This window comes from Patagioenas fasciata, chromosome 3, assembly GCF_037038585.1.
Source record: "Patagioenas fasciata isolate bPatFas1 chromosome 3, bPatFas1.hap1, whole genome shotgun sequence".
Taxonomy (NCBI): Eukaryota; Metazoa; Chordata; class Aves; order Columbiformes; family Columbidae; genus Patagioenas; species Patagioenas fasciata.
The window spans coordinates 49,168,565-49,290,460 of NC_092522.1; the positions used below are offsets into that span (position 1 = coordinate 49,168,565).

The 121,896-nt window shown below is 41.3% G+C and overlaps 5 protein-coding genes across 7 annotated transcripts in view; 1 reads left to right on the forward strand and 4 right to left on the reverse strand.

The window, feature by feature from the left end:
• Nucleotides 1-11,795, forward strand: part of RAB4A (RAB4A, member RAS oncogene family) — a 20,600-nt gene extending 8,805 nt beyond the window's left edge. For 2 of the 3 annotated variants that reach the window (XM_071806320.1, XM_065835183.2), the window contains 6 exons: nt 1,071-1,185; nt 2,689-2,751; nt 3,962-4,116; nt 5,025-5,120; nt 7,164-7,324; nt 8,645-11,795. In XM_071806320.1, the coding sequence (XP_071662421.1) occupies nt 1,071-1,185; nt 2,689-2,751; nt 3,962-4,116; nt 5,025-5,120; nt 7,164-7,279 (545 nt within the window). In that variant the 3' untranslated portion in view covers nt 7,280-7,324; nt 8,645-11,795. The remainder of the gene's footprint in view (nt 1-1,070; nt 1,186-2,688; nt 2,752-3,961; nt 4,117-5,024; nt 5,121-7,163; nt 7,325-8,644) is intronic. The other variant, XR_010651168.2, reaches the window with a different exon arrangement.
• Nucleotides 11,796-14,922: 3,127 nt separating this feature from the next.
• CCSAP (centriole, cilia and spindle associated protein) lies at nt 14,923-27,663 on the reverse strand. The gene is made up of 3 exons (XM_065834996.2): nt 27,298-27,663; nt 18,507-18,790; nt 14,923-16,665 (listed from the first exon to the last, which is right to left on the reverse strand). Exons 1-3 carry the CDS (start codon nt 27,593-27,595, stop codon nt 16,492-16,494), a joined length of 756 nt encoding a protein of 251 aa, XP_065691068.2. The 5' UTR covers nt 27,596-27,663; the 3' UTR covers nt 14,923-16,491.
• A 21,853-nt stretch (nt 27,664-49,516) lies between these two features.
• On the reverse strand, nt 49,517-51,934 carry ACTA1 (actin alpha 1, skeletal muscle). Its single transcript, XM_065835416.2, has 7 exons — nt 51,807-51,934; nt 51,586-51,726; nt 51,092-51,416; nt 50,790-50,951; nt 50,377-50,568; nt 50,072-50,253; nt 49,517-49,925 (listed from the first exon to the last, which is right to left on the reverse strand). Exons 2-7 carry the CDS (start codon nt 51,712-51,714, stop codon nt 49,782-49,784), a joined length of 1,134 nt encoding a protein of 377 aa, XP_065691488.1. The 5' UTR covers nt 51,715-51,726; nt 51,807-51,934; the 3' UTR covers nt 49,517-49,781.
• A 4,315-nt stretch (nt 51,935-56,249) lies between these two features.
• Nucleotides 56,250-90,322, reverse strand: NUP133 (nucleoporin 133). Its single transcript, XM_065835414.2, has 26 exons — nt 90,047-90,322; nt 87,817-87,935; nt 86,933-87,036; nt 85,767-85,874; nt 83,549-83,680; nt 80,935-81,105; nt 80,123-80,278; nt 79,960-80,030; nt 79,276-79,423; nt 78,241-78,388; nt 77,408-77,565; nt 76,239-76,330; nt 74,065-74,228; nt 72,176-72,270; nt 71,818-72,042; nt 70,758-70,880; nt 70,211-70,310; nt 68,932-69,174; nt 67,601-67,734; nt 66,763-66,921; nt 65,258-65,393; nt 63,314-63,432; nt 61,724-61,804; nt 59,743-59,807; nt 57,531-57,619; nt 56,250-56,500 (listed from the first exon to the last, which is right to left on the reverse strand). Exons 1-26 carry the CDS (start codon nt 90,226-90,228, stop codon nt 56,364-56,366), a joined length of 3,459 nt encoding a protein of 1,152 aa, XP_065691486.1. The 5' UTR covers nt 90,229-90,322; the 3' UTR covers nt 56,250-56,363.
• A 3,152-nt stretch (nt 90,323-93,474) lies between these two features.
• ABCB10 (ATP binding cassette subfamily B member 10) lies at nt 93,475-121,450 on the reverse strand. The gene is given in 14 exon segments (XM_065835700.2): nt 93,475-94,095; nt 94,685-94,719; nt 96,249-96,292; nt 96,513-96,693; nt 98,025-98,104; nt 98,375-98,584; nt 102,427-102,522; nt 104,970-105,105; nt 105,870-106,016; nt 107,611-107,745; nt 109,594-109,796; nt 110,143-110,343; nt 120,900-121,263; nt 121,266-121,450. Coding segments are annotated over 14 exon segments (2,229 nt in total). The 5' UTR covers nt 121,371-121,450; the 3' UTR covers nt 93,475-93,803.
• Between the last annotated feature and the right edge of the window lie 446 nt (nt 121,451-121,896).

The following is a 121,896-nucleotide window of genomic DNA, read 5'->3' on the forward strand; positions in this document are numbered from 1 at the left end:
AAGTTCCTGTGATTTTCTTATTTGTATAGATGTGGATTTTGACTGAGAATTATGTTCAGAACCATGCCGTAAATCTTCATTGCTCACCGTTTGTCTCTGATCAAAAGCCTGATGTTGAGCAGTATTCTCTACTGCTCTCAAATATAACAGGATGTTGATGAAAATACAGACTTACTTTTTGTGAGAATTATATCTTGTGTCTATAAGCTGCCCTAGGTATATAGTAGAGACTTGGATCTTTTAGAAATAAATACTGAGCAGATGAAAGAAAAGGTCAATTGCTTGACTAGGTTTAGAAAGCCCATGGTCTTTTTCCGAATAAAGAGACACTCATTGGTCTTTGTTGAGGCCTGTGTTCTATGATAAAGATTGGTAGAGACTCCATTGTAAATGTTATTTAGAGATAATAGATCATATAAAAGAAAATTTCTTGTTGGTTAGTGCATTCAGCATTGTGATTAAACATAAATAATATGTATTTAAAACCTTTGTAAATCTAAGGTGAGTGTTATGTTTCTCAACTGAACGGTAATTCACCTTATCTCTTGAGGAATAGCTCTAGGATAATTATGTGTAATCACTAAGGAACATGGCATGATTCTATGATTCAACTTGGACCATGACCTTGCTTCTAGCAAGGGCAGTTCTATATTGTTGAGAAGCTGTGATATCAACAGTGTACATGGAGCAATTATCTTAATTTCATGCTTTAAAGTAGTAGTAGCTCTTGCTTGTTCATGGGCAAGGCTCTGTGTTTTTGTGTTCTACTTTTCCATGAATTTTAAGTTGCATCAAAGTGTTAGAAAAAACAGTTGGGGGACAAAAGCATACAAAAGTTATCTTGCCATTTATTAATGTGAAATGGGAATTATTTGATTAAGGCAGGCCTTTCTAGGAGTAATTTTGAAGTGAATAGATTGGAAGAATGTTTATTTCTGCATGGTAGACGTATGAGTGGCACTGAATCTAATGATGCAGGAAGGAGTTTGTAATTCAGTTTGTATATTCATTCTATTTGTTCTAAATAATCTCCAAATAAGTCTTGTTTTATTTCGTTTTTTTTTTTTTAGTCAAAGATGACTCAAATCATACTATAGGAGTGGAATTTGGTTCAAAGATCGTAAATGTTGGTGGTAAATATGTGAAATTGCAGATATGGGATACAGCAGGACAAGAAAGATTCAGGTACCTTTCTGAATAATTTTATTAAATTTTTGTTACTAAATTGTTGCTGTGGGTGTTGGGTATTATTTATCCTTGCATATAAGTAGGCATAATTCCTTGGTCAGTGGAATTGCATGTCTGCTTCCAACTTGGACATAGTGACACAGATCTGTTGATTTCAGCAAAGCAATGCTGCCTTGCAGGATCTGAGGTTCTGCCCTTTCCTCTGTTGTGTATTTTCTGTGATAGTTAAGGTATACAAGTAGAATATGTGGCTAAAAGTTTGTTCACAAGCCAAACTCAGAATAGTTTTTCAACTAACTGTGTGTGCTTAATTCTGTGTTTAGAAGATCTTCTATTGGTTAGAATAGCTGAATACCAGGAAATTGTAAGCTGTTCAAAATCTGCATGAGAATTTCATAGTACAATATTATTTTATTAGAGGGAAAAAAATCAGTTGTTAGTTTCACTTGGCTAAACACATTTCTAGAAAGACCGAGTCTCTTAAGTGTCTTAAAGAAGCAGCAAGGTATTTGTCAGCTTAGATCCACCACTGTATTTTTAATGCTGTCTTTTAACTGTGTCATACATCTGAGGCATAGATCAAATTCAGTCAAGATCTAATGTAGCCCTGAGTACATGTGGCATCAAATAGGACATCAGGTTTTCTATATTTTTGGAGGATGAGGAGTGTGGGGGAGGTTTCTTTGGTTTGGGGGGGCAAGAAGTTGTTAACAAAGGTGACTATGGTGGTAGAAATCTGAGTAATGGGCAGCAATACAGGTAAATGTCCTCTGTTAGACAACTTCTTTGGCTACATCTGTGACTGGGTAAAGCTGGGCAATACCATATAGTCTCCATTAAAGAGATCTCTTGAGTGTTTTGGCCAGGTATCCTGGGATTCTGAGGAACCAGGAGGCTCTGTGCTTTCACAAGCTTGTGCAAATTCTGCCCTTCCAAGTTCAGAGTGTTCACAGACTTACAGATCCTTTTTTTTCCTGTTGCTTTTTATAGTCTGTCCAATTCTTTTCTTTTTAAGGCTGATCACACCTCTGTGAACTTAGCAGATTATTTTTCTTCTTCCTCTACCTTTTGAAGGATGCTTTGGTTTCCTTGCCTTCTTTTCTTCAACTTAAGGAGTCTTAAATTGTTCAACTACAGCTACCTTGCTCATTCTGTCCTCATTGCTGAGAGTTGGTTATGCTGTTTTCATGCCACATATGTCACCATCAGCTCCCAGTTCTGGATCAGGCCATATAGTGTGGTGATATGTGTAGCTTCAGAAGCACATGGTTCATAATGGACTTTGAGAATCCCTGTACAGCTCTACTTAGTGAAAGTGCTTCATCAGAAGTCTAGTTGTAAACAGTCTGCTGCTGCACAGCTAATAATGTTGTCTAAAACCACATCTTATTTTAAATATGTAAATGAGAATTCTGTTTCATAATATAGATTGCATTGTATTAACCCAGATTTCAAACAATGAAGTTATTACAGAAATGTACATCTGTAATTCTGTTTCAGGTCCGTAACAAGGAGTTACTACAGAGGAGCTGCAGGTGCTTTGCTTGTCTATGATATAACCAGGTAAGAAAGCCAGCAACTCTTGCTTGTACACTACCAGATACAATTAATGCATAATGATTCTTCCTCAAGTACCTAATCCTTTAATGGAGAATGGGCAGGAAGAAAAGAAGTACAAAAAGTATCATAGAATCATACTTCTGTTTTATTGCGTATTTGAGTTTTAGAACTTGCTTACATGGCATTGTGAACGTTGTCAATGTAAACAGTCTCAAATACATGGGAATTGGCCCACCAGTAGCTGTTCTAATCATGGTGGACTGACTACAGGTAACCACTGGCTCAGAAAGCCTTGCAACAGAAACGAAGAGTGGACTGTAGCCACTTCTAACCAAGGTGGTACACCCCTGTTTGGGGAAAGTACTTATTAGTATGCTGGTATGACAGGTCATCCTCTGGAGGAGCTAGCTTTACCTACACATTCCTTAACTGTAGCCCAAAATTGTGTTAATCTCTGTGTCTTTTAATATATTAGTATTATAGGCAGCCAATAGAATACCTTACCTTTACACATTTTCACATTTTTTTCCTGGCCACGATTGTCTTGATACTTGTCAGGTAAGTTTTGTGTTGGTTAACGATGATTTGCTAGACCTGTCGCTTTTTGTCCTGTCAGTTTTCCTTGGAGCAATTTTTGAAGTCTTTGTACTTGGGGTCAGCTGGACTCATCCATCAGTCTTACTACTTGAAGGCTTTATCTTTGACTGCCACTGCAATGATTAATGGCATGTGCAGGGTAACTGCCTGCAATATTATTTGTCTTGACACAAATGTGAAAGTTCAGGCATGCAATTCTACACAAGCGTAGTAAATTCTTACAATCCTACCTGTAACTTAAGTACCAGTTGAATTCCACGTTAAACAATAACTCATTCAGTTATCCCAAAATTTCATGCACAAAAGGCTAAAACTAGATTAGCTTTTAAAAATTTTAGTTTTTCCCATTAGCAGGTTGTTTTATAATTGTGTGTATTTATTTATATGTTGTGGTTGATTTAATTTTGATTTGTAAGAACTTTAAGCTTTTAAATAGTTTTATGAAGGAACTTGATACTCTTCTCAGTTTGTAGCTGGCATATTGAGTAGGTGACTTACCTGACTAGCAGAAATTAGTTGTTTGCCACAAATATAGCTTTACCTTCTGAGTTTTAGTCTAGTGGTCTGTTGAGGAGAAATAAGTGTGTTCTAATACAGAATGTCACTTTCTACATAGCCGGGAAACCTACAATGCACTTACTAATTGGTTGACGGATGCAAGAATGTTAGCAAGTCAAAATATTGTGATAATACTGTGTGGAAACAAAAAGGATCTTGATGCAGAACGTGAAGTTACTTTTTTAGAAGCATCTCGGTTCGCACAAGAAAATGGTAAGCAGTGCAAAGTCTTCATGTAGTATTCAAAGATAAACTTCTTTTTTTTTGTGCTTTTCCAGTTGTACCTTGTAAAATACCTACAGAAAAAAGCATTCTGTCAGTACATGAGGCATAGAGAGAGGACAGTGCCTGCAGTAAAAACTATAATACATGTACTATTTAAGTCTTATTACCAGTGATACTTCCAGTCACAGCTACTACTTAAATACTTTCTATGTGGAGATATATTCCCTAGGGAATGTAATATAACTTCAGGTATTGTCTTGCCTTCAAAGGGTTGAAGAGGAAATGAAGAGCATGATTTCCCCTTTTTCAGCATCTTGTAGATTCTATAATTGATAGACAAGGTTGGATGGGGTGTGCTGCAGTTGGAAGCAGAGAGTTTTGCTCATGGGAAACTGTGTTCAGTGCATTACGTGGATCCAGAGGACTATTACCTGGTCTGTAGTATTCAGAATTTCCAGTCTCAGGACACGTTTCCGTAGCAGCTAAAGCCAGTCTCGGTCTGAGCTGCTGTGCTGCAGTCCTGCCACCAGTAAAATCTGGGTTTGCTTTTAGAAATTAATTATAAATCATCGTTTGTACCAGCTATGACTACTGGCTGTCCTTTTGCATATAACTTTCTACTAGTGGGAAACTAGATGAACTTCTTTGGTTTAATGTGCTATTTTGCATGCTCAGACAGGTTATCATCTTTGGATTCCAGTTTTCTAGGGTTAGTGTATAAACTTCAGAGAAAGTTTTATGTGGTTTTACCATCAACAGCTAGGTTTTCCAGACCATACTATTTGACAATAGTTCTCTTCAAGAAAATTTTTATTGTTCCTAGCTTTCATGCTTTGAATTACTATATCAGATATCCCAGACTTGTTCTGAGATTGCTCTTCTGGTGTCAATTGCAGAGCTGATGTTCTTGGAAACAAGTGCACTAACAGGGGAAAATGTTGAAGAAGCCTTTGTACAGTGTGCAAGAAAAATACTCAATAAAATTGAATCAGGTAAATTGAGATTTATATTAATGTTTCTTTTGGTTTTGTTTGGGTGGGGTTCTTTTTGGTTTGGTTTGTTGGGTTTTGGTTGGTTGGGGGTTGGGGGGGGGGGGGGGTGTTTTTCCCTTAAACTAAAGTACACATGGAAATATCACCATTCAAAGTTCTCTAATAGAATTAACCCAAAGAACCACAGTTTCATTGTCATAAAGTAACCCATTTAGTTTATAGCTGCTTCCCATACATTTTAATGGGAATGGATGTCTAAGTCTGATCTGTATATCTAAAGGGGGGATGGCATGAATTATGGATGTTTTTACACAGTGTTTACCTTAACAGTCAGCTCTGAGTGTAGCCTGTGCATTCTGTGGGTTGCTATGTCCCTACTAACATCAAGCCTGGCACTAGACAGTTTTAGCAATGCAGAATAAAAACCTAGTATCAGGGCAGACATAACTTTTAATTCTGCTTCTTATATGGAAATACACTTAAGAGAATTTGAACAGTAATACTAAAAATTTCAGGGGTGTTTCCTAGCAACTGTGTTTCTCTGAAGTGACCTTCTTGCCTCTTAGTTGGAACCATTTTTACTTTTGCAGATCTAGAAATATACCAGAAGCTTCTCAGCACAAGTGGGCAGGTTTTTATCAGAGATAGGCTTCTAAGTGTTAGGTGTCATTACAGCTAATTTACATTCCAGTTTTCCTCTTTTCTAGCTGTTCGATATCTTCAAAGTTTTACATATTGGCCATATTGAAAAGTCTATTTCAGACTCTAATTACATATTTTGAATGCTAACCACAATTTTTTAGATTAAAAGAATATCATATTTTTAGAGGAATTTCCTAATTACTGTCTGAAATTAATGCTAAACAGCAGCTTTTAACCACACAAACAAAAAAAAAAAACCACACACACCACCAAACCAAATAAAGTACCACAATACACCAAACAGCAAAGTAAAGCTAATTTCTCATGATACTGTTGTTCCATGACTGATTTAAAGAGGCATTACCACAACAGAAGAAAGTCCTCTCTTCTGTGACCTGCTTCTCTTTTCTTTTTACCAGCACACGTGCACTGAATCATGAAAGAGTTGAGACTGGAAAGAACCTATGGAGGCCTCTAGTCCAGCCTCCTGTGTAAAACTCTTTCAGGGTGAGAGCAAGTTGCCCAGGGCTTGTGGAGACACATTATGAAATGCTCCAGGAATGGAGATTCCATAGCCCCTCTGGGCAGTGTGTCCCAGTGCTAACCAGTTGCTGCTACCTACTTAATCAGCCTCCAGCCTGTAGCAGTGCTTGGGCTCATTCATCACAGGTGCAGAGTTCTGCATGTGTAATTGCTGAATTTTGTGAGGTTCCTCTAGCTCAGCCAAGGTCTTCTCTGAATGGCAGCTCCACCCTTGAGCTGTGAAGTGGTCCCCTCAATGTGCTGTCATCTCCTGACTTACAAAGGGCTCATGTGTGTGCAATGAACCTGAATAAGTGATCTGAATTATTCAGAGGGATTATTTGTCTTGTGTTTTGATTTTTGTGTTGTTGTGGTTTTTTTTTTTGTTCTTTTTTTAGGCTAAATGTTTCTAATCTTGGCCAGTCCACCAAACAGCACTAAGAACATTTCAGATGGTACAGAGTAGGCAGAAATGGATACCAGAAGCAGGGGAGGTTGAGATAATTTCCTCTGGAGGCAGTGCTTTATGGAATCCTACTTGATTGGATCCTATTGATCCATTTTTGTTTGGCTTGGTATATACAGTCCTATTTTCTTTGCATATTGGTTTCTGAAGGCAGGTAGTTTTTAAGAGTGTTTGCAGAAACCACTTTGGACATTTCATTTGTTGGAATTACTTAGTGCAAATACATTTATTGTTGCAGCCTAACTCGGAGGCAAACTGTGTTGTCATTATGATTAAGCGCACATGGTTGAAATTACAAGAGAAAATGATACAGGTTATCATTATGCATCTTTTTAATCCAATATTGTCAGTTAAATTGGAATGTATTATTTGCATGTGATCCACCTTCTTGTGACTATTTTGTTTCTCATCAGGAGAACTGGATCCAGAAAGAATGGGCTCAGGTATTCAGTATGGAGACGCTGCCTTGAGACAGCTGAGATCACCACGTAGAGCACAAGCACAAAGTGCTCAAGAGTGTGGGTGTTAAAGAAACAAAACACAAAATCCCAAATACTTACTTTAGATACAGAAGGTAAGGTTACAAAAAGGGTGTTGCGTAAATTACCATATCTCATAAACGTGCTCTATCAAATGCTTGGCTTTTTCACAGCTAGCCTGTAAAACAGCATAAGATCTAGTGAAATAATGCACAGTAGAATGGATTCATTTTTTTATACTTTGACTTTTCTTCTCGTGTCTGCCCACTAAAGCAAGACTAGTGCTCTTACTGAAGTATTTCCAGATCTTTGCTTACTCTGAGTAATGCTGTGGAAAACATTTTAAAATTCTGTATTATTGAAATGCATTATAGCCCTAATAGTTACCTAATGCATTGTAGAGAAAGTGAGTCATTTCTGTTGTATTGTGGACAAATATTGCTAGAAATGAGAATTCACAAAATGTATGGTACAATATCTTGTCCAAAGCTATTATGTAGACTTTTCTGAAAATATGAAGTTCAAAGGCTGAGATTTGAAAACTAAAGATAATACTGGGTTTTAAATTTCAGCCTTTTTTTTTTTTTTCCCTTACTAAAAGCAGCCTGAGGTTGCTCTGATTCCTGTCTGCTATGAGCAGAAGTGTAAACAAGAGAACAGTAGTATTTGCTGCTTGAGCAGTGTTGCAATCAAAAGTAGCTCTTCTAGGGCTGCTGCAGCCTATGGAATGTGTGTGCAGTCTTCTAAAAGTCTTCCAAAGGCATTCTTCAGGGAAAGCGAGGAACAGATTTTTCCCCTTAGCAGTCATAGGGGAAGAGATTAAAAAGTCAGATAACCTACTCTGAAGAACAGCTTGGTGGTTAGTCTGTCTTAGAAACAGTTGTCTCTAAGATACCTTTCAATATTCATGGACTTTACTTAACTCCTTGCAGTATGTAAGCAGCTCTTAGGACAGTCCTTTCTCCCTGTGTAGTTAATTATTTTGATACAATGAATCCTTATTTCTCTAATACGAGGACAGTGATAACAAATTAAATAAGTACTGCAGGCATAGTTACTGCATCACTTTTACTGTATTCATTTTTTTATCAGTGTAAGCAATGCTCACCAGCAGAAGCTTTACAGAATGTGAAATAAGGCAGCATACTATTCTACATTCTCATATTTTGTTTTGTATTCTGGGAGCTTAGCTCGCAATTAAAGCTCACAATTTTAAATAATGTGTAGGAATCCTTGAACACCTTTCCTCTGTTTTCCTCCTATAAAATACCATTCTTCAACTAAGAAGCTACTGGAAAAAGACATTAATTAAGTTGAGCTCTACAGGAGTGAATATTTATTGAACTTCTTTCAGAAGCTGAGCTTTCAGATCGATCAGATGTAGATAATTGACAGAGTTCTTGTGTATTTTACAGCTGTCCTTACAAATGGCATTTGAAGAAACAGAAAAGCTTGGAGGCTATGCAGTTTTTAAAAACATCTTTCCACTATCTACAAAGAGAGCAGTCTACTCTGACAGAAGAGTGTCCCATGTGCTGTGGGGCAGGAATGTTCACATGACACAAAAGTCTGCAAAGTGAACTCGATAATTTGGTGGACAATATTGAAACTCATGCCTGTATGTAAACATTTTCTGTTACCTATTTTTTGTTCTTTCACCTCCAGTTTAAAGCATTGCTATATACTGTAAATAATGTAACAGTAAATTTACAAAGCATGGTATACTTACGTATGCTGATAGAATGTTGCACTACAAGCAGTTTCATATTTTATTTTTTTATCATACAAACAAATTTAACTGAGGTAGGCTTTGTCATGTTTGTTGCACAACAGTTTATATTTATGACCTGAATTGTAAAACCACTGGCACTGTCAGTGATGGCTTGTTGTTTTATTTTTTCCTACTTAGTTTGCCACATTCTAGCAAGCTGTTGACATGACTTATTCTCATCATATCATTAGGACCCATACTTATGTCTACTAATATGTCAAGTTGGAAAAGTGATTTTTATTTATGTTCACATGTCCTATTTTATTGTGGTTCTTAACCAAGTTCTGAAGGTCTTTTGTCAAACTTCAAAAGTTTAGAAAAAATACTTTTAAGCTTCTCAAATGGCTATTAACTGACTTTTAGATTTTTTTTCTTGATCTTGATGTTTTGTATAGCACTGACATCATGAAGGTTGGAATGTATATGTGAACAGAACTGTGCATATTCTGTGTGTGCTGTAATGCTAGGGCAGGGGCATGGGCTTATGGAGAATTATGTCGGTAGGATTTCTCCCAACCTCTTATCACAAGCAGAGCAATTGGCTGTGGAAATATGATCTCTGAAGCATACCTGGGAGGTATGAACTGAACCCAGATGGGTGGTTCTGAAGTATCCTGCTGTGAGCTTTATGTGCGTGCACTATATGGAATGCTGTCCACATTGCTCCCAGGAGACTTGTGTGATGGAAGGAAAGAAACAAGTGTACTACTTATTCCTATGAAGCTCAAGGGGGATTTCAGCCTTGGTACTTGTTTGGTTGGGTTTTTTTTATTTGTTCTGTGTTAAAACACACAGTTCAGACCTTCCTGCCCTCTTTCTATTGTGGGGAAGATGCGTGGGGCAATAGATTAGGAATCCTGTCCTCATTCCACAGCTGGAGATGGAAGAGACTTGCAGAGGGTCCAAGAGAGTAGACTGAACCACAAGTATTGCATATCATTTTTACAGTGCCATGACAACTGATCAGGTAAGAGACTCATGCCTCTTGTTTTGCCAGATAAGGAGCTGCAGAACTACGCTAGCTGAATTCAACCAGTTCAGGGGGGCAGTTTCACTTGCAGGGATGGAAAGCACCAGTGACATCTCCTTGGAAGTGCAAACAAACTAATGCAGTATTGAAACTCCAAGGTCAAACATGCTTTGTTATTTTCTATGTATGAATCTTTTCTGTTTAAGGATTACTTGTCAAATGCATGTTTAAAAACTAAACCAGAAAACTGAACTAGTCCTGTAATTTAGAGGGTAGCTAAAGCACAAGAGCAAAGCAAGAACATTACACAGAGGTATAGCATCATTCATGGAATTAGAATTGTATTTGAAACTGGTCCCTTTGTCCTTAAAAAGTCTAAGTTTAGTTTTAAAAAAGGTGTTGGGTCAAAAGAGGTTTTGTTGTATCTCTCTCCCATATATTTTGTTATATTTAGGATTGGATTTGTTACAGAAATTATAAGAATTATTCCCGAGGAGTATTTTCTTCCTTGTAAGTGTGTAAAGTATTTTTGAAGCAGCTTAACTGTGCATTTATAAGAACAAAGAACTCTAAAGAAACTTACTTGTCTTAATCCTCACTCAATTTATCTTGGCTTCCAGTACTCAAAACTGAAAGTAATTACCAAAAGCGAGTCCTCTGAAGTAGATGTTGGCTGCAGTTGTCTCTTCCACCAGTCCAAATGGTATATTATTATAATAAGTGGGATGTGTTGTTTTTCTGCCAGAATTAGGGAGGGTGCTGGTTCCAAAACCCCAAGCCAGGGCTGGAGTTCTGGGAAAAGCCTGAGGTATGGGGGAGTCTGTTTCCCCCCCCTCACCACAATCTAATCAGTTTCCTTGGTACACTGACAGAAGTGAAGGCTGAGCACACTCCTAGCTGGGACATAGCACAAGTAAAACTGAAGGTCTCTCTCCTTCCACTGTTACAACAGTTAAAGTGGTGTTGACTGTTGATCAAAATTTTCCATTATTACAGTAGCAGCTGAAAGGCATGGGGTACTGTTACTTAGTTCTGTTGCTTTAAAACAGAAATTTTAGGGGTTTAGCAGGGATTTTCTCATCCTTTCTCTCCTTTTCACTTTACATATAAGACTGGCCTCTTTTGCTTACTTGGTTCTTATGATCATTGTGGTCAAGTGTCTGTGGTAAAAAAGCAGTGAGTTTTAGTCTTTGTTTAACCAACTGTCTTAAGCTGTCCCCTTCCTACCTGGAAGGAAATAATAGTGTCAGTATAAGGGGTTTTGACAAGTTTATATTTTTTTTTTTAATGTATACTCCTACTGTATACACATTAACCAGGTATGTCTTTTATAGTATTGCAACCTTTTATGCTGCATATCTCACTGACATTTTAAAAAGAAACTTTCTAAAATGGCAACTGCTGAGGGACATTCTGTTGGAAGGAATAGCTCTCACCAGTGCAAGCTACTTTGTTTACTATTTTTCCTCAGAGTGTTTTTTATTTCTGAAAATAAAAATGTCATAACAGCCCTGGAGTAAATTTTAAGCTCTGTCACTGTAGTTCAAACAGCAAACCAGTAAGTGATAAATAAGTTAAATTATCTATGTTTTTAGTGTAAAAGTCTTTCTTTACCAAAGCAAGATGGCCTAGAATTTTACATGGAATAATACTGCATACCTATATCCTATGATTTATTGGATGTGGAGCTTTAGCTGTTCTGACCTCTAAAAGATTTAAATGTCTTATTAAAGCCTATGTCTTGCCTTTTAATGAGTCTGTTGGCCTACACTATTTCATTTAATGCCTGTATCTAGCACCAAATAAAGAACCTCTCTTGATTTTCTAGATGTCTTACAGCACATTCTATTTACTTGTACAAGTTTTGCCTGCTAAGTGAAGTCCATAATGAACCTTAGATTGTCTTGAAAAAACACTTCAGCTACATTCACTGGGTAGTCAGTATGTGGCTGGGAAAACAGCAACTGCTAAAGGAGCTGGAGTGCCTCAGTATCCCCCAGGAGCCCTTCACTGCACTCTGGTGGCAGTTAGAGAGGAGCAAAAGATTGTTTTCAGTCTGGCTGTGGCTGCAGAGGTGCATTTGGCATCCTTGTGGTGCTCTGCACTAGGCTACAGAACCTGGACACTGTGACCTCAGAAGCTAAAGCAAAGGGGAAGATTAGGAAATTTAGATTGAATTCACATTTGACCAGTCTCATCTATTCTTTGTATTCAATAAAGTACCTTATGGCTCAAAAGTATACAGCTCCCACAAGTCCTTAAATGAATGCTATATAGAAACCTGGTTACTCTGTGCAACTCACTAATTTGCATCATTTTCTATATGCTAAAAGAATTAACACTACAAAAATCTCAAATACATTGTAATCCACAGAGAATAAACACACCAGATCTCTCTCATTTACTGTAAAACTTCAGTGTAGCCATCCTTTCGTATTATAACTTAACCTTTCCTATTTGCAAGATTATACTTGTTCTTAGTGATGCAGCTTCCTGTTTTTTTCCCATGTTACCTGCTTTTTCTAGAGGTCTAAATTAAGATTACTGAGTTTCAGCATGCATTGCATTTCAGGCAGCTATTATATTTTAGGCTCTTTTTCCCTTGTTAGTGATAGAAAAAGCCAGTCAGATAGGGAAAGGGTATTAAGACTATAGAGGAGAGTTACAGGAAGAACACAAGACAAGCTCAGCTCTTTACATCACTCATTTTATTCACATATACAATTTGACACTACACTATTAAATATAGACAATACAGAAGCATTAAAAACAAATACTCTTTAGAAACACTAAAAAACACATATTGCTTCAAGCTTAGATAGTATTTCCCTATTGTTTTTAAGGTGAATTCAGTGCTAACAATAGCTGAGGCTGCTTCCCATTCACTTGTGCCCTTAATTTGATAGGGGCTACCATCAAGGTGTTAAGTCAGGCTCCACATATGGCTTTGCTTCTGAGTGTACTAACTGAGCTGGAAAATAAACTGGAACATCCAAGTTACCACACATAAGGCCCTCAGATTGCTAGCTTTTGGTCCCTATCACAGTAAAAAAGTCAGAGAAGACTTCATAGTTCAGTGGCACTGCATTTTACCATTTGAAAAATGAGAACAGATACTTCCCTACAGGTTAAAAATTTATTAAAATGTGCATTTGCTATGTGGATAAAATTCTTACCAAATATTCAGGTCTGTCCCTCAGTTTTGCTAAGTTTGGCTCTAAGTTTAGCTATCACCTCAACTATCTCAGCTTCCAGTGAAAAAGTCTCTAATTCGTAGTTGCAAAGCTGTGACAGCAGTGACTGAGCAGGCATGCTGCTGTATTTCACAGCGACATTCTCACACAGTTTTCATTGCAACATTTTACATTGTAAACACTAGTCTTCATAACACTATAGTTAAATTGCAGCATCACACACTGTAAAAGTCTTGTTTCACTCAGCTAAGTACTTTCAGAAACAAAAAGGAATAAACAGTTACTTTAATGAAGACTTTGGATAACTATTTGCTGTGTTCTTACAAAGTAAGTTTTACTGTAAAACAGGAGTGAAAAGTGTTCATAACTTGCCTGAATTCAAGAGTCCATGCAAGACAACATTCAGAATTTCCTTAACTAATAGGGTGACATTCACTAGGTTTTCCATTTAGTGAGTCCAATTTGTTGCAAACAGCCACCTCCTGTAAGCTTAAAGCTTTTACACTTGAAAAGTTCTGTTTTCCAGATCAATTGGCTTTTTATTTTTAAGTGTCAAAACATTTTTTCCTGATTTCAGCCTGGCACATGCCACATATTTGGCATATACAATTTGCAGTGATCCAAACTATACTAATTTACAATGTCCTAGCAAACCTATCTTTTTAGTCAAGTACTGCCCAAATGCAGAAAGGCTACCTGATTTGCAGAATAATTTACCACTCACTTCAAGCATTTTATTACTGAAACCAAGATAGCAACAACATAACACCCAGGATTATTTTTAGCCACAAAGCATTTGAAAAAGCATGACAGTGACTCACAAGACCTGATTCTTGTCACTACTGTCTTCTAGCAAATTGTTTCAGTGGGGAACAGCTCTTGGCCAGACAAGGATAAGAACTAGATAATTTCCTCAGTATGTGGCAGCCTTGAGGCTGTTGAAGACTCTCATGCTCTATAAAACACCTCATACAGGCTTGTTCAGGTGTTCTAAGTTCAGTATTCTGTATCCAAGGCAGAAGACATTTAAGCCTTCAATAATTATTGGAAAGAGAAACATCTAATGAGATATCCATCTTATAAAAAAAATGGATAATTAAGGCAGGCACATAGTCATCTTGGCTCCTCCATTCTCTGTGGGAAGAGAGAACTGTAGAAGCTGTCTTTGAAAGCCTGGCAAGATGAGTCCTGCCCTACACAATCAAGGAAACTGTTTAATGTGACAAAATGCACTGAGGGCAGAGTCCATCTGCTGTGGTTACATAAAGCCTACAAAGCCTGTGGGCAACAGGAACAAGCAGAGTTGCTATTGAATAAGGCTGTTAAACACTACTGAGTTAGTGCTTTGCATACTGTTGTTCAAAGCTGTGGTGGATTTCTGCATTGAAACAGCATCAGAAGTAACTTAAGCATATTTACAGAAGTATTTAAGAAGGAAAACACAGCATAAAAGGAAATTAAAATAATTTCATATGGAATAAAGGCATTCTCTGGAATAGTGTGCCTCAGTTTTGCGCACTGTTCTAAAGTTTTAGGACATTCTAGCCTGTAGTCTACTAAAAAGTTGGAATACAGTAATTTTGCTGTGTATAAAACATACTTGACAATACTTTGCATTCCCCAACTTAAAAGCTGCAAGATCTCTGCAAGTAGGTAGCCTGAGCAAGCATTGTCTGTATTTCTAGAGCTTTATACTTAAAAGGCAGGTAAAAATCAGATTATAATTTCATGAATTCTAGGACATTTTAGTAAGATTGAAACCCTTACTGGTGTAATGTAATTAACGCTAGGAGGCAGCAGTGCTTGGTCCCTTTGCATGATTACTTTCAGTAGCACAAACTTTCCACCAAGCATGTAACTCTGTTGCAGTAGTAACTCTAGAATCCTGCTTACTCACTGAGACCATGGAATGCAGCTAAGACTAGTGCAGATTTCTGCTGCAGAAGTGCAAGTGTGCTTCTGTGAGAAGGTGTCCAGTCTGTAAAACACAAGCTTCAAAACAATTAAACTGAGATAACCCACATGTGTAACTAACACATAACGCCACCTGAACAAAACTTTGAAGCTCACAACTATGGCAATAATCTGCCTAAAGCTTAGTTATCAAACTGAAAAAAAATAATTTACAGCAGCTTAAGGGAAAAAACACGAAGGATATCACACACAATGACTGTCTTATTATGTAGAAGTAGGACCTACAAAGCGAGTGCTCAAACTCCATTATATGTTCTTGTTTACCAAAGAGGACCCCTCTCCTCATTCCCCCGGCCTCACCTCTCTCTAGTGAGGGGTTTGCACCAATTTTGAGAGGCAGAAAGCTGCTCAGAATTCAATCTAAAAGTTTTATCAACATGATGTTCAAGTTTAGAACCTTTAACAGTATATTTGTGCAATACCACCAAACAGAACGCTTATTGCACTCTGACTTCCACTGAGCATAACAGATATTCTTCAGTGTTAAAAGCAGACTTCATGAGACAGGAGCCAGCCCTCTCCTTCATAAACACATTTACATAATTAAGCATAGAGCAAGTGTGGCCACAATCTTAATACAGTGGTACAATGAGCAACTGCTTATTGAGCAGCAGCTATCAGGTAATGATTGTCTATATCAGTTATTTGGTACAACAGGCACAGCAACAGCAAAACAATCCTGTAGCTGTTTCTTGCCCTGAATATTAGTAGTTTATTCTAATGATGCTAGAAACAGCAGTAAAAGTTAGCATCAGCAGATTCACTAATCAAACAAGGTTTTCTGAAAGTTTCTACATACAGATAACACTTGGTATTTGCCTGCCTAAAGTATCTACATTTGTTAGTGCTGCTTACCAGACCCACTGGCTTTCCTGTTGCCTGTCTTAATGTACTTATTTTGGTAGAAGTATTAAATCAAATACTATTATAAATGCAAAGGCACCTCCTTCACACCTTTAAAGTCTTCCCTATCACCACCTCCCCATGACTTGGACTTTCAAAATAAGGGACTACAGATTATTTGTACCCAAGATCAAAGAAGTGTTGGCTTTGACTCCCTGTATGCTAAGGTTCCTGCTTCCCACCCCCAAAACAGGTCAACTGAAGCATTAGAAAAACTCCCAAAAGGGGAATTGCTTGTAAGTTTGGGTAGCTATATCTAAAAGCCTCTCCAAATGTTATGGCTCCAACAACACACCCCACTGTGAGGTAGGTAGCCAAGATAAAAATAGTGTAATAAATATTTTAAGAGCTGGAAACTCCCTATAAAAACCTTGCATAAGTAGTTTGGTTCCTTGCACCAGTGTCCTGATATGCGTAACTTTCTTTGAAGGTGTGTAAGGGAATCCAAATTCACCGAGCTCTTGCTGAGTAGCATCTCATATACTCTGTCATCCAAGGATTATCTGGTGGGGAGGGTTTTATTCGCCAAGATTTCTCTGCTTCTGCTGATTGTACTCGTCTCTGAGAGAGCTTCCGTTTCTCCACTTGTCTCCTGTTCTTTGCTCGTAGAGCAGATTCGTGAATCTAGAAGACCAGAGTCAGTATTACAGCAGGAAAACAGTCTACAGGTGAGTTGAGGATAACTTTGTCTCAATCGCCATCCTGAAGAAATAGCGTTTGCTAGCAAGATTACATTTTCTTTTGTGATTTGTACCAATAACAGAAGACAAGCACAGATTTTTTTTTATGAAAATGTCTCAAATTTTGTTCTGCATTATCTTTCTCACTTCACACTATTAAATGATCCCGAAAGTCTTAAATGTTTCTCAATCTTACTGTTCTAAAAACCTCAATTCTGCTATTTCTACCATGTTAAATTCTTAAACATCCCTCAGTATACCCAAGTACCCTTAAAACCTAAGCCACAGTAGTAAGACCAATCCCTAGAGACACCTTACTAGAGACTGAAGAACTTAAGTTTTGACAACATGCTGCAGGCACACCTACATACATGTTTATATTAATAAATTATCATATTTTCCCAAAATTTGATCTTAAAGGCCAGTTTCTATGTTTGCTTGCTTCTATCTCCAGATTTAAAACTATTTTCTATCTCAGGGGAAAGTAACACCTTTCAAACATTCAAGAAAAGTGACCTAGCTAGGCAGCAAGTAGTCAGTTCCCATTTAAAGAAAAATGCTGAGTGACAAAGCACTATGTAACTGCAATGTTTCAGAAGTATCCTGCCCATTCACTCCAAACTCAAGAGCTGATCATACAGGTTCTGTAACTATTTCTAGCATTAAAAAGTCAGAAATCTTAGCAAGTATAAGTATCTCTGCTCAAGTCAGGCATCATCCTCTCCTAGGCTTCAACATAAAGCACCAGTCAACTATTTCCACTACTGACGAAAGCTTATCAATCCAGTAATGGTGTCCATTGTCAGGAAGGGCAGCTTCTTTCAAGAGCTGCAAGGCCCAGGTTCCTCACTTCCCTCAAAAGGTTGAGCTGTCCATGAAGACCGTGCTTCAAACACCTTCCAAAACAGCCCATCAGAAATCAGCTCTCTCTCATACATCAAGAGCACCACCCACCTTAATCTTCAGATATCTTGGGTAATAGACTCTACATTAGTAGTAAGATAACGTAGCCTTGCCAACATCTTGTCTTTAAGATGTTTTACCAGCCTAGGAGAGTTATAGAGAAGAAATAAATGGATCTGTTGTAACACTCAAACCTTAGTGTTTCTTGTTAAGACAGGAAACAGACCCCACTACAGCAGAATCCTGGTGCCATCCATGACCATATGAATTTTATTTGTGCTATTTATATCAACCCTGCAATCCATCACCCATCCGACAGACCATTCTGCTGCCAGCAACCTGCTGAAACAGGCTGCTAGACAGACATTTTAGCAGCAAAGCATTCATACTTTCTCAGGAAGGCTCCTGCTCCTGGGCAGCACCCCAGCAAAAGTCATTCTTTCACAGCACAAGCACTACCCCTGTGTTTATATACCTGCCTGCTGTAGGACGCCTCGTGCTAACTGCCTGCTGCTTTTCTCTTGTTTTCATGAAGTTGAGAATGCAGAAATACATTTATAACAGCCAGTTTTTCTGGTAGCACTGTAACAGCCAGAAACAAGATTGCCAAGTTTCAATCAGAACTTGCAAGTATTAGTCAAATGTGGGAGTTTCAAAACCAATTAACAGTTAAGAACTATTTGATTTGGATGTGTCAAACCTCTTCAGGTTTATTGCTATAAAGTTTTGATGTCTTCCATTTGTTTTTGATTTGATTTTTTTCCCCAGAATTTTTTGCTAGTATCTCCAGGCATCCCCGAGTTTTACCCAGATATTAGACGTATCTCTTATCTAGGCACAAAGTAGTCGCTGCCCTTCAAAGGAACAGAAGCTTTTACTTACTTCATTTGCTGAAGCAGAAGCACAGACATTGTGAGTTTTCTGGCTTCCAGTATCTGTCTGTCTTTCTCCCCACCCATACAGAGCAAATGGATGTTTATTCTCCTTTGGTGCATCTGTCTTCTGAGGACTTTTGGCTGATCTTCGATCATTATGACTGGACAAGGCACTTCGACTAGGACGTCGTCCTGTACGGCTGGTTTTGTCTGCTTCCTTTACAGAAGTGTGTTCTACAGCTTTTTCTTGCTCTTCCCTCTGCTGCTTTTCTTGATCTTCTCTTTCCTTCTCTAAAGAAAAAAAAAAAATGAAGTTATGCTTTAAGCTCCCAATGACAACATATTAATGTCCAATTTGCACAGCCTCTCTTGTTGCATCATTGAAACTGTGCTTTTTTCAGAAATGGAGGAAGTCATTACTTCCTTAGCAACAGATGTATACCTTGATTTAACGCCTTCATTCTTTCATTAGTGACTACAATATTTCTAAGCCCATCCCTCTGGACATCAGTTTTCATATACTTAAATGTGCCTTTCACTAGTGAGACTATAGATAACCAGTAGCTCCAGATAGTATTTTAAGGACTGTTTCCAGTGATCTTCTGTCTTCCACCTTTCAGACAGCAAACAGATGGACTGCTGAATGCCATGTAGATGCTGCCAGCCAGTCAGAGATGAAGTCTGATAAGAGTACATGCAATGTGCAATCCCTCAGATTATAACCTCCCCTGAAAGAAGAGAGTGATTCATTTTCAAGCTCCCCATTTACACATACTCTGTTATGGAAGGCAAAGCCTTACAAAGTGATGGACATCACCCTTGCTATCTTTTCTGTGAAGTATGTTTTACGTTTAAAGTACCACGCTTTACAGGCAACATTCTCAGAGGCTCATTGCCCCCACATATGCTTTTTAAGCCTTGCGGAACAAGGGTCCACCATTTGTCCTCCAGGCATTGGCTATGTAGAGTAGGGTTTGTGAGGGAGAATTTAAAGTCTGTATCATTGTCAATTTGCAGATGTAGATCAACACTGAAAGCTGAATCAGCATTATAAAAGACATTAAACAATAAAACCACAGGAAAACAACTGTTCCCACAAGATCCAATCTTCTTGTATTATAGAGCTAAGAAAGAACTAGTTTTCCTGTTTTCATGGTGCCTCATAGCTAGGAGTTCTTGATATTTCCTGCATAGTTCTTATATATCATACAAAAATTTGTGTCTTAGACTTCAGATGAAGAAGCCAATATCTGGTATAACACCACAAGACTTCATAAATCTAAGAGAAAGGCTGGTAAGAAAGTCATGCCTTACAACAAGTTGTTTTGAACAAGTCTGTTTTACATCATTAAATATAGTAAAGTAAATGCCCATGTTACTGACAGCAAAAGAACAGCAAAAGATTTTTTTTCCCACCTTTGTGATCTGCAAGGTATTACAAACTGGTGAGAAGAGATCTCAAACTATTGTGTTAGACTAATCTAATGTCCTTATCAATGATCTATACAAGATCATCAAATGTACCCACAGTAAGTTTGCAGATGACATCAAGTTGCACAGGAGTGTTGATCTCCTGGTGGGTGGGAAGGCTTTACAGAGGGATCTGGACTGGCTGGATCAATGGGCCGAGGCCAATTGCATAAGGTTTAACAAGGCCAGGTGACAGGTCCTGCACTTGGGTCACAACACCACGAGGCAACACTACAGGCTCAGGGAAGAGTGACTGGAAAGCTGCCTGGCAGAGAGGGATCTGGGGGGTGTTGATTGATAGCTGGTTGAACATGAGCCAGCAGTGTGCCCAGGTGGCCAAAAAGGTCAACAGCATCCTGACTTTATCACAAATAGTGTGGCAAGCAGGACTGGGGAAGTGATCGTCCCCCTGTACTTGGCACTGGTGATGCTGCACCTCAAATACCATGTTCAGTTTTGGGCCCCTCACTACAAGAGAGACAGTGATGTGCTGAAGCATGTCCAAAGAACAACAACAAAGCTGGTGAAGGGTCTGGAACACAAGTCTGATGAGGAGCAGCTGAGGGAACTGGGGTTGTTAAGCCTGGAGAAAAGGAGGCTGAGGGAAGACCTTATCACTGTCTACAACTACCTGAAAGGAGGTTGTAGCACAGAGGGTGTTGGTCTTTTCTCCCACGTAGCAAGTGATGAGAGGAAATGGTCTCAAGTTACCCCAGGAGAGGTTTAAATTTGATATTATGAAAAAATTCTTCACTGAAACAGTTGTCAGGCATTGGAACAGGCTGCCCAGAGAAGTGGTTGAATCACCATCCATGGAGGTGGTTAAAAAGATATGTATGGTAGATGTGGTGCTTAAGGACATGGTTCAGTGCTGAACTTGGCATGTTAACAGTTGAACTCAACCTTAAAGGTATTTGCCCACCTAAATGATTCTATAATTGTAATAAAATATACTGTTTACAGTAGGTTAGTGAAATATGACTTCGGGAAAAAGAGTAAATACACAGAAGCCTCTTAATTCTCCATCCTGCAAATCTTTAGCAGTAGTGTGGACAAATTAGAGGTATATGCTAGACATTGAACATGACCTCTCAACATTGTGGGCACAAGCAGACATTATGATCTGAAGTCTCTGTGACTTTTAGGGAAACCATGCCTTTTATTTAAAGGGTAACTAAAGTTTTTACTAACCTAACAGCATAGCAGTCCACTACTGACTCCATTGAAGTATCCACCTTTGAGCACTAGATGCTGCCTTCTGCAAGACACACACAGCAATACATTCAAGCTGTGCTGACAAACATGCTGAAATTGCATGTCTTCTGCCACACCATCTATTTCTGCTTGTGATAGGGACAAGCTGCAAACTAACTCTTGTTCCAAGTCCCAGCACTTTCAGCCACCACCAGCATACACTGCTACGTACAGAGGGAATTCCTCCACCGGTATAGTTGTTCATCTAGTTTAAGGCTTGCTTACACATTGAGAGGTTGACCACAAACAACTAGAACAAATTTTACCTAAGTGCCTTTATTAAAAATAGCAATCATTCTTGCTAATTGCTATGATTCAGCTAGTCAAGCAAGTAAATGCCCAATCCAACACTGCTTGAAATTTGCTCCTGCATCTATCTGGCTCTGATGAAATGGAAGTTATCTGCCTGGCACAGTGGTTAAGCATCCATTTCCTCTTGCACTCACTTTGTGCTTGTAGGGTGAAGAGATGAAGACTTGCCACATGCCCCAGCATCCCCAAAAGGTAAGCCTTGTGCTCTCTTGCTAGTCATTAGTCTTGCAGCACATTTTCTACTTACTGCCAGCCAGCACAGAGGCCCTGGTGCTCGGCCCTGTTCGGGGCAGCCTATACACACATCTTTCAAACATTCAGCTTGATACTGCAGTACAGCTGAGTATTTGGTTAATAGTAGGCAGCAATGTTAAAGTATTTGAAGACATTCATTAATAATTCAGTTGAGTGTCCACACAAAACCACCAGAAAGAGTAGTCAAGATGAAAGTAGTGACAGAATTAGAACAAGAAGTGGCCAGATGAATTTTACATTTCTAGATATTGGGCACACAGGCATTATAGCCAAGGCTAGATAAAAAGCAGCGGTGACCTCAGTGTGGTAAAAGACCTGCTTTCATAATGTCCTGGGCTCTGGGACACACAGCTTCACCTCTAACAAGGCAGCTCATTCATCACAGCTGCAACAAGCAGCACAGAACTATCCTCTTACAAAACATTATTCACTCCTAAGAAGGGGCTGGCTAGGTACATTATCAGAAGAAAGCACTGTTTTGAGAAAATAAAACATTGCTGTCAATTCTGAAATGGGAGAGCTTTTATTTTGGGAAGCTGTGCCATGTTTCTTTCAAGGGAAACTGCATATTCCTTGTCTGCAAAGGAAAAAGGAGCAACACAGTTCATAAGCAGCAGAGATGGCACTTAGAGACTTAAAAATACAGGGAAGTAGGGACTCTGCAATTGCAGGTATATTCTAGCTTTAAGATACTACCTTCAAGGCAACAGCCATGCCTGGGGATGCTGCACTAGGATATAGTTCCAGCTGGTGCAGAAATGATTGAGCCAGCTTGTCCCAAAATAGCAATAAAAACATATGGGTAAATGGCACACAGAGTCCTGTGCAAAGGCTTACAGTAAATGCTGTATGCCAGAGCATACTACAGCACCTTATCAGCCTCTGCTATTAGAGCAGGTATTTCAGTGAATTCACTCCTACAAAACATCTATGCAGAGCTAAGTTGGTGAAGGCACAAGGCAGATATCTTTAACAGCTATTTAAACCTTTTATTTAAAACTACAGTTTATATCCAAGCCATTTTGTTAGGCACCCCTTTTCACAGGAAGGTAGAAAAGTAGCAATTTACAGCAGGGAAGGAGTCAGACCCAGCTGCTCAGGGAGCCCCAAACCACCAGGAACATGCACCCACCTCCTCCTTCCATGCAGTGTGCCAGCTCCAGCAGACACAGGAAACTCAGAATTGACTGGCTGCAGCATTACAGGGATTAGACAGGAGAAGGGGGAAAAGCAAGAACATTTAAAACTACACCATGGATGCTAAGCAGAGTACACTGGACAGGAGGGGATTAAGTGCTTAGCAAGCAGAACAAGGCTGCCAGCCCCCCCCACCATGGCTGTCAAAAGCTCCTACCCAGAAGAACTCATTTAAACCCTGCTACATCACCCAGCTTGTCCAACAGCAACCCTCTAGGGCTCAAGCAGAGCTTCTCCCTCTCCCACAGTACTGCATGCTCTACAGGGCAGACTGGACTCCCATTCTTGCTATGACAGAAGTATCAACAACCTTCTGATTAGGCCCATAGGTCCTTCGGATCAACAGTATTATATCTATATGGAGATGCTTGATCCTCACAGCACTACCTCAGGTTTAGGAGGAGCACTTTGTGCTTAAATTGCCATGGGCAGAACTCAGAGTTCACTGCTTTAGCAAAAAACCCAAACAGGGCAGGTCTCCCCAGCATCTGGAAGCGGCATATACTCAGTTGTGGGTACAAACCAGTTGTTATAGTTGAAACAGACTGCAACATCATTGCATCAAGACAGATCTCATATGAGGCAGTATCAGAACTATCAGCAACACAGCAGTCCAGAGTTTTAGATTCACAAAAGCTTAATCTGCAGCAGGGTTCAGAAAGCAATATCTGGCTTGATTTGATAGCAAAGCTTTTTTTTCCAACCAAAAAAATTGGAGCAACTTTGAATCACAGTACTGTTAACCTCTAAACTGACACTGTTGCCTTCTTCCCCCACCACAAGCTACTCCTCATGTTTCTGGGCCAGCAAATACATCTGCAACACCATGGCAGACAAGATTAGGGAATACGCTTGAAATTGGATCTTCTGCTGAGTTGCACTAATCCAGATCAGTCACTTTCCAACTACTGTGTGGCAACTGGTTTGATACCAGCTCATAACTGCTATCATTTAAAACCTCTGCACAAAAACACTGAAGGCAAAATGCCAATAAGGATTGAAAGATGCCATCATCCTGCATGTGTGTGTGTGCAGCAGCATTGTTTCACAAGCAACAGGTCTGACAACAGCACTGCTGCCAAGAGCTCCTGTCTTTTACTTACCAGCCCACTGGGTTCTGTTGACAGTTTTGAGGACATGTCAACTAGACCATTTGATTTAGGTCAAGATTTTGTTGGCTTATGTTTAAAGCACATCTATGCCTGAGTACTTTCTACAGAACAGGCCTCAAATAGTTGCTGCAAGTGAAGAGCCAGAAGGAATTAACCCAAAGTTGCCACCAAGCATACCTTAGTATTTATTACTCAGCAATAGCTTAAGTGTGAGATACAGCGACAAAACATTTGTCCTATGTGTTCCCTCAGGTGTTCACATTGGAAGTACTTTAGACCAACATCACTAAACCTTAAAGTCAAGCTGCATACATCAGCTTACTCTACACACACCAGAAGCATTTACAAACCACATTGTGGACACACACAGGCTTATATTAATGAGGTAAAGAAGAAACTGTGACCACATACACCATTACCAATTTGCTTTACCTCAGATACTATGCAACATTAGTGCCAGCCAAAGGTACTTGGCCCCATGTCTAGTAGATATCACTCAGCCAGAAATCAGGTTCCCCACAAAACAGAGGGAAGCAGAACTAGCCAGGTAACAGCCAGGGTGCTGCAGCATGTGGGCGGATGTCAGATTTAGAAGACAAAGAGATGTCATCAACATGAACACACTCAGCTACTCCCACAGCACTTCAGTGTAATTAAGTTCTTCCAGAAGAAAAGCAGTTTAATAATGGAAGACTCACAGAGTGGTAGTTTCTATGTTATCTCCTCCACATGTTTTAATTAGCCAGCTGCTAGGCAAAAGAAAAATACATCCTTATAATTGTCCAATACTGAATGAGTTGCTTGCTTACATGTTAGTGTACACATTAATATACAATAAATTTCCACTTAATCCAGCTGCCTAAGCAGAGTTATTTTCAGTCCATTTGCTAATGTCTTGCACAACTCTTAAATACTGGCAGAACTTAGAAAAACATTTATCTTAAGCTACTTGGCAAATAAATGCATGTCAGGTACATATTTTCCTTCCATTATAAGTGTAAAATAGCAAGAGCCTAATAGAACATCAGGTATTCCCTTACAGCAGCCACGACAAAGTTCATCAGCTACAGAGGCACAACAGCCCCAAACTCCATACATTGACCGGCCACTGTTGCTCTGCATTCCCTTCACCACTGGGGTAAGGTGAAGACATCTCTGCATGCACTGTATAGTCACACGTGCTGTCACTGACCACAGAAAGTGCCTGGATGAGCAGCACGTCCACAGCTATCAAGCTTTTATCCACTGCCAAAACTGACCCAACTAGAATCAGGCTACCAAATAACTCCAGCCAGACCTTCTCTCAGAAGAGAGTCAGGAAGGGGAGCAGGCCGAGGACTGAGCAGAGTACCCTGGCCAGAAGCCTCTCACCTTAGCAACTGCCAGTCCCATCTATAATAGATTGTAACAAACTACCTGCTCCACCCCACTGGCTCAATGTGCAGACAAATGAAATTCTGGTCCCTACCACAACTGACCAAGATTGGCATGTGTTCAGACTGCATCAGAAAAGGCAGAAGTGCCAAGTTACAAGCACTGCTTCAATAGCTTCCTCCCTCCTCTCACAAGAAGCCAGGCCCTTTGATTGCCCATCAGGACATACCACCTTTTCCCATCCAACCATTCCCTGCTCTTCCGCAATTCCTTAGTGCTTTTTCCTCACTGAGATGCTATGTACTTACTTCTTCCACACATATTCCCTGGTCTAACTTCCTCCAGGCACTACAAAGCCCTCCTTGAGGAAAACAAGATTAGACCCACTAATACTCTTGTTACATGCTGGTTAAACGGGGTGCTTCCTTCACTGCACAGCTTTGGGGAGCTGGAGTGCGTTACCCTGGCAGCCAGCAGCTGTGTGCACCCCCACCTGGGGGCTGGGTACACAGGCTCATCCAGCCACAAGGACTGCAAAACCCCCTGTCCCTAGCATGCTCTTAAACACCAGGCCTCTTGAACAGATGACAGCATAGCTGAAGCATAAGGTATTCTCAAGTTTAGCCTTGAATATCAGAATACAGATCATTCTGGGAAGCTCAGGTCCCAAGGGACATTGAAACAGATTAGTCAGTCTCCTCACACCAAAAAAGCACCTCTAACCTCAGAACAACCTCCAGGGAGCACAAAGCTTAACTGAAGAATTCTCAAGGTTTTTCACTGCTACTGTGTAACAGATACATCAGATACATGCACAGACGATTCAAAATACACTGCAAAACACCCATCAATGGCTGCCAGATAAAGTTTCCTTTCATTATAGGTAAGGGAGAATATCCTATGGGATAAAAAAAAAAAATACCAACTTGAGGAGCTTGACAGTGTTGTTACCTGTCTACCCACTCTGTATAGTTAATTCTTGAGACATCGAAAGGCAAGATACTCTAGAAAAGAGCAAAACATCAGCAGCCCTGCACCTGCTTAGGCCTACAAAGTTGTCTGCACTCCACAACAAACACAAAATCAAACCTGAGGTAGCATTAAGAACCAAGTGTTCCGCTGAGACAGATTACACGTGCAGATGCAGGAAAGCAATCGTGTTAAGTGCCAGCCCCTGGGACACAGTCCAATTTGCCACCACCACTGCTGCTTTTGTCAGAGAACCAGCTTATATAAGGGCAGAGATGCTTGGCTCCCATGGCAACAGTTTACATAAGTGGCTGTGACTCAAGCTGAGAGTTGCTATCACTTGGCTCTTTAAAGAGACGCCTCTGATGCCATAGCTACAGCTTCTTCACAGACCTAGCAAGCATCTGATTAAGCCACCGTATTGCTTTCTGTCAGGAAGAGCGAGCATCCCAGAAAGTCTCTGTGTCACTGGGGCCTCAGAGCCTCAGCTAACGGGGGGTTTCACCCCAAGCCCCTCGCTGCTCTGGCTTTCCCGCACCCCGCGTTCGGCGGGTACTCAGCGGGCAGCCCAGCACAGCTCTCCGTCCGCCTAGCGCGGCATCAGACGCGCACTTTGCTAAGCGCCGGCCCTGCAACATCCACCGTTCTCTCCCACGTATCGCCCAGGCCTGGCCCTGCCGACACCCCCGCGCCGAGGGTCGTTATAACGAGCTCAAGGGAGGCCGTGCACCTGCCGCACGCAGCCAGAGGAGCGGGCAGCACAGCCCCGCCGGGGCTCGGACCGCAACCCTCCATCACACCTCGGAGCTCACCGGAGACACCCCCACCGCTGCCGCCATTACCCCCGCTCCCTACCGGGGCTCGCCCGTCCCGCTTCGCTCTGCTCTGGCGGCGCCGCCGCCTCCTCCTGCACCGCCGCAGAGCTGCCGGTGCCCGGCGGCGAGGGTGACCGGGCGGTGCTGCCGCCGCCGCTACCGCCGGCGCTGTCCTGCTCCCAGCCGTCCCACAGCCAGGGCCGGTGCGCCTGCTCCAGCAGGCGGCGGCTGAGACGGTACCGCAGCAGCTCCAGGTAGCAGGCGCCGCACGACTCCCACTTGGGCTCCTTGAAGCGCTTCATGTACTCCGTCTTCACGCGCCGCGCCGGCACCACCATGACGAGACCCCGAGCCGAGACCCGGGGCTAGGACAGGGGCCCACCCCCTCCCGCTGCAACGTTTAAACACAAACAGCGGCGCCCGGCCCCGCCCCCGCCCGCCCCGCGCCAATCGCGGCGCGGTGCCGCCCCCCTCCCCAACCGCCACCGCCTCGCGGGCGTGGCAGTGCGTGCAGCCCCGTCACGCGGGGATACCGGGGTGTGTGGGGGGGAGCAGAGAGGGGCAACGGCCGCCCCGATCAGCCACAGCGCCACCCAGCGGCCGGTGACGTGACCTGAATGAAATTGGAGTGAAATAAAATGGAATCAAATTAAACCAAAACGAAGCAGAACGGAAAAAATAAATAAGACGAAATATATATTTTTTAAAAATAAAAATTAAAAAGTAAAATAAAATACTGAAGCACTGCAGCACACACACACACATGTTGCGGTTGAGACGGACAAACGGCATAGACCAAGTTCTTCAGTACAAACAGCAGTGTCCGTTTATTGCCAGAAACACTGTTTTATATAGTCTTTACCAGCTCAAGTGTCTTTTTGCTATTGGTTACAGGCTGCAACAGTAACATCTCATTGGCTAATTTCGCTATCATCAGTGTTGCTCTTTTATTCCCTTCTCTCTCACGGGTACACCTTAATATCTTCAAGGCCAATCTCTGTTCCCATACCCTCCGTCAGGGAATCCACGGACCCACCATAGTCCCCCACACCCTCATATTTTGGGATCAGCCCCCAGCGTCAGGCACAGGGCTCCCCTTGCCCTCTGCCCCAGCACCCAGGGCGCCCCTGTATGCAGCAGCTCCCCTGCACCTGCGCTGCTGCCGCCCCCCTGCACCAGGGTGAGCTGTGACTGGGCCAGAATGGGGTGAGAGCGCCTGCAAAACTGGGGACCCTCCATCAGCCACCTGCTCTGGCAGCCCTGTGCCCTGTCCCACCAGCTGAGGTGGGAACCCCATCCTGCCTCCCCACCGAGGAGGCAGTGCGACACAGCCCTGCTCCTGCCGGGGGATATTTAAATCTGCAGAGTACGTGTAGTGCGTCAGAATTCATGCATCTGCAACAACAATTCCTTTTTTGTGCAACACCGCAGCAGGGGTAATTGCTGATTTAAGCCCCATTTCTGCAAGACAAAAATGATGTGTGGCACAAGAGGCCTGCTGAAGGGAGGGAAAGGTGTCTGCAACAACAGAGACCTCTCTACATTTTGTGTTAATCTGCTTTAAAAAAACCATCTCCAGGGGATGCTTGAACGGGATTTACCTAATCCAGCCCTGCACTGGGCAGCCGCGCTCGCTTGGGAAATGAAGTGCTTTGGAGATAAATGCAGAAAACAGGGCAGCCGCGGCAGCAGGAGTTCACCCTCCTGCACACCCACACAGAGACGCAAACGCGCTAGCAACGTGTTGAGGAGTGTTGCTGTGGTGCCATGGCCACCCCACCATGCACAGTCCACAACACCCCTCTGGAAGGAGACAGCATGATTCCTTTCATCCAGCCTCAACTCTCCAGCCCGCAAGTTGCAAACGCCCCATTTTGGGGAGCTGCAAACCTGCTTTCCCTCTGCCACACGCAGTAGGGCTCTGTACAGCAGCTCTCTGGCTGCCTCTCCAGCCACCCCTCCAACACACGGGGGCACTGACGGATTTTCAGAAGCAGTTGTACTGAACTACTTTTTTTTTTTTTTTTTTAATATGAAGGCAAACAATGTTTTGCCGTGCCTTGTGCCTCCATTAACTGACACAAATGAAAGAATCCACAGTGACACAGATATGCAAGATGAAAAACACTGGCCCAGGCTGCTCAGCGTAACAGAAGTGTTGGTGGCTTTAAGGTGAGGGGATGGTGGTTACACACAGCACCTTTGCCTGTGCAGCAGGCTGATGCAATCCCCAATAACCTAGCATAAGCAAACTGGTCTAGTTTAATCGATGCTCAGACCGAGCAGAATACAGGTCTCAGTTTTTACATGGACTGGCTGAGGCTTTGCAAGCTGGTGGTGCCCTGGGATGAGTGAGGGGGCACAGTACTCCCTGACCTTTGCACAAGTGCTGGGATATTCCCATCCGGCCCCACAGCTCTCACAACCCCACAGCCTTTGCAGGTACGGTAATCGCCCCACAACAGCAGTATATCAGGGAAATGCAGGATCCCCCTCTGCAAATCAGGAAAATGCAATCAGAAGAGATCAATTGTGCTGGTGCTGCAGGCAGACACCTTGTACAGCTGCATTCATAAACCCATTAAGCTCCACTTTAAAACCACTTTAGAGCTTCTGCAGCTCCATTTGGCTCTGTCAGCTGCTCTCAGGGGCTGGCAGCTACAGAGCTGCAAGGGAGCAGAGCCTGGGCAGTGTTATCTATCGGGAAGACAGGCACAGCCATAGCACCCCTCTTGAGCCTACCATCACAAACAGCTACAAAAATGAGTGAGGAGCTACTTCTGAGTGTACCTTCTCAGCGTGCGGAGCCATGCGTGGTGCCCTATACAAAAACGGACGTAAAGAAGTCTTACCTACATGCTTTGATGAAAGAAAACTAGGCAGATGCATCAGTTCAGCCCCTTTCAGTGTTGTCCCAGGGATTACATTTGGGAGCTGCCTCATTCATTATCCCCACAGAGGGTTTCTGTGGCAGCTGGGTGGGTTGTCCCTGCTGTCTTCTCCTACTGCCCTTAGTGGCACCCCTGTGATCCCACTGTGGTCCAGCCTTGCCTTCAGCACCACCTGCTCTAACAGAGGGTGTTTGTTGGAAAATAACAGGAGACAATTGGTATAAAAATACCTGTAACTGAAGATGGCACTAGAGAAGGCTGCTGTAGCAGTGCTGATTAGAGAGGAGAGCAGAGCACTCCCCAATCAAGCAACGCTCTGGTTTCTTACTGTGATATTCTGCTCAGTCTACACGAGCAGATAGCATTGGTAGAGATCATATAAATGGGCAAGTTCTGGGGTTTGCAGCACTTCATTTCTACCCATCCAATGTTAAAATATAAAACAGAATTTTGAGCCAACCTGCACATTTTTGCTTGGCAGTTGTGGTTATGGAAAGGCTACTGTTGTTCCCAGGTGTCATTTTAGAGCAACAATGAGTTACAGATTTTCCTTCCCAAAGAACGTCTCTCTGATGGCTTTCCTTCCTCTCAGAGATGAAGGGATTCACTTTTTGAGGAGCCAGACTTCTGAGGTGCTTGTAAACCCACCTCCCAGTTGTTAGCCTGTGTCTCAGCCATCACACATGAAATTCCAGAAGCAAAACCACAAGATCCTGGTATGTGGTCTGTCAATTCCTGTTTTCTGCATTTTTGTCCCTAAACTCTGCACACTCTTCAGAGCAGATATCTACTCTTCATATCAGCCTGCAACACACCAACATTTCATTAGAAACATAGTATTGTCAATAACTGTCTCCACTATACTGTACTGCTTTTAGGGCCTTTATCCCTTGCTTGCACAAAAACAAATGCCCAGCTGCCCACATGCTACAAGGTAAGCTGCACCTTCACACTCCTGCTCCAGTTTCTCCTTTGCAGCGTGTCTCTCCCACCGAATTGTTTGCACACACATCACACAGTGCTGGGTGGATTGGCAGCAGTGAGGCTTGGAAAATAACTGGGGAGCATTTCTGTGGAAAGATCTGCAACAGAAGCATGCAGAGACACCTGGCAACACTGATGTTGGAAACTGTGTGTTACCTAAGGCCAATGGAGCAGCAGTGGTGGCTGTCAGACGTGTTCCCCGCGTGTTCCTGATCTTCAGGCTTGCAGTGCAGGAACCACCAGGTGATAGGGCCCAATGCCCCTCCAGGCCAGTCGCCATCCAAAACTGGCTCCTGGACACATTCAGCATCTCTGGGGGAGGATGTTGAGACTGTACTGGGTGAAGAACACACAACTCCTCACTAAACCCTCCAGCTAGAGCCAAATGTCTCCGTATATGTCGGGCAAGAATAATTTGTCATCCCCAACACAGCAGCTCTGGATGTTCTCAGTGTAGCTACATAAACATTAATATTTTTTTTAGTCCTAATGAGTGTTGGCTTCAATACCTCATGGCAAACACTTCCATGGGCTGAGAGTAGCCAGTTATTAAATGATTCCTGACTGAGAAACTACAATATTTATGATGCTGATACTAACACTAGAATTTCCTCCCTTATGTATTTTGCTGTGGTATTCTTCCTTCATTAAAAAGTGAAATAAAGACATCATTTGAAATTCTAAACACGCTTTTCCTTTTAAAGCATTTTTCCCCTGAGGATCTTAGTTATGCCTCTTAATCCTTATTATTGCTCTCCTACAGGTGGCAAAGCAGGTGTCCAGGTAAATCAAGAGTTTCAAACCAGATCAATAACAGATTATTGATCAGTGCCATATCCCAGGAGTCCTAATTTCCTCCACTACCTCCACTCGAGTGGGAGGACCAGAGATTCTCATTAGGGAGGAGAGCAGTCTGGCCTGGGAAACAGTCTTATTTCTGTCTGAAATAACCACTGCAAAGTCAACAGCAGAGACATAACTTGATTTTTATGCAAAAAGTAGCAGAAAATGAAAAGTAAGCATGGATATTATTTTGCAGAGTGCCATCACAGAAAGACACAGAGTAACTGTGGGTGTAGTTTACACACGGTTTTGACTTGCTGTTGCATCTCTCTGTGGCTCTGGGCAATAAGAGGGGACAGCGGACAGCTTGTATGTAGCAGGAGTGGAAAATTACATGTCAACACAGCTTTGAGATTGGCAGACTGGCTTCCAGTCAAAACAGGAGCTGTTGTGATCTGAAATTGGGTTGTTCAGCTATTGCTTGGGTAAAGTCTGGGGCCAGAGAAGACAGGGAAAAGAAATAAGTTGTTTCTCATAAAGAACCTTATTTTTAAAATATTTAACAGCACAAAATCCAAATCAGGAAGATTATTTTGCCAGGTAGGGAAAAAACAGACTTCTTGGACCTGTACCCATCAGTGAAACTCTGCCAAATACTAAGGGCTCTGCCAAATACTAGGGGTAGCTGTCCCGGTCACCTCACAAAACAAGACATCGCACTGTTAATAGCAGCCTGGTTAATCCCACAGATGCGGGATCTTTGGTTTCATGGGCTATTATCCCTTTTAGGTCTGGACCAGCTGCCCACAGGGTAACACTGTCACCAGAGATGGATCAGAAGAGCCAGTTCAAACACTGTGCAGGGCAGGTTAGCCAGGCGTGGTGCACTTGGCTGCAAAAGGCCCCCAGAACTGACTGATGCAGTTATCTGGAGCTCTGGGAAATTTGGTCAGAGCCAGGATGGGCTGCAACCCACCAGGGAAGCCCTGCAACCCCTTTTCCAGCAGCTCTGAACACAAATCCTGTTACCCAGGCAAATCTAACATTATTCTTGGATGAGCTTGAAGCACTTTACCATCACAGCTCTAAGCAGCTGTGCCTTCAGGCATGCATGGCAGTACAGTTTACATCAACCTCAGTGGCTTCTCCAAGCTTCGTTGTGGTCCGTGTTTTGCATCCACCTTTCTAAGAGATGCAGTTTCCTGGGCTGTGGGTAAGGGAGGTGGGTTCAGGAGCAGGGAGAGATGTCTCCCACTGCTGAGTGTCCTTTGGCTGCTGCGGCTCTGAGCCCTGGACTGGGCATGTAGCAAAGCTGGTTCTTCACCGCATGGTGCAAACGCAGCTCCCAGCTTAACACCTGTTACTATGGGCAAAGAATATATTCCCTGCTGGTATCAGTATTTTTTTTACCATTTCTCTTCTTCTTAGCTCCTGCTCCTTCAGGATGCAAGGTTCACACTGTTGCTGACAGGTCAAGGGGATCCCAGCAAAGGAACAGATCTTACAGCCGGCAGTAATGGGGTGCTTGTCATGGCACTGGCCTGAGCAACATATTTGCAGGCTTCCTGCTCAGTTTGGGAAAAATACAAGTTTACATGGTAGCCAAGGGAGAGGCAGAAAAATCATGAGAAATTCCCCACTTGCTTTCCTTCCTTTCTCCTGCTTGAGCAGCCCCAGTGACGAGCTGGCTGGTGATCCTGGGTCGCTGCCTGACTGCTGCCCATCCCACGGCCAAGGTGAGGAACCAGTTTCCTGCTGCGCAGCTCCCCACAGACAGTGCAGGAGACCTCACTTTCGGCTGCACATTTGTGTGTTTTGCACAATGGATGTGAGTTTCCCTGGAGGGGGCCATGGCTCCATAGCAGCAGTGAGGAGTGGGTGCAGGTGGAGGTGGCTTCATGCTGCTGTCAGGACTTACCCCATGCTGCCCCACCACCTACCTTCTTCCCAAGGGGCCAGCAAATGGGGTGTAACTCCAGATTCAGCTGCTCCCTGAAAATCCACATGTATTCACTTGCCACCTCCAACATAGGGCTCTTCTAAAGGCTTTGAGTCACTTTTCCCAACACAGCTCAATGGCTTTGTGGATGCATCTACCTCACGCACTGTCTTTCCCCTTCCCAAAAGCCAGCCTCTCCCCCTCCAGCAAGTTAACCCTTGTTCCTCCATGTCTTCTGTCAGATTTGCCTGCATCCTCCTGGTCTTTGTAGACTGCGCGCTGCTGCTTCTTTGCTACAGAGCAAAATCTGTTTCTTCACAGCTGGACTATCACTGATGAAGCCCAGAGCTGTCACCTCTCATGGATTTTCTGGGTCTATTCCTGCTCTAGAAAACCATCTCTGGGCCTTCTCATGTCTCTGGGCCCATCTAGCTCATTCCTGTGTTTCTCTCCCTCAGAGGTGCAGCATGGGGGCAAGCAGAAGGAACCGGCCCAGCATTGGTGGGAATGTTCTGATTTACTCCTGCAGGGAAGGGATTGTCACCACATGTGTCCAGCCCTCAGGTTTCCCTCAGGAGAAAGAGCAGATTTGGTGCAACATTTTGGATCACGCTATTGGGACAGGCACTCTAGTCAAAGTGCGGAGGCAGGAGGAGTGCTGCAAGGCAATTTCCACTCACCTGTTCCCTGCCTTGGCCCCCTCTGCCTTCTTTACCCTCTCTTTTGTTTTATTCCTCTCCCTCTCTCAATCTCTGCTTCACACTGTCAGCCTGGCCACATCTTCACCAGAAATAGGGAGAGAAGTTGGAGAGGAGATGAGAGGTGAAATACTGTGGTAACCTGCAGCTGCCTTTCCTTCCCCGTGCTCAAAGGGAATAGTTCAAAACAAAGAAACTCAGTTTGGGAATGTCTGGATTCTGAGTGTCTGTAAGAAATAATTTGTGTTATTTCTGCAGTTCCCCTGAAAGAGGAGAGGTATCACTTCCATAAAAATCACCAAGGCAGAACCAAATCATGCTCCAGGTGGCATTCAGTTGCACCATGCAAGACATTTTCAAGTTCGTGCTCTCAGTAACACCTATAGGGTGCCAGCTCCATGAGCCGAGGTAGGAGGCAGCCTGTGTGCACCCACCCAGGGAGAGGCAGGCAGTGGAGAGGTACCTGAGCCCAGTCACTTTCCTCCAACATTATCTCAAGCTCATAATCCTAGACAAAGCTGTTCTCCACTCTTACTCCCATTCCTCTGGAGCTCTGGGACAGCAATCCAGCCACTGGTCAAGGTTACTTTTACTGTCATTCCTGTTCATGTTCCTTTTGCAATCCCAGGCACGTCTTCCTCTCTTCGTGTCACCCCAGGACCACAGCATGGCACCAGGGAGACTGGTATGGCATTTGGCACAAGCAAGGGATTACAAATCTCTGACATGGGCTTGCCACCTCTAAGAGCTGGCCTGTCATTGGGAGAACACATAGTTTTGGGGAGAAACAGAGGCACCTGTGCTGTAACCTTCTCTCCATCTCACCGCAGCAAGTGCTGCTGAACCAACCACCTCTGTAAGATCAGTGCTTCAGACCATTACCACTGGGCTAGTGTCACCTCCAGGTGACAGAGACAGAAGCCATTTGTATGGCTTTGGGCTGTTTGTTCCAGCACAGGGACCTGCATACCTCACCATTCCCTATGTGCAAACCTGGCACCTGCCTGTCAAAGGGTCCATGCCAGTCCTGAATCAAACACCAGCCTGCTCAGTGATGGGACTCCGTTTCCCAAGCAGTAAACTGATGGGTAAAATAAATGCATTGTGGAAAATAATTTAATACTTGAAAAAGCTTCAGAAAATTTGCAATGGGTAGGTGAAGCAACAAGCCCAGCTCAAGCACATATTCCTGAATCTGATTTTGCACATCAGAAATCAGTGTTGACTCTTGACTGATTTTGCTGTCAGTTTGTGTAATCTGTATAACCTAACCACATTGTTCCTTCCCCAGGAAACACTGGGTCTTCAACACAGAATAAACCTCACTCCAATATAAACCCCATTTATGGACCTCACTGTCATGACTGCACACTTTGAGATTGTCCATCAAAGTCTGCCACAGCCATTTACTTTCTTTCTGAAGCACCTTCAGCAGCCGTTCCATGAAGTCTGTGTATTAAAAGCCCTTCCTCAGCTCACCTAGGGAAGCAGCTCTGAAGGGCCTGCTGGCTCCAGCTGAGGCTGAGGGGTGGGAGATGCTGCTGCAATGGGCAATATTGTCACAGGAGGAAGGCTGTGCAGGAAGGGCTTTCCCTGCCCTCAGCAGCACCCAGCTTACAAGAGTCCCAGCCTCTTGACAGGACACTTCTTCATCCTGCAAATGTTCAGTCCCAAATAACGCACATTTCATCAAGGTCTAGGTCTGAACACGGGCAAGGCCCAGCTGCTGAGCTGAGGTTTTAGATTGTTTCTGAAATTGCACAGGGGCACCAGAAAGAAACTGGGAAGCAGTGGATGGAAAGTGAAGGCAGGCTTGGAAACCACAAGCAGTATTCTGGAGGGAGCCTGACAGCTCCCCCTGTGCTTCCCGCTGGCACCTTGGCTTATCCTCATTTCTACCCATATGGGGAGAGCACTGTCTCAGAGGATGAGCAGTCAGGACTCATCCTCCCTGCCTGACCCAGGAGCTGCCATCTTCATTGTCTCTTTAAGTCGGAGAAGGAGGGACCTTGAGGGGACCCTTCCTACGGGGAATATGATGGTGTATGTGGTCCAGACTTGGGGAACGGCATCCCTAATATGGGATCAGCTGTGCTGACTGTTTGGGGTCTCCTGGGGGAGGAGTGGAGCCCCTTACAAAACAACCCACATCTTCCCATGAAGGCAACCTTCCCTGGGCTTTCACAGAGCTAGAACGAGGCTTGCTTGATACGGGAGTTTCGTCCGCCCTTTAGAGATTATCCAGGCTTTCTTGGGTTTCACATGGTGTAAGGCAGTGGCCTGGGCTCTACGTGACCAGGTGGATGCCATCTGAGAAAACCCCTTTTCAAGCAGCACACGGCTCCTGCCAGCATCGCTCTGCAGAGGAAACCTGCTGGCACCCCCCTGCCACAGGCACCCCTTCTTGCCCCCGCTCCTCGCTCCTGGCCACCGCAGCAGCTGCACACATCTCAAAGGGTGCCACCATGCCAGTCCCCATCTCATTGCTTCCTTCCACGGCAGGACCTGCAGCAGCTCTGCTTTGTTTTTCCTTCTGCTAAATTTGCCTAAGTGTGCTAGGACCACAGTGTGCCCAGCACACAACATTTCTGCCCTGCCTTACCAGCAATGGGGAGGCAGCAGCACCCAGGGAACCAACCCTGGCAGCCCCAATGTGGTCGGGGGTGGGTCACTTGTGAGCTGGGGTGACTGCTGCAGCCAGGTCCAGATCCAGCTGTTTCCTGGTGTTCTCCTGGAGAGAACATGCTTCCTTGGACCTCTCAGGAAAGGAGTGGTGAGAAAGGTGGACTCTTGGAGGAATATGTGTGCCAGGTACCTGCTGAGATGTCCACCCCAAAAGTATCACCACCACCCCATGTGGTCAACACAAACAAGTGGCAGAAAGACACTGCTCACAAGTCTTCCCTGCAGCGGGTCACCAAAAAAAAAAAAAAGGAAAAAATGAAGGAAAACATTTTACTTGTGTAGACAGTGAGTCCATGCCCTGCTTAGAAATATGAGCTTGTTAGCTGCTGACTACATGTCAGGGCAGCCACCACCGCGGCAGCGTTGGAGAGCACCACGGATGTGCTGGCTATCATGCTACAGTTCCCTGGTTAGAACAAGGTAGTTGGTGGCAAATGCAGCCGTGCTGAAACAGTGCTTTGAAGGGGAGCTGGCCTGGGCAGCCATGGTGTGAAAAAAAAAAGGGCCTTGAACAAAATGTCACCGCTGTGAAGGCATTTCGTCAGATCTCACAGAGCAGTGTTAGGATTGAAATGCATGAAAAGCATGGCACACCTTTAAATGGGCATAAAAAGTGCCATTGGCAGGGTAGGATCTATTTTTAACCCTTTGGAGTCTGCAGATGTGTGCAAGTCTCCACAGCGAGCGAGAGGCATCCGATCAGACATTTGGCCATCGGACTGGGAAGCGCCCATGTGGTCCAAGGTGCCCCAGAGAGGGTGATACACAGCTGGCCACCTGCCAGCAGCCACTGGAGGTAGAAAAGTGCTGCTATCGAGGCTCAGCCCCTCGGTCAGCACCACTGTGAGGCTGACAGGGCTGGACACCTGCCATCCTGGCCCGTGGTCTGGCCCTTCCCCGCATCCCACTGCCCCTTCTGCACAGGCAGCAGGTAACATGCACCCACCAACCCGGGCCTCCTCCATTGCTGTAATTAAACTGCTGGCCTACCTTGGCAAGGGGGTTGTCTGCAACCCCTCACACCATCCAGCATTCTGTAGAATCTCACATCATGTCTTAACGGCTTCCTCTTTGCTTCCTCAGAGAAAGCCTAGCTGGTCAGTAAAACACAGTACTGAGTTAAAACACAGAAAAGCAAGCACTACGGCCATTTGCCCAGGTCTCTGCAGAGATTAAAATTTTAAAATATTTGTCTCCGGACACCTGCTTGTCCCCTCTGGTGTTCTCCATCCTAAAATACTCCAGCAAAGCAGCATCCCCACAAGGACAGTCACCAAAAGGGCCAGCCACTCTCCAGCAGCAGCTATGGACCCTGCTGTGCTCTTACAACAGGATACCTCAAATCTGCCATCACTCGGCTTGGAGCCGAGATTTCTGTTCTTGGGGGACGGGCAACAAGTGGAACCCCTGCCCAGCAGGAAAAAAAAAAGAGGCTCAGTTTGAAATACTGCACCCCCCAGGCATCAGAAATTATCTCAGGAATAGTTTTGACAAATGAATGCCCTTGAAAAAAACCTGTGCACCACTTGTGAGAGGCTTCCCTAGAGAGTGCTGACATCTGTGTATATTGTTTATAATGAATTATCTACTCGGCACAGGGAACCTGTTGGCTCTGGAGAGTGGTGTTAGTCTGATCTCCCAGCTTGCTGGTGTGAATCCAGCCCAAGCTGCCTGTGAACCAGACCTCTCCCTGCATGAACCATCATGGAGCCGTGAGCCCATGGTGGCACCACAAATGAGGAGGAGGCAGCTGGAGCCCACTTTGTCCCTTCCACCCCGTGCAAAACAAACCATCGGTGTCCAGAAACACTGCTGTAGGTGTTAGCTGGCCTGTGCGTGGAGAATTATGTGCTGGGCTCTCCTTCAAAGGGGCCAAAGGCACCACTGGGGTCTGTTTTTGAGCAGCAGAGGAGCTGGCTTGCCAGCTCCTGCACCAGCATCCCTGCTCACCTGCCACCTTAGCGAGAAGGAGATGGCTCCTGTTGCATCCCCTGCTCACCCTGGATCAGGGCTGATGGACAGTGTGAGGAAATTCAGGAGACACAGCACTAAGCAAGCTGTGCTGAGCTGAGCTCACTGAAGAAGCTTGGTACCAGCTACGTGCTCACTCAGAGGAAATGTGAGCTATATCCACAAGCAAACCTGAGGTGTGCATTTTGCTACAGCAGTGGCTGATGAGGCAGATAGCTTTACTCCTGAGAGAGGAAACCAGGAGTCTGGGACTCTGGGTTGTGCTCCTGGCACTCCCACAGCCAGGCAGGCATCCCTGCTGTCCCCCCACCTGCACGAGGGCAGAGCAGTGTCTTTCTCTGTGAAATATTTATTCATCTGTAGCTGTACCACTGTCTGAACAGCCCTACGTGTCTGCCTCAGTACATTGTCCTTGTGGTGCTCAGACTGACCACCTGCCATGAGACCTCTGAGGAAGAACGTGCTACAGTAGCCCAGCCTTGCTAAACTGGGCAGGAAAGAAATAGCTTTCATAGAATCTAAATACTGATTTACATGTAGGGAATTTTGTGTATGTCTTTGTGTATGCTACCGAACTGTGTTTTATTTAAGACCGTCAGGGCTACAGGCTGTCCCTGAAGCACATGGATGGCACCACCCTTCCTTCCACTGAGGCAGACACAATGCTCAGGTCCCAAGCTGGCTCCAAAGATGAAAACATTCCTGTATCCCACATTATGCCCTGGTCACTCATTTGCCTGGTGTATTTGAAGATGATCACCATGGAAAAATGACTGACAGGAGAAAGATCGTGCATTCATCCAAACCACCCTTTGAAAACTCTTTGCCTGTCTTTGTCCTTGTTTGCCCTTTGCCTATGGAAAGGAGACAGGTAAAACAAGTCAGGACTCTTCCTTCTGCATTACTGGCACCATCACTGGTCTCCCCAGTATGACTTCTGCTGGGTACCTCACACACCCTTGCCTCATCACGCCTGCCCTCCGCCTGCTTGATGGGGAGGTGTGCACCACTCCATGCAGGTCATGGAAGAAAATATCTAACAGGACTCCCTGCACAGCCCAGCAGCTGCACACAAGGGGTCTGGCTGGGTCCCTTCTGCCCCACAGAAGGCAGTGGTGGGCAGAGCACAGGCAGCCTTTACCTCCCTGTTGCAGGCAGCAACACAGACAGTGCCAGAGACCCTGTGCCGGTGGTAGACACTGATGTAGGATTGGGGAGGGCTTCTGCAGCCTCAGTGTTTGGTAACATGCTCTTTTCCCTGGGTCCAGGTGGAGCTCTGGGGAGGAGGAGGAGGCAGCTCTAGACATGTGTCCGCTCATTCTGCTGCACATCTGAGCCATGTCAGCACCATGGCACCCCACAGCCAGCCTGTGTGCAGTGACCTGGAAAGAGCACTCATGGGTAGCAGGGCCCTGGACAGCTGCTGGTGGGGACCCCCACCAAGACTCCACTGCTCTACACCAGCAGGGGTAGGGATGAGCTCCAGCAGCTCCACACCCGCCCTCCAGCCACCGTACAGGGGTGTGAACAACTAGTTTGATTGCAGTTGGGTTTGTGGGCGTGCTTCCCTGGGACAATTTCACCCTGGTCCTCTTAATGTCCTGAAACACAACCAGGTGCTCAGCCCAGATAAACCCTTGCTCTGCTCTTCCATAGAATAGTTTGGGTTGGAAGGGACCTTCAAAGGTCAGCTAGTCCACCCCCCCTGCCATGAGCAGGGACATCTTCAACCAGATCAGGTTGCTCAGAGCCCCGTCCAGCCTGGCCTTGAATGTCTCCAGGGATGGGGCATCTACCACCTCTCTGGGAAACCTGGGCCGGTATTTTAACACCCTCATTGTAAAACGTATCTTCCTCACATCTAGCCTCACATCCTCACCTTGTGCCCAACAGGCTGAAATTGATGGCCTGTGCCTTCCTGATTTTGTCATGGTGAAAAAGTCAAGTGGCACATTAGCTCTGCTCTTCAGAGAGCCGCGCGCATATCAAGATTTGCCATGCCCTTTCTAACTTTCCTTACTCTTCTGAATTATTCCCTGCCTCCCATAGTACGCCACCAGAATCTCTTCCACAGTTTGGAAGGCTTATTTAGAGAGTCAGATATAGTAAGGCATGAATTTATAAATAGAGAGGGAATGGTTGGGGACTGTGCAACGTGACTCACAAATCAAACTGTCAGTGAAGAACTTATCAGACATTTGCTTTAAATATTCATTTAGCAATACCAAACCCTGCTCATGGTTACACTCACCATATAAAAACGCCATTCCCATATGCAGTCAGTATATTTGCAGTGATTTCTCCAAAACTACTCAGAAGTCACCTACTATCTTACTGGTCAGAGAGAAACCAGGGTTGGAAAGGAAAATACCTCCTTGGAGCCTGAGCATGCCCCCACTTCCAGCTCTGCAACTCAGCAGTCTTTCCTAGTGCAAAGCCAATGGGATGACTGTTACATCATAAACCATTTTATCCTTAAATGCTTTCTTTTCTTTTTTTTTTCCCCACCCATGTATCTTATTTGTAAAAGCTACTCCTCCTGCAGAATACTTATGGTCTAGACTTGGGTCTTACTGCTTTTTTGTTTTCTTCTATACCCTCGTTTGCTCAACTCTTCCTTAATTCAGACTGATTCTTCCACAGAAGATGAGAAAAAAAGTTGTCATTTATCAAATCAGCAATAAAATCTCTGTGGAACGAGTAATAGATTAAATGCATCCTACATCTTCCAGGAAAATAATATTTTAAAAATCTTTTTATCCCAACTGATCATTTCATGGCTTCAAGCCATGCTAGGTTCTGGACTTAGAGAAATAAAATTAATTGTTCCTTCTTCCTCCCTTCTGCTTCCTCATGTGATTTCTTTTATTGCTATGGCTTTGTTTATTAATCTGGGACCTGATCATACAAGTTCTTAAACATTAACCAAATCCATTGTCCTCTCAGTGGTTTCAGTGAAGATTACTTGCATAAAGCAACTCCAGCACATTTTCAAACCCTCATTAAATTGAGGGTTTGCCTAACCCAGCAGAGGGTATCTGAGGCTGGATAAATGGGCTGAAATAGGCTAAATCTAACCTGCATGAACAATAAAAATTAATACTGAGCACAATGTCTATACAGACCTCTGGGAGCCTTCTCCTGGATTCCTGTGCTGCAGATCAATCCACACAGCTTGTCCTGACGTGGCCATGCCTCCGTGTCCATGGCTCCCAGTATTTGTTCTGTCCTTGCCCAGACCCCCAAGCCCAGGCACAAGCCTTCCCCACACCATCTGCTGATCTTGCAATATTTTCCATGTTAATCTTTGCTCTCCCCTTTTTATTTTTAAACAATGATGCACATTCAGCAGGTGTACTCCCTGGGCTGCCCGCAGTCCTGCTGCAATCATTGTTCGGGGAAGCTGAAGCTGATGAAGAAACCAAGTGCTATCAGTTTGGGCAGAGCTACACCTGGTTTCTGGATCTTGGTCAAGATGTGACAGGAGTGGCATCCAGTGGTTCCTCCACAAGGGAGCACATGCAGCAGGCAGCAAGAAAACATAAAGCAACTTGTCACCAGATGTCAAGCACCTCAAGTATTAAATGACACCCTTTCGCCCTTTTTAACTCAGACTTTGGATTTTAGCACCAAGTTCCACTTAATTCCAGATTTTGCTGTCTAAGCAGATCAGTCTTCTTTATTAACCCGTTTGGCATTTAACCCCTCACATATGAACAGAGGGATCATAACCCCTCGACCACGCAGTCTTGGCCAGGATTGGCTGTTTGCAGTGGGCTACCAAAAGTAAAGGGAAGAGAGAGTAAATCTCAGAGTAGTTGGTCTAAAATCAATAGCCATGTTTGTCCTAGAACATCTATCCCCATGGAGATTTCTCATATTCTCTTGGAGTTTACTGGACTGAATACTGTAATCTTCCTAAACTTTCCACTTGTATTAGTTTTGAAAAATAATCTCATCCCACAAGGCTCTTGCGGGCCAAATACAAAGGCATCAGACCCAGAGCAAGGACAGAGGCTGCTGGTTCTGGTGCAAACAGCTCAGGAGGAAAAGGGTGGTCTGGACTCTCAGCAACACCATCGACTCTCCAGAGGGACAGCCGGAGATACCCATAGGTCCCAGGGCTACCACAGCATCCAGCTTGTGGCCACACTTGGAAGACTTTCAGATCTCAAGACTTTCTCTGGTATTTGTGCCAGGAAACTGGGCTGCGTGACTTTCAGAGCTAAATTTAGGATCACAAGTGTTTCACATTCCCCAAACACCTTCTATGACAACATCTTAAAACCCTTCAGGAACATTAGCTATTCCTCATTATGTTCTTTGAGATGGGAAACAGAAAAGCCACTTTGGTGGCAACAAACAGAGCAGTGAGTGTTGACTTGATCATGATCACAGTGGAAAACCATGATGGGCTTGGGATGGGAAAGGGAAAAACAGAAAGAAAACCAATCTCACAATGTAAACTGCTCAGTTTCTGCAGTCACAGAAGCATGGCATATCACCTGTGGCAGTGCTGCTGGGAGTAGGTAGGAACAACACCATCTCTGCTTCAAAATGGATGGGGTTAGGGAGCTCTGGTAACTCTCTGTTGGGTTATTTTGGGGTAGGGATTTCCAGGATAAAAAAATCCTTATGAAGGAAATATCCTGCTCTACAGCCTTTTGAAAAGTGCCTCAATCCCTACACAACCACTCCAAATAAGAGCAAGAAGGTGGATGGCCTCAACACCTGCACCACACTTTATCTTCAGCATGGGATGTATATAGAGCATGCAGTGCTCCACACTGCGTCCTTGGCCATACTCCACAGGCAGATAATCCAGAGATAGCATCACTCATTTCCAGCAAACTCAAACCAGTTTAGACCCTCATGCTCCTGTTATTTTAACCATTCTTGGTGGGTATCGTTGCTAAAGGCCATTAAAAAAATCTTATAGAAGCAGATGTAGTTGCCCTCAAAAACCTTGTTCACTTCTTTTGGGTTGATCTGCTTCAAACCTCCTCCCGCTTGCATGGTCCCCATCCCTCTCTCTGCAGCTGCTGGGAGGTTTGGGAGGGCGGGACTGTCCCATCATCATCTGCTCCCCCAGCACAGCTGGCAGTGCTGTGGGTCTTGCCCCACACTGGCAACCAGCCCCTTCCTCTGCTCTCTGAGTGTCCCCTTCCCAGCGCTGTCCTAGCCAGCACAGCACCAGCAACCTACACTCAGGACTGGCCACTGTTAATGGCAATGTAAACAAATTTTATTTTGCACTCCAATAGATTAGGTGATGTCTGAGTCTGAGGGACCAGCGGGTGTCAGATAATGGGTCACTATCTCCTGTCACCACCTCAGTGCTGCCTGTGGGGGCACCGCTGTCCCTGTTTGTGGATGTCAGGCACCAGGGTAGCTCTTTCCCTAGGAAAAGGACAGAGCTGCAGCCATACAGATGTCCCCTTGCCTTCATGTGCCTGACTCCCTCTCAGAGCACCTGCACTTTGGTGAAAGAGGGCAACCTAGCTAGAAGAGCTACAAACCACGGACTCCTTTGCAAATACAACTCAGGTCCTTGTGGAAGAGCCCAGCTGTGTCACAATTAAATAAACACGCCTCTGTGAGCTGGGGTCAGGAATTGACGACTGTTGCCATTCTTTTTATGCTCCTCATCTCTGAGCATGCGTGAGAGCCCTTTTATAAGGAGGTCCTCCCCCTTTTCCCTCCAGCAGTGATATTTCTCAGCGTTAAAGCCTTGTTTTTCCTGGAAAGGAGAGAAGCTGCTGGGAGCCAAGCAGTGAGGGCACAGGGGGGCAGGGAGAGCATGTTTGGAGTGTATTACGGGTGGGAGGGATGTGCCAAGCAAGGAAGCTCCCTCCAAAGATCTATATATACACAGGTGTATATATATATAACCCCGAGGTGGGGTCACGGAGAGGCTCATTCTCGGGCTGCCTGCGGCACTCCCTGAACAACCATGGCCAGAGCTGCCACCCAGCTGCACACTTTGGTTTCAGAACGTGGCCTTGAGCAGCCGAGACAAGACAGGGTTTGGCTGTGGTCCCTGCAAGTGCAAGAGGATAAGCTGCCCGGGATCACCACTATACTGGAGGTTTTCATGCTGCTGACCAGGCAGTGTCTGCACCAGGCAGTGCAGTTTTAAGGTTGATGGGATGTTCTCATGGGGGAAGAAAGAGACACCCTGGGCAATAAAAGGTTTCTCTCATCCCCATCACACACAGCGCACATCCCCAGTGGGAACCAGCAATGGTTCCAGGTTTCCCCACTGCGTAACAATCCGAAGCTGCTCTGTTTTTCAGGTCCTGGACAGTTTAAAAATGGACCCTTTGCCATCTGCAGTTACAACAATTTCCCAGGCTTCAAGACAGACCCTTTTGGTCCCCCCAAAGACTCTTTAGCCCCTGGGTGACTGAAAAGGATCACCCAAAGCTGCCAGAAGTTGCCAGGAGAGAGTGTGTGATCGGGGGATGCTCTGAATGGCCCTGTTGCTAAAGTTGTCCACCCTGACCAGCACCCGTCCCACGCAGGAGCCCTCCACACCAGCTGCTTGGGATAGCAAATTTGAACTGAAAGCCTCCTAAAGATTTGCAGCAGCTCATCACGGGCAGATGCAAAGTGGGAGATGTGTACAGGTAAACAGGTCTGTCCTACTTCTAACCTTAGCAGCACGGTGTTCACCCCCCTCTCAGTGTCCTCCCCCAAAACACGAGAGTTTATCACCATAACAAGCACTGCCTGCAGTTATCCATTGGTTGATCAATAGGTTATGGTCACCCTCATGTGCTTCTTTTTCCAGCCCCAGGAGATGCACCATGGAAACCTATACATCTGAACAGCTCTCTTAGTTATTTTTAAAACAAAAATGCCTGTTCAATTCAGAAAGAAAGAAACCCTAACAGGCAATGCTCTTTTGATTAAAATTTTCTGTGGATTAATGAAACACAAACAGCAAAAACTTTTCTTATAAAACAAAAGTGTTTAAAGTTTTAAACAACTTTGCTTTGAAGGGTTGCATTTTAATGCTTCATTTTCAAAAATAAAGAATGTCACTAAATTTGTTACTTTGGAGTTTCCTATAAAATGTAGCAGCAATTTTCAAGTGGTCTCTATTTTGTCCTTTTACTAAATCTCATGGAGCAAATACTATTGGCCTAATGCCCGTGGAAGATTCACAGTCATCTGAGTCTGCAGTGGAGCTGCTCTGGTGTTGGCACTAAGTGAGGGGGTCTTCAGGTCCTCTCAGCAAAGCCAAAAGCAATGAATACCGCAGGTCAAAGGGCTTTTTGTTTCTGTAGTTTTGGAGTCCCAGGGGAGAAGTGCATTGTGGTGCCAGTTCCCTTTTGCAAATAGAGGATAAAGCTGTGACATTTTGCTCTGCTCTTTGCACAATGCATTTTCTCACTAGCAAAATCTCTATCAAAATGAAATTAGGAAGCAGCCCCAGTGCCTTCCTTTTCTCCAGGATTCCGTTTGTTCTTCTCCTCCCTGGAGCCTGTCCCTCAGAACCCACATTTCCCCTGTTTCTTATCTTCTTAAATAATTTCACTAAGAGTCAATACATCCACAGACCCCTGGGGAAGTTTACATCAAAACCCAGTCACGATTGTGCCTCTCAAGCTCATTTAAACAGCCCCACATAATTTGCATCCCCTCAAGGACTCTTTCTTTCTCTGTATTTTCCAACCCTTGGTGATATTTGCATCCAGGGCAGCTTCTCACATTGCCCACTGGGTGCAACTGCGGAGCCAAGCTAAGGAGGGTTGTCCTGCCCTGGTCCAGCCCCAGATGTAGCAGGCTGTGGAGCAAGCAGAGAGCTACAGCCCCAGAGGATGCTGTTGCCATGGGCAAGAGCCATTCTGCCATCACCCTCCCTCCCATGGCACGTCGGTGTCCTGCATCCTTCCCTCTATTCCCTTGTACTCCTCTGCAGTCATGCCTATTCCTTTGCCTCTCTCAAACAGAGGATGCTGGTCCTGGTGATCCTTTGCCTGAAGCCAACAGCACTGTCACAGGTGCAGGGAGGATAATGCAATTCCCAAGAAGCACACAATGAAGACCGAACTTGAACTGCTGTGCACAAGTGAAATTTCCCAAAACACTTTCCCAGCACCAGGGCTTATGAGCTGTAGGAAAATCCAACTCACCTGTTTCCAAACGATCTGTCTTCAATCACTGAAAGTTCTAAGCCCAAAGAAGAGGCTGGTTTCATAATAAAGAATGTGGTTTTGTTTGAAACAAAAACCTGAAAAGGTTTGGTTTGCTAGGCTTGAAAATTCATTGCATCTCAGTTCATTGATTCAGCAACCAAAACAACACACCAGTCATTTTTTTTTTCAGCTGCAAAAATGCACTTTTTGGCTCTTAACTTCAATGGGATTAAATTGGCACTAACACTATTGAGAATATCTGATGCTGTGTGTTAATCTGAGACAAAATGCTGTCATTAGAGAGCGCTGACAACGAGATGCCAATGGCAGCATCAGCCTCCCCACACAAGCCAGTGCCTATGCCAGGCCTTGGCTGCTGAAGTGTTGCCCGCTGCCCACAGCTGTGCTCATGAGCCGTCCTAAACCTGAGTTTGGCACTGCAAAACCTAGGTCTTCATTCAGAGGGAGGAAACATCCCCTGCTCTCACTGATTTTGGTCTGGAAGATCTGATTTTAATCCCACTGATTTTGCTGGAGGAAGGATCCTCAGGATCACTCCCAACCCACTCCAAATTAGCCCCTTCTATTGTGGGTTTAGGGTTCTAAATTAAATCATGCAGGTGGGAGAGTTGAGTCTGTGCATGAGGCTGCTTTTCTAACTTCATTTTATCTGTTCTTCTGAAACAGCCTTTTAGTCAAACAGCAGAAGCAAGTCCTAAAATCCACCTTGTAGCACCACTTAAGCCACAACTGAACCTGAGATCAGGGGTCAAGTACTGAGGACTTAACATCAGTTAAGCATCTCCTCAAATCCCAACACAGAGCTGTCAGGTGAAATATGTGCCACTATACAACGATTTGCACACATGGCAAGTGAAAGCTCATGTTTGTTTCTGAAGAAGTAACCCTGTTCCTGCTTTCCAGTCCAACCCCAGTCACTCAGAGAGGGATCTCGGCTCAGGAGCTCCCAGGGCTGCCTGGAGGCCTCCCTGCGACCAGATGCCAGGGAAGGATCAGGCCAGCTCCTCCCTCTGGCTTTTTCTTTGTGGATAGGATGATGAAAAACTGTACTCACATGTAGGTCTTACTTTAATGAGGGTAAAATCAGCCAAAATGCAAAACAAGTGCACCCTAAGCATAGTCACAACAGAGCTAAAAACCCTCCAGGGCTGAACGTTCAGCTGAAAAAACATCTTCTTTTGCCAGCACTGCTGTCTCCCACAGCAAAGGGACACCCCAAAACTCAAGGACTACTTTCCTGCTGGGGCCCTGTGCCCTAGGAGGAATCCTCCTCTGAAGTCTACCTGCTCCTGCACATGTGTCCTGAGCCAGGAGCTGTGCCAAACCTGGCAGGGCTTTAGGGTGCCCCTCAAGGGACCTGAGCATCTGGTGGGGTTGGGGAAGACAGTGGAAGAAAAGGGGAACCCCAGAGCAACCCACCCAGCATGAGAGCAGAGAGACTTCCCCACCTGCCACCCTGCTCCGCCTCTGCAAAGGCAAAAAGGGCAGGGAAACTCCTTCAGCAGGGGGAAGCCTCTGGGGTTTTCCTTCGTCTCTCAGGGAGTCCCTGAGTGAAAGGTCTGGCCCCAGGAGGGCAGAGGAGGGGGTGGTACCACTGGCAAGGGCAAGCTTGTCAGGCAGGGTGAGGAAGTGGCCCTAGCTGCCCTCAGTCCCCCAGGGACAGCATGATGGCAGGCAGGTTTCCCATAAGCGGAGTGGAAAGCTCTTTATTTAACCTGCACCCGCCACCTGCCCTCAGCATCAGCCTTGCCTCCGTCCATCACGCCTTGGAGCTGCACCAGCATGCCAGGGCTACTTTTTTTGGCAGGCTGAGCCAAACAAAATCCTTTGCAAGCCAAGGCTCCAGGTAACCCTTTCCCCCTGGGCCTGGGAGGAGCACATTGCAGAGCAGCAGGCACCCACGTTACAGTGGCATGATGCAACACATGGCCACCCCAGCTGCTCTCAGCACAGCCGAGCTGCCCACAACCCAAAGAAGTCACACAGAGGTGGCTCCTCTGGCTGGGATCCTGTCCCCTCACCAGGCCTCCTCCTTCATGGGGAGCTCCAGCCCCACCACCCTTTCTGTTAGACAGCATGCTATGTGAGCAAGTGATGGAAGAAACCCAAGCAAACGACAACAAAAACAACCACAGCAGGGGCGTGACAGAATGACTGATGATTTAATGCTTCTTGAAGTTTTTTGTTTCCTTCCACAGGGCATTGGTTTTAAAAACAAACAAAACGAGGTAAAATAAATTAATTTCTGTACACTTTACATACACTGTGTCACAGGGAGCTTTGCAGCAACAGTAACCAGAAATTGTTACAAAATAGAAAGTTACATGGCTGTTGCAGGTCCTCGGCAGCCTGCAACCTAGAAGGTTGTCATCCTGAGCATGGTTGTCAAAGTGATTATGTAAACATGTTTAGAAGCATTTACGGTGGACAATGGACGGACCAGCTTCATCGTATTCCTGCTTTGTGATCCACATCTGCTGGAAGGTGGACAGGGAGGCCAGGATAGAACCACCGATCCAGACAGAGTACTTACGCTCAGGTGGGGCAATGATCTAGAAAAAGTCAAGAGAGCTGAGATCAGTAAACGAGAAATCACCGCGGGGTGCAGGCACAGGAACACGCACAGCCCTGCACACTGCTTGCAGGGGGGCAGAAGGCAGCTGCTCCTGCGCCTGGATCCTTTGTGCTGCAGGCTTACCTTGATCTTCATCGTGCTGGGGGCCAGGGCTGTGATCTCCTTTTGCATGCGGTCAGCAATACCTGGGTACATGGTGGTACCCCCAGACATGACATTGTTGGCATACAGGTCCTTCCTGATGTCAATGTCGCACTTCATGATGCTGTTGTAGGTGGTCTCATGGATCCCTGCAGACTCCATACCTGGGGGCAGGGAAGGGGACAAGAGCAGACACAAGTTAAGTGCAAAGCAAGAGCTCTACAGGAGGACTTAGGAGAGAGGGGAGAGCCAGTGGGGGAGGAGAAAGGGAAGAGGGGCATACACACCAATGAAGGAAGGCTGGAAGAGGGTTTCTGGGCAGCGGAAACGTTCGTTGCCGATGGTGATGACCTGCCCATCAGGCAGCTCGTAGCTCTTTTCAAGGGAGGAGGAAGAGGCAGCGGTGGCCATCTCGTTCTCAAAGTCCAGGGCCACATAGCACAGCTTCTCCTTGATGTCACGGACAATCTCACGTTCAGCTGCCAGGGGGGAGCAAAGGCATCAGTGATTGCAAAGAAGGAACATGGAATGCTTGCATCTCCTCCACAGGTCTGCTAGGACTCCAGACCCCCAACCACAAGCGAACTTCCAACAGGGGAGCACCCCCAGGGTTTGTAACGGAGTGAGAGGTTGCAGCATCCCTGGAGGTACAAGGGTGGGAAGTGAGGGGGGGCATTTTGAAGGAGGGAACAGTGCTCACCTGTGGTGACAAAGGAATAGCCACGCTCAGTCAGGATCTTCATCAGGTAGTCAGTGAGGTCCCGACCGGCCAGATCCAAGCGCATGATGGCATGGGGCAGGGCATACCCTTCATAGATGGGGACATTGTGTGTCACACCATCACCGGAGTCCAGCACGATACCTGTGGAAACAAGAAGCAGCCACCTGAGACACAGCCCAGGAAGGGCCCTGCCCTGGGGGACAGAGCACTTGCCAGCTGCAGGGCACCAGTCCTGGGCATCCTTGCTTTGGGAAAAGGGCCAGCTGAACACTTGCACTCACCAGTGGTACGGCCAGAGGCATACAGGGACAGCACAGCCTGGATGGCCACATACATGGCAGGGACGTTGAAGGTCTCAAACATGATTTGGGTCATCTTTTCACGGTTGGCTTTGGGGTTAAGGGGGGCCTCAGTGAGCAAGGTGGGGTGCTCCTCAGGGGCCACACGCAGCTCATTGTAGAAGGTGTGGTGCCAGATCTTCTCCATGTCATCCCAGTTCGTGATGATGCCATGTTCAATGGGGTACTTCAGGGTCAGGATACCTCTCTTGCTCTGCGCTTCGTCTCCTACGTAGGAGTCCTTCTGACCCATACCCACCATGACACCCTGCAAGGGAGGAAACAGGGTGCTCAGCAACCTCTCCACGGGCAGCAGCACAGGGCCCCCCAGCAGACCAGACATCCCCCCTCCACACAGAGGTCTGGGAGGCAGTGGGGACTCTCGGCCAGCACTGGGGCAGGGCCGGCGGGATGTTCGGAGGGGGAAGGCGCCCTACCTGGTGGCGGGGGCGGCCCACGATGGAGGGGAACACGGCCCTGGGGGCGTCATCCCCGGCGAAGCCAGCCTTCACCAGGCCGGAGCCGTTGTCGCACACGAGCGCGGTGGTCTCGTCCTCGTCACACATGGTGTGGTTTGTCTGCGGGGGCACAGCAGGGCGGGCTCAGCCTCACGGCCGGCCGGCAGCCGCAGGGCTGGGGCGCTGGGGCCGGGGCTTACCTGGGCTGGCTGCGGGCTCCGCGCGTCGGGCCGCTGACAGAGAGTCCCCCCGCTCCTCGCCGGGTGGCTGGTGGGCCGCCGCCGAGCCTTTTATCGCGGCGGCCGCCGGCCCCCAGGAATGCGGCCCCGGCCGTCGCCATATTTGGGCGTCGGGCCCGGCGCGGCCCCGGCCCGGCGCTGCCCAAAGAAGGCGCTTCTGGCCGCGGCCCAGGTGAGCCAGGCCCGGCCGTATAAGGAGCGTCTGCCGGGCCCCCCCACCCGCGGCCGGGGCCGAAATAATCCCCCGGCACCGCCGGTCCCGTTAAGGGCAAAGCAGGTGGGGGCCGCCGGCGCAGCCCCGCCGGGCGCAGGTCCGGGCCCTCCCGCGGGGGCGGCCGGAGCGGGCCCGGGCCTGGGCCCGCCGGGGCGTGAGGGCGGAGCGGGCCCAGGTCTTGCCGGGGACTCAGCGGGGCCGAGGGACAGTGGGCTGTGAGGGCACGGCCTGCCGCTGCCCCGGCGCTCGGGGCTGCGGGGTCGTTGCCATTTTGTAACGGCGCATGTAGAGGCGGGAGACAGGGAGGCGGACAGGGGTTGTGAGAGAAGCCGAAGGGACAAGGTGGGTCCGTGGTTTGCACATCACGCTGTGGTACATGATGACACATAACAGCCCATGTGAAAGCCACAGCTTTACATGTGTAGTTAAGCCATGTATTTTTTCTTTACTGGGATTTAAAAATGGAAAATAAATGCGGGGGATAACGTCTGTCAAACGCCTGAAGAGGAGCCCAGTGAAGCATTAATCCCAGTGACCGTCTGATCCCAGAGGCCTGACGTGGCCTGAATGCTGGTGCCATTACCCAGTGCCCATTGCTGGCCGCTGAGCTCAGCCGGGCAACGCGGCACCCACCAGCTCACCCTTCCCAAAAGGAGCGCAGTCCCACAGGCAGGTCACCTCTGAGGACCTGAAGGTACTGCGCAAGGGAAGAGGAACAGTTCATCTCCTTCAGCTATCGATATTTAAGCAGAGATTCCATGTGGTACACTTGGAAGATTTCATATAGAAATTCCTGTGACTGATGGAAAGGAGCAGTAACGCAAGCGGATTTGCAGCCCTGCCGATGAATCAATGCAAATCAACCTTCAAGACCTTCTCTGAAAGCACAACTGGCCAAGGGTAAAACCTTTCAAAATTTAAAGAGCAGGAGGGGAGGAAGAAGAAATAATAAGCCAGAAGCGTTCATGCTGTGAGGAGTCTCCTGCAACTGAATGCATTTCTGCAACTGATTTCCTCCACTGCAAGGCAGAGCAGAAGGGCCAACAGAGAACCATACAACTTTTCTTCTCCCCTGTTTAATTTCTGCATCCTTCAGTTTGGCAGCATTCCTCTTTACCCCTGGCTGCTCCCTATTTTATTCTGCTATAGATTTTAATTTCCTGTTAAGTTAGTCTATAAAAGTACAGTTATACTGTTCTTCAACTTCTTGTATCATTCTTCAGTTCTGGCATTGACAACTGGCAGTACAAAAATCGGAAGCCTGAAAGCATTTAAAGGCATCACAGCCATCAAATCTGTTTACAGAACTGTAATGCAGTGTCGTTGATTCCAAAATACGGTCAGTTGTGTTGAATCAGAAATCAAATAACAGGAAGCCTAATGTTGCTGAAAGAGAAACATTCTTAATCCTTCAATGAAATCTAATGCAAGCATAAACCTACTCTATTTCTTCTGTTTCTTTTAACTTTATTCCTACCCCAATCTAGTTTACAGCAAAAACCCAATGGCAATATTAAATTCTTATAGTTCTGCATAAAAGATAATTTTCTGCACTTAAATCTGATATTTAACTGGACTCATGAAATTGATTTGATTTTGGTTTCAAGTCAGAAAACCTTAGCAGCTAGTTTCCAGAAGAGAGCTGAGCACAGAGATCATTATCCACAACACTGAGCTGCTGAAATTGATCACAAATGACAACTGAGGAGCTTTCCTGCTATTCTGGTGACAACAGATAGAAGCGTGGACATCCTGCACTATGTGTATTTTCTATTACTGAGAAAGCAAGTATTTAAGAAACAATGTGTACTTCCTTATTCAAAAGGAGCTATCCATACTCCTTAGGCTGTCTTAACCAAAACCTGAATTTTTTTTTCCAAGTTTGTTGTTGTTACACTTGGATACAACCTAGAGCTCTGGCACGGCCTTTGATATGTGGTGGTAAATGAAGGCATCCTCCCTGTACAGTAATCTGAGACAGCAGTTCTGCACCACAAGAGCTTATTACATAATGAGCTGGAGGACAGCAAGGAGGAACAGCCCCAAATCCCAGACTCTTCAAGTTTCCCAACAGAATATTGACCCAGCTCAACGCTCCTAGCACAAGAACATTAAACTTCAGTTTAGACGTGTGAGTTATTTTAATGAGGTTTTATTTAAGTAAACTCATTGCCGGTAGCCTTCTGTTTTGGCAATAGTCAGCTGGAAAGCCGTTGTACAAATGCCAAATGCCTCCCAACCCAGCAACAGAGTAAAACATTAGCTGCAAGGTCTTCATGGCCGATTGTTTCCCTGAGAACCTGGAGAATGCTTTTACACCATCAGGAATAAACCCAGCCCAGCAGAGCAGCCAGGCACTGTGAAACAAGATTGCTGTGGATGAACAGAAACACCTGGCTTGGGAGCAAGCTGTCTGCAGCCTTCCCTGCCCACCTGGGCAGAACATGGGTGGTCAACAGGAAGGGATGAAATATCCCTAAAGTGTTTTGCTGTGGGCAGTCAATTAATGAGATTCTTCTTCAAGCAGAATTTAAAGAGTCTAGTAAGAGTTCAACTAGAACATATTTCAGCATGGAGTGGCACTCATTTGTTAGATTATTCCCTTACTCCCAGAATGTTAAGTTTCTTAATAATGTGAAACCACCTTTGAAGTGACATTTGAACAAGCAAGTGGAGTTCTAAAGCTTTCAATGACACACTCTTTTGAAGCCACGGCTGGTTGTAGCATGGAGGGTGTTGGTCTCTTCTCCCAAGTAGCAAGTGACAGGATGAAAGAAAATGGCCTCAAGTTGCACGAGCAGAGGTTCACATTGGATATGAGGAAAAAAAATCTTCACAGAAAGGGTTGTCAGGCATTGGAACAGGCTGCTCAGGGAAGTGGTAGAGTCACCATCGCTGGGGTGTTTAAAAGGCGTTTAGATGAGGTTCTTAGGAACATGGTTTAGTGCCAGAGTTAGGTTATGGTTGGACTCAAGGATCCTGAGGGTCTCTTCCAACTGAAATGATTCTATGATTCTTTCTCTCAGCCATGCAAGGCAGCAGAAGAGCAAAGTTCGCTTCTTAGAACAATCTTAGAAGATGACTGCTAGTGCATTTCTTTCCCATATTAGTTAGAACCCCCCTAGATAAATCTATTCTTCCAAACATGTTCAGACTCTCAGCCCAGCTTACTGTATTAGTACAGGGAGGAGGGGAAGCCACAGAAGGGGAGCTGTGCTTTTAAAACTAGAAACTGGATTCTCTTCAACCAGTTTAACTTCTGACCTTCTCAGCTGTTGGATCAAGTTGTTGCAGCAGGCATCAAGCCAGACAAGTAAAACATAAGGGCAAGCAAGTTGCTCTGCAGTCACTCTCTGGCTGTTGAGCTACTTGCAAAAGAAAGCTACAACATGTCAGATTAAAGTACCTTTTATTTAAAGATTAAAATCTGCTGCCAATCAGAATAATTAAAATTGAAAAGTTAAATGGATTTTTTTTTAATCCCATGTCAGAGATAAATCACGGGGGCAGTGGGGTAAAAAAAAAAAAAAAAAAGGAAAATTTGTAGCATCAACCAGTAGAAAACAAGTCACTGGAGTAAGGAAGATCATGCTGGACTCCTGCACTTACATAGCTGCTTTCTAGGTTTCTTCTGAGCCTAGGTTCAAGCAGTTGCTGTGAATTACTACATGGTGAGCTGCCAATCTCATTTTTACATGTATTCTAGAAATCTGGATATAACTTAAAGTTAATAGATAAAATATCAAAATATTTTGAAAAATTTTCATCTTACAGATAGAAACTGAAAGAATGGTGTATTTACTGGAGCAGGGGACTCTGAATGAGAACTGTGCTTTATTTTCTGTCCCAGACAAGCTGAGTGACTAGCAATAAGCCACTTACCCTTTTTGTGCCAGGAACCTTCAATGCAAAATTGAAATTACCTAGTTTCTACAGCATAAAGTGTTGTACAGAGAGGGAGCAGAGTTACCTGACAGAATAATCATTTATTTTTTTCATAAGTTACACAGTCACCCAGCATTCATGTTTTCATTATGTTCTCTCAATTGAAATCACAGCCCCAGTGAAGTAAGAGGAGAAGTTTCCACCTCCTGCAGCAGGTTCCCTGTTGCACCCGGCACAGAAAACAAAAGGTTTTTCTTCTGCCTCCCCGACTGAAGTGTCAACATCTACAAATTTAAGACCAAGTATATCATTCATATAGATTTTATTACAAAGTTTTAGCAAAAAAAGAACAACATGTTAAAAAAGTTTACATGAATTTAACAGTCCTTTAGAAAATGCATTTTAAAAAATGATGAGAATCATGCTTGTCCCTGAACGTAGAGTTCATAGTTTGCCTTCAACACAAATTTGAAGTAACCACTATGTTTCAAGCTGCCAAGTTCGTTCGATTGCATCAGGTCCTCCACCTCCGGTAAATATTCACTTAACTGAACTCCTACAACACAAAACCTTTTATTACAGCACTGATAAAAGTACTTTGAATTAGTTCAGATGATTTTTAAGTAAACACCTGTGCCTGCCTCAGAGTTCAATTATTCTTTTGGAACTGAGATGATCTAACTCTATTATACATGTCAAGAAATACAGTAAAGCTTAAATAACCTCTAAAACTGAGTTTAAAATAAAAAGGTGTTTCCTACCCAAACAGAGCTGCCCAGAGATTTTATAATTAAACCTAAAATTCTTAAACCTTAAATCCAAGTCTTTCTATAACACTTCACCAAAATTAATAAAATAAAATTTTAAAAGGGCAAAAAGGAATATCAGCAATATAATAAATATTTATGTAATCACTTGCAACATTTCAGTCTGGGGTGTGGGAATCTTACAAGAGAGAAGAAATTGACAGGATTGAACACACAAAACCAGAACTGTTCTGAAGAACTTCATTTCTGTATTTTTGACATGGAGCCTTGTCTGTTCTGGAAAAAGTTCATATGCAGTAATATTTGAAACAAACTCTGACTCTAAATTCCTTCCCTCCTCTCCCCCCAGTTGTAATTTCCATGGCCATAATTTCCCATGTTCAGCTTTAACTGGGGATGTTGTGGGTTTTTTTGTGTTTTTTTTTTTTTTTTTCTTGTAGGGAGGGAAAACAACAACAAAAAAGCGCTAAAATAGTTTAAGCTTTTCTGAATGACAGACAAATAGTTATGAATCCCTTATCTTATAAAGGATAAATATTTAACTCCAGAAGACATACTTTACTGTACAGTAAGAAACTGTTAAAAATCCAATGGCTGCCCTACTGAGCAAATAATTACTAGGTCTGCTCATTTCTTATCCCCTCAATATTTTACCAAGATAGAATTAGCTCCATATGACTGAAATTATCCAGCAGAATGCATATGGAAATTTTTATTACTCTGGGAATTTCTTAGCACTACTTTTATATGTGTTCATCTTAAGCAGCTTTTGAAACAACAGTTTCAAGAGGTTCTATTACACTTTAAAGTCCACTTTACCTTCTTTAAGTAGTTTTTGTAGTATTTTCACAAATATGCTATCTTTAGCTCTTTCAATTGGATCATCTTTACCATCTGAACTGGACCATCTGCAAGGCAAGGAATAATTGTGGAATGAATTGCACAGAAGAAATCAAATGAAAACTAACAAGAAAAAATATGCAAAATAATTTGATAAATCATCAAAGGTGATTAAGACATGTTCACATGTGTTATGTGCTTAGCTATATCTCAAAGTAAGAGGTTTTAGCTATCTTGTGTTAATTATTCCTTATTCCAAGAATAAAACTGCAATAAAATTGCACTACTATAACATAGTCTAGTTAGGATAACAGCAATTCTTCCCATCTTCTAAACTGTAAAAGAAAACATTAATTCTTTGATAAAAATCAAAAAATTTATCTATCAAGATAAGGATTACCTATTCTTGGTAATGGTATTTTATGACTGAGATGATACAAATACAGGTTTATTTTTTGGTAGAATAAAGCAAGAGCAGCAATTTGCTAACATTTTTGGAAAAAAAAGCGCTGACGCTGAGAAAAGGAAGGAGGATGCAAAGAATTGTAAGATGTAAGTTGCAGGCCTGTAACAGTACACACAGACACAAAACAAATACAGTTTGCCTCATTTGTGACTAAATGTGAAGGCGAAGACTCACAAATGAAAGTCTCATCTGTTATAAGAAAATCCCAAAGAGATTTTTCTATGAGAAAGATGATTTTAAATGACAATTTTTCATCTTTGCAGAACTTTATGTGTAGCAGCTTTAAGCCAACACCAACCTAACTTCCTTTGCTGTGGTTCTTCAGTTGTGAAAGTTTCCTGTTCCATATGTGAAACCACCAAACAAAACCAGTTCACGTATCGCTCCCTTAACCAACATGAAGCTCCCTGGACCAACGGGACACACTTGCAACAGATCTGGACATGGCTCCCAGGAGCTATTACTGACAAATTCTTGGCACCTCACCACAAACAGTTTTACCCTGTACGTCACGTAAACTCTCAAACTTCTAAGATGTGATCTTTAATTCTACTGGGAAGAATGTGAGGGAAGGAGGGAGTGATCTGAGGAAACAAATCACTCATAGGCACAGACAACACTGTTCAGTGCAAAGTGATCGCAAATTGCATCTGAGTAGCCAGTGGAGTGGACAAAATTTTGTCAGCGTTATATAGGATTTGAATGGTTTAATTATGACACTCAGAACTCTGCTCTTGGCTTGGTAGAAAGGACATAAACCAATGACTGGACTGGTGTCATGCAGGAGTTCTGAATTCTCCTGTCTTGAAAAGAATAGGAAGGGAAAAAACCCACTTGGAATAGTGTGAACCTGTCTCTGCATGTTATTTATGTCATTACCTGACAATAACTTAGCTATGCAAGTAGGAATTTATTTTCTACAGACCACTGCCCTTTAGAATCTATCCTACACATGAGTGTGAATCCAAGTGCTGCTTATTTCCATTTTAATCACAAATGGCAGAGTGCACTTGGAATGTATTCTCTCCTTGTTTTTTCTTTCCTAGGTCCTCTTGGAACATGGATGGGAGCTAGAAAAGCTGTGCAACTTCTGAAAATGAGAAAGGAAAGGGAGGAAATGCCATTTGAGTTATTTAACCTGGGAGAGAACAGTAGCACTGCATGACAAGAAGATTCTTCTGACTAATTGGACTCAGCCTGTGTTTGGTGATGAACATCCATAAGAGGGGCTCTTTTAAGCAGTATTTAAGCCTTTGACCTCTAACAGTCAAGAACACAGCTGTAGCTCAAAAGGGTCATGAATGTGTCAATGTGGTTCAATGGCTAAAAATAAGTGAAATCAAAGTTTGCAAGAGCGACCTCTGCATATGTTTCTTTTAAAAAGCTTCTATTTGAGATGCTTCAAAGTAAAATAAAGCTTCAGCATTGGTCATTTCTTCTACCCTAGCAAAGAGTTCAAGACCGAAAGCTGCATGGGTGCATTTCTATCTTGAGTGCTGAGAATGCATAGTAGGTTGCCAGTAAGCTAAGTGAACAAAGTACTTCAGATTTTTTTTTTTGCTGGTGTTTCACTTTACACATTCAGAACAGATAGTTTCTACTTTACTAAGCTTATACTATGAAATTCAATCTTTTCAGTGAGCCAGACAACAGTATACTAATGCGTAATTCTGGACAAGTCACATCACAAATACTCGTAGTAATTTATATTCATAGTGGGCTTACCCATCTCTTCGGAGAGCCTTACAGAGAATTTTAAGTTTAAGATCATTTACATCCACTTCCTCTTCCTTCAGTTCACAAAAGGAGAAAAGAAAGGCAAGTTAAAATTATTTGTTTTTCAGAAATAATCTGTCACACAGATAACAAAGAATTAGATTCTTCAATTACTGAACATTGTTTTTAAACACATGCGATTTTAACAGGTGACCTGATCAGACTGTTGAAACACCAAAGAGTGTTTGTTTTCATTTAAAAATACGGCTCAGACTTTCTACATGACCACACACTGCTGAAGACTGACTACCTCAGTTTTAAAAAGGGTTGATTTTAAAGCATGTGAACAAGTACCATTTTGTAGAACAGCCTATTCTGGGCAAGTTTTGTTTTAAAATGTGCTGCTAAATGGTGACTGAAGCCAAGGCTTATTTTTTTCAGCATGGCCAACCTAACAAGCATGCATTAGGACCCACATTAGGATGTATGCTTTATGAATATATTACTAAATGTCTTCAAAGATATATACTTGTCTTGGAAAGGCCGTCCCTTCATTGCACAGAAACTGAGATAATTGGTGTCAGAGCCCCCTTTAAAATATAACATCAGAAAAAAAGACCATCTATTTTTTTCCCCATCTCAATGTGCCGAAGCATCACATCTACTTTAAATTCCTCCAATAAAAGAAAGCATGAACTCTTCCATTGAGAAGCCTGGAAACAAGAAGATGGGTCTTGATGTTATCACCATCTCAAATTTGTGCTGAACAGTTCTACTGAAGTTGTTAGAGACTCTCATCTGAGCCAAAAAAATGATTTTGTATCGCATGTTTTTAGAGTGGCACTTATTTTATTTAGATGTAAGAAACCAATATAGTTGTCTCAATGTTCATGAATTGTGTTGACAAAATTTAAGAGGAAAATTAATTTACAAGAAAGAACCAAATGAGTTCACTCAAGTATATTTTACTGCAAAATATTGTTATTTGGACTATTTATGTTGTGAAAACGAAGGGGGAAATTGGAATGCATTTTTTTTCTCTTTTAAAACTAAAGAGAACTCAGAGTAACATGCTACTTTGTGATACTCTTTCCTCAGTACACAAAATATTAAACACATGACAAGTAAACATATTCATACATAAAGCAAAAAAGCCCTAGTTAATAACAGTAATGTTATTAAAAAAAAAATTGATTAAAGAAATGTAATTAAGCAAATTTGAAATAAATTTAAATTTAAAAATAAATTTAATTATAAAAGCATTTTTAATTATCAAATCAGAGTTACTGCAGTCCAACCAAGTGGCACGATGGTGTTTACAAAGTACAACTACAGAGAGGATTTTAACTCAGAGCCCTATCCACACTAGCAGGAATTGGGATAATCATAAAGGAGGTCTCATTTTCAATCAGTTAGAAATACTTTCACTGAAATAATACAACTTTAGCTTTTTAGCAAAGACTGTTAATTCAGGTTGGGTGCTTCTGAGAAGTTGATTTATTCACACTTAGTGGAAAATTACTCCTGACAATATACTAGATGGTAAAACCAGATGCAGTGAGAAAGCAGATCCCAAATCTGTGGTTCAATGCTATTTACATGTTAAAAAGCTGGTGACTATCCCACATTGTCTCATGACAATCAGAGAAACTGCCAAGAAGGAAGACACAAGAGCTAAACTACTGAAAACAGATGATCTTTGTGCTGTTTGGAGAAAGCCTGGAGAAAAGCAAGGCTCTAAAAAAGAAACTATAGACTATAAATGGGAAGCGAAGATGAGGAGTGTCATTTTTCTTAAATGACCTAAACCACATTTTGCATTAAGTATCCAGTGACTTAAAAACAAACTGAAAAAACACATCAGGGGTTATTTTTAATTACTGTACACTAAGCTAATATGTTAACTGCAAATGCACCATCCTAGCTTAAATAATAACAAATAATTTTTTAAAAGTCTCTGGATTAGAAATCCTTCCAAATATTTTCTTACCTCATCAATATATTCCAGTAGATCAAGTGCTTTCTTGAAGTCATACTCGTTGGCCCTTCTGTTCTCATCACATATGTACATCTATGACATGAGAGATTAACATGGAGAATTATTTTTAGCCTACAAACTAATGTAACTGATATCATGGACAACTCATTGTGGGAAGACCACCATGTATTTTCCACTTACATGACCTTCTCATGAAAATATGTCTTGATTCAACTGCAAGTATTTTTATAGTAAGGAATATACTTAAGGTTTTAGAGCGGCATTCCACCTACATGACAATGGTCTGTGGACAAATGATATTGGATATAAGGCTGCTAGGTTTCAAATTTAAGTGCCATTTAAGGCTGTAACATTCCTGGACTACTGTAGCCAGAGCTCAGCTCCACAAATAAGCTCTCAGAATTATTTTGGTAATTAAGCTCAAAGCAGTACTTGAGCACACATACAGCCTTTTACCTTTTAAAAACAGACAAGTTTGCCATCGATATTTCATACTCCGCTCACCCCAAAAATTCTAAATTAGTACTCTAAAAGAAAATTGACATTAACGGTCTTTTTATTTACACTTCCCAAGTTCCATTCTTGCACTGGAAGTAGCAAGTATGAGCATCAGTTTGACAATAGAATTCAGAAGGAAAACTGTCATGGTACCAAGTACTCACCATGTAATGAGTGACACTTCCTCATCTCCTCTAATTCCACAGATAATCTCACTTAAAGACACAGGTAATGACTTCAGAATCTGCTATCAGCCTTGTTTACATTCTAGTTTTCTTAGAACAAGTGCACTGACAACTTTTGATTTTCCACAGGATTACAGGAAAAGGAGGCACAAAACTGACACCAAGACAGGACCTGATTTGTTTTACAAGGTATTGTTGTTGCTCATCAAATCTTATTTCTGTGCATCACTGGATGGCAAAAATATGCTGCAAACAAGGCAGAAACAATAAGGCTACTGGCTGCTGGCTACCACCAGCAAGGGGTGTGGAAAGGGAGTCAGCACCATTAGTGATCCCAGGACTGCAGCAGTTCATGTTTCTGTTTCAATGTGGGCTGGAAGGGTTGGTTTGTTTGTTTTTGAAAAAAACCCAAACAAATAAAAAAGGTAGAAAGACTTTAAGTGCCTCTTCGCAACAGGTGACCAAAAGCCTCTTCCTGCTTCTAGCCCTTTCTTTTTCTAGATTGCAGCATCCTTCTCCACTAAGGTGGAATTCTAACTCCTTCTGCCTTCCAAGTTCTGTCCTACTGAGAATGTAAGGGAAGGTAAAAATTCTCTCATATCTAAAAACTGGCTTAGACCAGTAAATCAGCCTCTGGCACTGATTTGATTTTCTTCTTCTCCTAGCAGCACTGTAAGGCACATGTTCAACAAAAAGGAACTTGAACTAAAACCAGCATTCTGAAGCCTGGTGTTGGTAGAAACTAAGCAAAGATTAAAAAATTAATGTATAAGATCTTTAGGTGCTTAGCAAGTCATGGAAGGGATAAAGACAGCTGTGATCTTCTCACTTATCACACAGAGGCAGAAAACATACTGGAACTTCACCTGTGCAATGAAGCAAAACAGGAGATACTTACATCAATGAGCTGAGATACAGACAACACTGGCATATCATTGAGGTTCAGCTGTTTCTCTGCCAGTAATTGTTCAGGAAGCGTCTCTTGATGTAACAGAAAGCGTTCCTGTTCCGATATTTCTTGTAGTCATTTAAGGAAATGAATGTTTCATGTTATTAGAATGCAATAATAAATTATTTGGAACAGTAATAACTGTCAAGTCACAATATTATTCAGGTCTACAAGTGTTTGTTATGAAGCGTTTTATTTGGACCCTTATCTATGTTCCTGAAGCACAGAAATACTTCCACTTCCATACTGTCATCCAGGTGAACTATTTCTTACTTTCCACTCAGGCTTCCAGTGCAATGCAGACTGATAACCCTTCTCAAAATCACAAAATAAATACACAGGATTGGAGGGAAGTTTTTGCACTATGCAGGAAAGCTGGTCGCAGTTTTTAGGAGCTCCATTTTGACAGAAGATTTGTGCCATTGCCCTGCTCCATCTCATTAATTATCCTATTTTGATTGTTTTATTTTCCAGTACAATCTGCTTTAGGCTTATAAATTATTACTCAGAAACAATCCAAACAGAATCATTTCAGCCACAGCATGTGAACCCTGCCCTGTCCCCTGCAAGTTCCATTGCTTGGTAGAAAGAAGCATTTTATCTGTCTAAATAAAAAAGCAGAATGCAGCAGAAATAATTATTCTTTATCAATAGAAAACTGATACACAAAGAACATAAGTTTTAAAAGCTATGTCATGTGTCATATAGAAATGTGTAGCAGAGTAAAGTCCAGACCAAGTTTTGAGAGTCCATTACTCTACTGAAATAAAGCTCTGATTTCCCCATTTTCCTACAGTTTTCCTATTTAGAGATGAGATTCTTCACATTAGCAGAGGGTTTTCTCACAGCCATGAGAAAAATAAATTTTTACTTCAAGGTTTCATGCAATGCTATATAATTTAAAGGACAGAGAACATTATTACAAGTTAAAAATAATTTGTGAAGCCTACTTAATTATCACAATAATCGCCTGCCTTTTTCAACAGGATTTCTTTTAAGAATTGTAAAAACATACAAGGATAGATGTGCAGATAAATAGAATGAAGCTTGAGTAATATTCATGAGTAGTATTTCAAAGCTTCCCCCTGGTGGCCAGTACTAGCATAACTATTAGTGTAGAATTGCTTTTTCACAAAATCATAGCAACACATGCTGCACAAACTGTATCGGGAAAAGGGTATTTCCCAAAGTGACAGGAAAGCAGAGCAGTGGAACTGTTGCATTTGGCAATGAAGCAAAATAGGCATCCCTACTTCTCCCATTAACAACTGTTAAGGAAGTTTCTTTTCCCCAGGTTTCCGCTTTCGGTTAAAGCATAACGAAGCAACGTCACTTTAACCTTTCTAGACACAAAGAGTAAGATGCTGAGAAAGCACTTCTTGATCACAAGTGTATACTTTGCGGGCACATTATCACAATATGACACAGTTACAAGACTTCTTTGTACAGCCCAAGAGTCTCGAGGCTTGAGAATAATTCAAAACTGAGAGCTATTCAATAAACAGGCTTTAAGAAACAGAATAACTTTTACCTTGCATCTGAAATATAAAATGCAGCTTCATCTACTTCAAAACTGTCTAATGACTTCTCAAAAAGACTGTGCAGCTTGTTATGTATGCCAATATTTTGTGTGCTATTAGAAAAAGCGAAAAGGTACAAATGCCCCTCAATCATAATCCTAACTCACAAGTGAGGGTGAAAATACTACAGTTACTGCCTCATGCTGTCTTCCTGCAAATAGCACAATCAACCTGTATTGCCTACCACATTAAGTTAGAGACTCAGACTAATAGATTAACTATCTGCCAAATTAAATAGGTTAAATATCTGCAAAATTCTAATTTAATAACTTCAGTAGTCTATTCTTCACTGTGCTCTGTTTTTATTTCTTACCTTCTATTTTCTCTTGCAGTATATCTTCTGAGAAGTCAGATGCCAGCGCAGCTAATTTGCTCAAGCCAAGAAGTGTTTTCTTCTTTGCAAAGTATCGGGTCTCCATATTTGCCAAAGTCTGCAATGTTCTGTGAGCCTGAAATTAATAAAGATGTTATAAATCAGTTTTAGACTTTAACATCAGAAGGTTAACAGATAAAGATTTACTCTGAACTGCAGTCTCACAGATATTGTTTGTAATACTATAACCCACATTTTTAAAAGTTGTACAACTTGCACATTAAAACTTTGCAATACACTCTTCAGGAAGAGAAAAACGGCTCTACTCCAATTATATCCAAAGAACATTTTCATTAGTAATCACAAAAAAGTTATCTTATGATCAAAGGATGAATTGTTTTTGCCATAAGAATCAGGCAAATACGCTTTGACAGGACAACTTCGCATATTGATTGATTTATTTGTTAACTCAGGAATTTGAAAACCAGCATTATCACTGCAGTAACCAAACGTTTAGGCAAGAATTTATATGCCTGTTGGACAAAGAACAGAAAATTTCTGAGCACCTACTCAGAAATAAACTATTCAGACTGAATTACTTGTGTATTTTAGAATCCTTGTCCCCTCTTCATAGTGCATTGCTGGGAAAGACAAAACCTCAGTCAACACAAATGGAAAGCTACAAGACTCTCTGGATGGTTTCTGTTGTTGTTTGTTGGGGTTTTTTGTTGGCTTGTTTTGAGGTTGTGTGTGGATTTTTTTAAGGGGCATAAAGTATTATCAACCTATAATTTGCAATAGGATAAACATTTCCATGCACTGCATGCTTAATAGATGTGCACATGGATTGAAAGAAGCAGTATTTCTTTAGAATTAGTTTATTTGCTAAATTGAAACACATTTGGGAATCTAGCAGAGGGAAGGGGAGACCGACCAACAGGAACTAGGGAATGAATAACACGGCAGCCTACAAGGCAACAAAGAATCCAATGTCACATTAACCCATCCACATGCTCATTAGCTACTAAAAAGATAATACTGCTTTTATACTACAAGTAGAAAATCTATTGATTACTTTAATCACTTTTGTGATACCTCCAAATTATTTCTCTTTAAATAGTTAGTTTTGAAATTTCAGTTTTTCCCTTGCTGGATAATCTGATGACCCCATTAATATTCCCTGTAAACTGTCAATTCCACAAAAGTGCTGATCACAAAGCCACATAAAACTTCCTTGATACAAAATACTAGTCACCAGCAAGGGATGAAAAGCAGTCCTAATTTCCATTACATGGTGCAGCGGCTTAGATGACATACCAGTGGGTGCCTGGAAGGAGGCTGTTGGAACCACACTAATGATACATGTCATCTCTCCCTTAAGTCACTTAGATAAACTGTCATCTGATGATGATGACAAATCAGAACTAGATCATTTGCCGACTTGTATATGTACTTGACTCATTTAACATATGGTATTTCAGTTTGGTTGTATTAAGGAATCCTACCTTTTGCAAATCCTGACTATTAATTTCATGCAACCAGCTCAGATGTTCATGAGCTTGCAAGAAACTGGCCAGCTGTCCGTGCTGAGCAATAGGCTGAGACAACAGCTTCCCTCGCTTTCCTTTTTCTAAATACCAGCGAAACAGGAAATCTGAAAAATTCTGAAGATAACAGGAATATGAGTAGATTTATAAAGTTACATTTAAACACCTTGTTTGTCTTTTAAGGCAAAATGTTTCATAAAATACAATTGGTAAGAACCTGCTTAACAAAACAAGACACACATGCATGAAAATAACATCCTGTTGATGAAAAAACTTAAAGAGTTCTGACAGAAATAGTCTCAAAAGAATGGATCAGCTACAGTGCAAGAGATGCTGATACACACGGCAGGGTTTATCCTTCCACTGAAGTGAAGGAACTGCCAAATGTAAATTCTTAAACGAAGAATGGAAATGGGTATCACATCACCCACAATACAAATCTTATTTATCTGTTTCTTCCCCCTCCCCTCAGAACTCTGTGCTTACTACTTTCTTTCATATGTAAGTTTGCTTCTGCTATCACTGTTTTTGAAACATTCCCTCCCATCTCCAGCTGAACCTACAACTCTCAATCGTTATAAAAAACTAATGACTTGGTTGGCAGTCTCAGGGTAAAATACACCAGTGAGTTCTGCACAGTGAATCTTGACTCCAATCTTCCACATTACCCCATATGTATATGGAAATACATATGTATTAAAAAAAGCAGGACATGCCCCCAGTCATAACTTTTGCGGCGTTTCAGGTGCAAATGTATCATAAAACACCAGCTGAAGGAATTAAAAAAAAGAGTTACCTGATCTGCGAACTGACTCATGTAACGCTGTAATCTGGCCTGGTTGTCTGTCTCCTCACACATTTGCACCAGGATATCAAAGTCACAGTATTTCTCTGCTAAAGCAGCCGCCATCTGATACTGTCCCAGGGAAACTAAGTAACCAAGAAGAAAAGGAAGTTTTATCAAACAAGCTCATCTTTGGCTGTTGGGTGACTGAGAGCAGAGACCAGAAAAAAGAAAATAAATGTCAAGTGTTTACGGAGATATTACACATTCCCAAAGAAACATTTGCCTCACTGCATCCATAGCCTGTGCACATGCAAGCTTACGTACCTACCACTCTGTCCGCCAATACAAGAGGGAAGAAGAAAAGGTTAGAGTACTAAATCGCCAGTATACATCCTATTTTCTCTGAAAATCAGCAGCATCTGCTATTTGCAATTTTGGCAGAGAGAAAAAAGTCAACCCATGACATAATATCTGAAGTAATATCCATTTAATTGTGCAAAGTGACAAAGCAGCAAGCAAAGGCTTTTGATAACAAACAGAGCAAGTAAAGGTAACATACTTTGAATACAAACCCTATTATTTAAAATGCTTCATTTTGGTTCAAATGCATAAGAGTTAGCAGAACACACAACTAAGTTTGTAAAGAAATATTAACTTCAGACTGAACATAAGGATATAAAATGTATTTACAAATAACAGAGCCCACAAATGTAGTAAAACTGACAATGATAGTTTAAAGAGACTTTCTAAGGTTTAAGAATGTTAGAAGGCAGTGATTATTAAACTGTTCTATTTACAGCGTTCATTTTTAGTCTAAAAATTAAACTTTATAAGCTTACTAAAATGTATTTGCTCAGAGTTATTTCCACTTAACCAGTGGTCTTTGCTTTCAAGTCCTCATTAAAGATTTGACCACACCTGACAGGGTAAACAGTGGGCTTGATTATTAAATAATCAAGATTTGAAAAGTAATTATTTCTTGATAAACACTAAACAAAGTTTCAGGCATATATATTTATGTCAACTAGTGACAATATAAACATTTAGAAAACCATCAGCCGGCTGGCACTTGATAAATTCCTGCCAGAAAAATATAATAAGTTAGCAAAAACGTCAAGCAGTAATGTGTCTTATTAGAGGTATGGGCACAGGTGGTGTCTTGGATGCAATTCTGTCATCTGTTGTTATTTTGTAAATATCCCAAACATCATTAAAACAGCTACTTACACTCTGAAGGCAAATATGTAAAACAAATAAAAATCATACACAGATGCCATTTACTCCATCAGATTTGCATGGAACTTTTAATCCTTGTACAAAGGAAAACTGACAGTACTTACGGAGAGGAGACAAGAGTTCTGATCTTTTCTGCACATACTCCATTTCCACGTTGCTGTATCGCTCTTGATCAGCAGGGCGGTCCACAGATTTCAGCTGAGAAACGTAGCCATCCAGAAAACAATCCAGCAGTGCCAGCAGCTGCTCAGCCACCACGCTGCGGAGGTTACTGTCCACCTGGGGATACACCATCTTCAGAATGACGCCGTGCTGACGGATTATTGCTGCACGAAGGCCACTAGATGCTTGGGGAAACAACACAGTGAACATTAAAACAATAATCCTATCACCACAGGAATCTATGCTGAAGTATAACAAGAAGATTACTACACACAATTAAGAAAAATAAACAACAACCCAGAAAGAAAAGAAGCTAATAAACATTTTCATTTTAAAAAATAAAAGAAAAATCATTTTAAAAAACCCACAACAAAAAAAAACCTCAAACAACAAACCACAAACACATACTCCCATCTACCTTTGCATATTACATTTGGCCAAAATGTAGTAAACAAAAAAGAACGGAAACAAAACCACCCCCTGAACTACATCATCAAATATCAATGCCAGCTATTTTTCAGAAGAAAATAATCACTTGCATGATCTGTAAGCAAAGTAGGGAATACCCACAAGGAAAAGGCAACTTCTGTTAACCTGATTTAAATACTTGGATGTAGTCGTCAAGACTTAACACACCAAAATATTTCTGCACAGATCCTGCTTTTCAAAAGATCTTTATCTTGGGCGCACTAAACAAGTACATTATATACGTAGAGACCACAGGGAAGCTTAAGCCCCAACTAGGAAGTGTTTGCTTCTGCAAACATTTGTTCTGATAGTTTTTCACATTATTAAACCATCAAAATAAAACACTTAAGGAAGCAGAGAATCATCAGTCCTTTTAAAACAGTTATAGATTCCACTTTACGATTCTTTTTAATGTTATGTATCCCATAGGTCTGCCAACCAGAACCAGTACATACTAAAAAAATAACAACGACAACAACAAGCTTTGCCTCCCAAACTTTGTTGTCAAATTTGCAATGCAGGTTTTAAAGAATTATCATCAATACTGGAAACAAATAAGTGTTCATTAGTGTTCATTGGTTCATTTCATTTGCCAAATTAAACCTTTAGCAGCTTCTTTGCTTGCTGACAATCTTGTAGCAGCTTTTAACAGCAAGTTGTAACATTAAGATTTAAATTCTTGTGTTCTGAAACTCATTAAAATATTTTTGTTTAGGATAGACAATTAATAAAATTGTAATAACAAATTCTCACCTGTCCACGGAATGTATTCAGGTTCTCTTTCTGGAAGGTCTCCTGTTTTATACAGAGAGGCTCTAGATTGACGATACTGACAGGCAGCTTGTAGCATGTCCTATTTAATGACAAAGACAGAAGAACTTTTAAGTCTGCCTGCATATACACAGACCGTAAAAGATGTTGTTTTTCCTAATTCTGAAATATTATTTTAATATCCTCCTTCTTTCTACACCATGCAGTTGTACAGAAGAGCACAGACTGCACAAGAAGCCTCAGTGCTCAAACATAAGCTCTTCACTCTTTGCTACATACTCACGCTTTGACAACTTCCAACAATGCTGCAACTTCTCAAATTCTCTTCAGCAGTGGGTCAGGAGGAAAAAGAATGTCCCTAATTCTGCATGAGTCCATCTTTTCCTTTCTAATATATTTGGACAGGTGAAAAGTGCACTCACTTCTGCTCTCATATCAGTAACCCAGTTGTACTGCACTCAACTTGCTGAGTGCTCTTCAATATTTACCCTCCCCTCCCACAAACATTCCAGTCAATGCAGTTCTATACCTTAATGATGTTGTTCACATTGACAACTATCTGGGCCCACTCAATTGATTCAATAGCTGTGTCTTTCAGGATTTGTTCCTCTTCTTCCAGCAAGCATTCAAAGATGGAATCTATCTGTGACACCTTAAAGACAGAAGGAAAAATTGCACTGAGCACAAACATACCCATCACCACCTGACACCTGAAAGCTAAGTTATGAGTTGGATAGAAAAAGAAACAGGATATTAGTAGAAACCACATCAATAGGCAAAAAAAATAAAAGGTATTAACTACTCAAATGGATAATGAAATCACCAGCTTATATTTCATGCAATACTTGGAACACAAGAACTGCCTTATTTCTGGACTTAAGTCTGGAAAAACAAACAAACTTTTTTTGAAAGCAACTCCATAAACTTTAATTAAGCATATTCCTCCATATTATTCTGAAACATTTGGCAGTAGAATTTTTGTTAGACAAAGTATACTGGATAACATATCTGCTTTAAAATAGTCAACTATCATTTCTATTTTCTTTTATATTTATTTTTCTCCACTATCAACTACTGTCCTCTGCAGGAAAAAGCCTCCTAAGAATAAATGTTTTGGGGACAGCTCTTCTCAAGAATAAAGAAAGAAATAAAGACTGGAATGCAGCATAAACTGAGAACTAGCTTACATTCACTAACGTTAGAGCGGATAAAAAATTATGAGAAACTGAACTGATACAATTCCATCCAGGACAGTTCAACAAAGCAGCCCTCCTATCTGGAAAGCTTCACATTCTTCAGTACACCCCTCAAAAATGATAATTTAGCATATGTCTTCTGACGTGCCAGAGAATTTCACTTGTCTTTTTCACTGCTCATTCATGTAGTTTAGTTGGAAACTGTAACAACTTCAGTTCTGCTTCGTGAAATTTGCCAGAACTAATGTTTTACCTGCAGACACAAATCATGCACACTGAAGAGAGGTAAATACTACCTCACTATCCTTATTTAAAGGGAAATTGTGTGAAGTTGAATTGATTTTTAAGAGGATGCTATACTATACAATGATTCAGAAATAATGGGTTTCTTACCTCTCGAAAGAACACATCTGCAGGGGTAAGACTTGGTGGAATGTCACACTCCCTTTTGTTTAATGCCATCAGTATAGCAGCGTTCACCAGATCAGGCAGCCTGGAGTGGTGATTCTTGAGAACAATCGCTGCTGCCAGTTTCTCTGCATGCTCACAGAGCAACAACCGAGTTGCCATCGGCATTCCTCGTACTGGAAAACTGCCCAGACGTTCAAATACACCAACCTTTTATTAACAAAAAAAAACCAAAACACAACACACCACATGAAATTTAAACAGCATTCTAGAAGAATTTCTATAAGGCAAAATAATACTCTACTGTGTGCATGCTGATATCAAAAGAACACTAGAATTTTACCTTATGAAGAAACTCAATGAAGAAGGAATGTGCTTTTGTCTTATCCTCTAGCTGATGGAGAAGAATGAGAGATGTGTTGCTGAAACCAGCTGCTTCTAAAAAGAGAAAAATCTTTAGTGTAACCGCATTGGTACTTTTAAAATAAAATATATGTACACGCATTTATACATTATTTACCATGCTATTTTCAATGTGAACTCTACCATAGCTGAAGTAAAGCCTTTATAAGAAATCATAGAAAAGTTTGGGTTGGAAAGGGCCTTTAAAAGTCACTTATTCCAATCCTCTGCAATGAGCAGGGACATCTTCAACTAGATCAGGTTGCTCAGAGCTCCATCAAGTATCTTTACATCAGTATAACTATTCTGAAGCACTCAATTCATTATTCTGCTAAAATAGCAGCTCACCAGCTTATTCAAGTTTTAGTAAGATTCAGATTCAAATTTTTATCTTCATTGTGGACCAGTTATTGCTAAATTCATTATGCCCCAGGTCACAGCTACTAAAAAATAAAGTGTTCACAGGCATTCAGACCTAATTACTCTGCAGTGCCTCTGCAATTCCTCCGCACAAGATAAGTAGCTGCCCACCATGGTCCTCTGCAACTGAGCTTGCATCTGAAGAGCCAGCTAACATTTCTGTCCAGACCATCATGTCCTTAAAGGAGTCAGTGAGGATGGTGGAAGCTTCCTCAGGAAGCCCATGACTGGGAAAAGTCAGCATGGACTCAACAAGGGCAAATTGTGCTTGACAAAACTGATCACCTTCTGCAAAGTAACCTCCTCAGTTGATGTGGGATGAGTGGTGGACACAGTCTGCCTGGGTTTCTCCAAAGCTTTTGATTTTGTTTCCCACAGCCACCTCCTAGGGAAACTGATGCATTACAGTCTAGACAAGTTGTCTGTGTGGTGGATGTGGAACTGGTTGACAGACCATACCCAGAGGGTGGTGGCAAATGGTTCCTTTTCAAACTAGCAACCTGTCAACAGTGGGATCCCCCAGGGACCGATATTGGGTCCAACATTGTTCAACATCTTCATAAGTGATCCTGATGATGGGATCAAGCGTACCCTGATGAAGTTTGCTAATAACACCAAGCTGAGCAGGGAAGTGGACACTCTGGAAGAGGGAGCCATCCTGCAGGAAGAGCTGGATAGGTTGGAAGAGTGGGCTAACAAGAACCTTACAAAAGTTCGACAAGGACAAGTGTAAGGTCTTGCATCTGGGAGAACAAAACCCAGGAGTGCAGCACAGGCTGGGATCTACCCAGCTGGAGAGCAGCTCAGGGGAAAGGGACCTGGGGATCCTGGTGGACAGCAAGCTCAGTATGAATGACCAGTGTGCTGCTGCTGTGGCTAAGAAAGCCAACAGGGTGTCAGTTTGCATCAACGGGAGCATCACCAGCAGAGACAAAGAAGTCATTAAGTCACTCTGCTCAGTGCTTGTGATAAAATTACAATTTAAGCTTTGAAAACAAGGCACAGGTGTCCTTTGCCCTCTACCACAACTAGATAGATATATTTCCAGGAAGGCTAAAAGATGTATCTTATGACACTACCAGATAAACTTGCAGCCTACTGTGGTTAGGTCTTGACTTCATGTAGTAAATGCAAACAGCAAAGAAAACCAATTTCTGAGATGGGTATTCGTCAGGGAATCCACGGACCCACCGTAGTCCCCCACATCTCAGAAATTGTAATTTTATCTAGAGTTAATATAGACAGTTTTTCACAAAACAAAACAAAAACAACAAAAAAAACCCAACACAAGCAAAAAAACCCAACCAACCAACACCAAAAAACCCCCACAACAAACAAACAAACAAAATTAAAAAAACCCACAACAAACAACCCACATAACAAACAACAAAAACCCCAACACGTGTTTACCTTCAGGTACAGATTCAGCCCATCTTGGATCAGAGGCAGGGTAATCATCCATTAAGTCCACACTGATCTGAGTCACTGCCCTGTCCAGTTCACCATCAGAATCCATATCTGTGTCACCTGGAAAAAGTTCAGCTACCATGCTCTGTGCATTGAGTATATCTTTCCTGAAACAAAAGAAACACAAAGTTATGTGAAATAAGAATGATAGGATTACAGGAACAAGAACCACTCAGTTAATCAGATTTTCTGACATGCTTTTGTGAAGTGCTTTAGATTATAAACATAAAACACTGCTTGGGCTCTCTTTAAACCACTTATGGATAACAAGTATTCCAATTCTTTTAAAGCAAGTAGCCTGCACAATTTATAAAACCAAAAGCACAAGTCAGGAACTGTTTCAAGTCACTTTTTATTTTATTACCCCTATTGCTATTATTTAAGAGAAAAGATTCATCATACAGACCTGTCTGGATGTTTCTGGTAGCTAAGTCACCAAATTTCTATTGCTTACTTTAAAATATTCTCAAGAGTACATGTAATCACTCCCATAAATGGCAATAGACTAAAAGTTTTCAGGGAAACGGTTCAGCAAATCTAACAAGTTATTCTTATTATAATTTCAAAGCATCCTATTCTGTTCAGGTTAATGAGTAAAACAGCAAGAAGCATCCAAATGCTCCAGCCTCTATCTAAGGTATGAAGTTCTGCTGAAGAACTCTATGTAAGAAGTATGCAATATTCACAAAAAGCACTGATTTGATCTCATGACTAAAAAATTAATAGTATTCCAACTGAGAAGGGATACTGTGATTCCAATATATTATCTGATTTTGGAATTATTTCTATTTTTCATGAGACTTTCAGTTTGAGTGTTTATACCTATACTTTAAAAACCTGGATTATACTGAATCTTCTAATAAACAAACTTTCACTATTTGCACTGCATCAGCTGCTTGGCCATCTGGACAGGCCATTGCTACATCTGTTCTGTGGAGGATTTCTCCATTCATTTTAGCATACTATTTTTTCTGGAAAAATTCTAAAACAATACTATACACAAATTATTAATTTTTCTACTTTCATAAAAATAATCCTAATATTAATCAAAATAACATTAAACTTTCATACTGTTTCACATTGTTTTCCTTGCCACCTCCTACTTTCCTCTGACCTTGTTTCAAACCCTCTTGTCCACATCCTGGCATATCAACTTTTGTATTTGTTATCTGTGCTCTCAGATCGTAGCTACTCCAGTCACCTGAGGACTACAGACATCTCCAGCAGCAGTTCTGTTTACTGACATCTATTTCTCAATACATGTAGATTTTCTTTCTAAATTCTGTGCATGTTTACAGATCTTGTCTTGACAACCTTTATTATATGTGCCTAATCCCCCTCATAATCCTCACACACAGTTCTATCCCAAAAGCATCCTGACTTCCTGTTATCTTAAATCTGTTCTTCCCAAGTTTTAAGATTCTTTAAGGCGATTAGTGTTAAGAGGTTGTTTTTTTTTTTTTTTTAATACATATTGAAAACAATCCCCTCTAAATATAATTAATCTAAATCTACAACTGTTTATCTTCTTATCTCTCCTCTTCTTCCTTTGTTTACATCATTCAACTTACAACCTTTCAGAGGCATTCCTTGCCTCCCAACTGTGGCGCTGCTTTAATCAGGATAGTTCGATGAACAGTGGATTTCTTTCCACTCCCCTCATATCAGTCAATCTAAAAAAAGCTATAATCTTGCCACAGAATGCTAGTTATTCTTCACAGTCACATACAAAAGTAATTAAACATATTCAAAACTATTACTGGAAACAGCTAGACAAATAAAAATGATGAAGGAAAGAGTGTTTTTTTAACAACAAAACATCGCTTATAGAAGTCAAAACAACAAAGTTTTAAGTTGTTTCACAGGCAGTAATGTAACATCACAGAATTTATGCAGAGTAAGCAAAAAGTAATGGAGACTGTACATGTTTGCAGTATCACTTCTTCACTAGTGTAAGATCCAACACTTTTCTAACAGAGATGTGCACATATCATTAAAATAGCTTTAATTAAAACAGCACAAGAGTATCTTTACTGAGACAATCTCTTACTCAAATATCAGAGTGCTTTCAAGAACAGCAAACAGACAAAGTCTCAAAAATCAAATGCAATTTCTACCTGCAGTACTGTAGAAAAGCAGCTTTCAGTAATTTAGTCTTATCTTCTTGAGCTATAATTTCCAGCCTATTGGTTGCATCAAACACAGGACTCTGAAAATGCAAATAACAACTTCAGCTGAAAGACAAATATCAATCTGCATTACGAAATGAAAACATTTCTTTTTAGGTAGCAACAACATAAATTTAAAATTAAAAAAGCCACCTAGAAGCAGTTGTGTTTATTAAGCCAAAGGTAAGAGACGTTACAATGAAAGTCACACAGCGACTTATTTCACCAGCTTATTCCACCAGGTAAACTTCTAATGGTAATTTTAAATATTTTAACATTAAAAAAAATCAAAACATTTTTGACATAATTTAAAATGTATTCATGAGTACAAAAACAAAGTGCAGACAAATCTAACTAGAGATTAGTTCAATAAGAACAACACAGTTCCATCTGAGCAATCACCACAAAGGTCTTCCACTAAAATACTAGTTAATAATAACCGATTTAAAAGGTGATTTAGTTGGAATAAGGATTGCAGCTCACTATTATCCCATAGAAATATTCTCTACTTTATATTGTAACAACTTTTCTATTATCCCTTCCCACTCCAAGGCACATACATTTTAAATAAAACATTTGTTATAAATAACTTAATAAATGCACATTGCATAAAATATCAATTAAAATACTTTAACATATATTTATAAGACTATATTAAAAACATACAACAGAAACAACATTCAGCCACTATACAGCCCTTCTCAACTCAGCCTCCAAGCTTTTCACAGTGTGATAATAAAAAAGTGTCATATATGCACAGAGGAACAGGTACTAAAGAAACCATAGTGATCAAAAAGTGAGAATAAGGTCTGAGTCTCTGCAGCCATATTATACCAGGCCTAGTGACATATCGTAATACATTTATGTGAAAAAAAATAATAGATTTTATAGAAATCTTGACTTCAAAACAAAGGAAAACAAAAAAAATTACCCAAACTGGCAGATTATGTAAAATTTCTTGGTTTTGACTACTGCCTTCATTACAAGTATGAGTCTCTAAAAAACCCCAAACTTTAAAACTCAAATAAGCTAGGATTTCCACAGTGAAAATTCAAAACTGCCAGAAAAACATTTGTTTCTACCCTCAGTTTTCAACCAGCCAGGCAAACAACTATTACCTCACTTCTCAGTCCAGCAACAGAAGAGGACAGGGAATCTTCAAGGTCTTCAGGAAGCACAGAAATGTTTTCCCTGGACAAGATGGTGATAAGCCCACTTTTTTTGGTAAAGAAGATGGGGAGGCTATTACAGGAACCTGCTCCTAAAATGCTGTCTCCTAAGATGAGAGGAAAAAAAAGCAGCACATTAATAACACCAATTTAAGAACAAAATGTAACAGTTTCATAGACAATTACTAAATTTTGTCATGAACCAACCAACAGCAATTGACAACTGCACTTGATTTACAGAAATTGTGTATACTATTTGCTACTCAAGATGTAGATTTCCAGATATTGCAAGTTAAAAAGAAAAAAGAAAAAAATCAATATTCAGGTGGTCTAAATCCACCTAAGGACCAATGTGCACATCCTACTTGAAAACACCTGTGAAGGCCAAGGATGACACACTTAAAGACATCTCTCACAGGCACCTATTATAGGATGAGCCTCAACACCAAGTTAACTTCAAGGGAAAAAAAAGTCCAGAGCGAATGCTGGAAGAAGAAAAAAGGAGGGAAAAAACCCCCTCACAAATAAAACCCCCACCCTTTCATATACCCAGGGTGGGAATCTACTTCATCTTCATCAAAACACTGTAGAGTGAGCAATAACAATACTTGATGTCACATCAGCACTTTCTCCATATGCTCATGAGAAACTCCCACCTTAAAAGATGAAATAAAAAGAAGCATAAATATGATTCTGCGCTCTGAGAAATTTCAGTACTGTAAAAACATTCAATTAGAAAGTATCAAGGAAATGTGATTATTTTGTGTTTCCCTGCATGTTACCTTGTATGCCAAATATGATTCTCTCCTGTGGTAAAGAAATTCTCCCAGTTCCAGTGGAACAAGCAAACACTTCATCTTCCTTATAGAGGTAAGCAGCATGGCTAAAGTAATCTGGGACTACCAGACAGCACAACACTTCCTCTTCTGACTGCAAGTGTCACATATGAACAATATCACATATGTAATCACAACCTTAAATGAACATCTAACATTTTAAAGGATTATATGAGTTGCCTGAATTTGGTTTACTTTTTAACAAAGAGATATGGATAGAACTTATAACCTTATAAAAAAAAAAAAAAAAATCACAAACAAAACCATTTTTAATTTGCCCTAAAACTTAAGACCCTGTGGGTTTTTTTTCTTGTATGTATATTAAATTCTTGCTAATTTCACATGGAGAGATTAAGTAAACAGATCAATTATTCTAGAGTTTTCATACTCTTTCCACCTTAAGACTCAATTTTAAGATGCCATTCCAGGCAGGGGTAGATGAGGAAGAGTGGTAGAAGTTCACCAGAGAAATCAAAGTCTAAGTTTATGCTTCCAAAAGAGACAGCACAAAGGCAGCACGCCAAGGACAACCAACGCGTCCTCCCCTCCCAGCAAGCCAGCTGGCTAGCAAGGACCAAAACATCGGTCTCTTAATTCCTTGACCTGCTATGACAGTCTCAGCAGAGATCAGTTCTAAATGGATTGCATGAGTACACCACAAAATCACTCTGTAAAAACTTTCACAGACAGGACAAAAATTAAATCAGTAATAATCAGATGTTTAGATTTCTATTTTTGAGGCTTTTTTCTTCTACACTTTAAAATGTAAAGCATAAACTTTACATACAGTTCCTACTGAACATTAAAAGATGCTAGTACCCATTTTCCTCAGAATACTACAAGCACATACTTCCAAGAACAACCTTAAGACAGAGAACTTGATTTTCCTTTAGACAAAAATCTGACAGCTGATTTATGTACAGGAATATTCTGAAACACTCTGAAAAACTTACATCAGTTTCAGAGCCTTCATATACATACCTGAAAAGATGGATTGTACTGTGTTACCTCCACAACAACATCATCAGACATCTGGTAGCCTTTATCTTCTACTGTTACGAGAGTGTAGTAGACAAGACATGGACTATCTCCAGGATGCCATGCTGCAGCAAGTATCACCAGTCCATCACTATTCAACAACAGATAGCACAATGTCAAGAGATTATTACATATTTTACTTGCTCAAGCTCTACCACTCACAAAATCAGGTATTTAAGTGCAATCACAAATATTTTTCCAAGATTGCATTTTTTTTAGAAAGAAACACTACACTATCTGCTCTTTCAAGCTGTTTTAATAACAGTATTCATAGTGCAGTACAGAACTGAACCCAGGCAGTTATGATTTTATGTAATTAAAGTAAAAACAAGAGATACTGAATTCTCTGCATTTGCTGGAACAAGTTACAAGTGCTTACTTGCAGGCTTTGCAATATGAAGACAAAACAAATACCTCGTAAAATGACACTAAAAAAAGTGAAAGGAATTATTCTAAAGTAACAAATTTATAATGCTAAAGAGATAATGATAGCATAAAGTACAGGATAACCTAGTTATCTTACGTGACATTCAAGTAAAATTAAATTGCAATTACATGCAGTTTTTGTAACAGAACACATTTATCTCATTAATGTAAGTCTTACTAGATGCAAGTGTACTTCCTCACCGATTCTGTTGCAAATCCATGTATTGTATATTTACTCCCCCTTTAATATCTTCATAGTTACTTTCAGAACCCTAAAAAAGAATACATCTGACTCTTAACTATATATAAACAGCCTACTAATTAGAAGAACACACAAACCCTGTCCAGGTGAGCTGGTTCTTACCCAAATTGCATCTGTAATATGTTCTTTCAGGATCCTGTTGATATCCCAGCTGAGAACATAACGTTCTGACGAATCATCAATCTCCCATTTGTTTAGATTTGAACTTGTTAGCATATAAAAGCTTGATCTCTCTTTATCCCAAAGAACACTAGAAATCTGCATTTCAAAAAGAAAAAAAGCTAAAAAGGTTAAAGCACAGCCTTAATATTTGGATACAACAACCTACACCACTCTCAGTCCACAAAAAAAAATCACTTCCTTGGGCAACCTACACAAGTTACATTGCAAGATGATAGTACTATGATAATTTCCAAGAGAAGTCTTATTTTATAGATATAACAACATCTGTAGAAAGTCTGTTTCTCATGCTTCCAACTTTTGTGGAGTTCACTGACGAAGCTGAACCCCACCACAAACCCTTGGCAACCCTAAATTAGACAAGTAAAATTACAGGTTACCGCTAGTTTCTTCAAGTAGTAATGAGTCTGTTACTAGAAACAGGCAAGACTTCGAATCATTGCATATTCCCCAGGAAGTATTACTACTTTAAAGTCCTCTTTTATTCAGACCTAAAGAGCAAGCCAGCATTCTCCTTTACAAAGCATACAGATTTACTTGGTTCACGTCTTTTGTTCAAATTCCAAGGAAACATAAGTAACATAAACTAGTTGAGCCATGTCTCCTTTTTTTGTTTGTTTTCAGTCATTATACATCCTCACACAGCCTTCTATTTTTTCTTTCTTAAACACTGAAGCTAGAAATTACAGAAAGAAATTAAAGCAGATTATTATATGAATGTTTTTCAAACTTACCACAGCATCATGTCCAGGAGACAATATACCCAGAAGCGAAGAAACCTTTCTACCAATTCCAGAAAACATGCCCTGACCCTGGGGCAGGGCATGCTGATGAATCTTGCCAGAACTATCTGGTACCAGTCGAACTAGCTGGCCTCTGGTAGATGATAAAATAAAGCTTCCTCCCTAACAAAAAGAAAAAGCAACTATATTAACAAAAAAAAAAGAAGTCCTGAAACAATTCTACTTATGTCAGTTTATAAGGGTAAACACTAAATGAGAGACAAGGCATCCATAGTACTTGAAAGCATTTATCACAGAAAAACACTGTTTTAACAAATTTTCCACATTATTCTCTATGCTTGAATCAGTGCAGCGTACAGCTCACAGTATACTTTTTAAAATTTTAAGCCAATTTTTTAAAATATGAAAATATATTTATTCAGTGTGTTGAATTAATAAATAAATATATTCAACTTCCATGTATGCATTTAAACTTTACGCCTTATTAAGTACACTATATTTTTTTTTAATAGCATCCTACCCTACAGAACATGAATCTAAATGAACTACACAACAAATCTTCTACCTGGTTATGTCCAATGTGCATTAGTGAATGTATAACTGAGAAAAGATAACAATGCTTTTGTCAGACTGGAAAATACAATAACATGCACCTATAAAGAAAGAGGTTGTCTTCTGCTGGGGTGTTTTGGTTGGGTTATTTGTTGTTGTCAGTTTTGATTTTTGTTTGGCTTTGTTTTGGGGTGTTTGTTTGTTTTAAGAAATAACAAACATTAGCACTAAGTCAAACATCAGACTGCTACTTAGCACTGGCAGAGACTTGTTTTCTTACAACGGCATGACATTTTTACTCCATGAAACTCCATTTCAGTTTAACAACAGAACTAAAATGTCATATAATCCTTGAAATCTAATGATGACAAAGTGTTACCTTCGCACTGCAAAAATGTGAGAAGTCTTCTGTATTATGCAAAATATGTGCTCCATTGTAGGTACTTACCTACCTCGTTCAGGAGGCAGAAACTTTTGCTGCCCATCTCTTGCCTGTCCTAATGGGAGCATTCACGTTAGCAACAAAATTAGCATCAGGAGTCTGTTTCTGAAGTGACCTCTTGCGAGTCCCCACACGCTGCCTGCTGGCTTCACGTCCCCTGTCGGAGCAGTCCCGGGGCACCAGCTGCACCCCCTTTGCGTGAAACTAAACTGGACAATGGGCTCTGACCACTCACAAGCCATTCATTTTGTTACACTGGAACCAGCATAAATAACCCCCCTCCAAAATGACCTGTGTAGCCAGAGGCACTGCTTCAGCACTAACCTGGTTACCTTATAAATTCTCAATTATTGCCTTTCGCTACTTGATAATATAGACACAGTCTTCATTCCCCCTACCACCAAGGCATAAACCCCACCCTGTGCTTTCAATTCAAAACTGATCAAAATTTGTATGTCGCAGGGAATGAACAAAGCCCGTCAGATGTACAATGATTTTCAAAAAAATTGAACATTAAGGGTCTGAAGGTTGCTGAAAGAATGTAAGTGTTTACCTGTACAGGAAATGTTCACAGAACAAAGTTAAAAATAAATTTAAAAACCAGCACAATTTTCATCAGACCATATAAAAATTACATTAAAGGTTAAATCTGTCCAGTGACAAGTGACTAACTAAATATCATTGTCATCTACATAATAATGCAGCTTTAGAACATTAACTGATTAATAAAAGGATTTTGCTCTGAAAAAAATGTTCCTCTAGCTCTGAATTCATGCTGATGTCAGTGTTTCAACCACAGGTATGGTAACACCTTGCTTTCCTCATCTTGATGTCTGAAACTTGGGCACAATCGAGCTCTTATAGGGTAGATATCTATTAGAGTATCTTAATATCTTGAAAATCTTAAGAAATTTGTCATTAACATCACTGTCTTCTGATTAGGTTTATAAATGTTTATGATATGCTGATGTCCTAAAATAATATTTATAATAGAGGATATGAACAGTAGATGTTGAAAAATTAATGAGATAAAATGTAACTTAAATGACGATAACTAGTTTTGAAGATAACACATACTGTAACACATTGAATTTTTTTATAGTCTGAGAGATTCTCCATTTAGGCACATGAAGAGCATAAAACAGAATTTCTAAGAACAATTCATAATCTACTTGTTCATTACCTTTATACAGAAATCTCTCAAATTCAGCCACTACTGAGCTATACCGCAAGACACTGAGTGTGTGGTCTGCAGAGTGAGATAAAGTAGTCCTCCATTTTTGTGATAGTGGGGCTTCTACCACTGGAAGTTATCACAGGGGCAACACTGACACTCCCTACAGGTTGAAGTACCAAACCTATCTTGTTAACCTTTTGGTTGAAACCAGCATGCTTCCCTGACTTAAACCTTATTATTTACGACTACCAGTCATCTCTACTACTTAAGATCATCACACTCATCAACAATCTCCAAAGTTACTCCTCAGAACGTTTGATAGTTTGTTTTGCAACATTTATTGGAGATTTAGTACCGATAATATGGAGAATGCTTTTTAATTTTTAAATTAAGAATTAAAGCAGTATTTTAATATAAATCATACTGTACTGTACCTTTACTGCTGTTAGGAAACTGCAGAGAGAGCCTCCAAAGTCTGTAAAAGTCTCTGTATAGGAACCTTCATGTGCAAGATTGGGCCAGTAGCGCACAGAACCTTCACTGGTAGCAACCATTATTGCCAGAGACTTGAAGTGAGAAAATAATTAACAGAACATGCAAGAGTATAACAATCAGATGGCAGCTTTAACATTTCATTTTATGTATCAAGATTGTGGGTGACAAACACACAAAAAAGTAGCAAATACATATGGACGCATACTGACAAACCTAGAATTGAATTGCAAAATGATTCTGTAGCGTAACGTAATACATGCAGGGAATGTTATACTTATTTTGCTAAAAATAATATTTCCTACTGGTTCTTGTTCCTGATAATTCAGAGTCTGCTACTGAAATGCAAACAAAACTTACAGCTGCAAGACAGAAAAGAGCCCATGGAAAATTCCAGATACCAAGAGTTATAAGCTACTGTGGAAGACTTAAAACACAGGCTACAATTTAACAAAGAAACTGCTGCAGTGTCATTAGGAGAAATATCAAATCACACAGTGACTCTTCTCTTCACAAAGACATAAGCCCACAGTGTGCCTGCATTAGGGCTCCTGACACAGTAAGACACGCACATACCAAATTCAAAGCGTGAAGCAAGAAATTGTGTTCAAGAAGAGAATTAGACAGAAAGCGTTGTACCTCATCTATTGGTTGTTGCAAAAAAGTCACAAAACAGAAGAACAGCAGCTTAGAGCTGTTATTGAGAAACTCCTTTGAGTTTTCTAACTGATTTTTGATTACACACAGATCTTCACAAAGGAAAGAAGTCTAATGAACATCCTAACAATTAAAAAAACACCTCAGAATGCATTGTCCTTTGTGAATCCTGCCCATTATTTAATAATCTTCATTTTAGTGAACTATTTTCTACCACTAACATTTCCACTTCACTCTGCAAAATCATAATAGCCAAGCATAGCTCACAAGCTGAAGAAAGATGAAATTTAAAAAAAAAAAAAAAAAAAAAAAATCTTCGTTTAGGTGTATTACTTCCTCTTAAACTTCTTTGAGTAGACTTAGTCATATCGCATTTAGAACTTATAAGCTAATAAGATACTTAGATTGCTTTTCACCATCTGGAAGTAAAACACAGTAAAGTCAAAAGGAAAGATCCCATTCTGTGGTGCTTCTTCCTTCCAAAGATGACTACTTATCCAGTTTTACTAGAGCACCACTTATATTAACTGGAAACTACACCCAAGCTGAAGAAATGAGAGGTGCTTTTCTTTATGAACGACAATAACAGACACATAGACATACTTTCAGACAACTTAAATGATCTTTACACTTCACGCTCTAGCACAGTATGTTATAATAAGGCACTTAGAAAAAATGTGTGAAGATAGGTGAAATCATCTGTCCTCCTAGTGCAAGCTTCCTTACAGAGACCACCAAGGGAGGTTGCTGGTGTTTTCTCCTCACGCACAGGTACTGAGAATCCATGTGTACTCACTGCTGAACAACTCTTTAAGCCAGCACGCATATAAATTGCACTTGCTCAGGCTGAATATTTGATTGCTCTGGTGGTAACAAAATAATTTAGTTTAGTACATTTTTGTTTGTCATGAAAGCATGGCAAGTAATACTTAACTAAGGACAGAGTTAATTCGCTTCAGAGTAGCTAGTATGGGTCCATGTTTTGGATTTGTGCGGACAACAGTGTTGGTAATGCAGAGGTGTTTTAGTCACTGCTGAGCAGGGATTGCACACCACCCTACCAGTGAGTAGGCTGGGGGTGCACAGCAGGACAGCTGACCCAAACTGACCAGAGGGATGTTCCAGACCATAAGACATCATGTTCAGTGTATAAAGCTGAGGGAAGGAGGGGGAAGAGACGGACATTCAGGGTGATGGCATTTGTCTTCTCAAGTAACCATTACCTGTGATGAAGCCTGGCTGTCCTGGAGATGGCTGAACACCTCCCTGTCCATGGGAAGTGGCGAATGAATCCCTCGTTTCGCTTTGCTTGTGTGCATGGCTTTTGCTTTACCTATTAAAACGCCTCTCACTTTAACTCTTCTGAATCTCTCCCCCACCCCACATTTAGACTAGACAGTACAACACTAAATGCAGTTTTCAAATAAGTACTTGATAAAAAAAGGATATATTAAAAGTTATTCTAAGAGTATTTTTAAACACTAAAATTCAAAAGTTGATCACCTGCAGGGAAGTTGCTTCACCTGAGGAACTGACACAAGATATAGCTGCTAAACTAGAACTCCACTGGAAGTCACTGGGTGGCAGCTGCAGTTCCTTGCACAGAGATAACTGTAAGAAAGAGATGTCATAATAAACATGAGACTGGAAGAACTTATTCCTCTGCCAGAGAGTCTTTAGACTTTTTGAACCTGTCAAAAATTAATTTTCAACTAGCCCAGACACCCTCTAAGGGAACCAAAAGAATGACACAAGTCACTTTCAGCAAGGCAGTCACAACCAGCAAACAGATAAAAACCACCTACTTATAAGTTTTCAAACATCATTGTTTTTCTTTAATTATTTCCGAGTGTTTCACACAACACTACAATATTGAATTATTTCTTTCAGAGATGCAATTATTTGACCGTTGCATAATACAATATGCTAACAAGGCAGCAAATAAAAACTAAACTAGAAGTGCTTGAGAAAGCTTACTAGGTACTAACAGAGTGGAGAGGGGAAATACTCCTTCCTCCTCTGCCCCCCGCAAAGTCAAACAATCAAAAAAAATTCTAATCTCCTGAAAAATACCAGAATTGAGTATACCTGATGCTCTACTGTAAGTGCAGAATCTGTATAAGTAACATATGTTGCACTACTTGAAAGACATGCATTTTGTAACTACAGGCTTCTGCTGACCATACTTGCTATTCACTGAAATGATACTGAAAGAAACACTGGTCAGAGGGAAAAAGAAATTATTGACATAAGTAATCTAGAAGAAACATACATTCAGTACAGCTGAAACAAACCTCTTTCTTTTTTGACAAACTAAAATGTCAGTCCCAGAATAACCTACACCAATCTGTAACGTATCAGCTGGGTTTTAACTATTAAAATAAGATTCATCAAGACTATCTAACATAAAAGACTCAGTTATTAAAATGCAAAGAATTAACCTTAATGTTAAAGTGACAACTAAAAATTAAGAGAGGAATATAAAAATGTTAAGCTCCCTCAAAAGCTTGCGTTTCAGTTACCTGACTTCATGTCAACCATGCTGCTCTTGAGGGAAACCAGACAAACTCCAATTTATAAAGAAACTCTTGCTTTAAAAAAACACAACTGAATATTTTGTTCAACTAGCATAAAATATAGAAGTTTTTCCATCTTGATATTTCAGTTACCTTAGCTACTGGAGACTGACCAATCTTCCAAATAATCAACCTCTCTTTATGGACTAGCCAGGCCCATCCACTTTCATCCACTTGAACACTCAGTTGCTCATCAGCTACATAAAAAATAATTTTTTAAAGTATTCAGATTTTTAAAACACTGCAGAGTAACCTTAAACCCAGTAAACTTTCATTCTCATATTAAAATAAGAAATGTATTTTTCTATTAAAATTCTCCATGTTAGAATTCCCATGTATTTGATTAAGATGCCAGATTACTGCATATAGTTTAAAATCCATTTGACAAAACGCTCAGCTATTGAGAGGGAAAAGCAAGACAATCCTAGAAGCTATTTCCCTCAATTTACAGCAGTTTATAATAGCTTTGTAAACTGCTCAGCAATTTTAAGATATGTATTTTTAGTTTCTCTTCTATCTCCTACAAAAAGAAAACTTATCCACTGGGAAAAACTGCCTAGGAGTCCAATTTCTTGAACACAAAGAAAGGTTTGCATGATTGTAGCTTTTAGAAACTATTAAAAAAGTGTATTAAAAACAAGTAAAACAAACAAAGAAAATTAAAGCATCCACTCTAGAACACAACAGAATCAAAAAGGTGAGAAAAAAAATATGCAAGTTATTAAAAGAACTACCATTGGCTTTCTTTATAACCTTGGATTTTATGATATATTAGTAAAGACAGCACCGAAGGATATTTAAATTACAATGTGTTATGACAATTACAGTTACACAGTTAACCAAGTTGGATTCAAACCAAAGCACAAACATATCAGTTTCTACTGAAACTCAGCATTTAAATGGCATCAACAACATGTTAACACTTCCCTCACCTGTCAATTTTCATGAGAAAAATAACAGATAAAACCAGTTCTTACCGTCAGCCTTCTTCAAGGCTTCCATAACCTTAACAGGCAGAGAGGATCCAAATGCTTTGACATCATAGTTTATGGTCTCACTTGCTGAGGGATGCTGGATAACTCTTGTAGGAGTTGCTCTTAAACAAAACAAGAAGTTATAGCTAGTTTTTTTATCGTTTCTTCATCAGTTTCAACAGACACTTACTTCATTAGTATTGGTTTAGAAACAGATGTGATGAATTGGGTTTATGTAAAATAAACATGTTCCCTCTGGGAGCACCATCTAAAGCAGTAATTTCGCAGCCTCCTTACAAGTTGCAAGCTGTCGTCAAATTCCTTTATTTTTCAAAGAACTGGTTTTGAATACACACTCCACCCCCCAGCAACAAAATCACTGTTCCTCTTCTCTGTATTTTGGTTGTCTATAAAATAAAGCTATCCTCCATGCCAAGAGAAGATCCACAGAGAACCTCTGCCTGCAGGGCCCATTTCCATCCTCACTTCCAACACTTTAGAAGATATTGCCCTTTTTTATTTCACCCTTGCAAGTAAAGTGATGCCACAGACCTCCCCAGTGTGAAATGTCAAAAAGTGACAAATACACAGCTAGAAGACAAGCCTGACACCTGCTTTGGAAAAAATACCATATTAAACAGACCTGAAGTAAAAGTTTCCCCAAACCGAAAATGGGCAGTCTTGGTTATCTCAACAACAAATAGCTGCTCCTGAGAAAAGAGATTCTGAAACCACGACCTTGATCTTGGGCTCATGTTAAATCTCTGTTTTGATTCATATGGAAGGGAGAAGGAGATGGTGGCAGGGGAGGAATGCCTAAACTTCTGACTATTTTATTTTATTTTAAAATACAGATGTACATATTAGTATTTTTCCTATACCAGGGATACATCTGAGGAACACTTGAATTCAAAAATTAATGAGATATTTATTACACTGAACATGCAGTATTGCACATATATATAATGTACAAAGCCACTTTTAAAGAACCTTGAAATTGTTCAGCTATAAAATGCTGCAGTCACAACTTGCTACCATGAGAAGAGAGCATGTCAAACGCCCTATAAAGGACCCGAGAGCAACTGAGAAACCCCAGACTAATAAAGTCTTACTACACCTGTAGGAAAGTAAATGAGCCAAATGAGAAACATAGATTACGAACTCTCATAATTTTTTTTCCTTTTCAAACCGAAAAGCCATACCTGAGAGTTCTATCAGAACGTTCTGAAAAAAAGTCAGTGATTACAAACCAGACAATATTAAATACTTAAATTTCTCAACATCTTTTAAAAAGATTCCTTATCAAAGATTCCTACAGAAATCAAGCTGGGAGATATTGAGGAAAAGTTTTACTGTAGATCAAACCCTGTATAAAAGAAAAGCAGTAAGCAAAAATAATACAGAGGAAAGAAAGGCTAATTTACACACTGGAGTAAAGTTTCCATTCTATAAATCTGTACTACTGTCTAAAACCTTCATCGCAGTCACAAAAGAAACCAACTATCAGAGTGACAGTGTCTTGACTATACTAAGTAGTATTGTACAGTCAAACAACAAACAGAATATCTGAGTTGCTAAACACAGAATAAAAGGCAAAACAGAAAACATCATAACAGCTCCACATACAGCTTCCTGAGTTCTGCAAAGATCTAGCATGCATCTCAGAAGGATATGGTAGAAAAACAACTTAAGAGAGACTGAAGGATGATCAAAGACACAGAGTATCTTACATCCGGTCAGGAAAAACAAATGGTAAAAATGCATTTGTAAAACAGCAATGTTGTAACCTACAGTGGTTTGAGCATATAAAAATTAGGCAAGGTTTGCAAACAGAACCAAAATATTTTGTTAAATCTTGTACAGATAGTTGAAAGCAAGAGCTTTCAGGCAGAGCCCTTTCATGAGGCTCATTCATAAGTATGCCTTAACACATTTACTGAGACACGGGACCGATATAATCTAACTGCTGGCTATTACACACGACATGACACCTTTCCCCCTCATTTTACTCAGTAAAGTCAAATGTTTTTATCTAACTGAAAGCCACTGGACCTCGGCCGCGGATGCTCGAGGGTTCCCGCCAGAAACGGTGGCGGGGAAATTCCAGGGCCGAGCGGAGGGTGCCCGGAGAGCCGAGAGAGGAGGGGCCGAGGTGGCGGTCCGGCGGCAAAAGGCGGCCCAAAGCTCCTGGGCCCTGCCTGGGAGCCGGCTGGGTGGAGGGGGCAGGACTCACCGGGCAGACAGGGAGCCGCTCCTCCGCGCCACCGGGGAAAACAGCACCGGGGAGCCGGCTGCCGCCACGCCGGCTAGGTTCTTCCTGCCGCCCGGCCGGGAGAGAGGGCTGGGAGCGGCGCTGCCGAGGTTCCTGCGGGACGAGCCGCCGGGGGTCCGCGGGGAGGCGGGCGCCGAGAACATGATTGAGGAGAAAGAAATGGAGCGGTACGGTGCGGTACCGGCCCTGCGCTCCCGCCGGACGCCGGCAGATCGCGTCACTGCGGGGCGGGGCGGAGAGCGGCGCAGCCCCTGCGGAGGACAGGCGGAGACCCCGCGCAGCTGCCCGCTCAGGATACGGTCTGGCTCGGGGTTCGCGCCCCGCTTTCCCGGCTGTCATTGGTGCAGCCTCGCTCAGGGAAACCACCCTTGTAAAAAAGTCGCAGTTACCACAGTGTCGACCGTTAACGGTCAAGTGTCAGGTTCTTGCTTCAGCTGTGTGTGCCTCCCCCGCGCCTCAGGGGAGGGTGTTTCCTTCCCGGAGCGAGGAGCAGCGGGAGGCTCGCTTCGGGCCCGCTGGGACACAAGGACCCTCAGAGGGTGGGGGTGTTACCCGCCTGCCTCCCCATCGCCGGAGGCAGCTGTGGGTCCGGTGGTCTCACGGAAACACGGGTCCCCTCACTCGGGTGTTCCTGGAAAGCCGGGCAAATGCGCTCGGTCCTTCGGGTCGCTCCCAGGGGGGTTCACACGGCTGGATTTGGGAACCGTTTTTCAGTGACGCCGTGCAGTTCTGGCGCTCACTTTAGCAGAGAAGGACAACTGCATATGCTTGAAAAATTCCTGTTGAAACACCATTGCAAACGGCTGTTTGACACTTTAGGAAGGACATGTATTCCAGTAACAGTTGCCTAATCTTCAAAGTAGCCTGTGCTGTAACCTGTGCTTGTCCACAAATTATTATTGTTAATGATAATTATTATTAGTATACCACCACCACACTCATCCCAACACATTCAGTGCAAATCTTGCTATGTTTCACATCTATGGCAAATAAAAATCATTCACTACAACTATTCGATGTTACGGAATTAGTCTTAAAGGGGAGCAAAGTTTTCTCATTGAAAGTATGTACTCGACCACACTGGTTTGTATGAAAAAATAAGAACTTCCAGAAGGTACGTATGTACCATCTACTCTGGGAAGGAGTTAATACATGTATTATCAGTGGAGCTAATTGGTTTAGAAAAAATAACTAAAACCGGAACATTCAAACACTGCCCATCATTTTCCAAAACCATGTTCTTTCATTGAGAGTCACAGCAGTTACACTTTCTATGTGGATTGTGGTCCAACAGGACTGAACCTGAAATGCAGAGGAGATAAGCTTAAAGATACCTTGTCTGGCAGTACTGAAGTATGAGGTGCCTCTCTGAATGTTTCAATGCTTTGCCTTTCAACTTCACTCTGTCTCCTTTTGCTTTGATTTTATGGCAAAGGCAAAACATGAACACTTAGTGGAATATCACTATAGTTTTGCATTAATGTAGTATACTTCTGTACAGCCTTCTCTATTTCACTCCATGCAGTGATGCTAAATCATCGTGCTACTGTTGTTTTGTCAAGAAAAACACAAATAAAACCAAACCAGAAAACGCACACACAAACAAGGAAATGGGGAAAAACTGAGTAAAATGCAAGCTACTGTCCATTTTTCTCAGCATCCATGAATGGTGACATTAAAATTATTTTAAAAACTGAAAGGTCCCCTTCACATCTCATTTCTAAAGTATTTAAGATGATACAGTGTGAGCAGAAATTTCTTGCTGATTGAATCCTGTATATAGTTTGCTGCACTTCCTCAGGCAATTACTCTGCTTCCTTCAGCTGTCTCAGCCCTGTGTTAACAGCTCCATCTCCAGGAGAGAGGTTACAAGTCAACCTTTAAATCTCATTTTTAATGCAGAAAGCTAGCTTATGCTAACTGTATCAGTTAGAGATTTGACCAGTTCTTGAACTGGGACTCATGGTATTTTTCACATGCGCACAGATCACATACATTATAGGTGTGTAAACCGCAAAGCTTTCTACTTGCAGATTACTAAGAAACTTTCTCACCTTGTTGAGGTCTGTGGTTTGTTCTAATGAGTATTTTGAGGGATTCTAACCTGGATAAAGTCTGTTATTGAATGTACCTGTTATGACAGACATTCATGTTTCTGTGGACTAGAGCTTTTCTGTAGCTTTTCACATTCTTCTGTAGACTGTAACTGTGCCAGAACAACTAATGAACAAAAGACACAAAACATTCATTCAGTTCAGCTGCAAGCGATTCCTGTACCCTATGTGAACACGTGAATAAAGGGGCTTGTTGCATCTCACACAAGGAGAGATTACGTGAGTAAATATTGAAGTTTAATCCCCTCAAAATACATTATAAAGAGAATAATTGGTAGTCAAGACTCAAATTGAACGTTGGGTCAGTGGCATTTTTGGCACATCTTTAATACTATATCTACTTCTAGTAAAACTATATCATGAGATAAAATTACATCTGGATGTAATTTTATTTTCATTCCCTAGCACAGGGATCTCTTTAGGATTTTCACTATGTTCCACAAAGTGCCATTAATGGCACATTAGGTAAACATTTTAAGCTTGCCCAGCACTGAGTATCTCACCTATTGCCAGTAAAGTTTTCCAGTAACAAGTTTTCCTAGCATAGATGAGTTTTAATGAGACCTGGAAAGTTTCTGTCTTTTAAGAATTATCTTGTGGGATTTTGCATCCGCAGAAAGACTAGAGAAATTGTATTGGAAGAGTTTCTTAAATCAGAAACCTGAATCCTCCTCTTTACTACCAAATGTATGCTCCTGCAATTACTCCAATTAACGTAATGCTATTCTTTTACTAGTTGTCCTTGAGAAGGTAGTTTACTAGTTGTCCGTAATAAGGTAGTTGGGCAAAACCTGGGATTTCTATGAACAAAATTTTAAGTCTCAATAAAAAACTTTAAAAAGGGAAAAACAAGAGCATGTTCTTTTGGATGTCACCTTAGATGGGAAGTGAAACTAAAGCGTGGGGAAAATAGAGAAGGGAAAAAAAAACGTGCAAATTTTAAATTTGCCTATGCTGACTTAATATACTAACGTACTTCCTTTGTCTCTGTGTAAAGTCAGTTAGGTTTTTTGTTTGGTTGCTCTTTTGTTTGTTTTTGAAAGAACTTCCCTTCAACTCATACTTCCATACTCTCTAAAATGTGTTCTCATATGTAATTTCCTGCAGTAACTGTAGATGGTGATCACAACCAACTTCCACAGAACAAACAGTGCAAGGAAGTCAGACACAACTTTCAGAGTAGGTTAGAGTCACGCATTTTTGAGTTCTAGCATTTTAACACTAGTGACAAGCACAGAAAACAAAAGTTCCTTGAAAAGGGAAGAGACAATAATATGAAAATGATAAGATTGTCATTTAATTAGTCTTAAAATACTGGACTTACTTGAGAATGCAGCACATCATCAGACAGTGCATTACAGCAAACAAGATTCTAAATAGTCTCAACATAACACAAAGCAGAAAAATCTATACACTAAAATGATCTCAATGTGATAGACATTTTAAAAAGTTGCAATAATTATTAAAAAGCTTTCAATAAAAAGTTTAAACACATTTAAGTTTCAAAAGAATATTTTGTACATTTTGGAAAAATATAACATTTACTTTACATAACTGAAACATAAGTTATATTCTTTGTAAGCCTCTGTTACTCATACATCCTCTCATACATTTCCTTTTAATACATCCTCTTCTCTGGATTGTAAATCTAATGCAAAAGTATCACTGTTTTGAAGAAAAGCTTGTTTCTGCATTAGTTTTCTGAAAAGTCCATTTGGATTTGCAAGTAGGTCCTCATGTTTTCCACATTCGAGAATTTTACCCTGACCAAGGACTGCAACAAAATCAGCGTTCTGAATAGTAGACAGACGATGAGCAATAATTAGGACTGTCCTCCCCTCCATCAACCGGTCCAGAGCTTCTTGCACTAGATATTCATTTTCAGCATCCAAAGCACTAGTAAGAAATGGGAAGCAAGGAGGGGAGAGAGAAGGGTATTTGTTATTTTAAGACAGGTTAGTTTTGCATGCATTAGGCTTATTTTGGTATGGTTGGTGAAGATGAACCAATGGAACTGCAGGAAAGCTTTGTGAATATGGTTAGAGCACACATTCAGGTTATAGGCATTACATATTCTCATATGCAAACTTATCCATGGAGAAATAACACTAAATTAATTCAGTGGGAAAAAAAAGTCACACTGCAGTATAATCGTCTTTGTTTTACACTAAGATCTTCATTTAAACTAAAGATACAAAAAAGCTTTAAGTAGATGTTTCAAAATGAAGTTACATATCACAAATTTAACTCCATGCAAAATTACAACACAGTGTACCAGCTATCCTTTGCACTTTGCATAAACAGCTTTTATCACAGGTTTCCTAACCACTTCATACATTCTAGAAAGCACATTCTTTTTGTAGGTAGAGAAAAATAAATAAGGGGCTAGATTATTTGTACGAGGGTATGCAGAGAAAGAAAGAAAGAAGAGAGAATACCTTCCACATCAGATAATTTCTAAGGTTGTATTTATTTTCTTTCTTACCTTGTTGCTTCATCTAACAGAAGAATTTTAGGATTCTGAAAAATAAAGTAAAATTGGTTATAATAACAATTAGACAAGATCTGAATATTTGTATCAATAGATAACAGGATTCATACAGCTTAAAACTCCAAGTAAGTGTAAATACTTCATCAAAAGAACTGAATGTTGTTCAAAGCGTTACTTTTAAGAAGTCTAAATGCTACAAGGACAGAACAGAAACAACACACTTCCATCTTTAGATTTCCCAAACTGAAGTAACAGAACACCATTATTCTACCTGGTAACTATTTGAAAGACATGAAGTAAAGGCAGAAGATTATTTTTAATGCATACTTGGCAGCACTGTCGTCAAAAGTTCAACTTCCTATTTACTGCTCTTATGTGGATTTTTCAGAGAGGCTCAGCTACCCTCTGCTTGCTGTCAGTTTGCTATATATAAACTGTCTAGTAACAAAAAATAATTAAAAAAAAACCAACTACCAACAAGCAGTATTTCACCCACAGACAAAATATGTAGTACTTAAGAACTAGCGTTTAAGAACGCTTCCCAATTAAATTTAACAACAACAAATCATCAGCACTCAAAACCCTAAGAAGCCTCTTCTGATTATGTAACCCAGCCTTCCTTGATTGACAGTAAAAGCTTTAGACTTTATCTGGAAGAGAAGGGACTCCACTGCACCTCTCCCTGCCACATGTATCAATTACTCATTTATTTTTTACAACTTCTTTTTTTTTTCCCCAAATAAAGCCTCTACTCCCATGGAGTGTACTTGACACGAAATGCAATCAGCTTTTAAGTCTTCATGGTAAAAGAGAACTGGTATAATGAAAAAATCCCAGTAATCTAGCAGAACTGGGCATGCTAGGATGCTATAGAGACCCATGCAGCTTAATGTGCACATAAACTTGGTTGGCAGGGTTCAAAATTTCCAGCTGAGCACCAACACTAAACTGCCTTCCTGGGAGGCCCCATGGCTGTCCCTGAACCCAGATGCCCTGTTACTTCTGGTCCTCAGAGGCCTCCTCAAATTTATGCAGCACAGAGCCCTAAAGCTAGACCCATGCCAGCCCTTAGAAAAAAAACTTAAAAAAGACACAACATTGTACTGGAAATAGTATCTTGTCCCAAATCAAAACCAGCTCCCCTCAAAGCCAAGACAGGGTACCTCTTGCTAGTAAACTGCAACCCAGAAAAATCAACCCATAAATGACAGAGATCTAAATGCAGGGAGAGAAGTGTCATGTATGACAACACCATATTCTTAAAGTTGTCTTTCATCCTTGACCCAGTCTTATGAAAGTGAGCCATTTTACAATGATTTACAATCAGTCTTGGCAAGAACCATAGGAAAACATGACTGAGAGACAGGAAGAAGCACTTAAATACATAAATTGTCTTTAGTTAAACTACTCAGCTCTTTCAAACTTTCCCATTAACAAAAAAGATACAATTTTCTTTTTAAAAATATTTTTCCACCCATTCCATTGAAAGAATTCCTTCTTTTTAATCCATCTGGCCTCCCCACAAAGTGGTTAAATAGCTCTCTGGGTGCTGGCTCACCTTGAGCAGGGCTCGAGCAATTGCAATTCGTTGCTTCTGTCCACCTGAAGGAAAAAGCTCAGTAAATTCAAACAGGAATGAGCTGGGCTGAGCAGAATTAGGCACATGTACTTAAGGTGGAGGGAAATGGAGATGAAGGAGGGGTTTTTTAAATACTTTTGGCAGGCTATGACTTAGAGAAAAAACTGGTAACAAAAAAATAATATAACTTTTACTTCACTCTATAGCAATAAGGTGTTTGAAAGAAGCAGTATAAAAATGTACCTGAAAGCAGAATGCCTTTTTCTCCAACTACAGTGTCAAATCCTTTTGGAAAATCTCTGATGAAACCAGCAGCATTAGCTATTTCAGCAACTCTCTGAATCTCCTCTGCAGTCACAGTAGAAGGATCCTCTGCACCATAGGCAATATTTTCAGCAATAGAACAGGAGAACAGAATTGGTTCCTGATAAATTCAAAGACATAACTAATATGGTAGATCTGTAATTACATGCATGCATTGTCTGTATCTCAAATAACATAAATCCCACTTACAAGACCCAGCATAACTTTCTATTATATCCATACAAAAGAACATGTAAGCTAGAGTTAACTGAATTAAAAACAAACAAATAAAAAAACCTCTGCCAACACTAAAATGGCCAGTGAAAACCAATTAAAAATTCATTTGCTTTTCTATCTGACAAAACATAACATAACCCTTAATTCCTACTACTTGAGGAAGAGTTCAGAAAGAGCTATTCATCCACACATCAGAAAACTTCCCTTTGTGCTTTACTATATGTAACTATTTGCAACAATGATGATTCTTAACCTCTACGCAGATTTCATGGCATTTGGTGCATTTAATTTATATTAAAGCTTAGAGAAGAGGACTGCAAGACAGAAAAAGTGATGTAACATGGGAAAATGTCTGAAACAAGCTAAGTCTGCTCTTTTTATAAAATAGAGATATGCTATAGTATGAATACCAGTATGAATCTTCTACTGTTAACTCAAGTGGAATATAAACATTCAAAAAGAAAAATGTTAATGTGCCCACAGGAAAATTGTTTTTGTATAAAAGCCTTTGGTAGCATTATTACATAAAACAGATATTTTGAAATGCAACATATACCCAGTTATCCTTATGCTTTTAACCAGAACATTAACCTAACACTTAATTGCTCTGTGAAGCATCTGGGGAGATGAGGGAAGGAACATGCGTATTTTAAGAGACCATTTTAAGAGGCCATTGAATATCTCTCTGTAATTCCAGAGTTTGGGGCTTGCTAGCGAGTGAGCACTACAAGAGTAAGTGCCAGCAGTGCTGTATTTTCTTGCTTTCCTAATAGAACTGTGTTTCCTAGAAACAACACAGAACACAGAAGGTCAGTTTTCAAACAATTGTGTAAAATATGATTGTGTAACTTCCATTAATACAAAATGTGATTAAATGTTAAGCTTTATGTTACTTTCTTCACCAAATCATAGCAAACATGAAAATGATCATACCCGTACAATTTGCAGTAGTGTGCTTTCCAGTCTCCACACACACACTTTTCTTCTAAGCTAACACTTTGAATTTCTATGATTATGTAAAAATGGACTACAGAATAATGGAACTAGCTCCGAATACTTATTTTTAGAACAGAGCATACACAACAGCAGTTATGGTGAGATGGAGGGATTTCACTGAGAAGACAGATTATGTTGTCTTAGAAAGAAGAAAAATGAGGCACAGCTAGCTGATCACACAAAGTTCCTTCATACACTCAGATTTTTTTTTTTCCTTACCTGACTTACTGTTCCAATCTTTGTCCTGAACCACAGTGGATTTAACTGACGGATATCGAAGCCATCAACAGTGATAGTACCTTAAATTAAGAAACAGTGAAGTCAAGTGTGGACTGGCAAGTACTGAAAAGAGCTGGAAAGTAAAGCTGAGAACAAAGACGTGGGTGGATGAGAAATGTGAAGTTATGCAGATGCCACAACAAGGTAACTATGTGTCCCAGAGGAAAGCACAGTCCATCAGTGGAACAGTCACATCAGGACCTCAAGCACAGGAACCCCAACTCTTCATCAGGTGCATCTGAGATGCAAAGCATCAATTATCCTGAATGAGACCAACACGCAAAACATACCTGAGATAGGATCATACAGCCTCAGCAGAAGGGATACAATAGTTGATTTCCCCGTACCGCTTGGGCCAACCAGAGCCATAATAGAGCCAGCTGGAATGGAAAGGCTAAAATCTTTGAAAATGGATGTTTCTGGACGTGTTGGATACGCAAACTCAACATCCTTGAACTCCAGAGCACCTCTGAATGTATCTTTGCTTAATGTGATTCCCTCTGTATGACAAAGAGTAAAATACAGAAACAAAACTCAGGTCAGCGCTCCTAAAACTTGCTTTACAGACACCCAATAGAAATATCTATCTCCACATTAAATCTAGGGATGGCTGCAAGCCACAATTCAGGACCACAGGGGTTATATTTCAGCCATGACTGAATCAGTGTGGTGCACCACTCCTTCCTGAATGCAATTTCAGGTTGCTCACCAGCAGTGAACCTGCAGCCTATCTGCAGCAAGAGGGAGAATTTTCATCTTACTTATACCTAACAACTAAAAATCTTCACTTCTAGTAGAATTATCTGAATTTTTAAATATATCATAAACAATTTAAGCCTTGTCAATTAGGAGCAATGAAATAAAATGGCACTGTTGAAGGCCAAAGTCCTGTTGCCACAGAACAGATGCAAAAAGATAAACATTGCAAATCACTTACTGCCCTCTCACTGAGCCACAAAAGTCCCCTGAAACACCCTCATCTGCAAACAAGAGCAGTTCCCTCTCCACCACCCATTAACTGGGTGCTTTTAAGCAGAGGCTGTCACCAGAATAAAGCTGCTGCTACATTTGTTATATATATATATGGCCATTCTTTAGATTTTTACATGGAAAGTATATTTAATAAATTCAAGACGACCGTGTATTCAGAGACCGATCAGAGGCATAACTCTTAGGCAACAGTTCACTGAAACTAGCATCTCAGTTTGCGAAATACCACAGGAATCCATGATGAGTGAATGACTGGCAAAGATAAATAAAACCAACTTCTTTCTGAAGTGCAGCATTTTATTTAAATAGTTATCTTAAAAGACTATCGGCACTAGAAAAAGCTTATGAACAGGTAAAACAAAGCAACACAATTTCTTCAAGCCCTGTTAAATCCCAGCTAAATGTAGCCACACAAAGCAAACTAAGTGGACAGTGGTGCTGCATTCCCGAAGGATGGTCTCACTGATGAAGATCCAGTCAGTTTCATGAAAACTGGCAACACCAGAGCAACACTCAAGTAGTGTTTGTTCATGCTACAGACATGTGATTCAAATCCCTCAGTTCTTTTCAGATGCAGCACACAAGTAAGCCCAGTAGCCACAGCACATGGTAATGTGCCCATGTTTGTTTAAACAAGTAATTGTGGATCAGAAGCACAGACACCCACCTGTAGCACTCAAGATTTCACTAGTCCAGCTGGTTCTAGACCAAATAATTTATTTTCCTTCTTTTTCCCAGATTCCCTCCTTTTCTCAGGCTTTCAGTTCAACAGTGGTAGCATAGAAATGGCAAAGGCAAGAGCACACAATTTCAGATTCCTTCCTTGACTTTAATTCAGGGACATACACATTGTAACTTGTTTGTTAGGTAAAACCCCAACAGTCTGCACACCTCCCTTTGGGAAAACAAATGTATTTGCTGAATCCTGTGCTAGCAGCATCATCCTTACTAGTATCAAAGTAACAAGTAATCGTTTATCTTTATTCTCAGTTCCAGTTATTACACAGTCTATTCCATGGCCTGAAACACTGAAATCTACTGCAATACAGGAAGTCTGGGACCACAAGTCCTTCCTCTGTATATTACTGTAAAAATATCTTAAAGCTATATACAGGATTGTGCTTGTTTCTTCTTGGGATTCTAGATACAGCAGAAAAAAAAAAAAAGACATCATAATCTGTTCCTGAGATATTTGTTGTCAGCAGCAACAGCTGAATGTCCACAAAAATAAAACCTAAGTAGCCCAGAGGGTAGATGTTTCGGGTGGGTTTGGACAATAGAGAAACAGTCTCTCAGTTTTATTGTCTGATGAGCCAGAAATCAACTATAATTAGTTTTTGGAGACAAAGGTTTATATCCTTTCCTAGGTATTTAGCTTATACAGAAAGGAAACTTAAAAGAAGCTTTCTGTAAGATGTCTGAAACTTTGTCTGATTTCTGTTCAGTCTATGAAATAAAGATTGTAGTCCAGATGTCACTATTGGTGTAATTAAACAATTCAATACCTTCAGCGGGAAAGGCAATTTCTACCCCAATATTACTGCTTACTCCGTGCTGGGGCCACTGTAACGATGAAGACCACAGAAATAATCTCAACTGAAAAAAAATCACATCCAAATGATGATGAAATCAACAGTTGTACTAAGCCTCTGAAGGTCACACAAACTGCAGCGTGGCACTGGGCATGGCAGGCAGTTCAAGCCAGGCACACTGCTGCAGACAAGAGTGTGTGCATTAGCTGGTTGGTGGTTACCTTCTGGACAAATAGCTGCTATTCCAAGTCTGCCTCCATTCCTTGGAGACAATATTGTTACTTTTCACTATGTAAAGTCTATGCACACTGAAAAGCATCCTACAGACAGGGCCTGCAGCTCTGAAGAGAAATGAGACAGAGGCCAGACTATGACTTGGTGTCCATCAGATTAAGAACTTGAGGAATTCCAGTGCAGGGAGACAAAAGCAGAACAGAAATTTGAAGAACAGCATTTCAAAAGAAAACCTCTGTATCAACCAACTCAAAAGATAAAACTCTATTCCCTAAAGCCAGAGCTCTCTCAAAAAATCTGTTAGGTCTGTTGGATGTTCCTTTCTGACTCCTCCTCTTACAGCAGCCCTGTCCTGGTTTTGTTAAAAAACAAGTTTCTCTTTTAGTGAATTTGCCTGTCAGCTGAAGCCTTCATATTAGCTGCATTTTCCTGGAGAACCAGATACATGTTTTGGTAAGCATAGCAATGGAATGCAAAGTTATTGATAAACATGAATGGGCATCTCAGGAGAGGGGCAACAAGAAACAGGTGACCAAGAAACTGACCAACTGTGTATAACATACATAAATACTTCGTATAAAAGTGGGAGATCATGAGGATCCCATCCCTTTTTCATCCCTTTTGCTTATGGCTGACGTTAGGAGAGGATCTTGCTGATCATCCCTGCGAACTGAGGCCTAGTGAGAGACTGAATCCAGCTCCGGTTGGCGGCAGAGCCCAATCCAGGACTTTGGGTGCCAGCTCTGCAGTTGCTGAGACTTTCAAGACTGGTTTCGTATATTTTGTGTTATTTTCTCTATTCTTATCAGTAGCATTAGTAAAACATTTTTAATTTTTCCAACCCTGTTCTCTCTGTCCTTCTTTCCCTCCCGATCTCCTGTCCTTAGTGGGAAGGGGGGAAAGGGAGGAGCAAAAGGGGGAAGGTGGGGAGGAGAGGAGGTTAACAATACATCTGCCAGGGTTTTATTGTCACCCCGCAATCTAAACCCTCTACAAGCCCTTAAAAGGTTTCTAAATTAGAGGACCATACAAAACTTAGAGGGAAATTACAGTGTTGACAGCTCACCTGGACTCTGCTATATTGCATTCTTAACAACCTAAAGAGCTGGTAAAAACTCACATATGACTTTTACTTAGTGGGATGCAGCTGATTCAATAAAACAGCAATTCACACAGAAAGCATCCTCCATGAGCAGCTCATTGAACTACTTTGATGGAGCCAGGCAAATGTTGTTTATACAAAATATACTTAATACTGGAGGGCATCGTCTAGCTTCCGAACAATAAAGCTATAAATAAGGTGGTGTTGGCATTGTATTTTTATTAGCCATATTTAAATATTATTAAATATTCTGAATTAATTCGAAGAAAAAACCCACCAATTTTACAGCTTCTAAACTTCTGATGAAAGAAATTTCCATCATCTGTTTCATAGTTAGGAAAAGTCAGAAAAATTACCACTGTATCTAGTTTCTTTTGAAAGAATGTAAGTTGGTATTACCCCAAGTATTACACAGCTCTTCTGAAATACTGGTGACCAATAAGATAAAAATCAACCAATGAACAATAACAAACCAAGGACCCACCATTAAATGGCAGTTGAGGCTTCCTTTCAATAAGTTCCCATAGACGTCCACCAGCACCTAGTCCTTTCATTAGTTCGGAATAAAAGGAACTTAGACCTAAACAAAATGCAGAAGAGTATTATGCATCCATAAGGAATGGAAGACACATGAAACATTACATTTGCATTGTACTTTTCATGACCAGCATTGAAGTGTTAGACTTGTAGGGAAACTTTTACTCCAACACACTATCAGGCGTGTTGATATAAATCCTGTGTAGTCTCACTTCAGAGCTACCAATAACCCTTATTGACTATGCTTATTTATATCTGTAAAACAAATCATTCTGAAGAAAAAAAAAAAAATCAGAAAAGTTAATACACTTAAGCTTGTGTATACTCAAAAGCAAAGCAACTCTTTTAAATTCATCTGTCAGGAAGAACAGTATCCAACTTTAGCGAAATAGCCCTGCATACAATCAGCTATATTTACAAAATCATTCTGCAGAACGGAGCACCCTGAATGCCCTTCTTCGTCCAGACAGGGTTATACTACCATGGGAGAGCTTGGCTGTGTCAGCCACAGCAGAGGGAGGGCACAAAACCTAAGGCTGAGCTGATGCTTGAGAAGCCATGTGGAGAACGGATAATGTAAAGAAGTATGTCTCCCTAGTCAGCACGCTTCAAACATTACTGGGGAAAGCAAAAGTTAAGGACAAGGCCTACATATAGTACTGGATCCCAGCTCTTAGCAGCTGTGTCAGTCACCTCGGAGCTGGCTCGGCTGAAAGGCTTTCCAGCTGAGATAAACATAGAAACCAGCCTAGAGCCAAAAATGGCCTAAGACATAAATACAAAATGTCTTATCTCTTCATTTGTGTGTCTTTCAAAATAGAGGAACCAAATTCAAATCTCTGAATTCCACTTTCACCTTGAAATGCATACAGTTTTAAAAGTAATTTCAGGAGGGCAGAAAATGCAAGGTACATTAAGATAGGTTCACTGGTTTATTTTTGCAGAGCAACAAGTGCAGCACAAGGTCATGAGTCTCTCAGTGTAGACAGGGCACTTCATCATGCTGCTGCTGAGGACTCTCTGAAAGCTGCAACACAAGGCACTAGCCACAGTGAGAAGCCTTCTGCTTGGAAAAAAGAGCCAAAGTGTCTACATCCTTGAGCAGGGCACAGGGGAGAAGGCACAAGCATCATAGAGTGCCTTGAAAATGAGACATGGAGGTTCGCAAATTCATAGCCACTCATAAAAAAGCGTTGTATAATATGGAAAGCAAACACTAATTAGAAAATGTTTTTAATTTTCATAACCTGTCTTTAGCATTTGGTGGAAAACACAACGAACTGTTACAACAGAAAGGGGCAAAGTCCCAAATTATGCAGCGAACTTCATAGTTCATTGCATTAATTCCTATGTGTATGGATTATGACACACGCCGAGCTAATAGACTTTGCACTCTGCAGATTTATATGCCGTGTAGACATCAAGGCAGGCAGGTCTCTAGTGGCAAGACACCTCTACTTCAGAGTCCCCATGAGAATGAGCTCTCTGCAGAACTATATTCTTCAATAATCTTAAGCAGAATATTGAAAAAGATGTTTTTAATGCAAATAAAAGTTAATTAAATGATAATTTATCAGTGTTTCTAGCCTTATTTTTCATTTATTTAACATTAGTTTGTCCCATGTTTTCACAGTGCCAGGTCTGTTAACCAAACTTGAATGATTTAAGCAGAGAAGAAAGGGTATGTTAGCTGGAATGGCTGCCACTGGAATGCTGATATCCAAGGAAGGAGGTTTTGTGAATTTTGCCCTCAGGCGGATCTTTATGCTTCCCATGGTATCAGGCTTAGTCTTACCAGAGTACAGATGAGCTGCACTGCCCTGCCTCTATCAGAAGTAACACTCATTTTAAAGAACCAATCCTTCCATCAGTTGTCAAACTTCAAAGTAGCTTATCATCATTTTTGCCTGTAGGCAGTATTGAAGACTGCTCTGTCAAAAAGATGAACGGTTTGTTTCTGGGCCAGTAGATTATAGAGTCTGAGCTTCGAGGAGGAGTCAGTCAGTAAGGAGAAACAAAAGGTTAGCACCAGTGTGTGATATTCTGCTGGCACTGTGTTTACTCTTCCAGCTTAAGACACTCTGTACTGACTTACAGCTAGATTCTACATGTCTTTCTAAATACAGTATATTTAGCACAGACCCACACATTTTGTAAGAAATATAATACCAGTATTATTTATTTACACAATACACCAAGTATCTTAATTGAGACCCATTGAAAATTAAAGTAAAATGTATCTGTCACGTACATACATCGAAAAAATAACCTCTGTATCCCCTTTGGAAAAATGGAAGGTCTTATTAAGATTACGTTATAAATTACTGTTTTCATTAACTCTTCAGAAAAAAATTATGTATGATTTCTTGGGAAGATCATTTGGAAGAGACTTTTTAAGAAAGCCAGATTTTTTAAGAGCTTCTTCCCTCCCACCGCCATACTGACTGTAATGCTTCGAAGTGAAAAAAAATCTAATTTCTCATTCCATACCTCCAATGCTTATTCCAACCCAGAAAGCATACATCAGGAAAGATGAGAGTTCACCAACTGTCATGTAGGCACTGCCCATTAGTAATCCTCCTTTGTATAAGACTGAGAGGACAATTAAGTTTCCAGAAAGGCCAGTCTAAGGAAAAAAAGAAGTCAGATTTTATCAAAAACATCTTAAATTTCATCCTCTAAAATTTTGTTTCAGAATTTTCCTTCTGATAAAAGAATTCACATACTATGGGTACCTGGATTTTTATAGGACTGAGTTAAATTTGAACAAAACCAATTCTAAAGCAAAGCAAGCCGACACAGAGATGTCCAGTGACATTGTGCTGTGCTATCCAACAAACAATCAAAAAGTAAGCAACACTTTTTTGTTGTTCATTGGGGTTTCTTTGTTTTTCTTCCCCACAAGGTTAAAAGGAACACCAAACATTATTCTCAACCATCATTACAGGAGAAGAGTTGACAGTCTGCAGTTTTGTTGCAGTTAGATTAAGCAAAGTCACTGCAAACTGTTATGGAAAAATGTACATCCAACCTCCCCACTCCCAGCTTCATTATAGTTGATGCTCATCTCATCAGGAATCCAAACACTAATGGTGGGAGAAGGTTTCCACTAGTTTCGTTCCCTGAATAGGAGGTGTGGGCTCAGATAAATAGTATCAAGCTATGGGGTGCAAGACAGAAATAGAGGCTTAAACTGGTTTTATTAAACCACTGTATCCTGAGGTGCAGTTTCACAGTAATTTAGACTGATTTAAGTTCAGTCTTCCCACAGTTTTATGTAGATTCAGTTTACACTCAATTTATTTGCAGATTTAAAAGTATCCTCATGAATTTTAAAATAATTGACACTCAGCATAACATCGTCACTTTACTTTCATCAAAAATACTTACTGCTCCAAAGAAGCCTGCCCGAGCTAGTGCCTCTTTTTTAGCCAGCTGTAGCACATAATCAACTTTATTTGTGTACTTCTCCATTTCAGCCACTTCTTGCCCAAAAGCTCGAACTGTTCTTATGTTTCCAATCCGCTCTTCAGCTAACTACATTAAAGTAAAGTAAAGAACAGAACAAATACATACAGACACACAATTTGGAATGTTCATATTAAAGAACATTTGAAAGTTAAATGAATATCACTACACTAATCTCCAAATACATTCCTTTGGACACCAGTGGAAAAATTTCTCATGCCCTTCTCTCCCTACCCATCCTCTCTTTTTTTTAAATTCTATTCAGTTAAAAGTAAACTGCATGCCCAGGCATTTTAAAAAGAACTTCAAGATTGCCTTAAGTGCTAGCAGAGATAGAAAAATATAAAAGTAGGGTTAAAAAAAACACACAGAAGAAAGTGACTATTCTCAATAACTTGAAATTGCAATGTGGGGAGGGGAAACATAAAGAATATTCTATTCTACACTAAATCATGCAAGAAAGCCTGCAGTTATTTCCTGAAACAACTCCACTCATTTGATCAAAGCAACACTCGGAATTAATTGAGCTCAACTACTCATGTCTCATTTCAACTCGGTATTTTATTTTAACTTCTAAACATCAAAGTATTGATTGTAAAATGATCTCAATTGTAACCAATAAGACTAAGTCGTTAATAGATACTGTGATGGTCTTACAAAAAACAAGGCCCCCTTTTGTGAGTAAAAATAGGATATAAAAATATAATTATCCTTCTTCCAGCCCTCGTTCAACCTGAAAATTTGAATGAAACACTGAATTGCTTGTTCATGTGAAGTCCCGCACCGTTTACAACGGCATGAGCTTCCCTTCACCACAGGATGAGGAAGATAAACAGAAGACAGCTAATCTTCCTTCTGCACAGACAATTTGCAGAAGTCCTACAAAGGACATCACAAGTTTAAAACAGCTGACAACTGTGGCTATTTTTACATCTTTCCTAATTACATTTCTATGGTTTTTAATGATGGTTCCCCACCCTCAGCTTCTGAGGAAAAGGTCACCATCACTACTATTCTCCATTTGCACTTTGCAATATTTCAGTGCAGTCAGTGAGCACAATGAGGGCCCCTCTACAACAGCCTCTTTAGAAACAACAGCTTCTCCTACTTTTCTCCCAAATATCTGGGTATGTACTGAGATGCTCAGGAAAGTTTAAAAAACGTCAAGCCTCATAAACATTAAAGAGTTGACAACAAGGTCAAATATCAAGGGTTCGTTCCAGAGAAGGCCTTCCTAGCAAAATTGTCTTAAAAGATGGGCCCATCTAGGATGCTTCTGATGGCTTCAAACTCATAATCATAGAAAAGTGGTTTTTTAAGTCCAAGTATCAAATTACACAGAACTTCATAGGCTGAATTTTTTTTTATGTTCTCACAAAGCTAAAGCCTAACCACCTTATCCTTTCCTCCACTTCCAAATTCCTAAGGTACCTCCAGATTTTATTGTTATGGACAACAAAACCATGGTTGGTTTTGAGATCTATGAATTAGTGTTACTGACATTTACCTTTCACACTATTTAGGTGCAAAACTACAGGCTCAGCATGGCTTAGGACAATGAACAGTACAATTATCTTCAGAAGATCTGGAACTTCAGAGACATTAATCTAAATACAATAGAGCAACTTTGAAGTTAATTAGAAAGCATCTGTCAAAAGATTACCTGTGTTGCTTCTGCAAGAGAATCTTGGGTCATTTTAGTAAGTTTTCGCAAGTATCTTCCATAAATCACAGCCACAACAGCCAAGGGTGGCACAACACTCAGAACAAATGCAGCAAGGCTAGGAGACACAAAAAACTAGAAGAAAAAGGTATGTGTCAGGGGTTAGTGTTCATATTAAAAATAACCACTGGGATACTGAAGAGCAACTTTCCTCACTAGAGTTTTCTAAAACTGGTAGGATTGTAATTTAGTGCTGCCATGCTGTCTTTTATAGAATCATGGAATGTCCTGAGTTGGAAGGGACTCACAAGGATCATTGAGTCCAACTCCAGTCCCTTGCATATGACAACCCCACAGTTCACACCATGTATCTGAGGGCATTGTCCAGTCTCTTCTTGAATGCTGAATGAATACATGAATTTATCATGTTTTATTTCTTCCAGGCAAAATATCCATTTCTCCACAGCACTTGGGATGTATCCCATGGTTAGAACAAAGGACTATAAGCAAAGCAGTCTGGATTTTATTTCTCACCGATTCGCTGTGTGGTCTTAGCCAAGTGTCTTAACCTGCCAGTAAACAGGCCTACCAGGAAATCTCTTGGGGATGCTGAAAAGATGTAAGCTATTATAATTTCTAAAGTGCTCTCACAACTTTTAAATAGATAGCGTAATACAGAAAGTTTGAGAAGAGAAATATCATACATGGCTTCTGGGTAACCGAGGAACAGACAGAGTCACCAGTGCTCCCTACACCCACAAATGCTTGTTACCTGGAATAATGGATTTAATTTACTGTTGCAAAACCTTATCACTTGTAACAATCATCATCACAGCCCCTAATTAGGTTATTTTCGTAAGATTTATTGAAACTAGATATATATGTGCTTTAATTTCATCTTACTTTCTGTATTGAAAACAAAAACCTCCGGAAAAATTCAAAATCAACTTGACAGCCTTTGTAATTATGTGATAATAATCTCTTCTTTCTGGGCAACCTTTTAACACTGTATCATGGCATCATTTTTGAGCAGAATGCCTTATACAAAGTTATTTAATCTATGGTAACATAAAGCCTTAGACTCTCTTTGCTTACATAAATAGAGAAAGCCATAACTCTTACCACTGATAAAGTATTAAAGCTTTAAAGCTTCATAGTGAAAACTTCGTAACAGTTTCTAATCACATCAATTTTGGAAGCTTATTTTTATGAGGAGACTTTTTGCTATCTGTTTTTAACACCAGGTAGACAGCAGAAATCATCACACGTTCAACAAAGACAATTGCAACCAACGTATCTTTCCTCAGATAAGCATAATGAAATTAATGCCACCAAAAAAACACAAAACCAAACAAAAAACCAAAACCAACCAAACAAAAAAATCGAAGGAAGGCAGATTTTTATGCAATCCAACTGACGACGAAGGAATACTAACTGGTGCACTGCACTGAGGCCTTCATTAACACACTTCCTACCTAAATATATTCTTTACTGATAGACTAAAGCAGAAAGACTAACGCTTTTTGGACAAGTCCTCAGCAGTAATTTGATATTTAGTGCTGCCTTTGCTCACTTAGGCCTGAACCAGAATCAACCAACTTCAATAACTTTTACATCAGGCCCTTCACACCCTATTTTACGTACAACCATGGGAACATTATCACTGATTTTAATATCTTCAGTGAAAACAGAGTAAAGCTATTTGTCTCCTATACTTTGCTTGATAAATTTGGGCAGCAACAGCAGCTCGTTTCAAACCTTCTTTCTCCGTATTTTGGCATTGTGAGTAAACATCAAGTGGCTACAGGCCCATCATCTCTTGCAATGCAGTACATAAAAGTTATTGCAGGTAACCAGTGAAATACACTTGTATCCAAGAACACACAACAGTGTCTGGACTGAACCACATTCACACTTTACCTAACAGAACTGAAACAAACTTGAAACTACATTAAAGGACAAGCAGGGAAGCGAGCACCGTACCATCATTCCGACCCCCACAGACGCTTGTGCTCCTGCCCTGAGCCCATCTGAGAGGTTTTCAGTCACGGAACGGCCCAAGAGGGCTGTATCTGAAGATAAGCGGTTTATCAGCTCTCCTGTTCTGGTCTTGTCAAAGAAAGCGGTTTCTTGCTTCAGAACAGAGGAGAACATGGTTGTTCTCAAACGTTTCACAATTCTTTGTCCTGTCAGAAACAGAAGCTTGACTAAACATGGCACATAAGACTTTACACAGAAACCAACAACAGAAAAATCACAGAATTATGCAGCACTGAACAAATAACATTACAGAGTTTTAATTTACCAGAAGACAGTGAGCTTTAAGATGTCATGTAACAGTAACTAAAAGTGAACAATTATTCTGGCATACTTACCTTTGCACTATTAGCTTACCTTTGATCTGGTAAAAAAAGCTACTGATTCCAAGAGTATCTCTCAACCAGTGCCAATAATTTATTTCAGATCATTAGATATCCTAACTCTGTGAAAAAAAAAAGACTCTCTGTACCACATTCTTCCGTCTGTTCTCACCTGCAGTCTGCATGAGGTAGACACGAGTAGCATTAGCAGCAGCACCACATAAAAAGATTCCACTCAGCAAGGCACACAGGCTGGTCAGGCTGTCAGTGAAGTCTTCACCAGGATTTGTATAAATAATGTCAATAACTTTTCCCAGAAAGAAAGGGGCTGACATGGTAATGACACTGGAAACTGTCAGAAAACCAACAGCAGCTGCAATCAACAAGGAAAAGGAAAGGGAAATTATTCTGAATTTGCAAGATCATTAATAGTACATATGAAATAATTTTCCACTTGAAATTTCTATTAAGCTTGATAGGGCCAGTATTAAATAATCAGCATTCCATTAGGCCCAGTTCTAAATGGGATATTTCAAGTGTCTGTACAAATTAACTTAGGTAAGGCACATTTTAAGACCCTGAAAGCCTCTGTATAGAGGCACAGTTCTGGAATCACTTCTCTTGTCTAACCTTCACACCACCATCCAACACAGTTAACTTTTCACAAATGTCATCCTTAGAAAGCATTAACCATTACCAAATTTTCCATATCTCACACACAATCCTTCAACTCTCATTTGGTTTGGGTTTTATTATTCATGCTTGTTACCATATTAGAGCTTCCAATTGTCTATTTCTGAGATAGCAATGGACTGAAGTAAAGATCTGACCTGAGAACTCTAAACCACACAGTTTTACTCGAGGGAGGGAACCATTTGATTTACTCTTGACTGGCAAAATTCATATACATTTGTTTTGGTTAGCTCTTTACTATTGTTGGTATAAAATAATAATAGCATAACCTTGAATTAGTACATTTGCTGATGAGCAGAGCTCCTGAATTCCAGTTGCAAGATCACCCATGAAACAACCTGTGTAACGGTTTGAAGCTGTATCAGAGAGTAAGAAAATCACACTGGACCAAGACTTGGCCTTTTGAACTTCAATCTGCAAAGAAATTTCTTGAGCCAAGAACACAGCTTGATTCTGAAATGGCAAGCCAAACTTGGAAGGCTGAGAGCTAGAAAAAACCCCATCTGAACAGAAAACTGAACAAACCTGATATGAAAACCATGGAACCACAACAAACAATGCCATTTATACAGTGTAATTTTCCAACAGCCAATCCCACACCTAGAGCAACCATCCATAGGATTGCTACAAACCACTAGCAGATAATGCCTTTAAAGGCAAAAGACAATGTACTGAAAATCCTCAAGCTGCCTGAGTTTTAGTTCCATTCTACTGAGCTTTTTGTGTTACTTCCATGATGAAGACAGCGGAGAGCCTCCCAGCAGTGCACTGCTGTCAGTATTTCTAACATCTGTGTCAGCTGGTTTGGTGCCTCTTACCACCTCCACACACATGTGGAAAGCTTTGTTTGAGTTGTAACTTGAAGTGTAAATACAGCTGTGCATTTATGATGCTGAATTCAAGGTACAAAAAATACATACCAGCCACTGCCTAAAGCAAATGCTTCTGTGCACCTTCACCTGCAGTGCCCCAGAGCAGTCTCAGGAGAGCTCCACACTCTGCCCAAACATGCTTTATCCCTTTATTCTTGCCACTGCATCCAGCCTGCAGCCCACAGTTCTTATTCATTATTTATTTGTGATCTTCCCGTTGCATTACACTCAGGCCAGCAATCACGTGAGAGATCACAGAATGACAGAATGGTTTGGGTTGGAGGGGACCTTAAAGATCATCTAGTTCCAAGGCCTCTGCCATGGGCAGGGACACCTTCCACTAGATAAGGCACGTGGATCTTTAATTTGAAGCTATAGAAACTATAAGAAGCCAGAGTAGAAATGGAAAGACTTCGTGCTGCAAGCTTATGTGATCCATACCTTGCACACATCTCATAAGCATATTATTTACCAGTTAAAACTTCATAAGAATGAGTGACCCTATTAACAGGCCGGTTGCATTGGTGTGAAGCAGCAAAGTCCAACAGAAGCCAGGTCACCTCCTGTCTGGAAAAGCTGGTCTGTGAGGCGGGTGGAGATGATGGAAAGTGTTGCTTATAAGCACAGTGCTGCATGGCAGCTCAATCTCCACTAGTCCAGACAATTTCTCAGTTATGGCTGGAACAAGACATATGAATTGCATATATAAATATTAACTGAAGGAAGAGGACTGTATGGCTAAAAAATCCCATATGTGTTTGTCTCATGGTACAACCTTCCTGGCTTGGATTTACCTTCAGCTCTTCTTTATTCAAATTAGTGTGGGTTTCACTGTAAGTAACTTCCAACTATCTTAACTAAACTAAAAGCAAATACTAGTACATAAAACAAACTGAAGACTACTAGACTACTTAAACATTACTAAAAGTATCAATAATACATCAGAACAATGCAGTCTCAAAGATGAAAGCTTATATAATCCAGATGTCTTTTTAAATTTTTCCCTTAAGCAATATATCTGTCTTTATTAATTTAATCAAAAACCACATGCAAAATAAGGTTCCCTAATTGAAGCTCTCACTTTGATTACACCAGCAGAACAACTAGAAAACAGGACAGAAGCCAACATGTTGCTCTTTTTGTTGTTGTTGTTTTAAACCATTGACTAATTGAAGAAACAGGAATCAGCAAACACTCACTCTATCTCCTCATCCCAAGAAGAGCTGTCACTGTGATAACTGGTTAAAGGGAGGAGTGCGATGTGTTCAGCAACCAGATATGAAGACCCTTCAGTGACAATGAAGGTTGTTACTGACAGAAAAAAGGTCAGAGTAAACTGTATAGTATTAGTTTCACATAGGTTACTCTGTTACCCAGAAAATTATGTCAAACAATAGCTTTATTTTGGAAGCTTTATTTTTTAGAGTAAATATTCTTGTAGGCTGTGAGGTGAAAACAAAGCAAATATAAGGCAGATCAATGGAACTTATCAAACCAGGGCTATGACAAAGTGGTAACAGCAGCAAAGACAAAGCAAGCCGGCTCCAGCAGCAGCTGCACAGTCCTCTTGGAAACATTATGCAAACATTTTGTTTGTCTATTTGCACAGAAATCCAGAAGGATGCACAAAGTGATGCCTTCATCACTATTAAGATCGACATGCTCTTTTTCAAGGCTACTATGAGCTTGCTTCATGACAGAAGATCCGCAGCTTCATTTCATAGATGTATTTGAGGGCAAGGAATTGATCACCAACTGATAAACCAGGATGTTTACAGTCAACAACTAGACACAGCTATCAGAAACCTCCCTTCAGAACATGGACTCCAAAGAGTCATAACCCAATTTTGTACATACACAAACACGACCAAGAGAGTGAAAGGCTCTCATCTTGCTGGTTCTTACAAGAGCATCCTTCTCACCCAGTACAGTATGTGGAAGTGTAGAAAGCCAAAAAATGGCTTGCAAGCCTGTCAGGGGAAAGACTATTTTAAACACAAATACAGAAAGATTTGACCTCAGATGAATTAAGATCATTCAAGCCCATCAGGGATGAAGGACAGAAAAATAAGGTAATGATGATGTTTGGCAGTGCACAGTAACACAGCAACAAGACCGAATAGCTGGTTTTCACTATTCAGTAAGATTACGAATTCTACCTCCCTGAATATTTTAAGTATTTTACTGGTTTCATTTGAAGATCAGTGCTGGCAGATCAGAAAGCAAGCTTTGGATTTGTGACAAGCACCCTTCTACCAGTAACTGAGTTATCTGTGCAGTTTCATTCTAATACACAGTGACTTTTTTAGCTTAACACTGAATTTCCACAAGGGCATCTGGAATGATGAATGAAGTCTACTACATTCTATCATGTGCGTGCACAGGGATCAGGCTCTTTGATTGTTCTTTTATGAGAGAAAGATCCACTGATAAGTTTTATGTTCATTAGTTAGGCAAAGTCCATTTCCTTCTGGAGAACCCTTGCCCACAAGGAATTTGTTTTGGATTAATATAGGGAGGTTGAATGACTGGTATCAACCCTGCAAAGAGTCAATTTTGAAAATATTTGTTTCAAGATAGAATCTTTTTCCAAAGCACACTGTAAGCAATTAAGTATGTTCTGTACAATTCTAGGGTAGGTATGACTGGTGTGATTTTCTTTCTGAGTTAAAGTAATTTCATACATGTTATCTAGACTGAACCTATTACCGTGCAAGAAGAACTTTTTGGAATTGTCCTCCTTATGTTATTAAGAACAACTGCACTGCTGTGCTCAGAAAAAAATACAGTTCATGTCTTGACAGCACAGTTGGATACTGTATTCCTGGTGTATTTTGGAAAGCTGCTAGTTTCTTGAATGGAATTGTCTTAATTTGTGTGTATCATCAGTTACTGAGTCTTTCAAGTTACTACTTCCAGTGATGATCAGTTTTTAGAAAATGTTTATAGGAGTATTCTATAGACAGTTGATGTGATACTTGAATCTGTGGTGTTTTTTCTTTTGTTATTTTTTTGAGCACAAAAGAGCAGTTCAGGTTTTCAAATGGCAACAATACAGTTGCACAACTTACTGAAAGTATTTTCAAGACAGCTGACGAAAGGGCTGGCATGCCGTGGGTCATCTTACTGAACAGGATTATACAACAGTTTGGAGAAATTATCAGTTGCGGAAAATTGCTGTGGCACAGCATTAAACAAAAGAGACAAATGATACATTTGAGATAATAGCTCATGAACAAGACCAGTGTCCGGGGTTTGGAGGACACAGCAAGATACCAGCACAGGAGTGAGTCCCAGAATGTCAGCTGGTGGCATCTTTCATGCTCAGTACATTTAGACGATGCAATTTCCGTAAGAAGTCTATCACCTTGAAGAAAGTCTGTTCTTTTAGTCTTTCGGTGTTCAGGATTGACAGAAACCACCCTCGGCAGCTCCTCAACGAGGCTCCTATGATCAAACAGGACAGACCTGCCAGGAATCCTTTGCTATGAAGGAAACAAAATCTCAAGGAGCCTTTGCAGAGCAGGGCTATAGAGGGTTTGTCGAAGGAGCTTTCAGAGAAGATAGTTAAGAGAAGTGCCCTTCCAGGCAGAGCAGAACACAGGGATTTGGGGAATCCCAAGAAAGGGAAAAGCAAATAAGCCTGTCACTTTGCACAGGAGAGGAAGAGAAGGCACACAGCCTGACAGGAGCCCTACGCAGAGCTGTGCGAAACCTCCGCCTGGGAGCAAAGGTGGAATGCTATCTCTAGTCTATAATTTGTTATTCAATACAAACAGTACCACAAGCTAGTCTTTTTAAGACATCCAAAGAACAGCTTATCACAAACAGGCCTGTTCAAGAACCCATTGATTTTTTTCTTTTTTCACTTTTTTTTTTTTCTTGCCATTTGGAGAACTCATCATCCACGCACAAAATGTAAAAGCAGTTCAGAGTGGAGGGAAGGGGAATGCTATCATTTTTTTTTTCTAAAAGCTTACTATCCCATCAAAACTCACAATAAAATTATGGCTCATATAGCCAGGCTAGAATCCTCTGAATATTTTCAACAGTTTTCCTGGACTATTTCAGGAGAAGGCACCAGTCTGTAGTTCAGATACAGCAGAAGTAAACAGCTCACTCAGAAAAGCAGGAAAACAATGGTAAATTCTGTATTTTATCACAACATGTTAAAATAGCATAAACCATTAATTACATACTCTGGGAATTCAGTTGGAGATACTTAAACCACAATTCCTTTCAAAGACAAAATATTTAAAAATTTCTATTGTGTTTTCTCATGATATCGATTATCCTCAGCTGTAAAAATCAGCCAAGTTTCTAATCATCAAATGTTGTAAAGTAATAAATTAACTCTACATCTTCAGGAGAAAGCACAGCTTCTTTTTCACCATGTGTTTAAAATTGAAGCATTTAATTTGTTCATATTTCTCTTGTGTAGAAGAGTCTTTATGTCAGACCAATCTTGCGATTATTTCTTCTATCTTCACAATTTACACAAATAGCGAAGCAAAAACATTCTGCAGAGAAAACAAGCTGTAAGCACCCAGCCGATCACAGTGGTCAGCAGCTACTGTTTCTGTGTTGTCTTATCCAAGTAGCTTCGTTAACAGTTCACCACCAATTTAAAATAAGGAACCGTCACCAATTAGCCACAGGAAAGCAAACTTTTTCTGATGAAGCTACAAGGCTGCTTGGACCTTTTGTGAGTTGCATTCCAAAATCAGAAGAATAACTAAGTGGGGAAACAAAAAAAACATGTAAGCCTATTTGATTTCTACAAAAAGCACACTGAACATGAGAAAACAATCAGTACATTTTCCCTATCTGTACCATATATACAGGAATTACGATTTCAAATTCACAAGAACTGCCTTCAGGAAATTCAAGAGAAGTGTGGTTGTTGAATTGCTTTGAGATGAGCATAGCCACTCTACAGTAACAAAAAACAGTGGCCACATACATGGACTTGAGAGGTGAACCCAAATTTTGGCCAGGAATTTCCCAGCTAGAGGGTGACAGCATACAAGATTGATAAGAGCAGGGTTCAATCCGGCTTCCAAAGAGAAGAAGGGTATTCTAGTGCCTGTGAGCCCTCCCTCTGCTCCCACTAGCATCCTTACCACTATGCACGCTACAGAATTAATTTGCTTTACTGTCAAGGGTGGAATGGGTGTATGGAAAATGATTTTTCAGAGATAACACATGGCTGACTTTCCATTAATTTTTAAATCGAGGCGGGAAAAGCATGTCCTTAACGCTGTGTGGATTGCCTGCTGATGTTCAAAGTCTTGCCACAAAGCTTGGCAGAGCAAAAGTTTCAAAATTAAAACATTTAAATGTTACTACAAACTCAATACATATTATCTGTCCAATTTAATTTCCTAACATAACTGAAATTTTCCAAGATACTTCTACTCAAGCACTTAACATAAAAAATGTCAGGTTGTATAAGTAACCAAAAGCATGACTTACTAATAGTAATACAGCTGATGTGTTCCACATTTCTATCTGTATCTTGTACAAAATATTCAAATTGCATACTACCCCAATCAAATTAATTATAAAAGTAGTTTCTGAACTACATTACAAAGAATACACCTAAAAAAAATTCAGGTAGTCTTAAGTACAACATTTTCATTTTGGTTTAATTGCCTTTCTTTAAGAATTGTTTTCATAGGCATTTATTCTTCATTGGAAACTACAAAACATGAATAAGAAATACCAGATTGCTGTACATTTAAGGACAGGAAAGTACATCTCTGGTGTAACTTTAAAGTACAGAAAAATCAGATTATGAACAACGCAGTGGTCTTCCAATTTCATGGCAAAGTTTAACCTATAGGAAGATAGTTATTACAAATTATATCCAAAATTCTAAAATTTATGAAATAACATCTCTTGCACATCTCTAGAGAAGACCTGTGTACAAAACAAACCTTCTTTCTTTGGCTCAGCAGGCAGGAAGTGTTACACAGGGAAAAGACACTCATTGCTATTGGATTAAAAATTTCAGAGTTCCTTGTGCTTACTTTACAATTCAATACAACTATTGTTTTCTTTGAGTGTGGTTTGGATAAAGTGCAACAGAGAGATTCTCACAGGGACAAACAAGGAGGCAGGAGGAAATAAGAGGCATCATTTTGAAAAGACATTTTTGCGGTCTCACACACAGAGCAAGATTTAATAATCTAAACAATGGCCCTGTCCTCTTCCCTGGGAATTGAATTTAACTGAAGACACAGGTTTACCTGAACTGCCTGCACAGGATCAGCCAAAGAACTCCTAAAATTACTTTTCTCCTTTGTTAAACCTGGGAGGTTTTATAGAATTTGCAAATTTACAAACTCCTAATGTCACTGCAGAAAACTCTGGCCACTAACAGAATTCCCATCATAGTATTTAGCCATCTTTTTACCACTGTTATTATGAATAGCAAAATTTAACAAAGATGTCCTGTTTAAAATGTTTTCACAGCTCTACCCAACTCTAGAAGTAACTGGAGAGGAAACATGGAACATATTATGCTATTTTTTTTTCTTTTTCTGGCAGAAAGATATTTGGTACATCTATTTTTATGCCTAAGAGCCTGTGGAGGGTCAGACTCTCCTTCAGCAAGGAGAGCATTGCAAGAGATGCTATGTGCCAGCATGCTGGGACTCTTGGCCAGAGCTCATCGCTTCTTCCTTGGCCAGCAGATGGTAAAGAGGCCCTGTGTAAAATAAGGTGCGACAGTCTCTTTTGGTGACAGTCACACCCGGAGCAGGTCACCTTCACCTCTGTACCTGCATCTCCTCAGCTGACACCATCTCCCCACCACACCAAGACAGGTGATCATAGTCTTGCTCAGCTTCCTCACAAATCACCCTCTGCTCCACAGACCTTCACTGGCATCACTACAACTACTTCACCATCTGTGACTGTGAATGTCAATGTCCAACTGCAACGATCAGAATATCACGACCTGTGCCACATGAGATCACAGAAAAGGTGTGTATCACTCCACAGCAGTAATGCTATACACCTGTATTACCAACTATAGCTTATATATAACGCAAAAGATCTGGAAGAGCCAAACTTTCTTGCAAAACAATACTGCAGCTGTGAAGCCTCTGAAGAGATCCCACAGCATTTGCTTACCATTTATATGGACTTGAAGAGGAAATTAAATTATTTACCCTAGGTTCATTGTTTCACACAGTGAAATCACCAGCCTTCCTCTTTCTTTGAATGCAGGAAAAACAGACACACTGAGTTCTTAGGACTAGTTTCTCAGTACAAATATGTAACAGGAACAAAATGCAACATATTTTAACATCTTAGATACAACTGGCAGATGTGATTTCCCTACAACCATTTAAAAGGCATTTTATCCATTATTTGGTATTCCTACACTCCATAATGATGAAAAATATCTACCTTGTTAGCTTTTCCATCCTCCCAATTAATTATAATTTAAGAATGAAAGTTTTCCCTTAAGTAGAGTCAACAAGAAAGAAAACTTTTACATAAAGTTACTCCTCTCCTAAAACCAAGACCAATAGAAAGTTGAAAAGCAGTTATTACGTTTGCACATTTTTTCCATCCTCAGTATGTGATATTATCAAGTTGTTGTGTTGTGGGTTTTTAAAAAACTTTAATTCAGGCCATTTTGTTATCTCAAAAGACAAACTTCCATGCATCTGATTTTTAGTAACTGTGGCAGTCTATTTACTTAAATAAACCACCCGCACACTGCACACATTAAAGATACTGAGCCCTATTTTAAAACACAATTACAAACAAGTATACCCTGCCCTGCCTGCGATAAACAAGCTGGCAACAAGTGCCCAGTAAAGGAAACCAAATTAACTTCTCAGTTTGTTAGGGACCTTTAGCTCTTAAAGCCATCCTTAAAATAACTGATTCATGTGTTTCCATTTCAGTGCGAAAATCAAAGGACTTCACTGTAAAATCAGCAGGTAATCTATCTGATCATCTACTCACTTCTTCAATAAAATATGCATAGACTGAGCATTAGTTAGTGGCAAAGGTTTTTTTTTACTTTTTAGCCCACAAGCCAATGAAGAAAAATATGCCTGACCAAGACTGAAGCCTCACTGAACATTACACCTTTTCCTCTGTCCATCCAGCCCTGTCTGATCAATTTTCTTCTGCTTTTATTCTGCACACCCAAGACAGTGATATTAGCTGCTTGAAACATGTATTCACAGCATTAAAATAGTTCTATTTTCTTATAAAAATTAATTTGGATCCAAATTATTTGGGCTATGTAATGCCAACATGTAACAAAGCTCTATAACTATCCACTGTGAATAAAATATTTTACAAAGTATTTAGTCTTTCTCAAAACCACCTCTTTATTTAAGTCCACCTACCTCACCTCTTTTGAACACCATTTACCCATTCCATGAACACTACCCAAGTTTTTACAAAAGCCTACAGGCCTCACACTGCCATGATTAATATGGGTGCTGTCCACCAATAAAGGTGGGGTTAAAAAAAACCCAAAACACGACAACAAACCACATAATAATATTATATTGTTTTCTTACTGACAACTACTATCCTATTATCCCAGTGAAATGTAATGCCAAGAAAAAGAGTTTCTATTCTTTGTAGATGGTATCGCTCTGTTAAGGGCGCAACTTATACAACCACTGTGTTTGACTTCACCATATCCACTAAAAATAAATAAATATTTTTTAAAACAACTTACAAAACTTCTAGACAAGCAATTCTTGGGAGGTAGAACTCTAGTATATCTAACGCATTAAAAAAACAAAACAAACACACCCCCCAACAAAAAAAAAAAAACCACACCACAAACAAACGAACACACACACACAAAAAAAACCAAACTACTTAGGATTCCTCTTTTTACTTTGTTCTGTATAGTCTCAGGCCTGAGATTACGGCAGGCTGCTTGTGAAGCAGCACTGAATATGCAGAGAGGCATTAACCAACAACACTACTGGCAAAACAGGGAGTTCTGTAACTTAAAAAACTTTTGCCTTCCCTTCGAAAGAACAATAAACGAAGAGGTGGCAAGGGGGCGGGAGGGGGAAAGCACGATTTTAGCTTTCCACACCTATCAAATGCTCGCTCCAAGATTTCACGTTGTTCTCTCATGCTACCAGATGCGCGGGTTCGGGAGGCACATTCCACCTTCTCCTTCACCCGACCTGGAGCCGCTTCAGGCGGCGCTCCCGCAGGGCAAGACCCCCACCGGGCTGCGCACCCGGCCCGCCGAGCACCTCGGCCCCGGGAGACCCGCCGGGCGGGGCGAGGGGAGCCCCTGGGGGCCGTGGTGCCCCGCCGCCCCCTCCCCACTCGGACAAAGCCCCGGGGCGGCCCCCGGTACCTGTCAGTCTCCAGCGCTCGGGGTGCGCCAGGGCCAGCAGCCTCCGAGCGTGGGAGCGCGGCGGGGCGCCCGCAGGCCCCCGCGGCGGCACCGGCGGCTCCGCGCCCGCAGCGGCGCTCAGGGAGCGCGGGGCGCTGCCCGCCGCCGCGGGCGGGAGGAGGAGGCGGTGGCAGGACGGCGCGCCCGGCGACGGCAGCAGCGGCGGCGGAGGGGGCGGCCAGCACCTGCCGGCCGGGCGCGGCGGGGTGCGGAGGCCGGCGGCACTACCGCCGGCTCGAGCCCAGGGGGGCGGCGCCGCCCGCCGCAGGAGCGGCAGCAACCAGGGCAGGCGAGGCGCGTAGCCCGCCATGCGGCCAGCGCGGCGGAGCCGAGGCGGCGGCGCTGCTGCTGCTGCTTCTGTAGCCGGTCCCCGCCGCGCGGATCTGCGGCAGGAGGAGGCGCCTCCGAGCCGCCGCCGCCGCCGCCGCCCATGGGCCGGCAGCCGGGGACCCGCGGTGGCCCGGGCCCGAGCCGGCCTGCGGCGCGCTGATAAGGCTGCGGTTGTCGGCCTCCTCCCGGCCACCGGGCCACGCCTCGGCCCCCTGCCAGCGCCCTCTGCCGCCACCCGACCCGCGCAGGGGATGGGGTCAGGGGCCGGGCCCACAGAAATGGCGCCCGAGTCTGCTTTGCCTGGTGACCGCAGGGTCCCAGCTGGGAGCGGGCTGGGGGCTGAGGCGCCTGACTCCGGGAGAAGGGAGGGAGGACTTTCCCCTACTTCAAGAGGGTGTTTGTTCCCTTCCCCTGTTCCTCCCTTCCAGGGTGGTGTAGGTCATGCCAGAGGAGGCCTTGATGGCCTGTGGCCAAAGGACGTCCTACCTCTGTTCCTGGGTTTGGACTTGGGTGTGGACAAGGGAACATCTCCAGCCAGAGCAGAGCTGACTGTCAGAGATACCCAGGCCCGACCTTGTGTCCAGGCTGGCGGTGATGGGATCCAGATCAACAAGCCCTAGGTCCTCAT

Excerpts from the sequence above, each read along its gene's own strand:
- CCSAP (XM_065834996.2), bottom strand. The coding sequence starts at position 27,595 with ATGGTGGTGCCGGCGCGGCGCGTGAAGACGGAGTACATGAAGCGCTTC. Across the intron at positions 18,791-27,297 it reads AGCGGGACGGGCGAGCCCCG|AGAAGGAAAGAGAAGATCAA; the intron begins GTAGGGAGCGGG and ends TTTTTTCTTTAG. Across the intron at positions 16,666-18,506 it reads CTTCTGCTTCAGCAAATGAA|ATTCACGAATCTGCTCTACG; the intron begins GTAAGTAAAAGC and ends CTGGTCTTCTAG.
- ACTA1 (XM_065835416.2), bottom strand. The coding sequence starts at position 51,714 with ATGTGTGACGAGGACGAGACCACCGCGCTCGTGTGCGACAACGGCTCC. Across the intron at positions 50,569-50,789 it reads CTATTCCTTTGTCACCACAG|CTGAACGTGAGATTGTCCGT; the intron begins GTGAGCACTGTT and ends CCCCCCTGGCAG. Across the intron at positions 50,254-50,376 it reads CTTCCAGCCTTCCTTCATTG|GTATGGAGTCTGCAGGGATC; the intron begins GTGTGTATGCCC and ends CCCTGCCCCCAG.
- NUP133 (XM_065835414.2), bottom strand. The coding sequence starts at position 90,228 with ATGTTCTCGGCGCCCGCCTCCCCGCGGACCCCCGGCGGCTCGTCCCGC. Across the intron at positions 80,279-80,934 it reads CTCCTGGACATGATGCTGTG|ATTTCTAGTGTTCTTTGGGA; the intron begins GTAAGTTTGAAA and ends TTTGAAATGCAG. Across the intron at positions 69,175-70,210 it reads TGAATACATTCCGTGGACAG|CATCTAGTGGCCTTCGTGCA; the intron begins GTGAGAATTTGT and ends TGTTTCCCCAAG.